General features: G+C 39.8%; 2 protein-coding genes across 3 annotated transcripts; one reads left to right on the top strand and one right to left on the bottom strand.

Annotated features, from left to right (window-relative positions):
- Positions 1-2,680: 2,680 nt before the first annotated feature.
- LOC139467071 (BTB/POZ domain-containing protein 2-like) lies at positions 2,681-7,538 on the bottom strand. 2 transcript variants are annotated; one of them, XM_071248788.1, is made up of 4 exons: positions 7,503-7,538; positions 6,314-6,486; positions 5,531-5,810; positions 2,681-4,486 (listed from the first exon to the last, which is right to left on the bottom strand). In XM_071248788.1, exons 2-4 carry the CDS (start codon positions 6,381-6,383, stop codon positions 3,181-3,183), a joined length of 1,656 nt encoding a protein of 551 aa, XP_071104889.1. In that variant the 5' UTR covers positions 6,384-6,486; positions 7,503-7,538; the 3' UTR covers positions 2,681-3,180. The 2 variants fall into 2 exon arrangements, with proteins under 2 accessions (XP_071104889.1, XP_071104890.1); XM_071248789.1 differs by lacking the exon at positions 7,503-7,538 and adding an exon at positions 6,696-6,723.
- Positions 7,539-24,058: 16,520 nt separating this feature from the next.
- On the top strand, positions 24,059-113,141 carry LOC139467069 (uncharacterized). Its single transcript, XM_071248787.1, has 5 exons — positions 24,059-24,438; positions 62,068-62,227; positions 72,815-72,936; positions 99,918-100,038; positions 110,460-113,141. The coding sequence occupies exons 1-5, from the start codon at positions 24,405-24,407 to the stop codon at positions 110,791-110,793; spliced, it is 771 nt and encodes a 256-aa protein (XP_071104888.1). The 5' UTR covers positions 24,059-24,404; the 3' UTR covers positions 110,794-113,141.
- The last annotated feature ends 10,677 nt before the right edge of the window (positions 113,142-123,818 follow it).

Genomic DNA, 123,818 nt, shown 5'->3' with positions numbered 1-123,818 from the left:
ATATAATCAACAGATGGTAATCGATTGTTCAAAATTGGCACATATCAATTCTCATTGACCCCGTGAGATATTTACTTTTTCACTACTTTTGCGTTTTTGGTTTTTTTTGGGGGGGATATCAAGGCGTGTCAGCTTGATGTGGGAGGAGCCCGAAGGGATGCAGGTCTCAGATGTTTATTAGATTGAAATATACATATGCATATATGTACTTCCTGAAGTTTATGTCACACAAGAACCAAATGTCCTAAAATGTCAAGGGTGTGACTATGTGTGCATGTATGTATGCATGTAGGCATCTTTCCTGACCGACTTTGCAACAAGTCTATTAATATATACATATCCATCAATTTTATTTCCAGTAGTGATACAAAGGACAAACATACACTAAAACTAATATTACCCACTGAGGTAGATATTATCGAGGCATGTAATTTTCCGTTGTTGCAACGTGTGCTTTGTAATATACAGAATTACTAGAAAGCACGGAAGTACGGAGTATGCGGCATTATATAATCGCATACCCTATTACGGAGGACGAAACAAAACTGTTGGTAATAAAGACAACACTATAATACCTTGTAAACATGTTTTCAAAGACTCATTTGGGACCAGGTGGTAAGGCTCAGGGACGATGGCGTGTCAATGTACGACAACGTGGATCGTTGCTCATAATACCAATCACGGTATTGTCTGGTGAAGACTCGATTTATAATTGATTCATCGTCACACCTTAACAAGAATTGTGATTTGTTGTAATGAACTGTGTATACTTGTTGGAACATGTTGTTCGACCCCTAAAGGGCTGGGTCCTTTCTTATGACGTAACACATGAACCCTTTATCGCAAAGGTAATTTGGATAACTCTTTTTGTTAGCTAAACGCCATGTTCATGTTGGTCCCAAACAACTTTGGCAATGAAGTCATCTAGTAAATGGCCTCTTGAAATTGTCTCAATATAGTCGATATATCAAACTTATGTTTAATATTTACTTGCAAAACTTGTTTCTCTCAAGAAGGTGAACTTGAAAATCAAAATTCTTTGGAGCTTTTGGCTTATAATACATGATACATAAAATAATAATACAATAAAATAAGAATGAGGATATTCGCTTGTTTCGTTTGCCGTGCTTATCTGACAAAATACAATAAAAGGGAGAATAGGAGAACAAGTTCCATTTTATGCAAGTGGTCCCATTACATGTAATACCGTTGACACAACAAATGCATCGACTCATATGGTATATCGGACACTAAAGAACAATGTCGTACAACACTAGTATCACATCGAGTATGTCTTTTAATGTCGTACATCAATGGTATCACAGCGAGTATGTCGTACAATGGTGTACATCAATGGTATCACAGCGAGTATGTCGTACAATGTTGTACATCAATGGTATAACAGCGAGTATTTCGTACAATGGTGTACATCAATGGTATCAGAGCGAGTATGTCGTACAATGTTGTACATCACTGGTATCACAGCGAGTATGTCGTACAATGTTGTACATCAATGGCATCACAGCGAGTATGTCGTACAATATTGTACATCACTGGTATCACAGCGAGTATGTCGTACAATGTTGTATATCACTGGTATCACAGCGAGTATGTCGTACAATGTTGTACATCAATGGTATCACAGCGAGTATGTCGTACAATGTTGTACATCACTGGTATCACAGCGAGTATGTCGTACAATGTGGTACATCAATGGTATCATAGCGAGTATGTCGTACAATGTTGTACATAAAAGGTATCACTGAGTCTCAGTAATTATTCATTTCCTGTAAAAGATATCCCCCGTCTAGATACAATCGACTCACGTGGCGGGGTCTGTATATAATCTAAACATCTACAGTCTTGATGCAACTATATACATGACATTCTAAACGTATACAATCTTGACACAATTGATACATGTGACAATCTGGACACAATCTAAACATTTACAGTCTTGACACAAATGATACACGTGACAGTCTGTCCACAATTTAAGCCATAACAGTTATAAATAATCTAAACATATACACAAGAAATATTGTTGCATGTATGTGGTATCTCATAGTATCCCAGAGTCCAGACGGTATCGTTCACAACGACTGAGTGAATTATATTGTATGCCGCTATGAACAACCTCTCACTTTATCATGGCATATCAGCTCTTTGACGTGTACTCGTGGTCGGAAGCAGGAGCACGGGATTTGTGGGGATATATCTAGGACCAAAATCGAGATACGGTTGGGTTTTCGTACTTACACAGTGCTATCGTCCAGATTAGTATACGTGAAATCCAACGTTCAAATGAAGGCTTGCTGGACTGTCGGTGTCCTGACTGACAGAGGTTCCACTCTGTTCTACCTAAGACTAATGCCTTGCATCTACACCCGGAGACGTCACTACACAGATCGAGGCACATCCTCAACGAGCACGGGTATGGTAGTGACAAACCTAGAAACATAATCAGGACGAATCTGGCATTTCGGGCACGTCTATGGGACGACTTGGCCACCTGTCTTTCCTCCGACTGTAGAAGGCTGACCACACATACCAATTCTAAAAACTACCGTATTCGACGTAATATGCGCCCAGGGCACTCGCAAAATGAGTGATAGGGGGCTCTTATTAGAATATTACTTTGGGGAAAAAAACAGAGTTGAAAGATAAATTTCGTGGTTTATGCTGACAGCCTGCAATGTTTATATACGACAGATATATTTTCCAGAATGTAATTGCCCACAATTAAGGGTGCATGTAGCACACGAGTGCGTATTATACGCGAGTAAATAAGGCTTATGTACATTGATCGATCGGAAGGGGTGCTAAATGGGATTGTTCACTAGCCAATATATAAGCAAATATCGCCGTGGGCGCTTATTAGAGCAGGGTGCTTATTACGTCGAATACGGTATTTCAGTAAAGTCAAACCTTAATGTTCACTATCCTACTGTTATTCAGAATGCCTCGCGTCAACCTTTTCGTGGTGCATGAGGAGAAAACACATTCAGATTTTCAAATTCCCAATCTATTAAACGTCTCTCTGATTGGTCGGATGAATAGCCGTTCTGACGCGAGGTCCTCAGATCTTTGTGGGCGGTAGCGAGTAATAAGATCGGGTTTTAATGTGATGAACAACATATAAAATATAAAATTCACATAAGTCAGTTTTTCAGACTCTCCTCACACTTTTGTAAACAAGAGGTATGGAACCTGGCATTGGTCATTTCTGTTTGCTCGTGATTCCACCTGCTGAAATTCGAACGTAACGCCATGGGAGATCATGCGCTCTTTGGCATCGGAACCGTACATGGATGGCGGGCCACGGATCAAGATATTGAGCGTATACCACTTTCGGGACGCGAGATGGATCGATGAGGGGAACATGACTTCAAATATCACATCTTCCTTTTTGGCCTTGTAGGAAGACGCAATATTGGAACCAGCGATCTCAACGTTGAACTCGTCTGTAAGGTGAGCCTCTACGTCATAGGTTGCGACATCATCATCACAAGGCCCAAACAAGAGAAAGCCACAAAACTCAATTTCCTCACGACATCGGAATTTCAAAGGTTCCCATTCTCGACCACGACAGTTTCTCCCGAATGATTGAACCCTGAATCTATTTTCCGTCCTGTTGCATACCTTCCTCTTGCCTTTCTTCCTTCGAGCTTCTCTGTGATGCTCCTTTTTACTTCTTCTATGCTCCTTTAAGCTTCCTTCATGCCTGTCTTCCGTCTCACTGTTATCATCAAAATCGTTCCTTTCTTCTTCGCGACTCTTCCCAGCAAACCCTCGATGTGTCCTGCTCCCAAGTGGATGATTTATCTTAGGAAGTGTTCGGTGTTCTCTTGAACTCATCTCCCTATAACTCATACTACCATTGGTCTTATTGCTCCTTTTTGAACTTCCACGTTGCCCTTTTCTTTCGTCTTTGTTAAACGGTTTTATATCCTTCTCCGGAAATAAATTATGAACAAATATTTTCAATCTCTCATCATCAGCAAGTAATCCACTTGCTCCAACAGTGTCGACAAAGTATTTTGATTCCATTAGTGGAAATCTAACACACATGAGAACATCACCAAGAATCTGTCTCTTATTTCTTGGTGTGATCTCAAACTCCTGACGTTTACATTCAGCTTCCGCCCACTTATCAACAGCTTCAAACACATCAGTCTCCTCAGCTACCAAATCATCAGAGCGTACAATCTGGTCAACACAGGTGTGACTAAGAACAAGGAAACTCGGCGTCTTCAGGCACTCCTCGCCGTTTCTATGGATCATCTTCAGTGCCTTGCTGTACAACTTCATTTGGTTGGATTGGAATGCTGCTTCAAGAATCATACAAGCATTCAGAGGAGTGAGATGTTCCTTGAGATAGTCCACGCACTCGTCCTCAAGGCCACCGACACCATACTTCCGGGCTGCATACAACAATGATGTTGCATTCTTGGGGTCGATCTCGGCCTCATTTGTATACAGGTATCTGAAATAAAAGAGAGAAACTGAAGTTACTGATAGAAAATATTATTACATGCATTATTTATGAAATAAGCCATAAAGGGATACGCATATTATCATTATCAGGAACACGGATATGTGAGTGATCCAATTCGCTGTGAAACTGAGTTGCATCCCTTTGTCATGTCATGATCCGCTGATCGTTGGTTTGAAAGCCATGTTAGCTCGGTTTTTGATCATTGGTCTATCACCAGCACACTTGTGATCGTTGGTTTCAACTTATAATTAATAGCCTACAACCTGTCCCCCTTCTGTTTTCCTCACATTTTCAGCTGACATGCCGTTACATATCATATGTACTGTTAAAAATGACGTCAAACCTAACTCATTCACTCATGCATAAATATTTCAGTCCTGACTAAAGAGCAGGACCACCACCCCGTCGTTATTAACGCAATCAAACATGGTCATTTTATAGATCATTGAATCATTCAAAACATACATGACCGCCTCCGTGGTCTAATGGTACAGCGTCCGCCCGGAGAGCGGAGGGTTCGGGGTTCGATCCCCGACCGCGTAATTCCAAAAGACGTTAAAAGATGGTACTTGTTACCCTGTCTGGCGCTCGACATTAAGGGGCTAAAACAAGGACTGGTCGGCTCGGAGTCAGTATACTGTGTATGAGTGGGGTATTCATGTTAAACTGCGGCATGGTATCTCAGTGAGCTAGCACTATACATCGGCATCAGTCCGGACTAGTACAAGCAGCCACACAAACACACACACGTACATGCACGTCGCTATATAAGTGCAATAATCTTGGACGCGACGTTAAGCCCCATTTCACCTCACCTCAAAACATAAATACTGTCAGGCACAGTTTTATCGCAGTTTGTTGAGGGGTTACATTTGAGGTTATTACATTGAATACCCAGTCACTGTTCCAAACATAATTACATATACTCTGCCATTTCGAACAGAATGTGACGAAAGTCCAAAGTGATGATTAGAACGATTTCCCTGGTCACATTAGGTTCGACATAACAATGTCTAAATGACAGCTCCTTACATGAGGAAGGTGTGGAAATCATCCGCTTCAATGTCAGGGATGGCCATGTCGGTGTCAACACGGTTGATCTCGGACAAAATGGCGGCGAACACACAGCTGCGACTGATGAGGACAAATCGATGGGCGCTGACACTCTGACCATCGTGGCCTACAAGGAAGGTGACGTCACATGATACTCCTGACGTAAGCATGTGCATGTTACACTCCACAACTGTCTTTCCACTCTGCCAGTTGTCTACAGAGCCGATGTGTCTGGTCCTTCGTGCTGTCGTGGCCATATCTGTAACAACATATATATATATAGTTGTATCAACTGTTTGAATGGCATTCTAGAAGTTGCTGGCTTAATCAGAAAGCATCCAACTTTATGGATAACAATCCTTTTTAGCAAATATCTGCATGAAGTAGGAGAAAGTGAGTCCTTTATAAACAAACTGTCCATATAATTTAGCTTATGAGAAGTCTGCAAGTATATATTTGAGTAGAACGATTGCACTGGGAGCGGTTGTTTTGAGTCTGGACACTTTTTCAGCCACAGTTACAAAACCAGATGTTTGTTTAATTAAAACTATGATCCTAAATTTTGTTTTCTTAAAAAAGCATCTTGCAGCAATGTCTTTCTTGCGGCTGACATTTTTTTTTCAACAGTCTGAACCATAAATTCTGTTTCAAGCTTTTTGGGACAATTCATTTTTTTTTAAAGAACCTAAAATCTGACTGTTCGCTTTTTCTATTCACCCTCTTTTGCTACATGTATGTATTAATACATATGTCATACAATACCCTTAGATGAGTTTCCAAGACCATGAACGGGCATGGCACCCTGCCCGTGTAGCGGCAGGAGGGAAATCATTTCATCCAAATGGCAAAGACAGTGGCTGATTGGGTACGATTCTCTGGAATCCCCCACCTGGGTTGCTTCTGGGCTGGAACTCTGTGATCTTCACTCCCCTCGCCTATAACAAACACTCCATGTACACAACCGTAAATAAAAGCGCTAAAACCCACACCATAATCGGAACGAAAACTCTGCTAAAAGCACATTCCGTTGTGCGATGAACAGACCAACACTCATGAAACAAACTATCCAATCACGACAATGATTTAATCAAATATTGTAAACGCTTCTTTGTACATGCATATTTTTTTAATTTATTAACCATACTTTTTCTTGCTCTCTCACTTTTTTGATTCTATATTCTGAATTGATACGTTCATGAGTGATCGTCATGTCACCGATCTTTTTACTATGCCTACAGCCACAATGTTGGGCCTGAGTGTTTATATTCCTTTCACAGCACAACCTTGGTGTGTACGGTGCTCTACAAGGGTACTCTGTTATGGGTTTGCTATGTTTACATGTTGTGAGGCGACCATTGTGTGAACACCCACCCGCCAAACACATAAATGTCAATTCCTTTAACTTCATATTGGTATAGCTACACTCTTGCTGGATCGTTTTAAACCTGACAACATAGTGTGTTTTCGTTTGAAACAGTGCATTGTTAAGTTATTATTCAAACTATGCACATATGTGTTTGTATGACTCTTCGTTTCTGAGAGGTTAATTAATGTATGTAATAATGGTGCGACCAGTATCATTGTTTACCAGTTATTGGTTAATATCAGTGTTTAGATCTTCCACAGGTAACTTTTGTTTATGTCTCAGGAGAACTAAATTTTATAAACGTTAATCAATATGCGCCGAATCCGGCTAATAGCGTGCTAATGCTTGGTTAAACACAGCACTACCTATCGACACGTTTTTCACATTAAAAATCACATTAAACATTAACACCGCATGAGTCAGACGTTGTCAGTGAACTACAGACCTTAACATATCCGCATTACGTGTACACTCGGGAATGTGGGTCAATTACAACCATGAACACATAAAACAATAAATCCCTCTCATTTATACGAAACAATCTATAGATAAAATCAAAAAATGTGTAACGCATTACATGCTTACCTGCACTGGTTGTCACTGCTATCTACCTGCGCGTCTCTCACCTGTAGTCAATGAAGCGTGACTTACCTGAGATACTGACTCATGCAGGTGTTCCGTTTAGCTGCATGAAGACACAAACAGGCGATTTGCTCGCGTGTGACACCAGGGCCATCTATCACTGACTCCGTAGAGCTGGTACGGTAGCTTCATAGTTGTGTGTATGTCGCGTCGTCCGACATCGCGTCCTTCCTTGTCAGGTGAAGTTTTCCTGGTTCCTAGTTTCACTTCTTTGTAACGTTATCTGTTCACGTTAGTCACTGCTCTCACAAAGTTGGATATGTGTGTGTAATTGAGACCTGTGAATGTGTGGTATTTTCGGTTGTCTGACAATTACGGAAAACGCGTAGTACACGTAATATATCACAATCCCTATAGTCATTTTGCGAATAATTTAGTTCTTTAATGTTATGTTGCATTGGATAATGTTCCTTGAAATTGAATAAGGCCATATTATGTAATTGATATGCATTAGTCATTTGTCATACATGTATGTATGTGCGTGTGCGTTCATTTATGTATGTGCCTACGTACATGAGTGTGTATGTGTGCGTGCGTTCATTTATGTATGTGCCTGCGTACATGATTGTGTATGTATGCGCGAACCTGTATGTATGTATGTATGTGTGCGTTCATCTATGTTTGTGCCTGCGTACATGAGTGTGTATGTGTGCGTGCACCTGTATGTATGTGTGTGTCCGTTCATTTATGTATGTGCCTGCGTACATGAGTGTGTATGTATGTATGTATGTATGTATGTATGTATGTATGTATGTATGTATGTATGTATGTATGTATGTATGTATGTATGTATGTATGTATGTATGTATGTATGCGTTCATTTATGAATGTGCATGCGTACATGAGTGTGTATGTGTGCGCGCACATGTATGTATGTATGTATGTATGTATGTATGTATGTATGTATGTATGTATGTATGTATGTATGTATGTATGTATGTATGTATGTATGTATGTATGTATGTATGTATGTATGCGTTCATATATGAATGTACATGAGTGTGTATGTATGCGCGCACCTGTATGTATGAGTGGGTGTGACCTATCGCTGCTTTTGGCAGTGTTCCAGGCTTGTATTAGCAGAGAACACCAAGAATGGTGCTTGCACGTGCTACCCGTGGAGGGAAACGAACCGGCTGTCGACATGTTTTATCTCCTAGGGATTTGGATAAGTAATTACGTGGTGTAAATAATGAATTGTTCTAGTTTCACGATAAACAAGGGTGGCCCCCGAAAAGGGCCACTTACTTTCCGGCACCGTTCACTACCAGCGATATGCACAATAATTTACGTGGTCCTAAGTCATTTACGAATGGAATAGGTCTGGTCATACTTTTTTTTTTTATTGTGAGAGTGAGTGAGTGAGTTGAGTTTTACGCCGCTTTTAACAGTATTCCAGTTATATCGCGGCGTGTCAGCTTAATGTGGGAGGAAAGCCCGAAGTGATGCAGGTCTCAGAAGTTTACCACTTCGGTGAAACCCACGAGCACGGGTATGGTGCTGACAAACCTAGAAACATTTGGGGCGAACCGTTTATTGTGAGATGCATACTTGCATTTCCAGAAAAACAATATTTGTAAGAATTATTTTAATACTCTTATTTACAGGTCTCAATCAGCCTTAATGTTCCCAATGTATACCTCTCGTATCAGCCTTACTGTGCCCCTTGACTGCCCTTGCTATCAGCCTATTTTCTCCACTGTCTCCCGTTGCTAACGGCCTTAATTTCCCCATCGTCTACCTTGGGTATCAGCCTTAATTTCCCCAATGTCTACAGTGGGTATCAGCCTTAATTTCCCCAATGTCTACACTGGGTATCAGCCTTAATTTCCCCAATGTATACACTGGGTATCAGCCTTAATTTCCCCAACGTCTACCCTGGGCACCAGCCTTAATTTCCCCAACGTCTACACTGGGTATCAACCTTAATTTCCCCAATGTCTACAGTGGGTATCAGCCTTAATTTCCCCAATATCTACACTGGGCACCAGCCTTAATTTCCCCAACGTCTACCCCGGTATCAGCCTTAATTTCCCCAAAGTCTACACTGGGCACCAGCCTTAATTTCCCCAACGTCTACCCTGGGTATCAACCTTAATTTCCCAAATGTCTACACTGGGTATCAGCCTTAATTTCCCCAACGTCTACACTGGATATCAACCTTTATTTCCCCAATGTCTACACTGGGTATCAGCCTTAATTTCCCCAACGTCTACACTGGGTATCAGCCTTAATTTCCCCAACGTCTACCCTGGGCACCAGCCTTTATTTCCCCAACGTCTACCCTGGGTATCAGCCTTAATTTCCCCAAAGTCTACAGTGGGCACCAGCCTTAATTTCCCCAACGTCTACACTGGGTATCAGCCTTAATTTCCCTAACGTCTACCTTGGGTATCAGCCTTAATTTCCCCAACGTCTACACTGGATATCAGCCTTAATTTCCCCAATGTCTACCCTGGGCACCAGCCTTAATTTCCCCAACGTCTACCCTGAGTATCAACCTTAATTTCCCCAACGTCTACACTGGGTATCAGCCTTAATTTCCCCAATGTCTACACTGGGTATCAGCCTTAATTTCCCCAACATCTACTGGGTATCAGATTTAATTTCCCTAACGTCTACCCTGGGTATCAGCCTTAATTTCCCCAACGTCTACACTGGGCACCAGCCTTAATTTCCCCAACATCTACCCTGGGCACCAGCCTTAATTTCCCCAACGTCTACCCTGGGTATCAACCTTAATTTCCCCAACGTCTACCCTGGGTATCAACCTTAATTTCCCAAATGTCTACCCTGGGCACCAGCCTTAATTTCCCCAACGTCTACCCTGGGTATCAACCTTAATTTCCCCAACGTCTACCCTGGGTATCAGCCTTAATTTCCCGAACGTCTACAGTGGGTATCAGGCTTAATTGCCCCAATAATGGTTACGCAAAGTCATAAAGAATGTTATTCCTGTATTGATATCCTTATAGAATGTCGTCCCAGTATGCGGAGAGTTATTGCACAACGTTGACGGGTCCGTCACAACAGTCGACATTCTAAACATACCTGCAGCATGTTGTCAGGTCAGGTGAGATGAGATCAGGGTACAATGTCCATTTTTTATCTAACTTCCAAGTTTAACCCGTACATAAACCAAGTACCTAAACAAATGTGGGGCGGTCGGGTAGCATAATATGGTTCGCTCGTCACACCGAAGACCAGGGTTCAATTCCCGACATGGGTAAAATGTGTGAAGCCCATTTCTGGTGTCCCCCGCCGTGATATTGCTGGTATATTGCTAAACGCGGCGTAAAATACTCACTCACTAAATAAATGTGGCTGCATTGTCCGACATATACATGTGTTGTATCCACACAAGTGTTGTATCTACACAGGTGTTTTTATCTACACAGGTGTTGTATCTACACAGGTGTTGTATCTACACAGGTGTTGCATCTGCACAGGTGTTGTATCCACACAGGTGTTGTATCCACACAGGTGTTGTATCAGCACAGGTGTTGTATCTACACAGGAGTTGTATCCACACAGGTGTTTTATCCACACAGGTGTTGTATCCACACAGGTGTTGTATCTACACAGGTTTTGTATCCACACAGGTGTTGTATCCACACAGGTGTTGTATCTACACAGGTGTTGTATCTACACAGGAGTTGTATCCACACAGGTGTTGTATCCACACAGGTGTTGGTTGTATCTACACAGGAGTTGTATCCACACAGGTGTTGTATCCACACAGGTGTTGTATCCACACAGGTGTTGTATCTACACAGGTGTTGTATCTACACAGGAGTTGTATCCACACAGGTGTTGTATCCACACAGGTGTTGGTTGTATCTACACAGGAGTTGTATCTACACAGGTGTTGTATCCACACAGGTGTTGTATCCACACAGGAGTTGTATCTACACAGGAGTTGTATTTACACCTGTTGTATCCACACAAGTGTTGTATCTACACAGGTGTTGGTTGTATCTACACAGGAGTTGTATCTACACAGGTGTTGTATCCACACAGGTGTTGTATCCACACAGGAGTTGTATCTACACAGGAGTTGTATTTACACAGGTGTTGTATCCACACAAGTGTTGTTTCTACACAGGAGTTGTATCCACACAGGAGTTGTATCTACACAGGAGTTGTATCCACACAGGTGTTGTATCCACACAGGAGTTGTATCTACACAGGAGTTGTATCCAAACAGGTGTTGTATCCACACAGGTGTTGTATCTACACAGGAGTTGTATCCACACAGGTGTTGTATCTACACAGGAGTTGTATCCACACAGGTGTTGTATCCACACAGGAGTTGTATCCACACAGGAGTTGTATCTACACAGGAGTTGTATCTACACAGGTGTTGTATCCACACAAGTGTTGTATCTACACAGGTGTTGTATCTACACAGAAGTTGTATCCACACAGGTTTTGTATCCACACAGGTGTTGTATCTACACAGGAGTTGTATCTACACAGGAGTTGTATCTACACAGGAGTTGTATCCACACAGGTGTTGTATCTACACAGGTGTTGTATCTACACAGGTTTTGTATCCACACAGGTGTTGTATCCACACAGGTGTTGTATCTACACAGGTGTTGTATCCACACAGGGGTTGTTTCCGAACAGGTGTTGTATCCACAAAGTGTTGTATCTACACAGGTGTTGTATCTACACAGGAGTTGTATCCACACAGGGTTTGTATCCACACAGGTGTTGTATCTACACAGGTGTTGTATCTACACAGGTTTTGTATCCACACAGGTGTTGTATCCACACAGGTGTTGTATCTACACAGGTGTTGCATCCACACAGGGGTTGTTTCCGAACAGGTGTTGTATCCACAAAGTGTTGTATCCGAACAGGTGTTGTATGTACACAGGTGTTATATCTACACAGATGTTGTATCTACACAGGCAAGGGGTGGTGAAGATTGGGAGAAATACTTTTATTGACGCTTCTATATACACGCTCAATTACTCACTACGTTCAACTGTTGAAAGTCATTGACTCTATTAATATCCACAGGGTTTGAAATAACCTAGATCATTAAAAACCATTTCAAGGGCACCAGTATTGTTATCCGGACGACAATGTTGACGTGGTTCAAATCTTGTGACGTAAGGGCGGCATGACGACACCTTAGAAACGACGTCATTCGACACTTGTGGTTTTCAAGACTGTGGTCATCAGTGCATTTTTCTAAAGGGGAGCTGAAAAGGATAAAGAAATAATTGGTAATAAAGAGATCATACTGATTTTACTAAATTACCTCGAACAAGAACACGCTAAATATATTGATTTGTGTCATACTGATTTTACGAAATGAGTGTCATCATTCTTGTATTTCCCGAGCGTGTTTTGGTAATTTCGGGTGTATGTGTGTATATATATATGCAAAATACTTGCTCAGATGTCATTGTAATCCTAAATCCTGAGAACCTGCTTGTGCTTGTTATGAATGTATCAATAATATGTGATTTATTCATACAATTCTGTTTTCCGTTTTGCTGTTTAAGCCCAATGACAGAAAATCGAGACGTTTTACACTTAATCACCACGAGTGTTACGACGCTTTGCATAAATTCCCAAAACACTGGAAGAAGAAAAGGGTTTACCCTCACTTTGCCAGCAGCTTGATGTTTACAGAAGGGGAAAGACTGGGGATCTACTCTGACATGGATAAGTGCGTATCAGAAATTGTGTTGAAGGAGCCATCTATGTTTATCTTTCATCCCGACAGTACGTTTTACTGATGTAAACATGCCATGGGTACAGAAGTCAAGAGCGAAACATGTGGTCAAATTATTGTATTGCCTGTATATTACATTAACAAAAGGAACTTGTACTATATAAGTGGCGGTCATATCAGGCGTGTGTGTGTGTGTGTGTGTGTGTGTGCGTGCGTGCGTGCGTGCGTGCGTGTGTGTGTGTGTGTGTTTGTGAATATATAATTTATTGGCAAGTATATTTGTACGAAAATACGTGTATTGAAGCGCTAAACAACCAATGTTACGTGTTCGTATGTTTCCACTGAAGGGGTACAGAATGTGATACTTTGTGTGGCTCTGGCATCATGCGGACGCTCTTTTATATAACTGAAATAATGTTCAAAACTGTTTTACCCAAAATCCTCAACCACAAAAGGAGACATGCAAACAAAGTGGTGGGTTGCTTGGTACATGTCATGTCTCACACGGCTGGCCCAGCTGTTTAATCATCTGTTGTGACAATAGGTCTTAAAGTATATGCCTTGTCTCACACGGCTGGCCCAGCTGTTTAATCATCTGTAGTGACAATAGGTCTTAAAGTATATGCCTTGTCTCACACGGCTGGCCCAGCTGTTTAATCATCTGTAGTGACAATAGGTCTTAAAGTATATGCCTTGTCTCACACGGCTGGCCCAGCTGTTTAATCATCTGTAGTGACAATAGGTCATAAAGTATATGCCTTGTCTCACACGGCTGGCCCAGCTGTTTAATCATCTGTAGTGACAATAGGTCTTAAAGTATATGCCTTGTCTCACACGGCAGATCCAGACGTTCATTATCAATAGTGACAATAAGTCTTTAAGCACTTGACAAGCACTGAATTGGACAATTGATCATATAATACTTTTGTGGACATTAGGCTCATATAAAAAACCCATTGTTCGTGACGCCATGACGATTGTATGTGACGTGGTTCCAACTGTAGAGCTGATGTTTCCATATATCCTTCTGGCAACTCGGAATTACGGAATATGTCACTCGTGAACTCTTCATATTTCAAACCCAGTTGTCTCGAAACCTCATTTTTATCGAATAAAATCATGGTGTCTACTGAAAAGTTATCATTCAAATTGACCTTGAAAAAGATATGAAAAACTCGTCAACAGAAACATTTAAATGCATGGTTAGCCGGACTGTGCAAAGATTCTATCCTCAGTCGTGCTAAGATCCGCTGATCCTGGGGTTTTAAGCTAAGATACGACCCTATTATGATTATTGGTTTGTCAGCTTCATACAAGTGCTCGTTGAACACTTTGGGATTATCTCCATCTTTCGTAGACACGCCACGATATAACTGAAATACTGTTCAAAGCGGTGTTTATTTATTCGCTGATACATGTAGTCTATCTTTTCCTGAAGGAAATATTGGAACACACTTTGATGAAAACGTAACGGCAGATTTGTAACCACATAAGTATATCAATTCCTTTTATTAATATTCATTCGTAGATGCTTGTAACTTCGTAGCAGTTGGCACACATCAAGAAGAAAACCCTGATATTGCGACGGTTATTTGTAAGTTATTTCATTTGTTTGTTTGTTTGTTGTTTAACGCCGCAATATTCCAGCTATATGACGGCGGTCTGTAAATAATCGAGTCTGCACCAGACAATCCAGTGATTGATAGCATGAACATCGATCCACGCAATTAGGATGCTGTGACATGCAACCTTGTCAGCGAGCCTGACCACCTGATCAGAATTGGTTGCTGAAGACCAATACTAGCCCAGATCTTCACGGGATATTGGTAAATCAACACTCATCAGGGACATGAGCACAGAGAATATTCATCCTGATTAGTTCACGACTGTTGATGGCTGGAAAGTGATAAGTATGATGATATGGGCTACATTGCTTCAATTTCTATCTGCACACACAAGAAACCATTTGGCAAGGAGGACCAGTGTAGACTGATGTTTCTAATGCGTACTGGGAAAAGAGAAAGACACACCTAAAATAGTTCCTAATCTTTCAACCTGCAATATCCTTAACCATAACATGTTCAAAGAACGCTGGGCGGTCGGGTAGCCTGATGGTTAAAGCGTTCGCTCGACACTCCGAAGACCCGGGTTCGATATTGCTGGAATGTTTCTAAAATGGGCGTAAAAACATACTTCAACGAACACAAAATTGCTAACAAAATTTGAGTTTACATTTAGTTTGTTCATCCTATATAAGCTATGTGACTCCATGTTCTGAGTATCACAATCAAATATGGATAAAGTTTCTTTTGCTTTTAAGTATATATTGAAATCTCGTTCACCAGTGCCCCCTTAAAGTTGTAGACCTCCTGTAGTGGCATCTGTATTGATGCGAGTCCTCATTTGCAGTTAGCACCTACGGAGGCACATCAACACCATCCTGTTCAACTATATACGATTTTAAAGCAGTGTGCAGGTTGCTTTGTATCGTGTAATCTCGGGTGCTGAAATAAATAATTATTCTTCAAATTGATTTTTTTCACAATGTGTGTATTTGTTTGTAACGCCGCACTCTGAAATGTTCCAGCTGGATGACTGCGGACTGCGAATATTCGAGCATCGGCCTGACTTTCCAGTGATTGATATTATGAGCAATAATCCACGCCGTCTGATGCGGATCGGTTGGTCACAGTGTGTTAACCCGACGGTATGGATCGTAGCTCATGGTATCAGTCAGTGATCTAGATTGTTGTATTTACAGACCCTATCATACACCTGAATTATTGTTACCAGTGGTGTAAAACAGCATTCACTCGCTGTCAGACACTATCACGGGCCAGAATATTTGTCTTGTCTGAAAAACACCACTCTTTGAATTGTCGTATGCAGAAAACGTTGCCATGTGCCACGCTCATAAACTGAAGCGGAAGAAAAATCGCAACACGATACACGGTATAGGTTCTTATTCAAGGGAGACCACTCGTGTCACCACAGCGCCTTGGTTACCAACTTGTCGATACCGGTTGACTATTACTGATGATACGACTTGCAATTGGTGATAAGTGTACTAAACTTCCTCAGGTGCATGTATATCTGATTACAACGAAATATTTTGTTAATCACTCCTCTGTATACTCAAGAAATATCTCTCGCAAAGAATGTATAAAAAATTATGCCAAAAATTATTTCTTAATCGCAAAGTGGAGAATTTCTTAATTTCCCAGAATATTGCCAAGGTTTTATTATTTTGTTTGCTTGAAGTGTAACTGTTGTTTAACTCGGTGATTGAAATATGAGCATCGATCCGCGCGATGTACAGATCATATGCCAGATGTCAACCAAGTTACCTAGCCTGACAACCCAATCCACGTCGCCGTCGCACACGCAGTACAGATGACATGAGTTTGTCAGTGAGTGAGTGAGTGAGTGAATGAGTGTGTGTGTGTGTGTGTGTGCGTGTGTGTGCGTACGTGTGTGTGCGTGTGTGTGTGTGTGTGTGTGTGTGTGTGTGTGTGTGTGTGTGTGTGTGTGTGCGTGCGTGTGCGTGTGCGTGCGTGTGTGTGCATCGGATAGTACTGCGGGTTTTTTAAGTCTTAGCAATTCGAAACATTTCAAGAGGGTGTTTGTAAATATTTTATGTCCGCTTCATTTACTTTGTCAGCCGCAACACATTAGTCTGCGATGGCCAAACCAGTGAGTACGAGAGTACCGCTGTTAGCAATATTCGAGCTGTTACAAATTCAGCACTTACATTGAGTCGATACAGAATCTGGGAAGTCCCTTTGGAACAGACCAACAAGCGTCAGCAAAGACCTCGTGATGACGCCGTCGCCCTGAACGTGACCCGACTGCTGTTCCCAATTGTCTTTGTCACAGAGTTCGAGAGTGTCTGTTTTTGTTAATGACCTATTAAACTTATTTGTTACGTACAGCAAGAATATGACATTTTAATTACGACGAGGGAGAGTTGCTTGAGGTGTCTTTGTAAATTCTAGACGTTATGGAGGAGCATGTCAAATAGGGGCTACACTTCATTATCTGCCAACAATCCGTTAATCGTAACTTCTGGGTCCCGCGGGGTAACGATATGTACATTAGCCGTGCACCAAGGTAAATTAGGGTCAAGGCATTTCTAGACGTCTGGAGTTTTCTGTTGCTGAATATATGATCATGAATATATCAGTGCAGCCAGTCTCTCGATAAAAATCAAACATTGTCTGACGCGAATGTATTTCTGACTCTTGTGATGTAGCAGTGAACTTCACTGTGTATGGATTTCGTCACATCATAAATAAATTAATCCCTGTTTAAACCATTGTACGATTCCGACTAGAGAATGCGCATGTGTGATGTACTATCAAATAGTGTGAGTGAGTGAGTTGGGTTTAACGCCACTTTTAACAGTATTCCAGTTATATCACGGCGTGTCAGCTTAATGTGGGAGGAAAGCCCAAAGTGATGCAGGTCACAGACGTTTACCACTTCGGTGAAACCCACGAGCAGGGGTATGGTGCTGACAAACCTAGAAACATAATCGAGGCGAACCGGGATTCGAACTCACAATCATATATTTCTGGCGTGCCCAAGGGACGCAACTCTGCACAGCGAATCGTGTCGCCTTTGACGACTGGGCCACCCGTGCTCCCCTATCAAATAGTGATAACACCAGGTGTTCGCGTAAGGGGAGCGTATCCTGCCTAGACGGTGCAAGTAATGTAATTATTCTCTCATACAAGAAACACGGCATCCTAGAGATGACCAGTAAGCCGTGTCACCAAGTGATTACTTGTGTGAGCGGGTTTGGGTTAATACCGCTTTGAAGAGTTCTTCAGCAGTATCAGGACGTGTCAGATTGATGTTGGAGGAAAGCCCGAAGTGGTGCAGGTCTCAGACGTTGACCACTTTGGTGAAACCCACGAGCACGGGTATGGTGCTGACAGACAAAATTAAGATTAATCTTTGCGGTACTCAACACAGTTTTAATTATATTTTAGTTGTCACAAATGTGTCAGTTTATTATGTGAAGAATGTACAACGTGACGTTCAGTTATTTGGTGAGTCACGTCCACTGTTATCATGGGATACAACAAAGGTCTTAATGGGGACGAATACGGGGTAGAATAGGTCTTCAGCAACCCATGCTTTCCGTAAAAGGCGACTGTGCTTGTCGTAAGAGGCGACTAACGGGATCGGGTGGTCAGGCTCGTTGACTTGGTTGAAGCATGTCATCGTATCCCAATGACGTGGATAGATGCTCATGATGTCAATCACTGGATTATCCGGTCCAGACTCGATTATCTAAAGATTCGACCACAAAATTTTAACTGGTAGGTGACGTAACTCTGCTATCGAGTAAATGAGCTATTTCGGGCGTTAGTTCCCAAATCATGACAAAAATGAGAATCTCACACGAGTGTTGATAGAAATTACAACATAGGAGGCTTACGGAGGATATTTTTCCTTTTATCAACGAGTCTTGATTTATGGGCTTGAAGACACGGGGGGTTCTTCCAACGTTTTCAGTTCGTGAACAGCTGTACAGCTGTAAAACGGTATGAACCAGAGTCTTGTTTGCGACTAAAATTTAGTACAGCTGAACAGCTTCAGTGGCAGAAAGATTAATGATGTTATTTGGTTGTGACGTCATGGTAACGATGACGTCACAAAGTCTGCAAATTATTGTGATGAATTGTAGCGATATCTTCTAGAAGATACTCCTTGATCTCACCGAAGCGATATCTCCTGTGTGAGTCACGTTTGGGTGATAAAACTCAAATACTGGGAGAAGCGGCGTTAAATTCCCTCTCTAGGGCACGTGTCCGGATGGATATACGAACGTTTCACTGGTCTCTGATTGGGTTCCTTTGTGTTTGTGTCCCAATAATTTGAGTTTCAGAAACAAATTGAACATACAAAATCATAACATGGGCTAGGTTTAACCACACAAAGATACAACTATTTGTCTTTATATATTTTGTGAATCGAAGCATTCAGTTCAAACAACAACTTGATAGATGAAGCTGTATACACAAGCGAACAGTGCTAAAAGGATAGAGCGTCTGCACGGAGAGGGATAGAACTATCAGTATACACACACGCACGCACGCACACACACACACACAAACACACACACACACACACAAACACATACACACACGCATACACACATGCGTGCACGTTGCTATACAAGTGCAATAACCTAAACGAGTGAGTGAGTGAGTTTTTACGCCGCTATTGGCAATATTCCCGAAATATCTCAATCAACCCTACCCATGTGACCAACAAACGAAGCGGGTTTGAACTTTGTTGAAGTAGCGATAAAGCTTGCCTTGCAAGAATAACTCTCTAAATTCTTCTGTAGCTTAATTAATTGATCATGGTTTAAGTAAATGAGTGGATTTTGATTTTTTAAATGTTATTGATCCTTCACCAACTAAATCCTTCTTAAGTCTAGTTTTCTGTAGCTTCTTCTTTAAGTTAGCTATTTTTGTTTAACATTTCTCTGTACTGTATTTCAGTTAAATCGTGTCAGCTTAATGTGGGAGGGCACGGATTGGGTGTTGTTTTACTCTGATAAAAACCCATGCACACGGACATGAATGCACCCAGAATGCGAATACACGATCACTTAACGTCATACTCGGACGAATCTTGGATTCGAACCCCGACCAGTGACGCAACTATACGCAGCGAGCTCCGGCGCCTTAGCGGGCCATCTGCCCTTTAAGATTAAAGACGTCAATTAAATTTTAGTAGTATTGCAATCGGTTAAAATAGTTTGGGCCTCGTGGCTAAAGTGATTGCTCGTCACGTCGAAGACCCGGGTTCGACTGCCCACATTGGTACAATGTGTGGAGCTCATTTCATCTTCATGTAATACAGTTCATGTTCACGAAATACAGTTCATGTTCATGTAATACAGTTCATGAAATTTAGTTAATGTCCATCTTATGCAGTTAATGTTCATGAAATGTTAGTTTATGTTCAAGAAATACAGTTAATGTTCATTTAATACAGTTCGTATTCATTTAATACAGTTCATGTTGTAAGTTCATGTTCATGAAATACAGTTCATGTTCATTTAATACAGTTCATATTCATGTAATTCAGTTCATGTTCAATAATACAGTTCATGTTCATGAAATACAGTTGATGTTCAAGAAATACAGTTGATGTTCATTTCATACAGTTCGTGTTCATTTAATACAATTCATGTTCATGTGATATAGTTCATGTTCATTTAATACAGTTCATGTTCATGAAATACAGTTCATGTTCATTTTATACAGTTCATGTTCAAGAAATACAGTTGATGTTCATTTCATACAGTTCGTGTTCATTTAATAGAGTTCATGTTCATGTGATATAGTTCATGTTCATGAAATACAGTTTATGTTCATTTAATACAGTTCATGTTCATCTAATACAGCTCCTGTTCATGTAATACAGGTAATGAAATACAGTTCCTGTCCATGTAATACAGTTTATATTCATATAATACAATTCATGTTCATGTAATACAGTTCACGTTCATTTAATACAGTTCATGTTCATTTTATACAGTTCATGTTCATGTACTAGTTCATGTTCATGTCATATAGTTCATGTTCATTTAATTCAGTTCATGTTCATCTAAAACAGTTCATGTTCATGTAATACAGTTTATATTCATATAATATAGTTCATGTTAATATATTACAGTTCATGTTCATGTAATACAGTTCATGTTCATGTACTAGTTCATGTTCATGTAATATAGTTCATTTTCATTTAATTCAGTTCATGTTCATCTAATACAGTTCATGTTCATGTAATGTTCATGTAATACAGGTAATGAAATACAGCTCCTGTCCACGTAATACAGTTTATATTCATATAATACAAGTCATGTTCATGTAATACAGTCCATGTTCATGTAATACAGTTCATGTTCATGTACTACTTCATTTTCATTTGACACAGTTCATGTTCATCTAATAGAGGTCATGTTCATGAAATACAGTTCATGTCCATGTAATACAGTTCATGTTCATGAAATACAGTTCATGTTCTTTTAATGCAGTTCATGTTCAAGTACTAGTTCACGTTTATGTACTAGTTCATGTTCATATAATACAGTTCATGTTCATGTAATACAGTTCATGTTCATTTAATACAGTTCATGTTCATGTACTAGTTCGTGTTCATTTAATACAGTTCATGTTCATGTACTAGTTCATGTTCATTTAATACTGTTCATGTTCATGTAATACAGTTCATGTTCATTTAATACAGTTCATGTTCATGTAATACAGTTCATGTTCATGTAATACAGTTCATGTTTATTTAATACAGTTCATGTTTATTTAATACAGTTCATGTTTATTTTATATAGTTCATGTTCATGTAATACAGTTCATGTTCATGTAATACAGTTCATGTTTATTTCATACTGTTCATGTTTATTTTATACAGTTCATGTTCATGTAATACAGTTCATGTTCATTTAATACAGTTCATGTTCATGTAATACAGTTCATGTTTATTTAATACAGTTCATGTTTTATTTATACAGTTCATGTTCATGTAATACAGTTCATGTTCATCTAATACAGTTCATGTTCATTTAATACAGTTCATGTTTATTTCATACAGTTCATGTTCATGTAATACAGTTCATGTTCATGTAATACAGTTCATGTTCATTTAGTTCATGTTCATGTTTATGTAAAACAGTTCATGTAATACAGTTAATGAAATACAGCTCATGTCCATGTAATACAGTTCATGTAATACAGTTCATGCTCATTTAATACAGTTCATGTTTATGAAATACAGTTCATGTTCATGAAATACAGTTCATGTTCATGAAATACAGTTTATTTCATGTAATACAGTTCATGTTCATGAAATACAGTTCATCTTATACAGTTCATGTTCACGAAATACAGTTCATGTCACTGAATCCCCAACCGATGGTTGCACTCTTAGTCATCCTACTTCACTTAGTTTTAATCAAAGTTTACATGATACTCATCGTGGAGTGTTCGGTGTTTCCTTCCAAGAAGCTGACCATTGGACAACTGATGTGGTCTCACTCTTCATACGGTTCCCAAAAGATCAATGGCCGAATTTGATCATGTTTCACCCCTTCAAGAAATGTCAATTCGTGTTAAGTATCCTTGTTCCACACTTATTAGTATTACCTAAATTGTAAAGAGGCATAGAGGCGTCACCACGACCTGACCCTACAGCTTTACAGACAATCCCCAACAGATATAGTAATACACTACCAAAATACAATTCTTATTGACTTTGATGTCCAAGAAGAAGGATTGCCATCTCAAACTGTCTGACATGCAAGACTTTGTACTGAAAGCAATTATCTTGATGTTAATGATTACAACGAACCATTTTGGTAAACCACTGTAAGTTTCAAGCATCATTAACAAACTGCTCCTATTTCTTCGCGAATGAGCGTTGTCAGTTACGTGTAGTCATTACGGCACCAGCACTGGACACATGTTAACATTGCCTTAACATGTAAAGCGCTGGGGTAGTAATTGCCTTTCAATACACTATAGGCGTTTGCTGTATAAACATTGTTTAAGAAATTACTATGAATAGAAGCACCACGTGGCACCATGTCCTGACGTCCTAAGAGGTATCTTAAGCTTTACCTCTCCTCTAAATCAAAATTATTTATTGAAATGCACCAAAGGACGGTAATGCTGTATTTACCTACAAGATTTGAGGCAAGTGAAAGTACAGCAAGATGTCAAATATGATGTATAGCTTCATCAGGGAGTAATTCAAACGTCGACCCTTTGCTACAAAACAGTCGCAAATCAATGTTTAGCTGACACAAATTGTCTATCTTACTGATAGTCGTTTTAGATTGTGTGAATGTGAAAGCAACTTTATTAAACAAAGTCCAGCATGAAGTGAAATGTCAAAGATTAGGACATCTTGCCCATCGTTGTTCTGAGAACATGTACAATTATGGTCATCTGTAGATTTGCTTCAGTCAGTTTGTCAGCATCAAGACTATACTTCATAATTCAAAGAAACAGGGGTAATAATAGCTCCAATTTTGGGCCCGAATTGCCCAGGCGGATATAGAATTACGCCAAAAATGTATGGGAACTTTGTCTGGATGGCTAGAATTAGCCAAATGATTTCTTCATATTACTTGGCCGATGTCGATAGACTTGGCGGTAGGAATCGCTCTGGCACTTTGTACCGCCAAAAGTCATTTGATTTCTACATGTTATTGATTGGTACGTGGCTCTTTATTCGAGGCAAAACATGGATGACGGTGAACCTTCATTAGCCGGTGATTGAAGCTTGAGTGGTGAATACCTTCCCCCACCCGCTCAACCGTTGTCTTTCATACGTCTGCCACCACATTAGATCTGATGCAGTTTTAAGTAGCTTAGACTTTTTGAAAATTCGCAATTAAGAACAAAAAGGGAGAGAAGACCTAAGGGGGGTAACTCGTGAATTCCCCTCAAGAAACAAAGAAGCGGAGATCGTTAACCGGTAATTCGATGATGCCCTTTTGCGATAAGAGTGTCTTATTGTCGTAGGTGAACAAGGATAGGACGTAGATGCTTTACATACCGACGGTTTCATATCTAGTCTCTGTACATGTATTTGCTATGCTTGGTTAGTTCAGCGATGATAGCGCACTCCTAATGAACAGTACGAGCAGACGACACACCAATCAATACTTTCGACAGCTGCGGCGCGGGTCCCGCTCTACCCACGGTTTAATAAAGATTCCTCGCCCGGTCCAGAGGTTATTTCAACAGGGAAACCTGGTCGCCCAAGGGTGCCTAGCTCTCTGATTTGCCAAAAGAGAAAAGCCTTTTCAAAAGTCTAATCTCAGTTCCTTTGGATGGGTTATTGAATTGTTCCGTTGTGGCTACACAGAAGACTGCGGAGGTGGTTGTATGCTCAGAGAAGGATTTTATTGCATTGGCGGACAGTTCAGTAAACTTGTAGAGATACTTCAAAAGTTTGGAGCACGCTTTCGCGGAGCGAGGCGACTATCACTCTCCCATTGGAAGTCTAAAAACAGTTGCACTGGCTCATGGATACTTGCGTTTTGAGCTGTCGCTACTTGAAGTGGAGTATGAACTAGGAGGAGACGTAAATGAGGCGAGAGAATGGATGTTTTGAACTTGGGACTTCTTATGACAGGTGGGTGGACGATGAAGAGCGTTGTGACTGTTAAAGAGCATTCCTCATTAACACGTCTCTCGAAAGATTAATTGAGCGTGGACATTCCTCGTAAATAGTTTTTAATAAATTGTGCCAGGTTTTTTTTCTATTGCTTCATGAAAATTATATTTTGATTGATTAATTACTGTAACTGGTTTATCATTACGTGTGTCAATGACATTCATTTGCATTTCTGTTCTGATAGTTTCCGTTTTCCGTTTCAATTATTCTTTATGATGCAATCAGATGCTGTCAGTTTTTTAATCATGAAGGTAAGATTAGACTGTATGTTCAGTTTGGACATAACGTGTATCATTTTGGTTTGAACGGAAACGATTAGGATTTGATTATCAAACCTTGATAATAAATGTATAGAAATTAACTTTTAATGATTTTGAATTATAATGATGAGGATACGTATATCAGTCACTTCTATGACGATTCGAATTAGTGTCATATTATTTAGATCATATCTAATAACGCCTTATATTTACTTACACATGGATTATTTATTATCTATAACTGAATAGATATATATGTCTGTTATAGTACGTTCGTACCTCAGTATGTTGACGAACATGTAGAAGAAAGGTTTCAAGTTCAACTTGCAACGGTATCGTCGTGAACACCTAGCTGTGATTCCGTGATTTCATTGAACATACTTATTATGAAAAGTACTGAACACAACGTGTATGATTACAAAATGCATTTCGTCAATATGTGTTGATCGTCAACCTTAAGCTAATTGGGCATTGTAAGCAGCGCTTATCTGACATCGATTTCGTCTACATTACCTCATTAAACATATACATGTCTAATTTGAAGACCAGAACTGATTACGGCAAGCCAAAAACTATCATGGGACTAGGACGGTTTCCGGCCCAGCTCTCGGGACTCATTAGCATCCATAGATCACCGTCAGTACCTGGCCAATTTACCAACGCCTGTCATCCTGATTTCTCTTTGAAGTAACGCCCTGTAATTCCCTTCTCCTTCTTCGATTCACTCCCACACCGATGTCGGTTCACTTAAAATCTACTTTCTTGTAACAATCATGTAAAGTTTTATAGTCATGCATTACATACTCCATATACTATTAATGGGCGATACAAGTCACGTACATTTTGGGTCATTGGAAATCCTGATGTCTTCATTTTGAGCAGTGGAAAACAATGACGAATGGGATAAACTGGTGTCCGAACCCAGAGATATATGACAGAACATCTCTATATGTTAAAACAAGTAGACGGAACGAGAATTTAAATGCCACAAGCGAACTGAATATTTTGGTGAAGAGACAAATTACTTTCGGAGTGATTATCGTGAAATGTGTGTATAGTATTGTATCAAGGGTTTGTCATTGATAGCTTCATGTGAAGGTGGAGTATAGAACGTTGGGACTATATGTAGAAGAACATAACTTCTATTCAACTAGTACATGTCACAATGTATGTATGTGTGTATGTATGTATGTATGTGTGTGTGTGTGTGTGTGTGTGTGTGTGTGTGTGTGTGTGTGTGTGTGTGTGTGTGTGTGTGTTTTTGTGTCTGTGTGTGTATGTGTATTTCAGCCATAACAACGTGCACGCACACGTAGTCCAGCCTTGCATTGTACGTGTAGTTCAGCCTTGACAATGTACGTGTACTTCAGTCTTGGCAATGTACGTGTAGTGTAGGCTTGGCCATGTACGTGTAGTTCAGGCTTGGCAATGTACGTGTAGTGTAGGCTTGGCAATGTACGTGTACTTCAGTCTTGGCAATGTACGTGTAGTGTAGGCTTGGCCATGTACGTGTAGTTTAGGCTTGGCAATGTACGTGTAGTTCAGGCTTGGCAATGTACGTGTAGTTCAGGCTTGGCCGTGTACGTATAGTTCAGTCTTGGCCATTTACGTGTGGTTCAGCCTTGGCCATGTACGTGTGGTTCAGGCTTGGCAATGTACGTGTAGTTCAGCCTTGACAATGTACGTGTACTTCAGTCTTGGCAATGTACGTGTAGTGTAGGCTTGGCCATGTACGTGTAGTTCAGGCTTGGCAATGTACGTGTAGTTCAGGCTTGGCAATGTACGTGTAGTTCAGGCTTGGCCGTGTACGTATAGTTCAGTCTTGGCCATTTACGTGTGGTTCAGCCTTGGCCATGTACATGTACGTGTGGTTCAGGCTTGGCAATGTACGTGTAGTTCAGGATTGGCCATTTACGTGTACTTCAGCCTTGGCAATGTACGTGTAGTGTAGGCTTGGCAATGTACGTGTACTTCAGCCTTGGCAATGTACGTGTAGTTCAGGCTTGGCCATTTACGTGTACTTCAGGTTTGGTCATGTACGTGTAGTTCAGGCTTGGCAATGTACGTGTAGTTCAGCCTTGGCAATGTACGTGTACTTCAGGTTTGGTCATGTACGTGTAGTTCAGGCTTGGCAATGTACGTGTAGTTCAGTCCGATTGACTTATCTTCAATGAGTTTTTTAACAAGTGACAATATACTTTCTTTATTCTTGATTCCCGCGTACAGCCTCAGCCACAGCGTTCAGATAATGCTTCTTAGTTTCTCAGATCCATAGTTGAAACGTCTAAGACCTGCAGCACTTATGGTTTTTCTCTTACTGTATGCTGACACGATGGCATATAAATCAAATACTGCTGATAGTGACAATAAACTCACTCACACAGTCTTACACTATTATTGTTATGTTCAATGAACTTTAATATCACAATGACCAAGTAGAAAAAAACGACACAAAATGTAACTGAAGATAATGCTGTACCATGCAATGGAAATATGTATTATTTTTATTATGACCTGCCTTAAGCATCCTTATCTTTGCACATATTTCGAGTATCACATGTACCTTGTATATACTTCGTGTATCACATGTACCTTTCACCTACTCCGTGTATCACATATACCTTTTACCTACTCCTTGTATCGCATGTACCTTTCACAAATTTCGTGTATCACATGTACCTTTCAAATTTTCTTGTATCACATATACCTTTCACATACCTCGTGTATCACAAATACATTTCACCTACTTCGTGTATCACATATACCTTAAACATACTTCGTGTATCACATATACCTTAAACATACTTCGTGTATCACATATACCTTAAACATACTTCGTGTATCACATGTACCTTTCACAAATTTCGTGTATCACATGTACCTTTCACATACCTCGTGTATCATATATACCTTTCACATACTTCGTGTATCACATATACCTTGGATATACTTCGTGTATCACATGTACCTTTCACATACCTCGTGTATCACATGTACCTTTCACCTACTTCGTGTATCACATATACCTTTTACTTACTCCTTGTATCGCATGTACCACAAATTTCGTGTATCACATATACCTTTCACATTTTCGTGTATCACATATACCTTTCACATACCTCGTGTATCACAAATACATTTCACCTACTTCGTGTATCACATATACCTTAAACATACTTCGTGTATCACATATACCTTAAACATACTTCGTGTATCACATATACCTTAAACATACTTCGTGTATCACATGTACCTTTCACAAATTTCGTGTATCACATGTACCTTTCACATACCTCGTGTATCATATATACCTTTCACATACTTCGTGTATCACATATACCTTGGATATACTTCGTGTATCACATGTACCTTTCACATACCTCGTGTATCACATGTACCTTTCACCTACTTCGTGTATCACATATACCTTTTACTTACTCCTTGTATCGCATGTACCACAAATTTCGTGTATCACATATACCTTTCACATTTTCGTGTATCACATGTACCTTTCACATTTTCGTGTATCACATGTACCTTTAACATACTTCGTGTATCACATGTATCTTTCACATACTTCGTGTATCATATGTACCTTTAACATACTTCGTGGATCACATATGCCTTTTACTTACTCCTTGTATCGCATATACCTTTAACATACATCGTGTATCACATGTACCTTTCACATACTTCGTGTATCACATATGCCTTTTACATACTCCTTGTATCACATATACCTTTCACATACTTCGTGTATCACATATACTTTTAACATACTTCGTGTATCACATATGCCTTTTACTTACTCCTTGTATCGCATATACCTTTAACATACTTCGTGTATCACATATACCTTAAACATGCTTCGTGTATCACATGTACCTTTCACATACTTCGTGTATCACATGTACCTTTCACATACCTCGTGTGTCACATATACCTTTCACCTACTTCGCGTATCACATATACCTTTCACATACTTCGTGTTTCACATGTATATTTCACATACTTCGTGTTTCACATATACCTTTCACATACTTCGTGTTTCACATGTATCTTTCACATACTTCGTGTATCACATGTACCTTTCACATACTTCGTGTATCACATAGACCTCGCACATATTTCGTGTATCACATGTACCTTGTATATACTTCGTGTATCACATGTGCTTTAGACATACTTCGTGTGTCACTTGTACCTTGCACATACGTCGTGTATTACATGTACCTTTTACATACTTCGTGTATTAGATGTATCTTTCACACACTTCGTGTATCACATGTACCTTACACATATTTCGTGTATCACATATACCTTGTATATACTTTGTGTATCACATGTACCTTGTATATACTTCGTGTATCACATATACCTTAGACATACTTCGTGTATCACATATACCTCGCACATACTTCGTGTATCACATATACCTTACACATACTTCGTGTATCACATATACCTTGTATATACTTCGTGTATCACATATACCTTTCACCTGTCCGTGTATCACATATACCTTAAACATTCTTTGTGTTTCACATGTACCTTTCACATATTTCGTGTATCACATGTATCTAACACATACTTCGTGTATCACATATATCTTGTACATACTTCGTGTATCATATATACCTTGCACATACTTCGTGTATCATATATACCTTGCACATACTTCGTGTATCATATATACCTTGCACATACTTCGTGTATCACATATACCTTGCACATACGCCCCGTGTAGATCACTGTTGGTCGTTAGAGGAGACTTGACAGATCGGATGTTCAGGGCCAGTGACATGGTTTTTTGCATGTCATCGTCCCCTTATGGCGTGAATGGTTGCTAATATATATATCACTGCATTATCTGGTCTAGCCTCTAATATTTACAGACCGTCGTCATATAGTCAGAATTTTTGATTTGTTGAATTGCAGCAAAAACAAAAACACACAAACCATTAAACAGATCCATAGTCTAACCCAAACCATGGTTATGAAATTGAGACAGTATCAAACAGCAAAATTGCATTAATCGTTTTTCTGCCTTGCCATATCAACCATATTATCACATAAACATATACACAGTTTCCATATAAATTCAATAACACGAATTAGAAAAAAAAAACATCTGCAGTCATCGCCCTTTATATTTCTGTATTCGCTCAGCCAAGCATTAGAACAATGCATTAAGCTCTTGAAAAATCATTATCTGTATTTTTTATGTTTCTTTATTGTTATCCCTCGTTGTTCTGGGACTTGAGCCCATGCTGAGAGGATATCGGTTCACTTCAAACACACTGCAGCCCACTTCCTTGCTTTGCTATTAATGCTGGTTTTATGTCTTCACGTGGATTGTAAACTGTGGCCAATTTGAAAATCGAAAATCTTTGAAACACCTTTAAGTACAATTCTGTGTTTTGTTTGGAGGAACGTAGCTCTATGTTTTCGGGAACATATCAGGTTTCTAATTTAAACCCGTAATAAGGGAAATACAGTATCGAAATATCGTTACTTGCTTAATCATTATGGGGATAGCGTCCAATGATCGTTTTGATCACAATTACCAGCCATTGTAGTTTAACTTATGCAGTGTTGGGGGATTTTCGCGTTATCTCTTTCCTTGCATCTAACAAAACATGTTCCTGTTGGATGTCCTTTCGGCGTGCATAATGTATAGTAATATATCCACCCAGTTAGACGCATCGTTACGATATATTACTGATTTGTTGTATCCTTGTATGCAAGACGGGTTAAATTCACTTTTGTCTCTAATGTCCTAATTATTATGCCTCTAGAACTTTATAATAGAAATATTTGATCAGTTAGAGCTCAATTCTCGATATAAACAATCTCTATGGTGATATTCCATGCTCATTATAACCAACATATTTATATTCAAAAGTCTGCAAAAATATATTGTCAACATGATTATGATGTATACTCATATACATCTCGTATTTTACATGTGTTGTACCAATTCCAACATCTCGCCAGATGACTTGTATACGTCATTCATCACAGCAATAGTTTATGAAATTGTATTAATTACTAATGTTACTATTTCATGGAAATATCGCACTTTGTATGCACTGTATTCATTGTAATAGTTACACGTGTCCGCTTTCTGTATAATATTATGTTTATGGAAAGGACTTTTGAAGTTGGACAACGTTTAATCCATTTGACATTGTAATGTCGATCAAATAAATTTAAAACAAACAAGGATTAACATCATACAATGAATACCATATTGAAGCATGTAGATAAATTGGCAAACTTCTACAAGTAAAAATAGATAACATTTATCATGACTATGTAAAATTGTACAAATTGGCATCCAAAGCAACATAAACTGTGTGCATGGGAATAATGATGACAGGTTACTAACCGACTGAATAGGTCAAATAAATACAAATTCCAAGAGGAAAAACCGGACATGTTGAAAAATCGAAGCAAGCATGTTCTTCAATGGGACTGTATCATTAAGCGAATCTTCAGTTGACAGTTTTTTCGGCTAACACACTCCGTCTAAAAACAAGAAGACGACCACAATAGCTGCGACTTGTCTCTAACAACCAATGTCTCATCTTGTCGGTTCCTCAAATGTCAGCACGGACTGGGGAGAAGTTAGGAATTATTTTAACACGCTGTGTGGCTTCTCTCGATATTGTACGCTGCTGGCATTGAAACACGTCGTAATTGAAAGGCGTGTGGTATTGTAGAAATTGAAGGAGAGGTTTCCTGTTGACTATTTTGGAATGTGGAGCTCTATATAGAGCACGAGTGCCTTATGGTTTAAGACGGTGCGAGTCGATATTTAGATTGTTTCCCTTAGTAATGCCAGAATCCGCTGGTTGTGGGTTCGAATCTCGATTTCAGACTAACGATACATGGATTAATATAGAGTTTCGGATAACAGATCAGCCAGGTTATAGAGAATTTAGGAAAGTTCAAGCAGATGAGTTCTTGTGTAGAGACATTCAGATAGACGATACGTAGAATCGTTGAGCTGAGGATAACGGATTGGCAACCTAATAGAGAATTTAGAATAGTTCATGCAGATGGGTTCGTTATAGAGAATTTCACATACGACAATTCGTGGAAAGTTTTGGATAACGGATTGCCAGACGGATAACGGATTATGGAGAATCACGCAGATGGGTATGTTTATAGAGACATTCAGTTTGACGATACGTAGATTCAAAGTGCCCGACTACATGTGGTCGGGTTAAGGGAGTTCTTCAGATCAAAGACGCTGGTTTATAGAGAGTACACACGGAATAAGATTGGATGAGCATAACGCCCATCATTATTGAGAATCCCGTCCACTAATCCCCATTAATGTTACTTCACGTTGTTCTATTAATCTGCGCCCCAAAGAGAATCTCCACGCACACACCAAAATGTTGTCCACGTAAATGTAGGACTAATATCCAGCGCATGTTGTGTACATTCAGATCTCATTATCTTTAATAAGTGTTAGTCCAACACCGACTCTTGATGGCATTCTTGGAGTAATTTGTAAATGGCAATTTACGCCGTGTATAGCCGAATTGCAGCAACACCGCGCATGCGAATTCATACATACATGTACGTACATACATATAAACGTATATACGTACGTAACATACACACATAAAGACATTTATATAAACATAAATACGTACGTAACATACACACATAAAGACATACAAATAAACATATATACGTACGTAACATACAAACATAAAGACATTCATATAAACATATTAAAGTTAGGTTGCCCTCCCATACCACGCAATGATGTTAAATTAAAATGGTGTTTAAAGCGGGGTTAAAGTTCCGGCTGTCCTCCCATTTTAGGCTGACAGACCGTGATAAAACTTAAATACTGTTCAAAACTCACTCACAAATTTGATTCATGGTCGGATTCGACTCCAGTTTTAATAGATCATGGATGAAGATAGCATTATATTGGTTAAGTTAATTTAGTTTCAAATAAACAAACACGATCTTCTTGCGCCATCCGAATGCCCCATCGTCTCCCCATGCCTCCAAGAGCTTCCGCATCCCCATCCCACCTCTCATTACTTTCATCTCCCCTCACAGCGTCCTACCATGCAACATCCACGTGTCTCTCCAGAATCCAGATTAACCTTGCACCTTTCCCCGACTCGTTCAATAGCCAGTCAACTTATATTTTCATTGAAAAGACCATCAGATAGCCCTAGCTCAACGCTGACACAAATGAACAAATTGATTTGGCCACGGTGGCTGGCTATCTGAGCTTTTATCGTGAGTTGTCCGAGAGATACTGTCTTAAACCAGCAGGGCTCGTAGTTGGACTATGCTGAGTCTGACAGACTCGACAGCTTTAGTGCAGAGGTTTATATAACACGTCACTTTCAACTAGGCATTTGATTGCTAGCCAAACAACTACTGATATTTATTCCTGGTCGCTGTCAATTGCTACAGGAAGGAAAAGATTTCTGATCAATGGAAGTTGAGCCAATATTGTTATTTCATATTGCTATACAGAAGAGTTGCTTGTCGTTGGTGGGGAAAAGTCAAGCCGCAGGAGAGTTCCTTGTCTTTGATGGTAAAAGTCATATCACTTGCTTAGGGATGTTAGTCCTGATACCTGAAATAGTGTGGCTATATCTGATTATTAGTTTATTGCCTCTCTCTCTCTCTCTCTCTCTCTCTCTCTCTCTCTCTCTCTCTCTCTCTCTCTCTCTCTCTCGTTATCACGCTCTCCCTCTCTGTCTATCTCACTCCCCATTTGTGTCTCCCTCGCGCTCTCTCTCTATTTCTCTATCATTCTCTTTCTCTCTATATATATTTCTCCCCCTCTCTCTATCTCTCTCTTGTTATCACGCTGTCTCTTTCACGCTCTCTCTCTCTCTATTTCTCTATCATTCTCTTTCTGTCTCACTCTCTATCTGTCACTCTCTCATTATCACGCTCTCCCTGTCTATCTCGCTCTCCCTGTGTCTCTCGCTCTCACGCTCTCTCTCTCTATTTCTCTATCATTCTCTTTCACTCTCTCTCTCTCTCTTTCTCTCTCGCCTTCTCTCAATCTCAAAATGCAAAATTCTTTAAAAAACATATGAAATATGGCCCTCTTTCTGGTACTTCCCTCAATTATCAAATCCTCGTAAATTGCACTACAAGCTCATCACAGACTGCCAAAACCATGACATGCGTTATCTACAACAGTCGATTTACCATCTGTATCTGTCAGCTTGTGTGCCAGCTACACCGACCCCTCCGTAACCTGACATGCTCTACAGACACAGTGTGCTCTTGATCATAGAGCTAAGCTGTGGCCACCTATTCCTCAGCCGCATACAGAACTGTTTCCAACCCACATGATGTTTCTTTGGGAACAACAGCTCCTTCAACAACCATGCCCATTGCTGGCCCAGTTGGGACTTTGACATATCTTATTCGTATTCTGACCCATTTCGATTTGTTTATCCACCGTAGTTATGTTGACGACATTCCAGTAACGTCTTAAATTGGTTTGCTTGTTTATTTGTTAGTGTGTTGTTTAATTCAAAACTCAGCACCATTCCAGCTATATGACAGCGGCCTGTAAATAGTCGAGTTTGGACGAGACGATCTAGTGGTTGATATTTTGAGCATCAACCAAGTCCCCTAGTTTGACCGACAGATCTTTTATGTTACCTCCTACGACCCGCATAGTTTGCCGGGGAACTATTCTAACCTGGATACCTGAGTCTAATAGGTAGTAGTGTTTTAGTGATTACACCTTCTGAAATTATGTTTAGTTTGATACTTTAAGCCGCAGTCGGCTATCAATTTGGGGTCACTCAATCCAGTGAAATAGGGCTTAACTTTACAATCAAGATTTTTACACTCAAATATCGACGTGCATGTGTGTGTGTGTGTGTGTTTGCGTGCGTGAGTGCGTGCGTGCGTGCGTGCGTGCGTGCGCGTGCGTGTGTGTGTGTGTGTGTGTGTGTGTGTGTGTGTTTGTGTGTGTGTGTGTGTGTGCGTGTGTGTGCGTGCGTGTGTGTGTGTGTTTCATATTGCTGGCCCACTAAAATACAATGCCGTAGTTTTAACCTATATCCCGCTCAGACACTATACTGACTCCGAGCCGACCAGTCCTTGTTTGAGCCCCTTAAAGCCGAACACAAGGCAGGGTAACACCAATGACCTCCTTTGAACGTCTTTAAGTATGACGTCTGTAATTATGAACCTTCCGCTCTATCCACCTAGACTGCGGGTGCGGTCCTTGCGACGAGAAATACATGTTGTTGAGCTATGCTTCCCCACGTAGTTCATCCTGCGTGTAGCAAAAAAACCGGGCCATTAATATCTGGTCAATAATCAATTCAGTGTCAGGACAGAGTGAGTGGGTCGCTTTACGCGTTTTACCTATACTCTTGCCATATTACGGCGAGGGACACCAAGAATAGGCTTCGCATATTATATCCATGTAGAGTATTGGAACCCGACGAGCCAACGCCTTAACATCTGGGCTAACCAACCTCACCTGTCAGTTCAGAGATTCGAACTCAGTGTTGTTGTATTCATTTATATCGATGACTGAAGTCGTAGCTAGTAAAAATGAACTTGGATCACGACAAGGACATCATCACATCTCATAATGGAGGTGGTCAGTTAGCCTAGTGGTTAAAGCTATCGCTCGTCACGCCGAAGACCCGGGTTCGATTCCCGACATGGGTGCAATGTGTGAAGCCCATTTCTGGTGTTCCCCGCCGTGATATTGCTTGAATATTGCTTAATACGGCTTAATACTCCACAGATCCATTCTTATAATGAGTGTCAGTTAAAATTAATTTATCGCTTGCCTTATTACGCCTAAGGCACTGATATTTTGATGACATTCTGAGTCAAATGATTGATTAATTGAAGTATAATGTCATATTGACCTGATATATAGGGATTGCTCCATCAAGCACGAGACGGAGGGGTAGCCCAGTGGTTAAAGAGTTAACTCATCACGCCGAAAATCCGGGTTCGATTCACCACATTGGTTCAATTTTTGGAGCTCATTTCTGTTTTCCGCGGTGATATTGCTGGAATATTGCAAACAAGCGTTAAAAGAATTATCTCTCAGTGTACAGAGCGGTTAAAACATTTTATTTCGCGTGTTCCGCGATGCATTTATATAGCGCCATGACAGTCGGTATCATGGTGTCCTTTCATCGCTACACGAGAAGAACTGAGACAATAAGATGTTTAATCAAATATCGTCCATAAAATCAATTACATACATTTGAGACGATTTCAAATGCAGAATAAACATTGAGTCATTATTAAAGGACAAGCTAATGGATTACATTTGCTAAGATCTTAATACCATGTTCCTTGCGCCAGTTCTATTTCGTTAATTTGATATCAGAGAAAACAGCACCACCTTTAGCAGGCATGGTTCAAAATGACATGACGTCCGCAGTAATTCTGTCAAACGCTCAATAACAATTAATCTTTCAGAACTCTGATTTCAATGTTCTTGAGAAATTTCACTCAGGTCGATTGTAAAACTAAACCTTCAAGACGAACTATTTAAGTCTCAACGTGTGTGGGGCCTTCGTCTAGTCTTCACCGATCACCCATCACTAAAAGCATAGCGTAAAGGTATTTCCGTAAGTTTTCTCGTTGCTATGACAACGTGCGTAACCTAGCATGTTCATGTAAATTAATCCACGCTTTTTAAGTGCCCAATCCTCTCAATGTTACATGTCCTACAACGACGTTTACATACGTTCAATTATATCCTTTTTTGTATTATTACTGCCATTATACGAGTGTGGACCACCACTCGAGTTTTGGGAACGATCTGACGTGGATCTTAATTCTGTGATCAGTGATGAGAGTAAATCTATAAAGCATGAAGTGTCAATTTGAATCTCTGATTTATATTCTTTCAAGCCTCTCGATAATCTGGAATAGATGTTGGCTTTATATCGTTATTGTTAGAGAAAGCTCAGCTAAGCGACAATATTTTCCAGATGAAAGAAAGATAAATGCTTTAAAGTCAAGGGTTGCATATTTTTGATCATTTTTTATTATTTTTATTATTTTATTTTGAGATTTTGTAATAAAGCAGCCAATGTGAATTGTTTAAAGGGACTACGTTCAAGCCACATTTCGCAATATTCCAGCTTTTCGACGGCGGTCCGTATTTAATCGAATCTGGACCTGACAATCCAGTGATTGACATCACCATAATGGATCTGCACAATTGGGATACGATGACATATAACGAATTATCTGTCCCTGTGAAATAATTGAAATAATTGAAGCTATTGAAGGGTTTCAATTTTTAAATTCGGTATTATATATGTGGACCTAAACCTAGTAAACTAATATATGTACGGAATAATCGTCTTCGATGTGTTTCAATGTGACGCGTTGATGTTATTGGCTATTAAACAATTGTTATTTATGCAAATGCAGATAATCCCTACTTCCATGTTTCAAGTAGGTTATTCTATATATTCCTCAATGACATTTTAAGAGACAAAAAATGAAATGAAATCTCAACTGTGCAGAGAAACTTCAGTAAATGTAAACAATATGTGACGTCATGAACAAGTGATGACGTCATATGGTATTTCCTCAACAATACGGCACTGTGACGTCATAACCAATCAGCATTATGAATCGCTAAAATGCACATGTGAAAATATCGGAAAGTTATATAACACCCGACCATTCTACCCTTTTTGGGGTAAAATAAGTTTAATCCTCACAATTATCCTCAAATATGCTACTTAGAGGCGATATACTCCTCATACAGATGTTCATGTAACGGACAATTAAATCATGATTTATGGGAAACAATATCGATTATTCGAAATGAGGAGGAATGAACCCATAGCGTGATCATACCCATTGTACGCGGATACAAACGGATCCGTGTTATCACGTTAATGTCAGTGAACACAGGTCACTGCACCGGTTCATTTATTTTCTACCAAACCCACCTCTATATATTAAAGCCTCTCTAGTTGTAAAAAGTACTTAATCGTGCTTAAATACATGTCGATCCTCGTGATCTTTCTTTCCAACAAAAGTAGAAAATTTGACAAACGGTGAATCATTTAATAACAGTGAGTAAGTTGGGTTTAACGCCGCTTTTAACAGTATTCCAGTTATATCGCGGCGTGTCAGCTTAATGTGGGAGGAAAGCCCAAACCACTTCGGTGAAACCCACGAGCACGGGTATGGTGCTGACAAACCTAGAAACATAATCGGAGCGAACCGGGATTCGAACCCACAATCATAGGTGTCTGGCGTGCCCAAGGGACGCAACTCTGCACAGCGAATCGCGGCGCCTTAGACGACTGGGCCACCCGTGCCCCCCATTTAATCACAGTCTTACATGATGTTACTTGTCTTTGTTTATTTGTTTCATTGATTGTTTGTTTAACGCCGCACTCAGTAATATTCCAGCTACAGGACCGCGGCCGGTATATAACACACAATCCGGTGATTGATGTTATGAGCCACGATGATCAACGCCGTCGGGGTACGATGACACGCCGTCAGCCAAGTCCCCGAGCCTGACCACCCGATGCAATAAGTCACTCATGCGACCAGCACATATTGCAATTCCAACCCCGAATCCTCAGTTATATACATTTAATGTTAATAACTTATGTGATGCAATTACCTTGTGTATATTGCATAATCGGATTCATGGTATAGCCATGGTGGTGGTATTAGGTGTACTCTTTGCTATCTGTATATGAGTGTCATAAGGCATTTCTCAAAAAGCTTTCTATTCAGGTTTGCAATGATTTCGTTCACATCATTTGATCTTTGTGACCTGGTCGTGTCATGATGTCGAACTCATTACCACATGTTAAGTTGGTTGGTTGGTTGGTTGTTTTACGCCGCACTCAGCAATATTCCAGCTATATGACGGCGGTCTGTAAATTATCGAGTCTAGACCAAACAATCAAGTGATTGACATCATGAACATCGATCCACGCAATTGGGATCGATGACATGCATCAACCAAGTTCGCGAACCTGACCACCCGATCTCGTTAGTCGCCTGGTACGACAAGCATAGTCGCCTTGGGTTACTGAAGATCTGTTCTACCCCGTATCTTCATGGGTCCCACATGTTAAGCTCTTTTGCCCCTACAAAATATTTAAACTCAATCTGACAACCATGCAACAAGTAGAAATATATGTATGTCGGTATGTGGAACTGAATATAGATTTAGATGTATGTTTGATTCAAGTGGGTCAAGGTCAAGTTCAAGGCCAACATACTGACCATGACCAACACCACGTGCTCCCATTAGGTATATAGTCAACCTTTTAGGGACGTTAAATTCTTTTGCTTCGGGATGATTTGCGAATTCAGCTGGTCTTTTCGGCGATTAAACTTACACGATGAAACCCAAAGCAATAAATATTTCCCAGTTTTCGGTCCGTCTCCTCTCCTCAATAATCATACCACAGGGAACAGTACGGGAGAATCACCAAACCCATTCTCACACAGTGTCTCAGATGTTTCAAGTGGCCAAGTGCTCTTTGTGAAGAGCTTCTTTCTGCATACGAGTGTTTTCATATTTCACCGAGGTGAAGTACCATCGGGCTTTCAGGTCTATATCATCCCTTAATTGATTTTTTTTTCTATGGCGAAATACTGCAAAACGGCGAAGTGTCATGAAAAGGCTGAAATAGATCTTTGGTATAAAATTAGAACAGTATAGATCAATGTGATACATTAGCATCTACCACCCACAGCGTAGTACGCTCCCATAGAACACGAGTAATGAGTGTGTTCTACGTAACAAGACTAATACAAGTTGAAATGTCAAAGCCCTTCTACCATCATAGTACTCTTTCATTCCGCTTCAAGAACTCTTTACTGATGGTAATCGTCTAAAATATCTAATGTCATTGTGAATGAATTGATTTATTATCAAAAGAACACTCCCTTGGTGTTTGCCTTGGGATGGTCTAACGGGATCTTTGTCTGTATCCAACAATGGTTCTAACAGACCAAGACGCATTTATTCCATGCACGCATAATGGTTGTACATTATAATCATCCCTATCTGATGGTCCATACCAGGTCACCCATATGTCGGTGTAGAGACGGCTCATAATGTACACTGTTCTTTGATATACAGTATGCCGTTACAATGTAACGGTATTCTTCTGCCTGGTATCTTCCACCATCGAGCCTCTCTGAGTAAGGGGATCTGAGTATAGTCGATGAACACCCCGGGGCATACCTACAGCCATTCCATGTACAAACACTCAGACTAGCCCGCTCTCCAGACACGAGGGAGGTGTAGAAGTGATGGATATTGAACAGTATTGATCACGCACCTGTTACAGTAACTTCAGGGTTGCACTTTGGGACTTAATTCCTGAAATAATTGTGGACTATCTAAATCATTTTCTCAAGTGATTTGTAATTTTGATTCCAATTCTGCTGCGATATCATGCCAGTTCTCCGTTTGTTGGTTCAGATCATGTAGATGCAGAACCAAAATGTAATTGACCATAAACCAAACAACCCCAAAAAGTTAGTTATTTCGCCATAGCTTCGATTACAGGTTATCAACACGCTCCATCTGTTATGGTGGACTTGCATGAATACTGCATTAATCAGCTGTGACAAAACGTGGAGATAAATGGCCATATTTGATCGCCATTTAACCACTTCCGCTATCAAACGGCGTTTAATCTTGGAAGCCCAGAGGAACGTTGTCAGCATCGAGTGTGAGTTGACGTGACAGAACTTGTTCCGTTACACCTCATTGCTTCCATAAACCACGCCGATTTAGAGCCCATTGCGTAATTGTTATCTGGCATATGATGCCACAGTCTGATAGCGTCTCATTTCATGATGCTTAATACAAGCATGTTGAAGAAGCCTTTAATTGATGTAACAAGTGTGGGAGACAAGCATAGGCGTTACCCGCATATTTGCTTGGAGTTGAGAGCAATGATTATACCTTATCACGTCATCTAGAACGCGTGTCATTTCGAATGCACTCAAAGGGCTATCGTTACATGAATGGTTAACGTGTTAATTCGCAAGTGAACGCTCGATTGTGTCATTCTTATTCTCTCAATGGTTCATTTTCATTATTTCTGGAACGCTGAATAAGCACTGAGGGTTGGAACACTCTGATAAAGATATCGTCAGTGTTATTATAACTGAACTTTTCAACATCACAAGTCTGTACATGTGCATAGTTCTTGTAGTATTTCCATTACTTATCGTTTCATGACACCAAGGCTATCACCAAAAGCGTTCTTATGATACTGGGGTCGGCTTGGCCCAAAGTATCCTTTGCTTGTTAGAGTCGGCTAAAATGGATTGGGTGGTGACGTGACTGGTTAACGTGCTCATGCCATCGGTGACTGTTTTTTTCTTGTCCACACCCGGGGAGGTGGGGTGGCCTAGTGGTTAAAGTGTTCGCTTGTTTCCGAAGGCCCGGTTTCGATTCCCCACAGGGGTACAGTGTGTGAAGTCCAATTCTGATGTCCTCTGTCGTGATGTTGCTGAAATATTGGTAAAAGCGACGTAAAGCCAAACTCACTCACTCACTTATCCATCCTCGTCTATTGGCAGGCCGCTGTGATACAGCTTGAATATTGTTGCGGCCTTAAACATCATTCACTCACGTATTTAGAAGGTCAGTACGCTTTGAAACCAAAGTGAATGATACAAGAGAAATATTTATATTATTCGCACTGAAGGAAGAAATACAATGTGAAACAATAAGCAAGATGGGAGTCTACTCAAAACACCAATCACCCATTTCGCGAACACCGGTGTCATCACTAGTTTTTAGCGATCATATAGTTTTCAATACCACGTAGCCTTTTACGCCCAATGGAATATGTTTCAGTGGATAATCGGACCCAGAAGATCCGGGGTAGAATAGGTCTTCAGCAAATCATGCTTGCCTTAAAAGGCGACTATGCTTGTCGTAAAAGGCGACTAACGGGATCGGGTGGTCAGGCTCGCTGACTTGTTTGATGCATGTCATCGGTCCCAATTGCGTGGATCGATGCTCATGATATCAATCACTGGATTGTCAAACCGCCGTCATATAGCTGGATTATTGCTGAGTGCGGCGTAAAACAACAAACAAAACAAAAAAAACAGTGGATAATCGAGAGTGGTTTTTGACTGTCATTTAAAACAACATACACTCACATACACTAGTGTTTATCAACTATTAGTTAAGGAAATGTTCATCCCCAAAGTATATACAGCTACTATAAAACAGTTTGTCTAATGACTCCTCTATTCATATACCGTCAAGGTTAGTCAAGCGAAATTCATTTGCTGTTTACAAATTGGAAGCGATTTCACGGTTGTGTCCAGAAGAGGCGAGCTTGGTGAATGTTCTCTTTAGCAGTGGTAACTGTGAAATAAGAGAGCCTAACGAGGAACGAGTGAGTGTTCTCCAATACTCCCGTCACTCCACTGTGTACTTAGCAGGGAGAGAGACTCGGTGTAGATAATATTGTCCGGTGGCAGGACTAACAAGTCGTGTCATTCCACACCGACATGCGGTAAACTTGTTACTGATCTATAACCACTTATAGCCACAAACCAGGAATTCAATTAACCGATTGACAGAAAAATGGGATAATTGTGCGAAATGTATATTCGATCATTGATCTTTGCTCATAACTTTGGGATTTGTTTCGCCGTTGGTCAGCGATGTAAATGGAGCTAAATCTTAGGATGATTGGTGGCCGTGGCTCTCATTGGCTTTTAGAGAGGATTTACAATCTAATGAACTCAGTGGTCAAGCTTTGATAGAAAATCTTTAACAATCGTTAGTTGATGAATCCCTTACCCGCCATATCAGCCTTGGCGAAAGAGGGTCCACTTCATAGCTGACCAGAGGTTGTCATGGCTGAAATATGTCTGTGAACCATCTCCTGTGACACAATATACTTGAACAGGCAAGTGGCGCCACAATTGGACTTCATGTCAGTTTTGTATCTTTGAAAAGAAATGTTAAACATTTTTTGTCGCATCATTCAATATGATATATTTCAATCAGTACACCGTTCACTGTACAAAATGTTGTCGCTAGTAATGTACGTTGCATCTGGATGTATAGAGAATCAAACCACAGTGTATTTTGATATAAGTGTATATATCAATTAAAACAAATCAAAATGTACGTGTATATCTCATGTAGGTTATATGTTTTTCTCGAAATCATACAGCTTTCCGTATTAAACTAAATTTTAACAATATACACGCTGAATCATGACATCAAAGCTGAACCGAGGAGCGAAAAATTAATGAAACTATATCTCTCAGTTGATTTTATCACGTTGGATTTTCAGTTGAAAATATCTTAAGTTTCTTAATAACTTAGGCGATATTATATTAAAAACATTAACTGTACTAGCGCTTAGTCAGCATAGTAATATTCTTTTAAATATAATTTGATTTAAAACTTTTAAAAATAACCAAAGAATCGCATAATACACTGCTGATGGGTATCTCAGGCATCTTATCTTTGAAAATTATAAAAATATTATATTTACTTTTTTGGCACAAAATTTACATTTCAAACATGGCAGCTGTCCTGCGGCTGCAAATTTACTTCTTACCCCAGGCTGAGTCCATTATATTTTCAAATATATAAAAAAAAAAAACTCGATATATACATGTACAAACTGAACAATAAACGCTATCTGAAATACATACATAGTTCCTTTCGAAACTAAATAATAAACACTATGTAAAAGACATACCACTTTCCTTGCAAAACAAAACATTTTTTTTAAGACATACCACAAGAGAAAGTACTTGTTACCCCTGTCATCTCGAAACACTGGCTATCAAACATTTTATTTCAAATAAAGTTTATTGCACTGTGAATTTGAATAATGTATAAACAAAAGTATTCATGTATCTAATACAATATTGTTACAGTTTTTATTTTGTTTGCATATTGCATACTAATCTTTATGTTTGAAAAACACAGGATTTACTAAAATGATCATTGCCCTTTATTAAGAGACTAAATGTACACCAGCTAATAAAATGCATAGAATTTAGTTGATATGATATCGAATCCGACTAGACAGTTTATTTGTCAATCCACATGATTGAGTGACTGGAGAGTTGCGTCGTCTTCAACATATACCGAAACAGTAAATGGTAAAATACAGAAGAGATGAGGCACATTCCATTTTATCCCGTCGTTCGATATTCTGTTAGTAATCATTCGGAAAGGCTCCAAAATGGTTTAGTGTGTCTTCTTTGTACTGAATACATCACAGTTCCTTCTACCAATACTTTTTAGTAATTACATTTAAAGATCTCATTCTAAATGTATAAACTGCTTGAGTATATAGAAAGAAATGATATTTTATTCATTGAGTATGTTCCAATACCAAGGGATGAAGTTCCGAGACGGTGCACAGTTCATCATGGCACTTTTTCAATCGTGTTACCGCTTACTATATATCAGTGGTTTTATACATTTTAACATACATGGCTTGGAATGATTGACCAATTTGTCTGAGGCGGAAGCCACGGAAGAGGATACCTTAAAACCTACATCGTGCGTTATTTGCCCATACATGCACTATGTACATCTTTCCAAATAATAATGTTGTCCCTAGGTTTTGTGGGCCTGCGGTGACTCGCATAAGCGAGGGCCATACTTTGATGTTTCAACGAGAAATGTAGCGTGTCTAGAGGTTGTGAACACGTTGTAGCATAAAAAGAATTCCCATGGTTACCGTTCTTTGATGCATGCATGTATGAAGGGAACAAGCCAAATCGGTCTCAGTAGTCAGAATACATCACAAGGCTATGTCTCCCTGGCAGCATCAGCCGAATCGTCGAGTGAACCCATCATCCAATATGGAAGAAATCACAAGTGTATCATTACACCATAGTCTTACAACGGCCTAGCCTCACATACCGCCACACAGCCAGCATGGAACAGCTGTCATCTTTCAGCTGATGATACAAGGACGGACATGGGCATGATGTTTAGTCTTCAAGTTACCCACTGGAAATCCAAGTTAGCTGCCAATTTTCTTGTTCAAGTACGTTCGTTGACTGAAAATTGTCATGCAAATTGTGACTGCATTTATTTCGAACGTTCATACTTGCTGCCACGCAGAGTTAATTCTACTATGTAATGCTCTCATATATTAGACAATAAGGCGCTTACGTGTTCATTAAACAGTACGTGTGATTTGTATAGAATATGGCGTGTAGTACGGATTAAAAGGAATGCCCGGTAGAGATTACATTTCCGTTACCATTTCTTCTTAAGTCTGCTTGATGCGCAGAAATGGTTTTAATACCTTATTCGTAATATGATAACCCAGTGCGTTGAACGCATTGGCTTTGACTATTCAAGGCCTATGTACTAGTTGCGTTACACGATCCAGCGGATCCTGGTAATTTAGAGACTCAACTCTTCAAGGCTAGATGTAGCATATCAGATCACAAGGACACTCTAGCCTCCAAGATACCCAGATGAGCGGATCCTGGTGGGTTGGTTGGTTGTTTAAGGCCGCACTCAGCAATATTCCAGCTATATGACGGCGGTCTGTAAATAATCGAGTCTGGACCAGACAATCCAGTGTTTGATACCTTGAGCATCGATCCACGCAATTAGGATCGATGGCATGCATCAACGAAGTCAGCGAGTAGCGGATCCTGGCATCCAAGATATTCCGGGAAGAATACATTTAGGTCCCCACTACACTCATAATTTTAAAAGTCAAATGACGGGGATTGAGATTTTTTTAGTGGCCTGAGGGATTACATATATAACATGAACAATGTGTTTGCCCTCCGAGTGGATTGTATAGAGGCCGCTGTGATATATCAGAGATATATTTTGTGGCGAAAATAATAGTTACTCAATAAATTAGAAGGACTGGAAGTAGAGCAGCTGGTCAACAAAAATGAGTTGTCATGATCTATGAATACAGATTCAGAACAACAAGAGTGTATGACAAGAGGGAAGACTTTAACTGTCCAAGTCAGCTTTCCCTTTCAAAGCAGAGATAATTTATGGATAAGAACTTCCTTTTCAAGAGTAAAGGCGGCGTTTCGGTATAGATCCTTATACCGTTGTCTGTATACCGACCCTCTATACCTTGCTTGACAACGGTATAAGGATCTATACCGAAATGTCGCCCTTTACAGTAAATAAAGAAGTTGTTGTACATAGATTATCTCTACTTTGACATCAGTCAAATTCTAAGTAATGCCTATCAAACAATTCAACTTTCCCTTTATGTCGAGCAATATTCTATCAGTTCTAGTCAGTGGTGTCTACATTCCACAACATTCGAGGTACAATCGAGCATTGTACCCGTGAAGATCCGGGGTAGAATAGCTCTTCAGCAACCCATGCTTGACGTAAAAAGCGATTATGCTTGTCGTGAGACTCGACTAACGGCATCGGGTGGTCGGGTTCGCTGACTTGGTTCACGCATGTCATCATATCCCAATTGCGGAAATCTATGCTCCTGATATCAATCACAAGATTGTGTGGTCTAGACTCGATTATTTATAGGCAGTCGTCATATAGCTGTAATATTGCTGAGTGCGGAGGCGGCAAACAGCAAATAAACAAAGAGCATACAACTCTTCCTCAAAAGCTATTTGATCTGGCATACAGCATTAGTAAAACTTTCACAAATGTTTTATGGCAGGCATGTGGAGGAATTCCAAATCTAACCCATCAGTGACCAAAATGTTTGTTTTTTTGTTGTTTAACGACTAACTCAGCAATATGACCAAAAATTATGTCCACTCCAGGACACGCTCACCTTTCATAACACATATGCCTATGATAAAGTCGAAATCCTGCTCTTGAATGCTTTTCTCAAAGACTTCTTATGATTATGGAAAAGACTCTCTTATTTAGATATTGTGGATTGGCCTGGGGTCATGGGAAGAGATAACGGTGACTGAATTGAAGGACGAATCTGTTTATGAATCTACGTTTGTCGTCGAGGTTATCTACACACATCCACACAAAGTGAGATACAGATATATATGACCTAAAAGGATTGTTTAACCTGCATCGCGGAACCGCTAGTAAAAAGTTTTCCAAGTGAACAAGGCAAAAGTTTACAACGTATGCTTAGCTGTGTTGCGTAATGAAGGTTGGGTCTAGGGAAGTGTTGGTATAGTCTTCTTCCATCCTGGAACAGGTGCCCGTTGATTCAACACGACACGGAATTGGAAGTAATACCATTACCGCTCTCCTTAAACACCCAGCTGAGGAAAAAAACATTCCCGACAATCGAGAGGAACCTCTTCAGTAGGTCCTGTGGAAGGCGGACAGACATGTTTTTCGATCGCTTTTCCCTAAGAGCTCTTTTCAAACCACTTGGAAATCGCCAAGATCGTTTTGGTCTCCTTCAGATTTAAATTGATGGAGTCACGTACCGACTCGTTGAAAAAGACATAATGATTGTCTCTTTTCTAGAAGTGTCTGTTTGTAAAAAGCAGATTGGGCTCACGGGGCTGTCAGTGAAAGAAGCAACCCTTCCTTCCCAGAAACACCCGTCAATGTGTTTAATCATCCACCATGAAATAAGTAGAAGCTGATTGAATTCGGAAACCACAAATAAATCCGAAGTTTATTGACGTACCATTTTAAAATGATAACCATGCATGGGTGGGATATTGGATGATGGTCGTCGTGATCCTCTGGCCATATTGAGAAGTTGAATGTACATGTAGTTTAATCATGGCAGATGTTGTAAATTTCCAAACCACTTTACATGCGTTACTGAATGAAATATTTGAGGAACAACGTTCAGCCTAAATTGGTCATAGAGGCTGTAGGGTAGCCTAGTGGCTATAGCGTTAGCTCGTCACGCCGCGTTCGATTCCCCACATGGGTTCGCAAAGTGGGAAACCCATCAGTCGAGACGCCGCGATATTTCTGGACTGTGGCTTAAAGTGACATAAAAGACTAGTCCCCCACTCACTTATTTGGATATAATGAATTCGATTTTATGAAACTCTATTATAGCCATTTTCAATGTTTCTTTATTTACTCATGAAGTAGAGAGTTAACTGTTACATTGTATGTTGAAATGTGCTCACGTTGACAGCTCATATGGAAAACATTTTCTGGCGTAAACAAAACATTCTTGTTATTGTGCCAGACAAATACCACACGTACTCGTCTGAACTCTGCCACCTTGCGATACATAATGTCAACAGAACGCCAGGGGAAAATAACTTCTGATTGATTTCTTGCGTATCTGGATGTGTTTTGTTTCAGTGCATGTAATTTATTTACACAAGCAGCAAAAGTTTTGCTGAAAAATATAAAGCTGTGCATGTATTTCAAGCAAATACGTTTCATACATTTCATAACACGATTCCAAAGCCATTTAACGATTGGTTTGGATTGTTTGTTGTTTAACGACGCACTCAGCAATATTCCAGCTTTGTGAAGGCGGTCTGTAAATAAAAGAGTCTGGACCAGTCAAACGAGTGATTGACATCATGAGCATCGACCCACGCAATTGGGAATAATGACATACATCAACCAAGTCAGCGAGCCTGACCACCCGATCCTGTTAGTCGCCTCTTACGACAAGCATAATCGACGTCGGCAAGCATGGGGACCTATTCTACCCCGGATCTTCATGGGTCCATTTAACAATTGACTCGCAAAATATACAAGCCTAGTGAAATAGTTAAAATACAACATACGTCATAGAAACACAAGTAGTAAAAATAGCATGACCAATGCAAATAAAAATAGCAGTATAAAACACAACCGATGGCTTATATTTTATACAAAACATGTTGATGAATGGCGGTATGAATCTACTCCACATTTGTGAGTACGTGTTTAGATCTGTGTATTATTCAAGCTGTGGATGTTGGTTGATCAGTCTTAAACTATGGTCACTGACAAATATCCACACAACTTGCTTATTCCTATAAAGGCTATTCATTTGTGAATAAGACGGTTACTTTACTAATGCAAATACTAATACGGGTCTTCAGTACTCTTATAATATTTTGCTAACAAGCTTTTTACAAGTAGATTATTTGTCAGTGACCTTGATGTTTAATGGGAGTGTTGACAAAGGTATTAATAATTCATCATTCACAATTGCAAAGTGCCTTGTAATCAAATGCACCGAGGGAGGTGAAAGACGTTGGGATATTGGTATCGAATGAAAACGAACAGGTATTAATGACGGCATTAATAATCAATGGTTAAGGATTCTCAATTACCAGGTATTCATTTCAAATCAAGTCCTGAATATTGCTCTCAAGTGCCTGCCATGTCTTAGAAAGTGACCTCTAATCATGTTCGTAAATCGCTCAAGGTCTGATGAAATGGTGATTTCACCATAGGTACCTTATATTCTAAAGTGAAGTGGGCAGTGGGGTGGTCTAGTGGTTAAAGCGTAGACTCGTCACGCCGAAGACCCGGGTTCGATTCCCCACATGGGTACAATGTCTGAAGCCCATTTGTTGTGTCCCCCGCCGTGGATGTTGTAACATGATCAAACAACTTTTGAGCAAACGTCCTATGACGCTCTTGGAAATCTTCGTTGACAGATTATGCTAGATTCTACCTTGTGAAATGAAGACACAAAAGGTTGGAACTGATGGACACTATTACTCGACATTAAGCAGTTGGAAAGTTGAAGTCATCCCTTTTGTAATAGAGCCCCGTGTATAGTTTTCGTATCACTCTAAATTCTTTATGCCTGAATGTAGATTTGAAATAGGTAATAAAGCGGTTACACCGGTCTCTACTACTTCTCGTTCAGAGGGGAAGATGAGTGGAATTGGCTTCTTGACCATTATTTTAACGATTTCAGATCATCGGTATCCCTGAAGCTCACGTTAAGCTTCCTCGCCAAATTCCCTTCTTTCGAGTTTGCAAATCTGAGCAGAACTTAATGTGCAGTTTGTGTCCATAGGAATGCCTACTTCTTACCTAAATGTCTCATGACTACGTTTTACACAAATGTTATCTATGACGAAGTCCAGGATTTCACATATTGTTTTCTCAGTAAGTTTCCCAGGAAGCTTTATCAAGCTTTAAGGACACATTATCTTGAAACTTTGAAGATAGAGATGAAACTATATCTGTGATCACCACGTCTAGATATACTTGCATCTCAATCGTCAATGCAAAACGACATCAGCTCCAGACTTTGGTGTCAACATTTCACAACTTTCGAGGTAAAATTGATCACACTCAATCTACGAAGATTTCAAAGAGCGTCATACGACTCTTGCTCAAAGCTGCTTCATCAGGGTTACATCATTCAAAGTCTCAGTAAAAAGTGGTTTTATAAAAGAGATGTGGAGGTCATTTCCAAATTTGACGGATCAGACCAAAACGATATCTGATGCAATTTCTATTTTAACTTGTACTCGTGTTTTTTGAACAGTTTACTTACCTTGAGACGGGACAGGATATCCTCGCCTTTTCGAAATAACCTGGTATCATCATCATTTAGCAAATATGTGTTATTGATATTATTATTATTATTGTTATTATTATTATTATTATTATTATTATTATTATTAACAATATATGCCGTTAAGAACTCCATTACTTTAGATAATAACTGCACCAACATATTGCTTACTAAAAACACGTGTTTTGTCATTTTCCTAATAATTCATCGTTCTGCAGAAGAATTTTTTTATTTAGTTGATGTCGTGATATCTTTTCTTTTATGTAGACCCTTCTCTGTAATAGCCAGACTGGACTATTTATATATTTAAGTATGTGTGAAATATATATTTAGGTTGGAAGAAAGGGACTTGAGCTGTGTATGTGTGTTTGTGTGTGTGTGTGTGTGTGTGTGTGTGTGTGTGTGTGTGTGTGTGTGTGTGTGTGTGTGTGTGTGCTTGTTCTGGTACGGACTAATGCCGTTTTATAGTGCTAGCCCACTCAGATACCATGTCGCAGTTTAACATGGGTATCGCACTAAGACACAGTATACTGATTTTGAGCCGACGAGTCCTTGTTTTATCCCTTTAATACCGAGTACCATACAACAAGTACCATCTTTTAAAACGTTTTGGTTTGACGCAGCCGGGAATCGAACCACCGACCTTCCGCTCTCCTGGCAGACGCTTAACCCATCAGACCACGGAGGAGGTCGGTTATATGCGAAAACATGGTGACGCAAACGCTAATGTCAGCCATAGATAACATATTTGATCAGTATCAAGGCAATTACATCCTACTATCTCCAAAGATCCCTCAGGAGATTTTTTTCCACGTCTTCTATTTATATGCCGTGCCCTGTGACACGTGGTACCTTTCTTCATCCTATATTTCCATCCCACGTCGATCGATAATGCTATTATTAGAATAGTTTTCTATTAAGTAAACGGCTTATAATGCACCACATGGTTCGACTAATATTCGATCTAATAATAACGCGGAATGATAAAAGTATCATGCAATTTCATAGAGTAGTAAACTATGTACTTAACCTGTCAAAACTTACAGATGGCTTCTGAATAAATCCGTCAACAAATTCACTTTAACCTTATCGTATAGCTAGATATAATGTTACGCTTCTGGGTATATTGACTAAAGTTGCACTAGGGCACAGACAGGGCATTTGGAAAGAAGTATGCTCGTCACACAGAAGAATGAAAAACCAGGCTCCGTTTTTAGCCGAGCAATTACTACCCTCACACCTCTGTCAATACATTTTCCACAATGTATAAATGTTTAATGAGAGCAATACCTCTCGTCAAAGATAAAGAAAGGATGCGGGTCTATATCTTATATCGACCCACGTGGACAAGGGCGAAAGGTGAAACTGACTATAATTATTATTCTATGAGTACTTTAAAGAATACCCTCATGATGTATAAACCCTTTTTTCACTTCTCTTTTGTGTTATACATATTACATAGATGTGGCTTAGGGCAATATTAATAATACTGTCACTGAAACCTATTTGGCTCCGGAAAGTGCTTAACACAAAGAATACCTTCATGATGTATAAATCCCCTTTCTTCACTTCTCTTTTGCGTTATATACATATTACATAGATGTGGCTTAGAGCAATAATACTGTCACTAAAACCTATTTGGCTCCCGAAAATGCTTAACACAAAGAATACCTTCATGATGTATAAATCCCCTGCTTCACTTTTCTTTTGCGTTATATACATATTACATAGATGTGTCTTAGAGCAATAATACTGTCACTAAAACCTATTTGGCTCCGGAAAGTGCTTAACACAAAGAATACCTTCATGATGTATAGATCCCCTTGCTTCACTTTTCTTTTGTGTTATGTATATTGCATAGATGTGGCTTAGAGCAATAATACTGTCACTAAAACCTATTTGGCTCCGGAAAGTGCTTAACCATCACAATACCATCAGGTCACCGTTAGTTGATTCCTTTCCCTTGTTGCAACAGATCCACAAATATTCATATTAATACGCCATTGTGGCCAGCTGATCCTCCTGATGCCACATTGTAAAGTAAATGGGAGTGTGTGCTGAAATGTGATGCTTGAAACACGTTGTTAAATGAGATTGGATCCCGAGCTTTTCACTGCTAAGGAATACTTTTCTTGTAGGTATCTTGTTTTGGCAATCCCCACATTGATACTCGACTTGTCGAAATGGACACCACACTAAAACAATATTATTTCGATCAATATTTACCAGAACATTCGTTCGAATTCGTTCTGCTGAACAGGTGGAGTCAGTTACCACAAAAGCATGTGGCGTCATCTATTCTATCATGACGTTAAGATATTCCAGCGTGACGTCATATTTGTCTTATCTGTTAATATATGAAGAGAGTGGCATAGAAAATAACTAATACATTTTTCATTTTACAATGTCAATAAACATTTGTTACAGACTTGAGTCTTCTCGAGTATTCGATACCTGCAAGTTTCATTTGTAGCAAAATCAATCTATATGTATATTTCCGACAGCCTTAACCAGAGTTTTTAAGTCTTAATACTTCAGGGAATCGATGAGTCAAAACCACCCAGAAACGTCCTAATAAGACCGTGTGACACGTCTTCTGATAACTACATATTAATTTTAATCAAGAGCTTCGAACACGGCTAACCAGTCCATCTAATGCTGCTAAGTCACACATGGTAAAGTGATGAAATTGTGTCTTAGGTCATACATTAGGTCAACAGGAAGACAGATAGCGTCACATTCTCCCACGCAATAGCAACCAAACACGTGTCTACTTCCTCATATATTGCAGAACATATCAAACATTCAACTTAACGTCATAAAACGTTCTTCGTTATGGAATTGTTACACAATGGGCGACAAAGTGTCTCTGTGACATTTAATAACCTGAAAATACCAGTGCACGGAGTGTATATACATTTGTTGTGTAGGTGTACAAAGACTGATTATAATGGTATGAGGGGAGTGTAGGTGTCATTATCTTGATGTGACAAGCTCCATGGACATGACACAGTGACCTGTATTCACACAATTGATGGATCGATTCATATTATCAATGTATTCATATACTGGCGTTCTATATGAGGCTTGTTTAATCATGTACCGATAATTACCTCATAAATGTCAACCAGTTTCGACTACAACAATGACCTAGACATATAACAAAATCCAAATCACAGACATAGGGGCTTAAGGTTATTTGCATGCACAGTTTTTAGGTACGTTAAGCAGAGATTTGTTACAATGATGATAATAGAAAAGATTTTGTCTCCTTTTTTCAAAGTGTGCGAACCCTATCCAAACACACATACTTAAAAATATATTGACTGAATCAATTTGTATTAAGATGAAGACATCCAAAGCAGCTTTAACTAAGATGTTCGGAGATTACTTGACACTGGATATTAACTTTAAAAGGACTTTCTCCAACAGACATTTTTTTAAAAATTCTAATATTGAATCTTTAAATGTAAAACAAACATGGTCAATGCGCATCCAACAAATGATTTCATAATGTAAGATAATTTCTTAAAAAGTATAAACCGATTTGGTAATGGTTTACATAAATATGGAAAGAGATACGAAGACTTGTAATATGTGACATTTGCATATATAAATAACCTGTTTTTCATGGGGAAAAAACTTGCATTATAGCGAAATAATTTGATTCTCTATATTTAAAGATATACACACGGTGTGACAAGATAATCGTTTAAAGTCATTTGCAACTCGAAACATAATAAAAGAATAATTTCTCGGCATTTCTGTTGTGTACATGACTATATATCAACATGTATTTATCATTTCTTAAGCTCTTGACGTAATCCATCCCCGAAAATAACCAGCATGTAAAACATGAAAAGCGAAGGATACAGTAACATTATTCTGATACAAACGTTAATCATTTTGTTGATGTGTCCATGTGATGTGTTTTCTGAAGTGCGGCCTAGCGTCTGTGGTTCTGTCAAGGTCATCGCCATGTTTACATAACAGATCATTTACTAAAGCTACGTCAACACAGCGCGACATAGTTTCGTATCTTGTTTACTACGGCACTTACAAGTGAAATAATGTAATGTTCTCCACGGACTAAGATCTAATAGCATTTATACCATATATAACAAGCAGTGATAATTATATTTGTAAACAGGTATTATAGGAAATTGTATCGTGTAATTGAAAGATTGAAAATGCCAAGGACATGGATTGCCCTGCATTAAGTATTTGTGCATATACTAGAAATGTTAATCTGTAAATGAAGGCCCTGTGTACTATTATGCCAACGCTGTAGTTTGCCTGTAGATAATAAGACATGACGCAGATTGAGAGTTGTTGATGTTCTGACCGGAGTGCTTTAAACCAAAACCTGAATTAATAAAAGTCCATGACAATTTTGGTTGAGGATATTATGACCACTGTTTAATTACACTTTCTTGTCTTTCTTTTTTTAATTCATGTCTCCAGAAATATATGCGTGACAGCTTATGTAGTTCAACTTTCAGAAAATGAGGAAACCTTTCCGCGTTCTATGACACTTACACCAGCTGTTCGGTGCGGTAAAATGTGGTTTAACCTCGCGTCCAAGGTTACTGCACATATATAGCGACGTGTGTGTGTGTGTGTGTGTGTGTGTGTGTGTGTGTGTGTGTGTGTGTGTGTGTGTGTGTGTGTGTGTGTGTGTGTGTGCTTGGACTAGTCCGGACTAATGCCGAATTACAGTGTCAACCCACGAAGATACCATGCCGCAGTTTAACATACCCCACTCGGACACAGTATACTGACTCCGAGCCGACCAGTCCTTGTTTTAGACCCTTAATGCCGAACCCCAGACAGGGTAACAATAAGTACCATCTTTTAACGTCTTTTAGTATGACGCGGCAGAGGATTGAACCAAAATCCTTCCGGGCAGACGCACTAGACTACGGAGGCGGTTACCAACTGTTGGTCAAATCATCACAGATGACTTCTCTATTGTTGATGATAACCAGCTTCGTCAGTTATTTAATATGGACCAAAATATCGAACTACAAATTGGGATCAAAACAGGCCAATAGAGAAGATGAACCTTTTGAATGTCTTTCAGAGTTGATTAAGTCAGTGACGATGTCATTGGTAGAATGCACAAACTGTGAAGGGGAAACCGAATTGGAATATACACATTCTGTGCAGAACAGCTGTCATCCCAAGTCTGGCTGCCCAACATGAAGACTTTGTAGTGTTTCATGTGACAAGACCCTTAACACAACCATTATATGTAAGCAACACTACAATTATTGTTTGAACAAAGAATATTGTGTAAGTGTCATATCAACTGTCACATGTAAAGCTAGTATTTTAACTGAGGAAGACAAGATTGTTCATTCCTCTTTTCTACTGGATTCCAAAGCTCCATAAAATCCGTACAAAAATATAAGCGACGAAAACTTTCAATACTCAAAACTCTGCCAAAGGTTTTATGGTAGACATCGACTTTGAGATTCCGACGATAACATGGGCATGAATTACTATCAATTAGTGATGAAATCGGGCGTTCGCGAAAAGGTGAGCGTATCCTGCCCCACCGATGGCACACATCACAAACACAGGCAAACGCAAGTCAATTGTTCACATGAAATAACACATAAACATGTTGTGCACGTCAAAATAGGGAATTGCATCGGACATCAGTTTTTGTCACTGATGCGTCAAATTTGGAGATGTCCTGCACATGTCTACCATAAAACTTTTGGAAAGCTTTACTGAGGCATTGAGTGTTACAGGGTTACAACCCTGATCAAACAACTTTTGAGCAAGAGGCATATTGTTTTAGAATGTTGGCTACAAAATGTCCCAGTGTTATGTCATTGATGTATTATATACTTTTTGAGATGTGCAAATCTAACAAACACTATCCGTTACATCTGTACAAGGACATCTGACTGTACAGAGAAAGTCAGACCTCAGTTCTTGTAATTATAGGACGATTTCAAGAGTGTCCTAATCTAATGAAAAGAGTTAATTTCCGTTCTTCTTGTCGGCACCTTTCACGTTCTTGTACAAAGCATAGAAAATAATTATTGGCGATGTAAAAGAATGCTTGTCATTTGCATTACATTAAAGGACATCTGTCATTTTTTTTCATGATCAAAGAAAATGAATAGGAAACATATACAATTGTGAAATGACTTCGCCTGTCTGCTTTTGTGTGTCATTTCCATGTGACTCATTTATTGTATGTCGTCACTAACACAAACAGAATCCAGAACAAATTAACATAGTCATGCATTAATTATTTGAATATTCTATCATTTAGTCTTAACATATTTATAACACAAACCTCATGCGAATAACATGAATAAACGTGTCATATTTTTACCAGATATTGATTGTAAATACATATTGCTGAACATATTTTGGTACATATAATTAATCAGTAACTAATTATGATTTGTAACAATTCATTTGGAAGTCGAGAAAGAATGTTATTCATCATCATATATGTACAGTAATATGTCTGCGGTATCAGGTCGAATCTTACATATACAGTGGTATGTGGCAGGTCGAACTTATTTGTACATATGCAGTGGTATGCATTCGATGTCAGGCCGAGTGTCTGGATATAGCGATATGCCCGCAGTTAAATGTAAATTGATGTCTTAGTGATATATCATTACGTGAACAATCTAGATAGCAAATTTACGAGCGTGGATTTTGCAAACTTTCTGATTCTCTGAAACTGTTTTGTCCATGTACTTCCGTATTTCCATATGCACGCGCACATAGTAGGTTTTCATTTGTCACACGACAAAGCGATTTTTCCCATAAAGATATTCACAGAGTCCACTGTGTGTGGTGGGGACAGTATATACCCAGAAACAGCGATGTAATTCGCTGTTGTGCAATGACACTATGGACCCGATACTGACGCCACTTTTCATGCGCAATCAACGTAGACGTCGAATGACGCATATGCCCGGATGACGGGGTTACCCAATCACACTGTGTTAGGCTGGTGGGTACTGGTGATTAAATACGCACCCATGAAACCAGGATCTCCACCCTCCCCATTTTACCGTGTACATTAGCCGAATAGGCAGACAAAGTTAATTCACTGGCAGCCCAATTACCTCGCAATATGATATATATATATAGTACCATGATGGTTTAGTATGTGTCAAAGCTGACCATGACTTCATGAATCACCAGTCAGAATAAATTAAGCGTTTACAAAAGACAAGGTCACGAAGAAGTTATAAAGTTGCATAGTTCATAACTTTCTTACCTTTTTAAGCGCGGTGTTTCTGTATTATTCCACCTTTAATGTAGTTACCATTTGTCAATTTACAATGTTAGCTTAATTGTAATATTTAGTAACAATTGATGATAAATCCACGGCTATGCCGACCCTCTCACAAAGCTCGGGTCCAAAGATCAACTTCGGATCTCTTGTTGCAAATGAATAATGTGTAAGAAATTATAACTACAAACAATGTTTCGGGTAATGTTTAATTACATACGTTCAGCAACACGGACCAGAATGCTCAAGCCATCTCAGTTAAATCTCTGACACCGACATAAACATCCCAGTCCGATATTGCCGCCATGGAAAACGGACTTATCGACTATAGCACCTTGAAGCGAGGGTATCGGCTTTCGGACAAGCGGCCCCGAAATTCGAGTCCTATAATAGGCTAAATTTTAATTACGTTTAGTTGTCCGGGAGCTCATTAGATGGTTTCCATCGACCTCCTCCAGCTGGCCTCGTAGCAGCCATTGAAAGTCAATGACACGTTTTCATAACGTTAGGTCGTCTACCGTACCAGATAGTTCTCGCCTTTGATGAAGGTGCTCGAGGAACTTGTGACATTAGAATATCCTTCGTCTGCTTGAGAATAATTGTCGTCTGCTTTGATCGTTATTCGAAGGATGAGTCTAATTACATTTCACTGGCTTGTTTACGTGCCCATGTCATTAACCGGATTCGTTGAAATTAGACATGTGATTAGTTCCTTGTCGCTGGACACACATAATGAACTCTTCATTTGACAGATAGGACCTGTTGGGTGGGTGAGCCCCCCACCAAACTTCGCGGACATGCTTCTGGTCCGCGGGTTCCCGGATGATAGACACACGGGACAAGGTTCAGACCAACCTATCGATACCTGTCACAGCCACTTCTTCAACCAGTGACAAGGATACTTGAAGTTGATGTTGCTGTAGGAGAAATAATCTACGTCTTTAATGAGCCTTAATAATCGACGGGTATATATCTCATGCTAGCCAAGAAACTGTGTGTAACTGCATTCTTAACTAACCTCATTAAATTTATGTCGTTGCGATGAAAAGCTTTTGCGGTATTTGTTGGATGAGGTAGCACGCAGATTTGCCGTTTTGTCGCCCTATGTGTATGTACATTATGTAAGTGCATTCAAGGAATAATATCTTATATCAGGCGATGGGACTGAATTATTGATAAAAGAGATGTGTAAAACCCTCCTTAGTCGCTGAATAATCTACTTAAATAATGAGCCAGTGGGGATTTCAGATTAGAATTAGTCCCTGGCAAACGTGACACAAGTAAAAAGGGGCGGGGGGGTGTCAGCATTTGTGACTTGGTTGGCATGGCATCGTATCCGATGGCTAGGATCGTTGCTCACAATATCAATCACCGGACGGCCTTGTCCAGACTAGATTATTTACAGACCGCTGTCATATATCTGGACTATTGCTGAGTGTGGAGTTAAACAACAATTAAACTTAACCTATTTCTCTATTACCACTAACTGAAATAGGTACATTATTTCAAACTGCATTGAACCCCCGACAATCCGGATGTCACGACTCACAGTGCTTTCGTTCGGATATGCAAAACACATAATTAATATAAAGTAGTGCCTCCTCACTGTCTTAAATAATCGTTCGTGTTTCTTGATTAACGGGGGAGGCTAGGCTTGGCCAAATTGGCATTATTGCATGTGTTTATTGCAAGTCATTTGTTTGTCTCCTAACATTGATGATGTTTATCAGTCTAACAGTTAATGATCACCCTACGATTACCCTATTGTTACCCTAAGATTGCTCCTAGAGTCAATGTCTCGTCCAATGCGCGTATAACAACGTCTAGACCTAGACTGGAAATCGTCAACACACCGCAGAGGATAAGTCTTCTTGAACGGGGTTTATGTCGAGCAATATCCCTGCAATATCTCTGCAGCATTTGGTGTTTACATTTCACAACTTTTGAGGGGCAGTCGAGCATGCTCTTTCTACGAAGATTTCAAAGAGCGTCATGCGAAATTGTTTGACCAACGTTATAACATTCAAGGCCTCAGTAAAGCTTTCAGAAATGTTTATGGCAAGTATATGTGAGACATTTCCAGATATGACGCATCAGTGACAAACAATTATGGCCAGTGCAATAATTGAATAATTGACTCGCCTTTGCATGTGTTTGTGAAGGGTGCATTCAGGATAGGGTGAATTCACCTTTTCGTCCGGGTATCATCGCCATTTGATAGTGATTCATAAACACATGACCATGATATGGTCGGAATCGTAAGTCGACTTTTCTTTTGGCACATATTTCTTATGAATATGGAAAGGCTTTTGCCGCTTTTATTCTCTACAGTCCCTTCTTACAATGCCTCTAGTACTCAGAGTATGGTAATTCGTGGGCAGAGTGTTAAGGGTAATGCAGGAACCGCCGTGTGTGTGCTACTAGTACAGATCCTCCAGGCCAGATATCACATAAAGAATATATATGTTCCCTTACAATTTTACACAATACCCACGAGGAGGCATTCAAGCAGATTAACCTACACGTTACCTCGTCAGAGGAAAGCTATATTTGTACTTGGATATAATTAAAATGCTAACACAGTGTGGGGGAATTATGGTTAATAAATCATCACGACCTGTCAGACTTGGTATTTTAAATAATTTACAGAAACCACCACAAACACAACTGCGAACACAGTCAAGATCATTCAGTACAAATATGCAGAAAATGCGAAAATACTTTTCTGACAATGGATCTTTAAGTGCATAGTAATGTTTATTGTTTTCTAATATATTTAAGAGACAGAGTGGATACAGATAGCAAGTTGCTTTCTGCTAAGCATCTTTTAAAGCGAGAAACGTGGGAGAAGGATCATGTTGTCTGCAACAATATGGTGATAAGAATCAGCTCATCACATAACAACATGATTCGCCTCTCCACACACTGGCCAGTGCAGAGCTGTAAAGTCTGATAACAAGCAGCAGACATATATTAAGTTAGCTTTCCAATTAAACCTGGAGATTATATATATTATACGTTTACCGTTGTTCCAAAGAAAATAGATATTCTGGATAATGTCAATGTGTATTAAACATACAGAACAGTCCTATTCAGCAATGGAATGTTGCCTTTCACGTGATATATTGTACAAGAAATATTATACTGCATTACATTATATTGTATACATTACATCATTTTTCATTTATTAATCGTTACCGGTAAAAACCTGGTATCAGTCGATTTGAGGAGAAATCTAATGTTTGCAATTTTTGGTAATTTATAATTCCACTTCCAGCTATGAAAATTTTTTTTTTAAAAGAATGTACTTATCTTTTAACTTTTCTCATCTTTGTCGAGAAATGTCATTGGCAGACATATCAGTAGCACTTTAATGTCGCGTTCGATCGACTGTTCATTTCGGAATATTTCCGAACCTATTATTCAATTTGGACCATGCCCAGGAAACACAGTGCCGATAAAAATATATTCACTGCATGATATTGTTTACCTCACTGTCCGACTAGACCGGTGACGATCCGGGGTAGAATAGGTCTTCAGCAACCCATGCTTGCCGTAACAGGCGGTTATGCTTGTCGTAAGAGGCGACTAACGAGATCGGGTGGTCAGGCACGCTGACATGGTTGATGCATGCACTCAATAATGTTTGAATGTTTATATATATAAATATAAATGGTGAATGTTTGAACATGTTCGCAATACCAGTATATAATATATACTGGTATAGCGAACATGTTCAAACATTCACCAGTTTACATTATCTATATATCAAGTAAAATGTTCTTCAAGTGGTTGGGCGAACACTCAGTGAGTGATTGAGTGAGTTAATATTTTTGGATATTTAAATATGTTTATCCAAATACATCATATCAAATGGATGAGCGAACATTTGAGTATAACTAATAACAGACATGTCAGTTCCCCTACTGTTTCATGTCGCCAAATACAATAAGACAGTTAAATTGTAAACTTCGTTTTAACTGAAATGCATTTTAAATAATCTAGAATGCCTCTGCTCTTTGAAATTATGACACACACAAATTTGTTGGAAACTTGGAACTGCATATTATTATCTGACAAAGACGCAGATATTGTATAAAAAAATAGTTATTGTTATGAATGACATAAAGGCCGGCACAGTTAAGAATCTCTTCCGGGAATGTCGGGGATAGGAGTTCTGAGGTACGGGTTGTAAGTCTTTTACAAAAAAACAATTTGGGCAACTATATTGGGAAAAGAAGTGTCTGCATTGAGTAACCTTCCCTGATAATATAATAAGCACCACAGGTCTTTCAGATAAAATGGGAACCCATTCCGACAAGCATGTAATCCAATTGTTCTGGCCTTGCGAAAACTATTGATTCTGTAAAATAGGAACCTAAGATGAAGAAAAGTTTATGTAAGGTGAAGAAATGTTTATGTAAGGTGAAGAAATGTTTATGTAAGGTGAAGAACAGTTTATGTATGATAAAACATCACTATCTGGGAAAAAAATATATGGCACTTTTTCTTTGCATGTATTTTTCCTCTTTGTTAACGTTATTTCCACGTTCGTGTTAAGTGTTATTCTGCCTATAAGTGTCTGCTTTCATTCCAGCTATGCACATTATTGATGATGTAGCCAGCGCTACTACAGACGAGGTGACAGAGCCGTGTCTGTCGCTGAGGAACAAGCTGGGCGTGTATACTGCCCCTGTCGAACACCTGGAGGTACGACTGCCTTCAGAGGACCGATTCAACCTTAAGCCTGTCTGCAGGTGAGACATACCACTATATATTGTATATAAAGTGAGGGGAAGTTGGGGGAAAGATAGAAATGGAAGTATCTGTTTACAAATTGTGTGGGTGGCGGGTGTCACATTAGGACTGGACATGATTACCGTTTTCGCGAACACCTGGTGTCATCACTGATAATCAGTGATCCTCAATACACTTTTTTATGGATAGCATCTTCTTTTATTCTTTGTACGACGTTATAGAGCTACTTCTTGGTCCTTCATCCACCATATGAAGTAGCAAGAAGAAGCGCTGAAACGTCGTGCAAAGAATAAAAGAAGTTGCTATCCATAAAAAAGTGTCATGTATTCATGTTCTCCCAACTTCTGAATGATTAAATACTTTATCAGTGATCCATTCATGTAATTTTCACCGCTACATTTCCTTTTACACCCAATGGAATCTGCCTGATGAAAATGTTGTTTTTTTTGGCAATGGAGTGACACACCATGGCATTTCTTGATACCATGTATATGTACTACAGGGCTAACGTAAGTCTACATCCATGTTTGATGGTGGTTAAACAAAAAATAGTTATTCGATGGTTGCACCATATCAAGGAGTATCTCACAACAGGTGACGTGCACATGAGGTCTCAAGGAGCATGGGGTCATAATTTCAATCCAATTGTCCAATGAATACTTTCTCTTCCCGGCAGTTTATGTTAAATCTGCTCTAACGCAGTGTGTTTCATATTACAGTCGGTTTTTAATTATCGAATTCATTCTGTTATAGACCAAACGAAGGACTATCATTTTTTTTAGTTATATCACAGAGTGAAATTTGATAGAGTCGATTGTAAGATTGTAAACAACTGGAATGATTTGGCTGATATTATATTTTCAAAGATTAAAAACCTCTTTGTTCAAAGAACCAATTTAAAATGAAACAAGAAATAAATATCATGTTTGATTCCAATAGTGTTCATTTGTATATGCAATCAATTTTATCTTTGAGCATTACGATGAGCACTTGCTTCTCCAACAATTCAAAATGTCAAAGAATCAGAGCATTTGTCCCCTGTCTTCTCTCGTTGATGCAACCTGCATGTAACTAATTCGGATGCAGCTCTTGGGAATACGATCATAGTTAAAAAAATTGTAAAATTATGGAATTGTAAAAACCATGTTGCTTTTTTAATAAGCGTCCTTTCTCTATACAAGCGTTATTGGTGGAGTTTCGAATCTGATGTGAATTGTAAAGAAACACATTAAATGCAATAAACTCAATCATGTAAAAAGGTCTTCGAGCCTTGAGACCCGATATAAGTATTTGTATCAACCCCGAACATAAAGAATTCCAAACACCCTCAAACTCAGTTTTTTACATCTGAAAAATGCTACTAACATGACCTTGTATCAAACGGTAACGCTTGTTACCTACGGCGAGCTCGGGGATGACGAAAACCTCGCGTAAACCATAAGGGCAAAATATTGTAAAATAAAACCATACAAATGGTATATTCCCAGTATTGCCACGCCTATAACGAACTGTACGCTATACCCGACATCCGTATATACGAAGGTTCCCATCAACCCGGTACGTTAACAATGGACCCGTAAAGATCCGGTGTAGAATAGATCTTCAGTAACCTATGCTTGCTGTAAAAGGCGACTTTGCTGTCAACTAACGGGATCAGGTGGTCAGGCTTGCTGACTTGGTTGATGCATGTCATCGATCCTAGTTTCGTGGATCGATGCTCATGATGTCAGTCACTGGATTGTCTCGTCCAGACTCGATTATTTACAGACCGTCAAATAACTGTAATATTGCTGAGAGCGGCGTTGAACAACAAACAAACAAATAAAATGAAACTAAATTTCCCCAACTTGTCACGTATGTATCTGCTACCAACATCAAATGGCCAATAACAGGGTTTTTATGAACTGAAAGTTTTGCTCTCAGATTGACAGATTTCTGTTAAAGGGCCTCCCACACATTTTCGTTGAGCACAGTTTGAATCTACAGACATAAAGGATGTTTTTTTTTATCATTTTACTCTACTTAGAGATTGTTGCCAACCGTGCACCTGTGTACATCGACAATGAGTTTACCACGCGAAAGAGTTTTGCTTGGAACAGCCTTAATGTGTAGTGTAGTGTAAGAAGTGCAATGCCTGGAGCTAGGCTGATATAGGCTAGATTTCAAGCTTTCAAAGGTTTTATGGTAGACACGTGGATGACATTTCCAAATTTGATGCCTCGGTGACAAAAATGGCATCTGATGCAATTCCATATTTTGACTTGTACAATTTTTTTCAGTGTTTTCAGGTGAACAGTAGCAGAAATTGTATAATGACGCTGCTTTTAGCAGGGATTTTCTTTGATTTTGAAAATGGTTGAACATGAATTTCGTATTTGCTCGAGTCTGGTGCCCCGTTATGTTAGTTTCTGTTTTGTTAATAGCGTTTACTTAATAAGCTGGCAGTGACCTAAGTATTAACAAGAGGTAGACAAAACGTCCTCTGCTGATTTCGTTATTCGTAAGGTCGACATGTATATAGAAACATGAGGAAGGAAATAAGTGTCTGTTTCTTGTAAACTGGCGTGCTTCTTCTTTGTAGATAATATGTAGTGAGTGAGTGACGTTTGCCACTTTGTTGAAACCCACAAGCAGGGTATGGTGCTGACAAATCTACCAACATTATCAGGGATGAACAAAGGTTCCTGACACGCATAAGGGACGCAACTCTGCACAGCCACCCGTGCCCCAAGTTCCTTATGTAACATACCTTTACCGTCGTTTACGTCTTACGTTCGACCTTGTAAAGGCAACCTCTTCACTTTATGTATGTACTTTATAAAGCTGGAGTGAAGCTTGACATATGAACATTGGTTTTGCGGCAGATAAATGTTGGCATAGTGTACACAGTTTATAATCAGGAACTATTTTGACAATATATGTTTTCACATCAAGTATATTCATACTGATAGATTTGTGGAGCAACATTTAGTGGTATGTCAAAATATTATCATTCATCGATTAGACACATGCCCGTCATATAAAATGTAATTTAGTTAAAATCAATACACAAAGCTCACAAACCGCCGTTTGTCAAAACATTCCAGCACGTGTCTAAATAAAGAGAGAATGTCCTCCACGAACACACTGATATGAAGCCATGGATATAACCAACTGAAGTTTAGATTATTTGTTCAAACTCGGGACGAGATAAAGCCACACGTGTTGTTACACTTGAATCGACAATCCTAATCTTGTTCCAGTGGTTTCACGACACAGATGTGACGTTCATACATGAAGGTTAGCAAGACTTGTCTGGTGGCGAACACTGCCTGGCGTGTGAGGGGAAGACTGGTGCCATCTCGAAGTTTGTTAAAATTTCGGATAACCTGAGAGTGGAGAGTGAGTGGGCCAGTTTGTGAGGATGTTTGTGAGTGCTTGCGTGCGTAATGTGTGTGAGTGGGTGAGTGCGTGCATGCGTGCGTGCGTGCGTGAGTGAGTGAGTGAGTGAGTGCATGCGTGCGTGCGTGCGGGCGTGCAGAAACTACAGTGCAGTGACCTACAGAAACAAAACTCCGCTGGTAGAAGACATTTACCACTAACTAATGCCCCTGGTAACAAACTAAGATTCATAATCAGGACGAATGTTGGATTCGAACCCACCCTCAACGGATTCTCTTAGCTGAGGGTCCCAGTCCTTGTAAACACACAGCTGGTTCTCTAATAATGAATACTAGGTCACATGTGGCTTCGCAAAGAAGGGGGCGGTGGGGTTAAAGTGTTCGCTCCTCGTGCCGAATACCCAGGTTCGGTTCCCGACATGGGTACAATGTTTGAAACCCATTTCTGGTGTCCCCCGCCGTGATATTGCTGGAATATCGCTAAAAACGGCATAAATCCAAACTCAGATGAAGGGAGTGATATCAATATGGAGATATATAACATTGAATAACCTTGAGGTCATATTTCGAGATAACTGATTTCATGATGAAGTCAAACCTCCCAGTAAATGGTTTTGTTTTCTCTCTCAGAAGCATATGATTATTTACATACTAAACTTTTAAAATAGTATCGGATTGATTTTCTGTCATTGATATTATTAATTCTTGGAAAGGAGATACGTGTTATCATTGTTTGTAGTATGAAGGGCGTCTTTTGGTCCAATAGACCGAGTGTCTTTTCGTAACGAGAAATATCCAGGTTCTTTCACCAAATGGCTACGATTTGTGAAGACAATACTTAACGTTCAACCCCTTGGCACAGATGCAATTTAAACCCGCCGTAAAACCCTACTCATTCACTTGATAACATGTGTTTACCATCAGCGTCAGCGTCACTTGTGCGGAGTTTGAATCTTTTAAAGGGTAATTTACACTCAAATGGATTTGGTTTGGTCGTTGACGTTGAAGTGCCAATTTAAAACAACAACACGGGCAATCTGGTGTCGTTTTCTTGTCAGTTAACTGTTCTCGGACATCTATATTGTGCTTTTACTCTCTTGACGATACCGCGAGCTTGTGTTCTTTGACTTTGTCTCAATGATTTTGGGAGGAGGTGATTTTAGTATGGTGCTTCGTATTAAGACGAAGGATTCAGTGCGTCATTGTCTATTTGCTTGTAGTTCTTCGTTCCATCTGTACCTCTGAAATACTCCCAGGCACCAAGGTAACGGTAAATCGATTCCTCACACACGTTTTCGATTCGACGATGACTCAAGAACGAATGCGCCATGACACCCATTACACGGTACCTCATCACTAAACTGTTAACGAGAACTGCACATGTTGCACAAAACCACACAAAAGAAAGTATATCATTATGCTTCGCTGCATCAATTTATGCATGGAAATATTATTATTTTTATCATAAAAACTCAAAAGCAAAAATAACCACAAAATTAAAAAAAGTGTCTTACTGTTGCCAGACTTTGAAACCCGTATGCACCTTGTGCCATTATCACGTTTTAGAATATGCAGATAAGTCATGATGGCCCTGGTTCTATCAGACAATCAATGACAGTAATGCCATTTAGTGGATCATCGTGTAAGATATCGCTGTGTCGGAACACTTTCTTAAGCACATACATTAAGGCCAGCGCTGTTGTCGTGCTGAAGCGCAGGTGTTTTTATTATATCCCCATTACCGCTTATTGTAGAACTGATATTGATGTCAATGGGTGAGAAGAAAACAGCTGATCTCACATACCTAACACGCCACCTGGTGACGGATTCCAGAATATATTTGTTCATCCTGAATGGTGTACTGAATGTACACATCCCAGATTGATCTTGTAAATATTGGGTATTGTGTTTCAACAGAAAGCTATCGATACGTACTTGTCTTATGATGCAATTTGACATGTAATCTCGGGTTGCTGGATGAAATGACGTGTTAATGACGATATTGCTTCTACCACTGCCACTGGGTGAAACACTATATTTGCATACTTGGAGAAAACGTGGAATTAACGTGTTTCAAACACGGGATGAGTGACCGCAAATTTCATAATTTCCTATACCCAATGACTTCTTTTCCATTGAGTATATTGACGTTATATAACTGACATTATGCTGATGGGGCGTTAAATATTTTAAAAAATAAAAAAGGGATAAAACCATTTCCCTAAGAAATCTCCACTATAAGCAGAGTCCATTGTACGATTCCGACTATTTCATAACCATGTGTTTATGAAGCACTATAAAATAGGGATGGCGGTAGGTGTTCGCGAAAAGGTGTAGCAAACGTGACAAACACATGCAGAGGCAACTCAATATTTTATCTGAAAAAACACGGTACACGGTACATATGGTACAAGTAAAAATCGGGAATTGCATCGGATAGATTTTTTGTCACTGATGCGTCAAATTTGTAAATATCCTGCACATGTCTGCCATAAAACAATTTGAAAGATTTACTGAGCTTCACATAACGAATGAGAAAAATTGATCAAACTTCCCATTCAAATTAATAGTTGTAAAGCAAATTCATTTGTGTCAGCATTGATATGAGAAATAATCATGCACCAAAGATTTACCTAAAATGTTTTGAAAGCCGTTTTGCCATGTGAATGTTGTATTTGATGACTCACCTCGTTTTGGGTTCTCGTTATTGCCGTTAAAAGAAGACAACAGACTTAGGAAAGATAGCTAATTTACACATGTGTATAAAGAAAATGTTTTTTGCCAAGCTTGCAGTGTGCATATGAAGTAGATAATGGTAAATCCGGACTCATCTCAGTGACAGAATCCAGGTAAACGAATACAGAGTTATGTCCCCGACATAGTTCTGCGCTGATGTAGTCGAAAGCGTACAATGGACGCTGTTTTAGAGAGATGTCTTATGGCTTGCAGTGAGTGAGTGACTCATAACTTTCAGAAAGCTAAACTTACGCGGGTTGGGTTGGTTTATCACTATTTAAAAATCACTATTTAACAAAGCAACGTACACGACAGATAGATAGATCTATCCATGCAATTTGCATCGATGACATGCATCAACCAAGTCAGCGAGCCTGACCACCCGATCCCGTTAGTCGCCTCTTACGACAAGCATTAGATAGATAGATAGATAGATATATAGATATATAGATAGATAGATAGATAGATAGATAGAAGTTGACATCCATAAATACTCTTCCTTATGTGTATCACTTCTACATGCCTTGGTTGATGCATGTCATCGATCCCAATTTCGTGGATCGATGCTAATAATATTAATCACTGGATTGTCTGGTCCAGATTCGATTATTTACAGACCGACGTCATATAGCTGGAATATTGCTGAGTGCGGCGTTAAACAACAAACCAACCAACTAAAGTCTTTCGAAGACTTAATATATAGATATTTATCATCCAAAAGTGGCTCCCACAGGTCATATCGCTTGATTTCACCCTACATTGTAGATGTCGCTTGCAGACCATTGTGACATCACTGGTTACCATTACATCACAATCAAAGCAATCAAATGACATCACTAATGGCTCTGCTACTGACGCTGTTAGCAGCACTTTTTACACCTAAAGACCTGCTTATTACTGTCTACAAACGGAAAGAGTTCGAAGAATGATGTTGAATGATAAATAGAATCTCACCCTTGTGTCTTTTGATATCAGAATTATCAACATGTAGAACAATGCGTGTCGTGTGATTATTTTGTGAATATCTTTACATATATATATCGCCCAGAAGACTAATGAGGTGTCAGTATAACTTATATCGAAGAAAATGATATTACTCGTTCCTCAACATAGAAAGTACCTCGCGATCGAAACAGGATGGGTCTGCCGTACAGATTGTGTTAGATGTGAGTTCGACTGGGAATCAGGCACTTACGTCCGAGTCATTCTGTCAATATTAGAGGGACCAAAGTGTTTAACGTCTGCGACTTGAATTACTTCGGGCTTTTCAAACAAAACTTACTCACTCACTTAACTAGTAGATAATTCAAAACGTCAACGCCAGAATATATTTTAATCAGTCCCGTATATGTGGCGAACATGTTTCCAAAGTGCTTAAAAGGAAAATATATAAAAGAATCCCTGAACATCAGTGCAGGATGTTGTTATTGTATCAATAGGTCTCCTGTACCTTTTCCTTCTTGCTTATCCGCTACCATAAATTAACGAATACGATATACATTTCATTATGCAGCGTTTCATTTTATACTCTTATCGCGCACAAAAGGGCAATTAGCAGCCAACTTCTAATCGCCTCCGTGGCTCTATTGACTTCATAATGAATCCTCGTTAAGTAGAATATCTGGGAACCATCTACACCATATCGCGATATCCGGTGTTCTGGACAGCCGGAGTGGCGATTTTAGACGATAAGGATTCTGACTTGGAAATGATACCGGCAGATGTGAATTTTGTCGTCTTAAAGGCAAATCTAGTTTATGACTTCGATTTAACGTTGATTCAATGCATAGGGGTAAAGAAGGGATTTTAAACTTACTAAACAGTACAACTTCAATTCCTAGGGCAATGTCTTGTTATGTAAAGCGGGGTAGGTTTAACGCCGTTTTGTTATTTCGCTTAAATTACTTTGCGTCATATAAAATTCGTATAAAATTATGAAGGCTGAAGGCGTTAGTCAAAGATCTTTATTGGGATGAATATGTAGATATATGCGATAAAAGCATTTCCATAATCATCAGAAATGTCTTCTTAAAGCAGAGTCCATTGTACGCTTCCGATATATCATAAACATGTGTTTATGAATCACTATCAAATAGTGATGACACCAGGTGTTCTCGAAATGGTGAGCGTATCCTGCCCCACCGGTGACACCCGTCACAAAAAAACTTGCAAAGGCAAGTCAATTATTCATCTGAACATGTGGTACAGGTCAAAATAAGGAATTGCATCTGACATAATTTTGGTCAGTGGTGTGTGAAATTTGGAAATATCGTCCCCATGTCCACATGAAACTTGAATGTTGTTACTTTGATGAAACAACTTTCGAGCAATAGTCTCATGACGCTCTTTGTCATCTTCGTAGATTGTACCTCAAAAGTTGTGAAATGTAGACATCAAAGGCTGGAACTGCGGGAACATAAACCAAGAAACATTGGCAAATTAGGAATCCGTCCCAACAATTAGCATGTAGATGTTCCTTCTATTTCAACAGAAGAAATCATCCAACAATTATGTCTATTTCCAGACGGAATGCGTCTTACGTCCCTGTCCCGATGTTGTGTCCGTCAACAAGCGCCTGTGTGTGTGTAAATGATTAACGCCCGGCATGCAATATAGCTAGCTGTCACAGTGTTTTTGTCACATTAGTCGGACGAGCATCATTCATGTTTAGCGCCCTCCTTGCGTTACCTCAATCAACCAAAAACTAATCTTTGAGGAGCGTCAAGTTACTTTGTTCAGAGCTGGAGGTTAATGGCATATCACCAAATGACTTTATTAAATTCTATTGATCAAACAACCTTTTTAGCCAAGTGAATGTATTTGCATGAAAATTGACAGGTTTGTGGGCTGTCTGCAGTAATTTCGGCGGTGAAATGATTCAGTTTGGGTTATTCCTGAATCCGGCTCTTCTTGCAGCACTGGTTTCAAACCGACGTCATACTAAACTGAATGAATAACATGGTATATGTGCTTTTTTATATCCTGTTTATATCCTATGCATAAAATGCATGATATGGTAAGGTAAATAATTTTATTCAAACATCCATCACATAGTTGTTTAATGGTTAAGAAATAATTGGATATATGTACATGTACATCCATAAGAAGATATTATCTTCACAATACGACAAAAACTGCCAGGCAAAAGAAAGTATACACATAAAAATTGGATTTTGACCAAAACATTACAAATGTTATCAAAACGTTACTCGGCTGGAAACACGCGCCGAAACATCGCAAACAAAAGGTCCATACCACAGCCATGATACCCGTATCAAATACATCACCATCTTGTTTGTTTCAATTATAGACACCAAACATAGCTGTATATTTTATAGTTTATATTTCCTTGTTCGTTTTTAATGTTTCGACTGTGCAGTCCACTTATTTTAGTAAAACTCTGGCACTCAACTCGTGGAACTTGTATATTATCACTTCTGTGAATTACACGAGCATTGGAATGGTGCCGACAAACTAGGGATCCTAATCCTTGCGAAAAACTCATTCGAATCTGCGTAACACCAGCGTATCCTGGTAGATAAGGGGAGATAACTCTCAGCCTTACCACAGGTACAATTCACACCGTATGATAGGAATAGAACCGGGGAACCTACGTTTAAGCGAGCGAACGCCCACTCACTTCAATATTTGACACCAATAAACATATCATTTGCAACAAATTCATTATAAGGGTCAACTGTCTGTGCCTCTGCACAAGTGACCCAGCCCAAACTGTGTGTAATGACCGCAGTTCATTGTCCTGGCTTCGAAACACTGCATCCACCGATTGCAATCCTTGGTTTGTCAGCACTACCTGTGCTCTTGAGTTTCACGAAGTGCTACACGTCTCCGGCAACCGTCACCTTAGGACTCCCCGAACACCTTCCTCGCCGAAACATTCCTGAAATACTCCTAGTCCACACTCGCCCACGCCATTGTCTTACGTTCTTTAAGAGTTAAGAAAAGTATATATATTTTACGACATATTACCATTAAAACAATATTCGTGATTGTTTAACACTTCAAGTGAATTTAAGAGAATGTTTTCAAATGAACACCTTTGCGCCATGATTCTATTACATAAATCCCATGATTGCTGCAAATAGAAGGTTTTTTAATGTGTCCATTGAATGTTATGTGTCTGACGTTTTTTTATGGGAGTCTCGAAAACCAGTCGACTGTTGGTGCAATCTTATGACGCCAGAAATATGAGGCAATGGATATCAAACACGCCACTTCGTAAGACAGAGAAGGAAGAAAGATCGCAGCCATTGGCAAAGATCCCCCGATGTTTTAATTGCGCCATGATGCATGTGACATTGGTCACGCTTTTAGCACGTGCCAAACGAGCGTACGTGACCCTATCAAGGAGATGGGCGGCCATGTTAGGTAGTAACGACCAATGGCGGAGTTGTTAGCCGCGAGTTAATCATCAGTTTATAATATGTCTTTTGTTTGTGTGTTTTGCAGACTGTATGGGGATTACACAAGTTGCATGGAACCACATCAAGAAAACATCACCCAAGATATCCAACAAAGGCAGCAAAACCTTGACGCCGTATTTCATCCTCTGTGTAAGGAGCATTTCAAACGTGAGTGCTTGTAGATCAATACTTCTTTCACAACTATTACGACATCTTATATCTAACGCCATTTTCGCAAAAATAAAAATAATTGGAGCATGATTTAATTAAGACACCAGCAATGGAAGAATTAATGAATTCCTCGGCTAATATTTGACAAGATGACAAGAACTCCTTAAGATATCCAGTAAATGCTGCCCTCCCCCTCTCCCCTGTTAAATCAACAAAACATGACTGTTGGGCATTAACTCCAGGACAGGTTTGGCGGTTTAAATGAACTCTTGTTGGCGGTCTGTCGGCTACTCTGCTCTGTCAATCACCCGATAAGCTGCCATGAATGACTAGTTCAAACATTGGCGACAGTGAGTCGTCAAACATGGCTCACTGTTCCTCTTCAGCGTGGACCCTACACGCAGCAGTCGAGTCAACATTAGGCTTTAAACACCAATAATAGGACACACTTAACATAGCTGTAATTGCGTAACCGACAGGAGAGTCGATATAGAGAGGTTCCGACGTCCAGAAAGACCGAAAAGAGAGGTTCATTTTCTATATTTACATGAGAAAATGTCCCTTAAGTGTAGGCACATTATGAATATAAAATGTATGTGACCAATATTTCTATGCATTTCTTTCGTTTCAAGTGGCATTGAGGGTAATAAGTGTGTCTAGAAAGCTGCGATACTCACTTACAAATCAGAATCTTTCAATATAGAGTATGTGATATATATAAGTATTAGAACCTAATGAGATAAAATAACTTCATCAATAATCTTAAAATATGACAATAAGGAGATCCCGACTTGACTCGTTAACTATGTTACAAATTAAACTTTCATAAGTCTCCTAAAGGGATGCAATTACAGGCCAACATTTTTATACTAGGGTAAAATTAGTTGGTTTCCTGGTACAAAAATCAATGCTGACTGACATGAAAGGCATTTACGAGCTCATTTGTTCCTTCTTCCGCATGGGTAGTCAGCGACCAGAAGGTGAAAAAACTCAGACTTAGAAAATAAGACGTGTGAGGCGTCATTTTTGCGAACACCTGGAGTCAATACTAATTCTCAGCGATCCATTCATAGAATTTTCACCACTATTTTGTCTTTTACGCCTAATGGAATATGTTTCGACAGAAAATCGAGACTGACTATTCTTTGGCGTTGACTTTTTATATTTATTATAATCGTCGTGTGATATTATGGTGCCGTGGCATCATGTTTTTAAATCAAACTACTGTTCAAAGCGATGTCAATCCATCTCACTTGGTCCTGTTTGCAATGACGTCATCTCGAAGTCATCACGACGTACCTTCAGTTGGTATTCTACTTGACATTTGCCTGCAAAATTAGAGGTGCTTGCTTTCCACGTACGTCTTCCAAAACTGTATTCACACCAAGCATAATTCTTTTCCTGACAATGTTGCCGTTATCGCAGTAAGCAAAATATATATCACTTCGGCCCGCATCTCGTGAAGATCCGGGTTAGAATTAAGGCGACTAACGGGATCGGTTGGTAAGGGTCTCTGACTTGGTTTATACATGTCAACGTTGCGTAAATCGATGCTCATGATGTCAATCACTGGATTGTCTGATCCAGACTAGATTCTTACAGGTCGCCGCCATCACTGGAATTTTGCTGAGTGCGGCGTAAAACAAGCAAACAAAATTACAAAATAACTAGACTTCATTACAATTACAATTTGATGTAAATTCCTTTCTGTTAAACTCCCATTATACCTTAAACCCCGGGCACTTTAAACCCCAGTTATCTCCACCTGGAGATGACGAACAGTTCATCAAAGTTGGCCTCAGCAACCACCACTAAGAAACCAGAGCACTGTAGGTGGGAAATCATTAACATACCCACACTTCTAATATCAATAAACTCACCTTTCTTTATAATATTTGTCAGGCGAATTCTGGCGAAGGAGACCACTATTTTTGGTTTGAATATGAGTTGCATTGTATAACCTTCAAAGTCCTGCAGAGCGCAATGACATTATGGTGACAGGTCCCAATATCAAAGATGGCGAGAGATTTGCTGGGTTCGGAAGTAGGCTCGTGTTTGCCACGTGACTGACTCCGGACTGCCGACGTAATTCCTCGCCTCATAAAAACATCAGCGCAGTTACCTAAATCATACAGACCGATAGTAAGGCTTAATATCCGAAATAAAAAAATATCGATTTTTTTTCCCTGAGAATTCCTGTCAACTTGGATCTTTGCTCCGTAAGGTTTATATGGCGAAGGGATATAGAGAATGTTGGACAAGACTTGTATTAGGTGACTAAATCGTGTGTGATAATGATAAATATTGTCTTAAGCCTCTGTTGTTATTGCTGCCGTATCAAATAACAAGCACTGTTATGTTTGATTAGATTGGATATTAGCAGTAAATTAGGCGTTATCGCCTGCATGATGTTATAGGTGGCTTTGATGATGGTGTTGGGCAAACATCAATGGATGACGGTCCTAAATCTGACGGGATTTGATTGTATGACTAAATATCAAATTCGGATAAAGTCATCAAATTGACACGCCAAGCCACATTTACTAGGATGCCGTGTTTGATTGTGCCACATGGCTTCTATAAACCCCAGCGACATCTTTAGTGACAAAGAATCTTATTATGTCTAAGGTTTATGCATGATGCAATGTGCCCTACACCAGCATCTCCATCTGATATTCTATCAGTACAAACTGTTACGTGTGTGGGAGTGGTTTTGGTTTTGGCTTTGAACAGTATTTCAGTTTTGTCTCATTGCGATGAAAGCCCATCGTTCTCATGTAAGAGACTTATCACTTTGGCGACACCCCAAGCATGAACATTGTTTGGCTTTATCTGGGATTCGAACCATGACACAAATAAAGGGAGTTAACTCCGCATAGCGTATACGGCTTCTTATTTTTAAACCAATGGAACACCATGACTTCGAGTGAATGAGTATGGTTTTACGCCACTTTTAGCAATATTCCAGCAATATCACGGCGGGGGACACCAGAAACGGGCTTCACACATTGTAACCATGTGGGGAATCGAACCCGGGTATTCGGCGTGACGAGCGAATGCTTTAACCACTAGGCTACCCCACCAGCCCTACTGCCATGTTTACAATAATTCAGTATTTATATATAACTGTATTTCTTTCTATATATTCGTCTTTCAGTTTTGTTGTACCATTCCTTCAGTGAGAAAAACAGAAAATAAAGAATGTAAACCCATGTTTGATGGTGGCTAAAAATGACAAACACAAGAAATAGTGATGAATGTGATACGGGTATCACAACTGTGTTTTGGACCTGAGGTTTTCAGTGTTTCGTCGACTGTTCTCATCCTAGTAACGATTAGATAACATTTGTAATGTTTTGGTCAAATCCAAGTTTCAAGTGTATGCGTTCTTTTGTCTGGCATTTTATGACAAATGACATCTTGCAGGAAGAAAAATCTCATCATTACATTGTTCCAAGTCATTACTGGCAGGTCGTTCGTAATCGTTGTAAATATGTGGCACATGGTTATTTGTAATATAAATGCTGACACAAATGAATTTGCCTTGCAACTTTTAATTTGAATGGGAAGTTTAGACAATGTTATATTTTATTCGTTATGTAAAACTCGACGCATCAGTGACAAAAATTATGTCCGATGCCATGCACTATTTTGACTTGTACCATATGTTCCAGTGTATTTTTATGTGAAGAATTAGTTGACTTGTCTTTGCATGTGTTTGTGACGGTTGCCGCCTGTGGGGCAGGATACGCTCATCTTTTCGCGAACACCTGGTATCATCACTATTTGATAGTGATAGTGATTCATAAGCACATATAGTCGGAATCGTACAATCGACGCTGCTTTTGACACAGATTTCTTATGAATATGGAAAGGGTTTGGTCGCCTCCGGCTGACTTCAGATTCCGATGACGAACCCATTATCAAACACTCAATAATACATTTGACACACAGCACATTACATGACAATAGCTTTGAGTCGTACTAAGTTGTATCGCGGCGTGTCAGCTAAATGTAAGAGGGATGGACACAATGAGTCAAGTCGTGACGGGCTGTTATTTGCTCAAACTCAGGGTGAATCTAGGATTGGGACCCTTATCGGATCCTGGCACTCCTAAGGAACACAACTCAGTGAATTGCGGTGCCTCAGACCTTATAGCTGGTTATCACAAAATAGAACAGTGACAAAACCCTTTTCAAGATCTTCTGTAAAATGACCTGTAATGTGTCATGACATAATGTTTTCTTATAGGACACAGTACCTTGCATCTTAAGTCCTTCACTCAGCTTCAGGTTTCACAATATCGACTCCACTTTCACCACCACAAAGGTGTTCCAGTTAGTTACATCATATGTTCACCGTTGTTGTTTTTTTAGCCCAAACAACATTTTTAAATCAATGATCTGACATTCATGCCTTTAAGCCACGGTGATAAAATGACCCTCTTCCACTGGATGCTATCGTAAAGCCTTTGATGACCTCAGAATGCAGTGGTCCGCTAACTGAATAAAGACATGTAAAGAATCTACAGTCACAAAGACAGAAGCCGGTCTTCCGCGATATCAATACTTAACGTGTATTTTTATATGATTACGGGATATGACTGCGAAGTGGTGAAAATTTCTATTCAAACCTCTGTTCATCATATCCAACTCTATACCTCTTTGAAGTGGACTGATGTCCCGTCAGCTGTACATATAATAATAGACAACATACCTTTGATACTATTCTTTGCCATCAACATTGAGCTCGCGCTCGCTGGCTAGCTAAACAGGTGTGATTATCTTTAATGTTAGACCAAATACCTTTCACGTTTGTGATTCTTATTAATAATCTGAAATTAATACTTGGGCACAAGATGTTTCTTCATTTCGTGGCAGCCAAGAGGTATAAAATCAAGCAGTGGATCCTTTTTGCAAATGTTTCAAGCTCATCGTATGTGACGGACATGTGTTAGTGTGTAGATACACTGTAATCCGTTGTCTATATACAGGCAATGCGGTGTCCACTTATATTACCATTCCGTGTGTGTGTGTGCGTGTGTGTGTGCGTGTGTGTGAGTGTGTGTGTGTGTGTGTGTGTGTGTGTGTGTGTGTGTGTGTCTGTGTGTCTGTGTGTGTGTGTGTGTGTTTGTGTGTGCATGCACATTTGCGTGCGCGTGAGTGTATATGTTTGTGCGAGTGTATGTGTGTGAATGTGTTTGTGAGTGAGTGTGTGTTTCTGTGTGTTTCCATGTGTGTGAGTGTATGTGAGTGTATTTGTGTGTCTGTCTGTATGTGTGTGCATTTATGTTTGCGTGTGCATGCATGCGTGTGCGAGAGTGTATATGTGTGTGAGTGTAAGTTAGTATGTATGTGTGGGTGTATGTGTGTCTGAGTGTATGTGAGTGTCTGCTTGTACTTGTCCGGACTTAAGCCGAGTTTAGCCCACTGAGATACCATGCCGCAGTGTTACATGAATACGCACAGCATACTGACTCCGAGTCGACCAGTACTTGTTTTAGTAACGTAATGCTGAGCGCCTTTTGGTATGACGCGGTCGAGAATCGAACCCGGACCTTCCGCTTTCCGGCCGGTTTTTGACTTTTATGAAGTTTCCAGGATAGAATCATGTACAGTTTTTCACATTTGTTTTTCCCATGCACAATGTTTAACCTTTCGAAGTGTATATTCTGTTTTGTTCCCCTACACGTGTGTAATATCTACAAGCTTTTGTCTATATGAGTGTTGTATATCCATGATCGACCTTTTTATTGTATTTGTCTCTGTATGAATTGTGGTAGATATGCTATGTATGCGACAGAAGTCTTCCAATTTGTTTTGCAAAACTTAGGGTCGGGTTTTATGCCGCTTTAGCTATTTCACGAAGGGGTTCACCAGAAATGGTCTTCACATATGGTACCCATGTGGGGAATCGAACCCGAGCTTTCGGCGTGAGGAGCCAACGCTTTATCCACTAGACTACCCCTGCTCTTTGGCGTTGCCACGTCTGCTTCTCTGTATTTGTGGTCGGTATACAACTCCGTCTTGTTAATGGGAGTGCTCTAACGACTTATATTAAGGCATTGCCGGTATGAGTCAGTACAGCCGGGAAGTGTATATTTTAAGTCAAATCGCGAGCATGCTGCGTTACGCGTCAAGTAGCAATTGAATTAATTCCCAGTTTAGGGCAGATCTCTCACTGCTTTCCGCAAATGTGAATGAGACTTGCGTAACAACAGTGTGCACACTAACCTCGTTGAAAGCTGTCAGAGCAATAATCTGACGTCATGATGGAACGTCGTCGCAGTTTAGGAATGGCGAGAAATGCGTCACAAGGCAAGCTCATCCTATTAGCTAAAGAAATAGTTAATTATCAAATGAGAAAAGAAAGCGCTTTCAATGTGAACGTTTTGTCCCTGCCATTGACGTAATATCTGGTTTTGTGAGACATTTGCCCTTAACATTTGCCCTTAACATTTGCCCTTAACATTTGCCCTATAGCATTCGGACCTAGTCGGTGTATACCCATACAAAAAATGAAGGTCTGACCAAATTAATCAGCATCAAATATGACTAAGTATTCACATATTTATGCCATTTTTACGAGGGGTCACTGAAAGGTTTTGAGCCTAACTATGATGGATTGCGTTGGTGAACTTGGTTAGTAATTATTTTTCAACATAATACCCCCGAGGTCCACCCACTGCTGCCAACGATGCAGACATGACGTCATTATCATATGCTTGCCAGACAGTTGTTTCTTCATGTTTGGGGAAAGGTGGAAATCTGATGGCGCTAAACCTGGTGAATACGGATGGTATTCTCGTACACAGGCGCACTGTCCTGGTGGAACAAGGAAGGCGCATCCTCCCCTTAAGATGACACTTTGCCCTTCTGGTTGGAGATGGGGTGGTCGGGTAGCCTAGTGGTTAAAGCGTTCGCTCGTCACGCCGAAGACCCGGGTTCGATTCCCGACAAGGGTACAATGTGTGAAGCCGATTTCTGGTGTCCCCCGTCGTGATATTGCTGGAATATTGCTAAAAGCGGCGTAAAACCATACTCACACACTCAACTCACTCACTCAAAGTGAATAACTCATTACCATCTCTTTCGTATTTTAGATGTTCATTTTTCCGATTTTAATGCGCTGTTGTTTATTTCTTTTTCACACCACACCAAGTAATATTCCAGCTATATGACGCCGGTCTTTAAATAATCGAGTCTGGACCAGGCAATCCAGTGATTGACCTCATGGCCATCGATCCATGCAATTGGGATACGATAATATGTATTCAAGTTCGGCAGCTGTTGGGTACATGTTTCCTGTACACCTATATATACTAGTATCCAGGAGTTCCTTGATCTCAACACTGTTATGTCTATCTAATTTACAGAATGGTATTGGTTTACAAACCCCACGTTTAAGATGTTGTTTACCCTCATCCTTACATATTGCTTATATCCATCCCCCTAGACACGTCCGACACCCTCTCTGTAAGGTTAATGTAATCTCCAATATTTCCGTGCTCAGACAGTGTAACCTAAATGTATTAGTAACACACTACCCCTAAACCCTTCTGCTTATGTAGATATATAGATAAAAGACGATGTTTGAGCATCTGTATTCACCGCACGTAACGGGAGCGATGAGGGCAAATTATCAAGGCAGTTTGGATCTGGTGGCGGAGAAAGATTTGAGCAATTATCGACCATTGCTCGGAAGAAAAAGCAGCAAGGATATCGTTTGAGACGTCAGTATTCTGCTTTGTCGATGAAACTTCGAATATTTGATTTTCCAGCATTACTGGTGGTTAAGCCGACGGGTGTTTATTTTAGTCTGCTATTAGTCTTCAACAACGGTCATTGCAATTCTGTGCTGCTGTCATTTATGTACGTCCTTAGGGGACATCTCCCATCACTCTTTATAACATGTGAAGGATGTTTATATGCCTTACTCTATTTTGCTTTCTGTTCTTTTTTGTTTTTGTGTTTTTGTGTTTTTGCATTTCCGACAATGATTGATTTCCGTTGAAGTGCATGATATTTTAGGTTTAAATGTCAAGTGGCACAGCAATGGACCAACGCTTTACTACCAGGCCATCGGTAGACCTCGGAAGATGTGTTCTGAAACATGAAACCATTCTCTCACGTCCTATAATACGCTTTCGTTCATTTGTTTCTATATTTCTTACTCTGTTATGAAATATTTTATTTATTTTTTAAGAAAACAACAAAAACAAGGAGCATATTTTGTTTTATCGTCCAAAACTGGCTCCCACAGGAGATATCGCTTGGATGAGATCAAGCGATATCAACAGTGCATCACAATGCTTTGTAGACCATTGTGACGTCATTGTTACCATGACGTCACACTAAAATTACATCACTAATGGCTCTGCTACTTAACGCATTGCGTATTACTGTCTACAAACTGAAAAAGTTGACAGTATGATGTTGGATGATAAATAAAATCTCACCCTCGTGTCTTTTGATGTCAACACTCGTTAATATATTTTATATCAAAAGACACTCGGGTAAAATTATCTAATATTTCAAACATGACGACCTGTATAACAGCAAACAAGTCAACTCCTCACCAAGGTAACTTTGTGCTGTCCAACAGACAAATACTGGTCGAACTATCATGAAACATCTTTCTGGCAGCCTTTCAGGTGTTCTCAGAATCATTAGTGTCTTGTGGCGAGACGACACTGAATTGCTGCTAGTTCTTGTAATTAAATACGACAGCCGTAGTTAAATTTCACAGCCTTGAAAGATCCTCTGATTCACAGACATAATATTGCTGACGACTCTGTACCAATCTTACAGGTCACTGTCGGAGTCATGATGAACCAAGTCAAGCCATACCTATCACCTGGTTACTGACTCATGCGTCTCGGGCTTATCAGAGACCTTCATAAACTGGCATTTGCCTACCCATGTGGTTTGGGCGATCATTATTGCCGATCAGGAGACCGGGTTTGATTCCATATTTAATATGTTTAATACCATTGTTCCAAGTTCTAAGTTACATTTTACTTTAAAAAACGACGGTAAAGTATGCGTCGATTTATATGTAGCCTAGCCCAAGGCGCCAGAACTCGCTTGGCATAGATGCGTACAGGCGTGCCAAAATCCTATGATCGGGGGTTCGAATCAAGGTTGTAGCATCACACCGTGGGTTTACCAAAGTGGTAAACGTCTTAGAGTAAACTTACTTCGTACTTTCTTCTCCCATTACGCCATGATATAACAGAAATACTGTTCAAGACGACGTTAAGCCATACTCACACACAAACACAAGAGCAGACCATGAAATATGTTTGCCTCGTCGGTACAAACATTGGGTCCGTGATACTGGGCCAGGGGCGTAGTCATTGTCGTAACGAAACGTTTGTAGTGCTTCAGTAATTAACTGCTTGCCATCTTCTTCTTCGAGGTGTACAAAAATTATCTGTTGGGACCTGTGAACAGGGTTATGATGAGAACATACCACGGATTATAAACGGATTAAATCTAGGATTCGAACCCTGAATCTTGCAGCTATATGCTGAGATTCTGCAGCCTCACAGACTTGTATCACCTGAGAACTGTCAGAATTGACCATATCAACAAAACCGTATCCTTCAGCTCTAAACAGTCTCCTATCAGCTAAGTGTAAGGTACGCATCATTCTGCGTGACGGAGTTTAAGAGAAATGTAGATGAGTGTACCAATAGCTTTAGTTCCAAATCTAGAATATGGCGAAGTCTTGGCGCCATATTTTGCACCACCGGCATGTTTCCAGGAACTTACCAACATGGACAGGGCGATGTTCGTCCTTAGATAACCAGATCTTTAGAACTACATCATCAAGCGACACGGCCTTATAATTGTGTCCTTGGCAGTACACACTTCTCCTTGAAAAAGCAGATGCCTGTTGCAGCACCACTACATCATTGTCACTGTCTAGCCGCTTGTTTTTCCTGGATTCTGTCTTTACATACTTCTGGGCAGAGATTTCACAGCGGATGCCGAGCCGTTAATTGGTATGGGAACATCTTTACTACAAGAGTGAGGTGGATGAGTGGGTTGCTGGGTGGCTTGGTGTATAAGTGCGTGTATGTGGGAATAAGTAACTGGGTTAGTGCCTGAGGCAATGTGGGGTTGGTTGGCTGAGGTGAGGGGTGCTTGAATGCAATAATGTATGTTTGAGTCGGTTCGTTTGATGGTGAGTTAGTGTCTGGGCCGGGCTGTCTGTTGGGTGGCTTGGTGTATAAGTGCGTGTATGTGGGAATAAGTAACTGGGTTAATGTATGTGTCATTGTGTGGTTGTGTGACTGAGTTGATGGGTGCTTGAACGGAATAAAGTCTGTGAGTTGATAGATTTGATGGTGAGTTAGTGTCTGGGCGGGGGTGCCTGTTGGGTGGCTTGGGGTGTAAGTGCGTGTATGTGGGAATAAGTAACTGGGTGAGTCCCTGTGTTAATGTGTAGTTTGGGTGGCCGAGTGGGGGTGCTTAAATGGAATAATGTATTTTTGCGTTGGTTCGTTTGATGGTGAGTTCGATTTCGTTATCAGGTGGGTAAATTCAAAGACCCCTGTATCAGTGCAATATCTAGTAAGTGAGAATTCTTTTATACCAAAACATCAAGGCAGGAACACTACGTACTTTTTCTGATCAGGAGTCGAACCCTTGTTTTTCGCGATTGGCTTGACGATGTGACGTTTAAACCACCTGGCCACCTAACAGTCCATGTAGTACTAGGGACAGACATCATCTTAATCAACATCGGGTCATCTGTCATTTACATAGGGTGCCTGAAGAACAAACGAAGGAGCAACCACCCATTGTCCCTTTCTGCACTTGTATAGAGTTATTTCAAGGGAGGCATAACAGACACGTCTAGACTTTATAGTGCACGACACAAAGGCATCTGGGAATATCGTCAAAGAATATATGCCACCAGGGCCATTATTACAAAGATATGTAGACATAATCTGATACACACGAAAGTTCAACGCAAAAATACATACATTTTACTGATGCGAGAAATTGATTGATTATAAATCTTTGCTACATATTTCTGTATGACACATTAGTGGCAGAAATGGGTTTTTTAACCGTTGCAGTTCTTAAACAATTCGATCAATAAGAACCTGCAATATTAGATAAAACTTCATAAAACTTCACCATTCGTTATTAACACAAATTTAAAATATGGTGTAAGGGATTATACAATTAACGGGGGCATGGATGGCACAGTCGTCTAAGGCGCCGCGATTCGCTGTGCAGAGTGCGTCTCTTGGGTACGCCAGAAACCTATGAATGGGGTTCGAATCCCGGTTCGCGCCGATTATGTTTCTAGGTTTGTCAGCACCATTCCCGTGCTCGTGGGTTTCACCGAAGTGGTAAAGGTCTGAGACCTGCATCGGGCTTTCCTCCCACATTAAGCTGACACGCCGCGATATAACTGGAATGCTGTTAAAAACGGCGTTAAACCCAACTCACTCACTTAATTATACAATTTACTATATGCACACGGTACACGTTATGTGATCTACGCATGCGTGGCCTTGGAAGAGGATCGCGATAAAGTTAATACCATTTATTTATTTCGAAAACACTTATCTGAAAATAACGTGCACTAGATGACAAAAGATAATGAACAGTAAGGTTTGGAGCATCACATCCTTGTAATTAGAGACTCATTAACGGAGAGCACACTGTCATCTTCCGCATCTCGATGGATACCCTGAATTGATCGGGGAGTGCTAAATCTCGGGAACCATTGATCAGCAGAGAATGTAAGAGTAAATGGAATAAATTGAGATTAACAAGGGGAGGGTTGGAGGTTTATTGTGAAGTTGTACTGCTGCTATGTGCTCGTCGTTGCTGATGGACATAGAACTTATTCTTTCATGATCAGTTAAAAAGTATGGATATATGTCGTCGAAAATAATCGTTGACCATGTAAATATGTCAGGCAATTTCATCTACGTCCGACGTATTGAAACTCCATGGAAAATACACCATATGGCAACTTTAAACGTGTCCCGAGAAATATTTCATATCTCTTATACACACACTTGACATTTAGAAAATAGTGAGTGAGTGTGTGAGTGAGTGAGTGAGTGAGTGGCTGCGTGCGTGCGTGCGTGGGTGCGTGCGTGCGTGCGTGCGTGAGTGAGTGAGTGAGTGAGTGAGTGAGTGAGTGAGTGAGTGAGTGAGTGAGTGAGTGAGTGAGTTTGGGTTTACGCAGCTTTTAGCAATATTCCAGCAATATCACGGCGGGGGACACCAGAAATTGGCTTCACACATTGTACCCATGTCGGGAATCGAACCCGTGTCTTCGGCGTGACGTGCGAACGCTTTAACCACAAGGCTACCCCCAGCTCCCCCAACCCCAACCCCGCCCCCGCCCACGCCCACGCCCACGCCCACGCCCACGCCCACGCCCATGCCCCCGATAGGCCACAAATGGTATCCATATAGGTAATCGAACCCTAATCATTGGCTAAACGGGTTAACAGCTTGACTGCCCAGTCGCTGATATACAGTCAAGTATTATACTAAGTTCTCTTACTTTTCTAGAGAGAGAGAGTCCTCAGAAAGTCACACGGTTGACGTCATGGCTGCAGCTGTTCTTTTGTGCAGATGTTTCTTGGTATTTCTGACACATATTAAGTTTGCATAGCTGAGAAAAGATATACTTTGTATATTACTGCTTGGTGTAGGGTGTGTTTTGTGCGACAAAGTAATCTATTCACTTGTCAATGACGTCATGCTCAACAGTTGTATTCATCTTGAAATGGATATTCAGTCAGCTACTCTTGGAGTGGCTACCACTATGACTGTATAAGTGGGCACAGTTCGTCGCGGCATGGGAACAAAAAGACTTTGAAGCGAAATAACAATCACGCATCTGTGTTGATTTTTAATCATGTATTGACTTAACAATTGTACAGTTTAACAACAACTTCCCGCATGTTTACATTCAAACATGTTTGGGATTAGTTTGTATAAGCTGACTCTCAATCACTTAATGTTAAAGACTTTTATTATTACTTTGCAGTATGACACCTTTGGAATGACTTTATAATGTCACGCCTTTGATGCAGTTTTACAGTCACATATTTTTATGCGACTTTAGAAGCACTCGCATTTGAAGCACTTTGCAATCACACACTTTTGAAGCGATTTTGCAATCATACACTTTTGAAGATACTTAGCAATAACAGTTTTTTGAAGCGACTTTACAATCACGTACTTTTGAAGCGACATAACAATCACACACCCTTGAAGAGAGATTGCAATCACAAACTTTTCAAGCGACTTTACAATCACACGTTTGAAGCGCATTTCAACCAAATTAATGACCACTCTTGTGTTTGACGCTGTGTTACAATCACACATCCTTCCAGTGACTGTACACTTTGCCATCCTTGTAGGGAGTTTACATTCCCGCTAGTCACTAAAGCGAATGTATATCTTTGAAGTAACATCAAAACCAGACATCTTGCATAATGTAATGACATTACAAATAGATATCTTTTCTGATTTTTATTTACATCACATCAATTGATATTTGCAAGGACTCGTCACAAGTCTATGTGTAGCGACTTTTGGCAATTAAATATTCGTGTTGACTTTACCATGGCCAGGAGAACAGGGCATGTTCAAAACTTTCGCGAACGCTTGGAATCAACGCTGTCGTTCAGTCACGCAGAAACTAAAGATTATCAATCTGTCCTCCTGTATTCGACAAAGATACATTGATCAATATCCCTCTGACATTAACAGTCGGTACCCACTTTACAGAAGAAGTGTTTTGCCAATAATCAATAACTTAAATGTTAAAAAATATCTAATGTATATCATTGTCAAGTTGACTTTATATTTTTTGGTTTTAACGCAGTATTATTTACGATCTGAGGCTCACTTAAATACAATTTGCAAACTCTTCTTATAATCATAATGTATTCCATGTTCAATTCGAACACATAGCAACGGCGTTTAATTCACGTTCATATTTAAATGCAGGTATCATCAACTATGCATTGTTATTCAAGTGAATGTTCTTAGAATGAAGATATTAATTTATTCATACATTAACATTCTATCATCCGAGTATGCGTTTCAAAGTAACTGTTTATGACTGTAGTATTATCCCTTAACAGTCTAATATCCAACACATATATCTAAGGAATAAGCCGAGATTACATTACAATCACATCTCTATTGTGTTCTCAAAAGCCGTAAAGTTCTCAGTCGTGCCACAATGCCACATTATCGTCTCTTTCGATCTTCACATGAATATTGACCAGCTGAAATAATTATTCCTTTTTCGATTATGTACATCGAATGGATATTGTCATCCCAAGAAATATGTAACAGCAAATCTGAATATTTCCTCGAATCGGTATTTGATATTGCGCCTTCGGGGGGCCATTTCGATTTCCTCCTTGTGGAGGAATTAGGTATCGATCGTTCTTCTAGATTCTTTGTCTCCAGCCGGAGACGGGGAATAACATATCTCGGTATTGTATCTACAAAATGCTAGCTTTCCTTATCGATAGAAGTTGGCGTAGTCAGTTCGCAACGTACCATGGTCTTTCGTTCACAGCAAAAAACCTTGAAGCCCGATCATATTTTCTTTTAACCTTTTTTTCAGAATACATTAATGAACATGTTTCTTTCATTTCATGTGTTATTCAATCTACTTTCAAAGTTAACAATTGTGGAAGATTAGTTTGGTAAAAAATGAACATGAATTCAGAAGATCATGTTAACGTCTCTTAGCAACGTTATATATAAGACGATAGAAAAGTTATTAGTAATACCATTTTTTGGCGAATGAATATAAAACAAAAAGAGTATTTTACAAATAAAAATATTTTTCAAAGTCATTGCCTCCTTTTTAATTTGTACGTTTATATTTTTCCCTTTTTTTGTTTTCTTGTTAGATCTTTGTTAGTTTTTGGATCTCCTGATTGATTTTATTTTCGCTCTTCTATTTTTTATTATTATTTTTATGGGGGGGGGGAGGGGTTGGGAGGAGTTTGGGGAGTTGTGTTTATGTTATGTTTCTATTTCTCTTTTTATGTATGTGTTTTGTGTGGTGGGGAAGTGTGTAGGAAGGACAAAGGATTGCCAAGGGAGGAGGGATATCTTACTCTCATTGCTGCAGGGTCATCTACACCAAAATCAGGCAACCCAGGCTTCAACTTGTCAAGCAGTGCCATAGAGATGCATTAACGTTCCATCCAATATGCCTTAACTAACAAAGTGCCACATCCCCGTCTGCTCCCAGATAGCCTCAGCCATGAGTGTCCAGTTCCAGAGTTCATCTTGTAATGCCCCAACGTGATGTCCAGGCTAGATTGACCACTACCTTAATGTAAGATTGTCCGACAGTACCCCTAGACCCGTGTCAAGGGGCTCGTCCCGAGGGATTAAAGATCTAGACTCATGCCCCCGAACTATTATAGGAAAAAGATTGGATTTTCTATGATAGTAATAACCAATTGATTGATTACACTTAAAAGCGCTTTTCATGTGCCATACAGATCCTGTGCCGAATTTTGGCCTCTCTTTTCCAGAGGTCTTGGCGATGTGGCATGTCTTGTAATAGCTTCTCTGGTTCAATCTCTTAGGCCCTCATAAATACAGGGGACCTGCTGGCCTCCATGTCCTTGCCGTGAGACGTGTGAGGCAACAAGCTATCTTATTTCAATATATAGCTGTCAATCAACATCTTAAGGGACTCGGTTTTATCTTAGAGGCTGATTATAAAGGATGAAGCATCAAACACGGACATGTTTGTGAAAAATTGACTCACATGATAGGTACATGTTTGCGTACACGGGATAATGGATCATTCACTCGCATGGTCTAATTACGATATTGACTACAGTACTCAATCTTAATTTATTATTTGTGCATTTGGTCCACTTGATGATCTGTTAATGTATCATCATAAAGTTACGATGCCCCTGTCTCTTTGTATGATTAGTCCTTTGACGAACAGAACGCAAACCGTTATGATGAAAATTCATTAACAACGCCAGCAATCCCACTTATTGACATTTTTGCTCCCGAGTGTTGAAGACCGCCTCCATGGTTTAGAGGATAGAACGTCTGCCCGGCGAGCTGAAGGTCGGTGATTCGACCCCCTGGCCACGTCATACCAGAAGACGTTAAACGATGGTACTTATTGTTGCCCTGCCTTGCGTTCGGAATTAAAGGGGCAAAATAAGGACTGGTTGGCTCGGAGTCAGTATATTGTGTCTATGTGGGATATCCATGTTAAACTACGGTATTGTATCTGAGAGGGCTAACACTATATTTAATAGTCCTGAGAAGTACAAGCACAAACCCAAAATCAAACAAAGTGCAATAATCGTGCAATAGTGCTCGGTAGTTCAGATATCTGGTCAACAGGGACATAGTGAAAAAAAGTCATCCTTAAACAAATCCTCAATGTCAAAGTCATCAAACTGTGGCAGGATGGTAACAGTCTCTTGTATTAATTGAATACTGTAGCTAAGTACATGTTTCGTGGGACCGTCTTATGTCACATTGAACATGTTGAGCGTTCCTGTCCGTTGAATAATGGAGATCACTCGCCCCCGAATTGACCGTCAACTCTGACGCAATATTCAACTTTCAGCACTTCTATTCTAGAACAGAAGTTCAGGATATTGTCTGCAATTAAAGCCCCAATAACCCCCACCCCCCCCACCCCACCCCAATCCCCCCCACCCCCCACCCCCCCCCACCCCCACCCCCCCAACCAATTTTGTAAATATTTAACAGAAGAAGGATATATTCCAATTATATTTTCCAGGATGTATTCAATCGTATCTACCATTTTCATCAAATTGAGCATTGATTTACTTTTATTCACGTTTTACCGGGTACAGTCTTGACAGTGGCCATCTTTGACGGTCATGTACGTAAGCACTTAAGCAGTACGTAAGCACGCGCCTTGCTATTAAACTGTGTTTTATACCAGATTATTGTTATTAAACAGTGGTATCTTCAAGGGTCGAGTAATGAATATAGAATACTAAACGAGCTCCCGTGTAAAGCGAGTCAGACATCAGAACTATTCACGAGTTAAGTACTGGTATCTTATTTTTTTAAATTCTTTCTTGCCGTTTGTTTTAAAGATTTTAAAGGTTTTTTAATAGGTAGACATCTACGCTATCCACAGCATAATCCAATTGAGTTTAACAGAATAGTACTTTGAACATGTCAAAAGTTGACACGTATTAATTTAATACCATACAACGGCCCTCCTTTAGAAATCAGGAGTTCCTTCCACAAAGCTGTCTCAGCGATGAGGTGATTGTAACTTTCATACTTTAACATAGACTTATGACTGTCGTTGCGCTACGATCGCCATATGGAACGGGGCCTTGCACAACAAGTTTACAATCAGCGTCACAATATCCTATGGCGTAATTTGTGAAACAATGCCATGTGACGTCAGCCTAGCAACAGGGTTTCTAGGGCCATCGAGTGTGCATAAGCTCCTCTCAGTGAGCTGTCATCTCAACACGCAATGTCGTTGAATTAGCCAAGAGATGCTGAGTGTTCAATATTTGTTAGGGGAACTTGTTCCCGCAGTACATGGTATTAAACACTGTATGATACCAGTTTATTGTTTTTAAACGGGTGATCTTTACACGGGCGAGTAATAATCCAGATTACGTAACATTATTTTATGTTTACATGTTTGTTTGTTGTTGAACACAGCACTCAGCAGTATTCTAGCTATACCAAGGTTATGAATTGATAATCTTTATACAATTATCGTGAAGTCATCTCCCTAAACAACAGTCACGAAGCAAGACACATTAACACCCTTGAATAACTCCCTGGACTGAGAATATCAGTAACATTCACGCACTGAGGATTGGAAACACAAGGCATACATTGAGTCTCTTAAACAACGGTCACGATGGGATAATCTTAAACAACAGTCATTACCTAAGAATCTTACACCAACAGTCATTAACTAAGGATCTTAAACAACGAGAATTTACTAAGAATCTTAAACCAAGGGAGTTAACTAAGAATCTTAAACAACGAGAATTAACTATGAATCTGTAACAACGAGAATTAACTATGAATCTTAAACATAGGGAATTAACTAAGAATCTGTAATAACGAGAATTTACTAAGAATCTTAAACAACGGGCATTAACTTAGAATTTCAAACAACAGTCATTAACTAAGAATCTTATCAAACAGCCATTAACTAAGATTCTTAAACAACGGCCATGAACTGATTGTTCTGAACAACCATTAACTGAAAATCTTATAATAAAGAACAGTCATTAACTGAGCTTCTTAAAGACAGGCAGACAGATTTACTTCGCCATGAGGCCAATATTACAATCATGACATTTTGTTGTAGGAAAATTTGTCGTGGAGCATCATTTGTATACTGATCAGATTATAGCTGAATAGATGTACACAGTTTTACTAATAGTCAATGTAACATCCTTCTTTCAAATATCGTATAAACAAAAGCTGCAAGTCTGGGAAGAATGTGGCTATTGTTGTTGTTCATTAACTGTACAAACTTTCTTTGTGATGGATACGTATAATAATAGTTAGGCAGGTATTTGATTCTTATATCTTCATACACTGGAATTATTAATAAAACATGGTATTCATCTTCTTGGTAATATTTGCAGAAAGGACACCTCGCTGTTAAAACATCATTATCATTATGAGCTTTTTAAACACCACTCTTGAATTGATTTTTGTAAACTATTAACTGAGAATCTTAAACAACAGCCATTGAATAGGAATCTTAAACAACGTTCGTGAACTGAACATCTTAACAACAACCATTAACTGAGAATCCGAAACAAATAATTAACTCAGAATCTTAAACAACAGCAATGAACTTAGACTTTTAACGACAGTCATGAACAGAGAATCTTAACAACAGCCATTACGTGAGAATCGTAAACAACAGCCATTGAACGAGTCCCTAAGACAAAGGTCAAGAATTGAAAATTGAAGTTAACAACAGTCATGGAATCTCAAACAACAGGCACAAAATCTCCAACAACAGTCATGGAATCTAACACAACACGCATGTCATCAGAAACCGCAACAATCCCTGAATATGTACATATGTAACAGTACATACACACCCGTTTGGGTTCACGTTCCGAGACAATAATGACTACATTCAGTACTCCTAACAGTAATGCGCCTAAACACAAACGATTTACAACATTCAGATACATGTAAATGGTGAACAATGCATAATGCACGGAGAAACACGATACGTTACTCAAGCAATATGTTCTTCGCATGTACATCACATGTATTTGTGTCTCTGCCCACACAACACAGAAAACTCGGCACACAAAAAACGAAAGTTGTAACAAACGGTGAAATATGTGTTGATCCGACAATCTCATTTCTTACAAACTACCCGTGACCTTTCTACCACACTGGCGCGACCTCTCATTAAACATTCATGAGTTAATTAGGCTACGAGAAGCTGCACACCCTACCCCATAAATGTCAATCCATTCACAACAACTGAAATAGATGCCAAATGAATTAGCTTTCTCTACTTTTTGTCATTTCCAGACATGCAGAGAATTAGATACAAACTCCACGAGCTGCCGTGTAATTGATACTAGCTTACAGAAAATCAATAACCGTTATTATCAGTCGGGTCGAAACACTTGAAAACATTAAGGCCGTCATCATTTGGTAATGAAACAAAAACTATTGGAAATGTTAAACGGCGTTGCCACGTGTAATTGACTACTGAAACATTTTAACATCTGTCAAGGTCCCCGTGTCACGCAAGTGTGGTTGAAACAGAGATTATTTCAACTGACAAATGTTTAATTGGTGTTCTTTTATCATTTGTATTATAAGGAACCTTTGTTGTCTGTATTCTTCCCGTATGAGCTTCAGACAAAAGCATTAAGATTTATGAGTGAGATAGGGCGGTTGGTAGCCTGGTGCTTAAAGTGTTCTCACATCACGCCGAAGACCCGGGTTCGATTCTTCACATGGGTACAATGTGTGAAGCCCATTTCTGGTGTCCCCCGCCGTGATATTGCTTGAATATTGCTAAAAGCTGCGTAAGCCCACACTCACTCACTCACTCACTCACTCACTCACTAACCCACCCACCCACCCACCCACCCACTCACTCACTCACTCACTCACTCACTCACTCACTCACCCACTCACACACACACACACTCACTTACACACTCACCCATTCACCTACCCACTCACCCACTCACACACACACCCACTCACCCACTCACTCACTCACCCACTCACACACTCACGCACTCACTCACTCACTCACCCTCCCACCCACCCACTCACTCACTCACTTACCTACCCACCCACTCACCCTCTCACACACTCACTCACTCACTCAACCACTCAACCACTCACTCACTCACCCACTCACCCACCAACTCACCCACTCACACACTCACTCACCCACTCACTCACTCACCCACCCACCCACCCACTCACCCACTCACTCACTCACTCACTCACTCACTCACAGTGAGTTAAAGCTCTCATGAGCGGAAGGATTTCGCACAACATATTCGTATGGGGAATCGATTTCGTGTCGTCGGTGTGACGAACCAACACACGAACCACAAGACTACCCTCAAGATTGTAAGATTCATAAAATGGGTAATTACAAGGCGGTCAGTGAATATTAACTGTATATATAAAAACATTCAGTGACAACAAAGCCAGAACATAATAATACGTCAGCATAACATACATAAATACATACAATGTACATAATGTATTAATGGTCTGTTGAAACATACAAGAACAACAGTGTGTTCAAGAAGAAAACTTATTTAACACAGTTCTCCCATCTTCAATGCCGTTTCAGAAGCGTACAGATTAACAAGTTAATAAATTCCAGTTAATGTTTTCAATCGGGAGTCAAGATGGCCCCAGCGATATCCTCGACGCTTGTCCAGCCGCCTTCTACACCGCTTTGTACGACGATGAGGACGATGATAACTCGCCATCGCTACAACGCTAGATTACTTCAGTTTGCACAAGGGTCTCATTGTGGCCAAATTGTAGCCTCTGCGTCCTGTGTATTTGTTCAGAGTAGAATCGGGCAGTCTCATAATAGAGCGATGGATAAGCTGGAGTCCCGTCTGCGGCTTCACGGCGATAATGTGCTCAATACAACGCTGGCAGATCTTAAGCAAATCACTGCTAGGGGAACAGGAGATTTCTTCAACCGGACTTGCATTTCCACTGACTGTCTGCCAACATCTGTTTCACTTAACATAGCCTCCCTCGACACTGATGTTCCATCTAACATACGTTTAATTGCTGAAGTTGTATGTTCTACATATAAATAAACTTTGACGACTATACTGTTGGTTGTGTGCTACTTGAGATATGACCTTGGCCGAAGAGCTTGCTGAGCGCAGTCTCATAATAAAACCATATTCCTTCGGTGATTCATCCATATGTTTCAAATGATTGGAATTGCGTTTGTAATGTTTTGTAATATTTTCAAATTTCTCCCCCCCCCCAAAAAAAAAATCGTTGGAGCAAAAGAAAATATTTCCGATAATAACAAAATATAAATAATACTTTACCGTTATAATTCAAAATGTCTTGGAGGTATGCATCGTCGTATCACCATCACATGAAGAGAAAGGGTCGAATCAAATTGGAGCGACAAATCCGACAAAGAGACAAAACATTGTATGATATCATATATTCACACTGATGACATAGGTTTTCGCCAAACCGGTGTTTTATCCTACAGATGCGGCGGCATGGATGTATATCTCACTCATAGACACAACATAAACCTTTGTTATTGATCCTTACTTTACTCTGTTTAAGCCGAAGTCGATGTATCTAGATCTAAGAGTCGACATGTCAACAACAAAAATATATTATTATTATTATTATTATTATCATTATTATTATTATTATTATTATTATAACATGGCAAATATGCAGAACTCGCTTTCGAAATGTCACACTTGCATCCCAAGTGCCAAGTTGTCCGACTCGATGACTTAGGTTTGGTACCTCCCAATCTGTTGACTGACATTGGGAGAGTACCCGGGTTTGCTTCCAGGAATACAGCCCTTCTGACAATTTGGCTAATGCAGAAGGCTGCAGAGTTGGGGAGTCTTCACATTCTCCGAAAAGTTCTGGGTGGGTTTGACTTGGCAGCGCTTCCTGGGAGAAGTCCCATTCGCTGTCTGGTCTGCGTGTAGAGGGGACAAGGGCCATGAGCTGATGATGAGCCTAACCAGCCTGACTGTGCCAGGATCACCCAAACCCATTTGCTGCATTTTTTATTTTAATCTGTAAATAATAATAATAATAATAATAATAATAATAATACGATATGCAATAGTTTTACCTAGGTCTCTAAAAAAAATCCGGAGTGTCCTTTTTCGGAAGTAGCATGGCACCTCCAACTGATTAAAAGTCACAACTGTAATAAGATGCGTTATTTTGAAATGAAACTCGGCAAGACCAACTTAATGAACACCACTGTGATGAAGGTTTTATCTTGGGGAAGCCAATATCATCCTTCAAGTAGCATCTTTTACATGTTATTTACAAACATTATATGTTATTTTAAATCAAATTCAATCTAATTTAAATGTATGAATATCGTGCTGACGTAATTAAATTCCAGTCATTATCGCGGGATTTAAAAAATAAACCTGTAACATTACACTAAATAAAAAACAAAGTTTCATTTTACATGTTACTTTCGTTATTTTTCATAGGCAAAGAATCGCGACTTTCCGAACATAAACGGAACAGGGGCCTCACGTTTACGTAAAAATATAATAGCTGGATCCCACGACAATTCAGCAAGGCATAACACCACGTCACATTTGTTCAGGCCGAGTTGTAGCTTCCGGGGTTGAGACAAAAAGCATCCCTCGTACCTGTCCAGAGGAACCATTAAATCCAGAAAGAAGTGCAACTTTCACCCGTACAACTTCTCCTGCAGTGACGGCAATCTCTTTGATCTCTTTTAGTCATTGATTGGTTCTATATTTAGATCCATAATCATGCGATCGACCATTCTCTTACAATATACTTGCTATTCATTGGGCACCGTTTGGTTTCTACAGAGCGGCAGTCCAGTTAACATATTACTCCTAACGTCAAGCTTTTCATGTTGTCTGATCGTTAAGATGACTTAAGCCAGGATTTGTTCCATAAAGCAAAAGAGAAAAACGCATTTGTACCGCAAGCGTAACGCTGGAGACTTTAGCTTTTCTTATCAATACCACACAATGGCTGTGATTTCATTAGCAGCGGCATTGATTACGTTAGGGAGACGTTTAAGTGATAAACTGTTATATACAATGCGTTGTTAGGAATGGTTGCTTTTCTTATGTCCGTACCGACCTACAGGCTCATTGAACAAGAGTTAAAGGGTTCGTTTGGATCCTTAAAGGTGGATCATTATGTGTTTTGTTGACATGGTTCACTTACAGATAAGCTGAGTACCAAAGGAAAGTATACCTCGATCTCAGTTGATCTACCATGTTTGATTTTCAGTTGGAAATATCTTAAGGTAGCGATATTTTATGCAAGAAATGAAATGCATTTGAGTCAGCACTCAAAGAATACTTCTACCTGGATTAATTTTGAAAATATAACTTGATTTAAAACTTTTACATTTTAAAAAAAAATCTCATCAGACAGTTTATCTTTGAAAATAAAAAACTGTCTTTTCGCCATAAATTTACATTTCATTCATGATAGGAGTAATGTGGTTGCAAATTCATATTTTACCCCAGTCTTCGTTGAACCAATATATTTTGACACAAAATCACCCAGACACACGTTACTTTTAACGAACTGTTGCAGGAATGAGTGATGGTAAAATACACATAACCACCTTTAACAACAGTTCTTTCAATTTTATTACATAAAAAAGTGTAAAACAGTTCTTTCAATTGTATTACATAAAAAATATACTCGGTAGACTTTCGGGTTTTTCTTCCCTAGCTTTTATTGTTTATTGAAGAGAAATTATCAGTATCGAGAATGCGAACATAACATTTCCCTCCTAGACACAAGTGAGTATTGAAGTGTTGGTGTTTGTGTACATATTTTGAAGGTTCTATTATATTCCGTTCAGTTATATTCTATGATAAACTGTCTTGCATGCATTCGTGTGACTGGATTTCTGGTGCGTTACCTTACTGTCTGGTTTGTTGACATGCCGCCGTCGCACGGCAGGAGCATTGTTGTTCGGCGTCAGGCAACACAAACATACTTTTTATGCAGATTGTGTGAATGGCGGGTGCTACCGGTAGGGCAGGACATGCTTACCCTTTTCGCGTACACATTGTGCCATCACCGATTTTGAGTGATCCATTCATGTAATTTTCAACGCTATTTTGCATTTTACACTCAATGGAATCTATCTCGTCGGATAATCGAGACTGGTTATTCTCTGGCGTTGACGTTTTTTTCGGTATTTTGTACGAGTGAGCTAATTTAGCGAAGTTCCAAAATATCACGACTAGACGACCAAGCATTTGTTCACACGTTGTAATCTTGTAAGGAATCGAACCCGGGTTTTCGTTGGGGCAGGTAAAAGCTTTAACCACGAAGCTATTCAACCTCTCCATAACATTGGCATATTGAAATGAAATTGGTCCCAGAAACACTATATGTTACGCTGCACGCTTTTTCAATTTGAGTGTTATTACTCTGCACATACCATCGCTGGTCAAAACCAACCTATGAAGGTACTTTCTTATAAGCTCCATATTGAATCATTTCTAATTATACGGATCACAAATCCACGATATAAATACTTGAAGCGTGTAATTTGGCCGATACCTTATATGATTTACTAATCATATTTCCCAACATTCATCATTTATTTTCATTCGACTATCTATTTTCCTTTAAATATCAGTTTTTCAATTTCCTGAAATCGACAAATAAGATTTTGTACGGTACCTTTCATATTTGTGGTTGACTTCCCATGTACAACAACAAAATGTATATTTCCAGCAATCTCAGATATGTGAAACCAGAAAATATTGATTTAGGCCGTAGGTTAACAACAGATAGAATCGTATAATTATCCACATATTCACTTTGCCCATCTCTATGTAGCCAGACAGGAAACAGGACTTTGAAACATACAAAACGTTACCAACTTGGTAATTCTTCTCATAATTCAAAGCAAACAGTTTTAAAGTGCAACACTGATTTGAAATAACACGCTGCTCAACAGAGTCCTGGCTAATTGCATCATACACACGCTACCTTATACCACAGTATGACGTTAACGCCTTCGGGTAATAGATTACGTCTTGGCGAATGTTTGTTGTAAACATGTCTGCCTGCCAAGTGGGCAATCTATTCAAATCTATATCCACGTGCACGCACACACGAATACTCCATGCCTTAGCGTAATGATTAATGGGCGATGTCTTCATGTCACAAGTACTGTGCCACAAGCATGGTACTTTCTTCATTGAAAATTATATATATTTTGGTTTTATTGATTGAGATTATCTCCCTAATTTAATTTGAAATTATTTTTTCAAATAATTTAATAATAGCAATGACAATGATGGTAGCAACAACGAGAAATATATATCAAGACAAGCTCAGTAAGTCCATATGCACACATATTCCCATACGCGAAATAGTGGACAACCTTTAAGACACGCTTGTTAACACACACATGGAACACGAACATAAATAGGCACACACACGAACAATAACTTGAAGACGAACACGTCCATGGGTACTAAGAAGTACATACACGAACATTTACTTGACGACGGACACATACATAAGTATTATAAAGTGCATACACGAACATTTACTTGACGACGAACACATACATAAGTATTATAAAATACATACACGAACATTTACTTGACGACGAACACATACATAAGTATTATAAAATACATACACGAACACTTACTTGACGACGAACACATACATAAGTATTATAAAGTGCACACACGAACACTTACTTGACGACGAACACATACATAAGTATTATAAAATACATACACGAACACTTACTTGACGACGAACACATACATAAGTATTATAAAGTGCACACACGAACACTTACAAGGGCAGGAACGCGGACAGGAACACAAAAGTGAACATACACATGAACACTTGCATGAACACACACAAGTCAAATACGATCAGGTACACGAACAAACAAAAATGGATACACACGGACACTTACGTGAACACCAATAAGTAAACACTATCAGTATGATCATAATAAATACACGTACACCCTCACGTATACTTGAAAGCACATGGAAACGCACAGAAACGCGGACAGGAACACAAAAGTGAACATACACATGAACACTTGCATGAACACACACAAGTCAAATACGATCAGGTACACGAACAAACAAAAATGGATACACACGGACACTTACGTGAACACCAATAAGTAAACACTATCAGTATGATCATAATAAATACACGTACACCCTCACGTATACTTGAAAGCACATGGAAACGCACAGAAACACAGAGAAGAAGATACGAATGTGCAACTGCAACGTGACCACTCTAACGGATGAAAACACAAATCTAGACACGAACTTGGACCCGGACATTGGCTCGACACGAGTACCATGTGCAAACACCAGCGAGTATAAAGACAGAGAGCGACAGTTGTCGATACCTCATCGAGAGGCACCTTGTTAGAAGATAGTTCACATCCGGTCTCTGATGACCCTTGGCACTTGATCAACACGTTATCATTAGCTTTATGTGTCCTTTTCGCATGTGGATTCTTGGTCTTTGTAATCAGAGACTTTACTTTATGCACATGTCAAATTGAGCTTAATCTCCACACTTGAGGAGTAAAGCATTGAACTGATAATCAAAGTCACCAGAATTGGTCGACTGTGTACAACATTGGCCGGGAATCCGATTCATTGACATGTTTATTGTTGCAGGCTATATGGGGCATTACGACTGCTATAGAAGGATGAGAAAATACTATGGCAACTGCCGCCGGAAACGTCAAAGTAAACTACCGTTAGGAGCCAGGACTCCGCGAGGCCACTTCTGGTGCAGGTGGGTATTCGAACATTAATATTTTACAGCCTGTTTAAGGACCAACCATCTTCGTTGATGGGTAACCTTTTCATAGTATATCGGTTGAGAGGCAGGGGAGCTTATGGTTTATTCGTTGTCATATCGTTTCTCGAGTCCCTATAGTACGGAAGCGTAGTTGGGCCACGGTGAATTTGTTTTTGTCTAAGTATCTCCTACGTAGGACTTAGTATTTTTTACGTAGGACTTAGTATGACCTAGAATCACTATCTCCTACAAAGGACTTAGTAGGTGGTAGGTGAAATGGGGTTTAACGACGCGTCCAAGATTATTGAACTTATATAGCAACGTGCATGTACGTGTGTGTGTTTGTGTGGCTGCTTGTACTAGTCCGGACTGATGCCGATTTACAGTGCTAGCTCACTGAGATACCATCCCGCAGTTTAACATGAATACCCCACTCAGTATACTGTATACTGACTCCGAGACGACCAGTCCTCGTTTTAGCCCCTTAATGCCGAGCGCCAGACAGGGTAACAACCAGTACCATCTTTTAACGTCTTTTGGTATGACGCGGTCGGGGATCGAACCCCGGACCTTCCGCTCTCCGGGCGGACGCTCTACCACTATACCACGGAGGTGGTCAGGACTTAGAATCTCCTATGTAGGACTTAATATATCCTGCGTAGGACTTAGTATCTAAGGAGATAATAAGTCCTACGTAGGAGATAGTAAGTCCTACGTAGAAGATACTAAGTCCTTCGTAGGAGATAGTAAGTCCTACGTAGGAGATACTAAGTCCTACGTAGAAGATACCAAGTCCTACGTAGAAGATACTAAGTCCAACGTATGGGATAAAAAGTCCTACGTAGGAGATACTCAGACAAAAAAATTCACCGTGGCCCTACAACGCTTCCGTACTATAACTTGAAATCGATGGAACGAGAACAAAGATATGTACAAAACTCAGAAATATTGAAAACATCTTGACAGTAATACCAATTATTTGGTAAACTTATACATCTAAGCATATTTCTGTGGTATATCGTTCTTTATACATGTAACATTGATAATAATCGCAGAAGTTCTTCAGATTTATCACGGCGACCTGCGAGAGAGTTAAGATTTAACGTCACATCGGCATTATTTCAGCCATATCGTGACGACACGGCGACCTGTTATTGAGTTAAGATTTAACGTCACATCGGCATTATTTCAGCCACATCGTGACGACACGGTGACCTGTGAATAGTCAGACACATCTTTCGATGCCAGCATCAACAACAATCCACGGTGTTATAGTGCGATTGCACACTTTCAACCAGACCACGCTCATTATCGTAGTCGGTTCTTGTGGCACGCTCAAGGTGCATGCAACTCCGTAATCATCAAGAAGCTTCTCTGTTGTTGCTGCTGTTGTTGTTTAACGCCGCACTCAGCAATATTCCTGCTATATGACGTACATAATCGAGTCTGGGCAAGACAATCCAGTGATTGATGTTATGAGCAACGATCCACATCGTCGGGGTAAGATGACACGCCATCAGCCAAGTCATCGAGTCTGACCACCTGATCAATTTTGTCGCCTATTGCGACCAGCATAAATTGCTGGGTACATAAATTGCTGGGTACATAAATTGCTGGGGACTTATTCTAATCCGGATTCCCCACGGGGTCAAGCTTGGTCTTAATCACCCAGTGCTTTTATAAACTAACATTACAACTGATTAGGTAAAGCGACTTAACCCTTTCCATATCCAATAGAAATCTCAGAGTCAATGCAGAGTCTATTGTACAAGTCCGACTATATCATGAGCATGTGTTTATGAATCACTATCAAATAGTGATGACACCAGGTGTTCGCGAAAGGTGAGCGTATCCTGCCCCACCGGTGTCACCCGTCACAAACACATGTAAAGGCAAGTCAATTGTTCACCTGAAAAAAAACGTGGGAACATATGGTGCAGGTCAAAATTGGGAATTGCACTGGACATCATTTTTGTCAGTTATACGTCAAATTTGGAAATGTCCTCCACATGGCTACCACGCAATCATGATTCTGTTACATCCTGTACCGACAGCGTGTATCGTAATACTAACAAATAAGGTTCAACTGCGCCTGGTTTATTTTTGCTATAGAAACATGTTATCCAATCAGTTTACAAGAATTTAATCGTAGTTTTGGAGACCTCTTTCTCCAAACACCATTAAAGTGTGCATGTATGTTATCGTAAAAATCAGTTTCATTTGTGCTCAACACCACCTTAAGCTAACAAACGTTATCTTGCAAAATGAAACGCACCTCTCCAAACCAAAACGATCCGATTTTATGCAAGAAGCATTGTCTTAAATCGAAGATCCTTACAACGCTGTCTGCATAGACCCTATAAACCAGTGAGGAATTTTAATAGAGCTGCTTGATAATGAACGATACATCGGAAGATAAAAATCCTTCACCTAAATAAGGAAGGGTTTTCAACCATTTCACTTTCACATTCGTTTGGCTAAGATAGCCAATATAAACTTGTTCTTTGAGGTACAAGAATCTTATGTAAAGTTTGCAAGTCTGAAAGTGATTTAGACGGCGTGAAGGCCCCCTGTGAGGTATTGTGAGACTAAAGTATTGGGTTAAGTGAGAGCGGCGTGGCATATAAATTATCATGTTTAAAGCATAAATCTGCAATGTCGAAATCCGATCGATTCTTCGGAACACTTGACCTATAGGCCTCTTGCAGGGCGTTTTAACCCGAATCCTCAATTTAACTTCAGTATGAGAAATGTTACACTTCTATTAGAAAATATATACTGCAAAGCTTCTTTTAATTAATCTTCATACGTGTTCCTAACCCAGTCCTAAAACATACCAATCTATAGTTAGGACATGTCATGAAGTTTTTCTCAGAACGTTTTGTTCCGGGAGACATTAATCTTTCGTCACTGTTTGCCTTTTGGGATGAAACAATGTATAAATACCAAAATCCCTCCCATGTGGTTTGATAACCCAGCCTCTTGCCAGTGAACTGACGACTATATGTAACAGGGCTGGTGAAATAGGATAAAATACTGGTGTTAGTTTTCTGGTTTGAATAGATGCAAAACGTATATTTCCGACAGGATATTAACACACCCTTATTTGTTCTGGCAATGTGTTGAAGTATTTACGGTAGCGTAATTAACAAACGAGACTTCAATGTCTCTATATTAATATATATTAGAAAACCGCAATGACAGTTCTCCCCGGGGTGCCTTTCAGAAATACCAACACTCTTAAGAAGACGAATACTGCCTGACGTGTATAAATACACCGCACGGATGGGTCCAGCTCGTTTGTGTCTGTCAGGTGAATAAGCTTGGTGACAAAGAACCCAATCCCTAATGATCAACTTAGTGTTTTTACGTAGTGGGATGGAGGTTTTGATGTAACCTCAGAAAGAAACAATATCAACTAATAGGACAACGGCTATCACGCAGGACATAGGAACTACATGTAGCAGTCAAGCTTATGAGAACAATTGAACAATTATTTAACATTACTTATGTTTTTTTATAAAATGATACATGTCTAAAGCGTTACTAAAACCTTAATGGATCATTATAGCTCGGTAATTTGATCTTTGGCGATAAGTGGAACCAGAGCATTCGTTTCTTATAAAATAACCAATTACTTTTAAGTATATGAAACTTTATACTTAATGTGTTCTTGAACTCAGACCAACCCTTGGTTTGTAATGCATTGTTGTGTGAACCTGTAAACACATTTACAACATAGCTTGCAGGGGAACAATGTTCCTAATTGGGTATACATTACCAAATGGTGTTAGTGTAGCGTTACTTACTCGCCACAAATGACCATGAGGGTCACATCCTTGTCCTGGAATCCATGAAACACATGTACTATGGTAGACTTGTATAATAACTGATGTTTGTATATGACTCTACCACTGATTACACTTATATATCAGCTCGACGTAGTGATGAGCTATTGTTATTTTCTGTCTTATATTTTACTTCCATATTTGATTCATGAATCATAATGGCATTGTCCAATGTATATCATATTTGTGTATGAAGAATAGATTTTATGCAGTTGTTGTGTCATGTTGCTCTTATTTCTCCCTCTCCTCGTTACATATACTACATTATCAGATTATTACGTATATTACCTGGGTTAATGTTTTTGATTTAATGATAGTCGTCCACAGTTCATTTGGATTAAAGGACAGTTTTCAACCGTTCCCTTGAATTTATTGACAGTTTCTCATCGATCACTAAGATTTAATGACAGTTTCCTGTCGATCAGTAGGACTTTATGACAACTTCCCGCTGTTCACTCGGAATTAATGACAATGTTCAATCATTCGCTAGGAATTATAGACAATATAATTATCCACTGTTAGCTATGATTTAATGGCAATTTTCATGCATTCCCTAGGAATTATTGACAGTTTTCAACCGTTCGCAATGATTTGATGACCATTTCAACTGTTTCACTCTTTTAATGACAGTTCCCAACCGTTTCCTGGGATTTAATATCTGCAACCATTCGCTTCTATTTAATGACAATTTCAAGCGTTCGCAGGGATTCCATTGTAGTTGCTCGCCCCACGTTGTTGTCAAATGTTCATTATGCTTTCATAAATGTCCACTGTTTACTTGGACTCACACGTTGAGTGACAGGGATATATCGCGTACTAGTGACTCGTAACAGTCGTTCAACAAGTACTTTGGTAAAGTGACAATGGTCCACTTTGTACTGACGTTGAGTGACAGGAATTTATCGCGTACCAGTGATTAGCAACAGTCGTTCAAAAAGTACCAGGGTTTAGTGACAATGGTCCACTTTGTACTGGCGTTGAGTGACAGGGATATATCGCGTACTAGCGATTAGTGATAGTCGTTCATCAAGTACTTGGGTTTAATGACAATGGTTCACGGTGTACTGGCGTTAACGACGTTTTGTACTAGGATTTAATGGAGGAGTCAGGTGTTCACTAGGACAGCTGTTCACTCTTTAGTAGGTTTTCACCCCAGTTTTCCCTTGTTCTCTAGGCTTTGATGGCAATTGTCCACGTTCAAAAAGGTTCACTGACAGTGGTCCAGGGTTTTAGTGACAGAGACGTCCTATACTAGTAATTGGTGACAGTTTTCTTCCATAAACTGGGGATTAATGACGAAGGACAACTGTGTATGAGATTTAAATGGGCAATCGTGTGTTCGAGTTAACCAGGGATCAACCAGGTAGTTAGTGACTGGTCCTCCGTGATCTAGAGTTTCGATACAGTGGTGCGTTGTGTTTTAGAGGTTAACGTAAGGGGTCCGCCATGTAATAGTATTCATGTATCGAACGTGTGTGTGAGATAAGCGGAAGGGATCCAACGAGGACTCTGGGTTAGTGACAGTAGTTTGCCGTGTATGTAGGATTTAATGACATTTGTCCATCTTGGGTTCAATTAACAATGGTCTACCATTTAGGATTTAGTGGCAATGGCCCAACACGTTGCTACAGTTTTATAACAGTGGTCCACCACATGCAAGGGTTTAATGGCAATGGTCCACCTTGTATCGAGGATTTAGTTTCAATGGTCCACCATGCTGCTACAGTTTAGTGACTGTGGTGCACTATATACTATTTTGAGACAGTGGTCCACCGTGTACAAGGGTTTAATGGCAATGGTCCACCTTGTATCTAGGATTTAGTTTCAATGGTCCACCATGCTGCTACAGTTTAGTGACTGTTGTGCACTATATAAAATTTTGAGACAGTGGTCCACCGTGTACAAGGGTTTCATGGCAATGGTCCCCCTTGTATCGAGGATTTAGTTTCAATGGTCCACCATGCTGCTACAGTTTAGTGGCTGTGGTGCACTATATAATATTTTGAGACAGTGGTCCACCGTGTACAAGGGTTTAATGGCAATGGTCCCCCTTGTATCGAGGATTTAATTTCAATGGTCCACCATGCTGCTACAGTTTAGTGACTGTGGTGCACTATATAATATTTTGAGACAGTGGTCCACCGTGTACAAGGGTTTAATGGCAATGGTCCACCTTGTATCTAGGATTTAGTGATAGTGGTCAACCGTGTCAAATTGTTCACAGTGTCTAATGCTTGTGGTAAGATTGGATGATATGGATAAACTATGTGACGATGCTAATCGTTGACTGTGATGTCACCTAATGGTTTGACGTAATATTCACCCTAATTTGTGGGCGGTCGGGTAGCCTAGTGGTTAAAGCGTTCGCTCGTTATGCCGAAGACCCGGGTTTGATTCCCGACATGGGTACAATGTGTGAAGCCCATTTCTGGTGTCCCCCGCCTTGATATTGCTGGAATATTGCTAAAAGCGACGTAAAGTCTTACTCATGCACTCACTCACTCTAATTCACTCATTTCCCATCTAAAACTGCCTTGCTTATCTTGCCCTCTTGGAATCTCCTTTCACTTTTTCTCGAAAATCTTAAACTAGTTTTTGAATGTTTCACGTGAAGACAGTTTCCTTTGAACTTGAAAATGCTAAAACATTGTTGTTGACACATTGCGAACGATCGACTGAGTCGACTGTAAAGTAGAACACAACATGGGCATACAATAACACTATCTGATCCATTTGATGTTCAATAAGGCCCCCTAATTAGTCAATTATGAGGAAAGTGTCCCTTTTATACATCCATACAATTGAATCCTGATCTTGTAAGAATTAGTAGTAATTCCCCTCAGTGATTCGTAATTGTGACCCGGCCCCCGTCGGGTCTCACATTTCTCTGAATCACAGAGCTCGATACTCTTGTCCCTAGGAAACTCAATCGAAATTAGGGAACACTCCGGAAGTTAAATATCATGTTTTCTGAACCCCAGCTGTGAACGGGGCACCAAAGGATGGTCATTGATCAAAGTCCCGCCATTTAATCCCGCTTTTAGCCTTAAATAGTCTTTTCTACCACATGCTTTTCCTTACCCTGACGTGACCGTTTCAGCTTGATCGGCCGAGACTATTGCAGAACCAATTTAAGAGGGCAATGGGTCCACATATCATATTCCTCCTTCCCAAAACTGACATGTAGTCAATGGTATGTAAATGGTGATCCGAACGGAGTACTTCTTCACAATAGGATTTTTGATTAGAATAGTTGAAATATTTCAATATTGGTAATTCGCCACATCTGATAGAGTGCCCCCCTCCCCCCTCTTCCCCTTCCCCCCTCTTCTCTCCTCCCCCCCCCCCCCCCCCCCCCCCCCCTCCCCCCCCCCGAAATGACTGTAGTAATGATGTTTCATTGTAGTCAAGTTTTTGCTTTTCTGTTTGTCATTGCTTAGCAAAAAGAAAGGTTATCATCCTGGACCTCTCCAACACCCCTTACTCACTTCCTTATATGGATGACCTTGAAGTTATTGCCAATGCGGGATCCATACTCAAAAAACAGATTCTCTTTGTCGAGTCCTTTTCTATTGATATCGGCATGTCTTTTTGACTCGACGAATGCAACATTCTTCATCTGAAACGTGGCAAGGTAGAAGAGGGCGGATCAGTCAGTTTACTTAGAGGAGGAGTTATTGACCATCTCGTGGAAGGCCAGGCCTATACGTACTTAGGGATGCAGATAAGGGACAAACTCCAGAATGCCCATATCAAGGAACAACTTCGGGCAGAGTACAAATGTAGACTTCAGAAAATCTTGAGTTCAGAGCTGAATGCTCGCAACAAAGTCAAAGCCACAAATACTTATGCTGTGCCCGTCCTTTCATATTCTTTTGGTGTTGTTGATTGGACGAAACAAGAAATTCAGGGTATTGACACCCTCACACCAAGAATCATTTCACACAATAGATCCCACCACCCTTGTTCTTCCCTCAATCGCTTATATTTACCAATAAGGTGGTTTGATTAACGTTGGGGCTCTTCATGATAGAATTCTTTTGTGCACTTTTGCACACATGTATTTGTCTGATGATCCTCTTGTGAAGCATGTCAAGACTCATGATGAAAACAAGTCATTCCACTGTTTTATAAAACGAGCCAAGGATGTGGGACATAATCACAATGTCGGTGATTTTGTTGATGGTTCTGTTCTGCTGGACGGTACAAAAATGAGTGTCAACCAAGCGAAGTGCCATGTCAAGTCGGCCCAGACTAAGTTTGTAAAGGAGAGGCTATCTGAACCACTGCATCGAGTTTATGTGCAGTGTGTTGAGAAGATCAGCAATCCTGCAGAGTCCTTTGCTTGGATGAAGGCGTCTGGCCTGAAAAGTGAAACAGAAGGCTTTCTGTTGCTCAGGACCAGTTACTTCCACTCGCAACCGTCAATGTGTGATTTTGCATCAAATGTAAATATGAAATGTAGATTATGTAATGAATCTAATGAGACTGACCAATACATTGTTAGTGGATGCCCAACTTTTGCACAAACACAGTATCTTAAACGACATGATGGTGTAGCTCGATCATTTTATTACCGTCTTCGCCATGTGTGTGGTTTTGACACAGAGGTCCACCCATGGTACGACCCGGAATATGTAAAGAGGGTCATGTAAAATGATAAATACAAAATTCTTTGGAATAGGCCCATTTACAGCCTCAGATGTATCCAGACTAACAAACCTGATCTTGTCCTTATTGATAAATCCAATGAAGTCATTTATATCATTGAATTTTCTGTCCCATTTGACACTAATGTGATTGACAAGTTTGAGGAAAAACATGGCAAATATGCGGACCTCGCTTTCGAAATGTCACGCTTGCATCCCAAGTACCAAGTTGTCCGACTCCCCATTGTTCTCGGTGCCTTAGGTTTAGTACCCCCCAATCTGTTGACTGACATTGGGAGAGTACCCGGGTTTGGTACCAGGAATACAGCCCTTCTGACAATCTGGGTAATGCAGAAGGCTGCAGTATTGAGGAGTCTTCACATTCTCCGAAAAGTTCTGGTTGGGTTTGACAAGGCAGCGCTTCCTGGGACAAGTCCCATTCGCTGTCTGGGCTGCGTGTAGAGGGGGCAAGGGCCATGAGCTGATGATGAGCCTGAAGTCTGAACCAGATAATACAGTGACTGATATTATGAACAACGTCGGCTTACACTGACACGCAATCAAACAAGTCCTGACCACCGATCCATTTAGTCGCCTCTTACGGCTGAGGATCAATTCAAACCTGGACTTCCCACTGGAGTATCAGTCCCTGCTGTCTTCACATGATATATTAATGAGCCCATTAAGAAAGAGTGACTCCTTTAGCCGGAATTCTGCTAATCAACGGATGATTCAATTAGTAACGGGACCGTCCGGATTAACAGGTCTTTCCTGTATGGGATACAACCCACCTAGCCACTACTGCTTTCAATCGGCATTCATCCCACTAATAAGGTTTACTGTCATTCCAATTGCAGTGCTGATATATCTAATACCTTTAGTAGTGAAGTGGATTTTACACAGCTTTAACTATTATTCCAGCAATGTCACAACGGGGGACACCAGTATGTGCTTCACACAATGTAAGCATACTTTTAGTGCCTGCAATGTAGTGAGTGTTTGCGTTGTTATTCGTGTGGGCAGATTATGGCTTAAAGATGCTGAGTATTGATTACATGTTGAAGAAGGACAACCTGGACAATTTACTTCTTCTTTTTTACCTTAATATTGCTTCAGTTAATTAACCCCCGTCGATGGTCAGAGGTGTTTTCGATTGTGGCGATGGAGAAGCTTATGGAGTAATTCGCTGTACATAGTGTCACCCCTTAGCCGTGACAGGATCCGCTAATGAACCCGATTGTTTTATTTTTTGTTTGTCAGCACCATTCCTGCGCTAGTGGGTTTCACCAAAGTGATAAACATCTTCGTCACTATGGGCTCCTCTAAGAATACGCTGACAAGCCATGACGCTACTGAAATCCATTAAACCCATTTGGATAAGTTCATTGCCATGTACTATTACATCACTCCCACTCTTCATATTTCATGTATTACGTCATATGACGCAATAGTTTACCCAACGGTAGCTGTATGTATCCATCATTACTTTTATGATAAAATGAGTGAGTGAGTGAGTTTGATTTTACGCCGATTTTAGCAAAATTCCAGCAATATCACTGCTGAGGACACCAGAAATGGGCTTCACACATTGTACCCATGTCGGGAATCGAACTCGGGTCTTGGGCGTGACAAGCGAACGCTTTAACCACAAGGCTACCCGACCTCCCCTATGATAAAATGCCTGCATCCGAATAAACACATGTACGTACGACATTCAGAAATCACAGGCGGTAGTCTAGTGGTTAAAGCGTTCGCTCGCTATGCCGAAAACCTGGGTTCTATTCCCCATATGCGTACAATGTGTGAAGCCCATTTCTGGCGTCCCCCGCCGTGATATTGCTGGAATATTGTTAAAAGCGGCTTAAAATCATACAAGCTAAGAAATTATATGTATATTGTTCGTTTTTCTATTCCGCAGGATAACGAACGACTATGTAACCTGTATGTACAGCGTCACGGCTTTAGGATGTTCCATCGACGCTGCTCACACGTATCTTGTTCTCGTCAACGGCACATTGACGTCACTTCCTCACACAGGACCCGTATGTACACTGAAAAATCCATTGGACATATTGAAAACCACAACTACACAGAATCCAGTGACGTCACCACACTATCTACTTCGGTTGTCTTCGCCATATTCCGGAAGATACCCAGCTGCAAGGTCATGGGCGACACACAGTTGTGAATATCAGCTGTCTTTAAGTATATTCTGCTGCTTGGTAGTATATATCCTCAGGAACTGTCGTTAGACAATCTACCTGTGCATGGTTTATATATATATGTATAAATGAGAATGACATACTGTGTTGAACATGGACTTCCAAATTGGTTGTAATCATACTAAGAAAAACAATCGGACTCGACATTCGGATTCCCTCGGTCTTTTCTGATAATGCCCATGTTCGTACGTCACAATGAGCGTACGATACATGCGTTTATCTAATACGAATCTGTTTCATGAATACGGTGTTGGTTTAGGCACTTGCGGCCTAGCCCTAACGTAGCTGACTCATGATATAATGCTGGGTTTTATTTAGACACAGCAACAAGAACCACGATACATATGCATTGTTAATTGTTGAGTTAGTGGGATTAACGTCGACTTATATTACTGACAGTCAGTTCTAAATGACGTCGTAAAACCTCACAACGCATTTAAGGCACTAAAGAACCCAGGATCATAAACAGTGACAATCTGGCTTTCTGCGGATCCTGGCATAACAAAGAGGACACAACTCGATGTACAGATCTTCTACCACCTGCAGCTGACATTTCGTGCCCTCGTTATTAAGGTGATGAGGAGCTTGAGGTTCCATCTTTCGGAGGAGATTCGTAGATGGGCATCTCCCGGATCATGTACCAAAATAAAACGGAGGTTAAGACTTAATTGAACACGAACAGATGACACAGTTGTTCTTTCATAAATATAGACTTGTAGTACAGCTATTGAAGAGACAAAACACAAATAACAATAGATACAAATAATAACCGTCCTTTCTCGTCACGTAACGAAATCCTGTAACCATAATATGTGGTACCGCTACTCATGGAGGGAGGGAAAACATTATTTTATTATTATGATTGTAAATATGATTGTTATTATCAGAATCTGGTAACACTTGCTGTTACTCAGGTTGATATTTGTTTGACTCTAGTCGTTCTTTCTACGTTGATACAGGAACCGCTGATATGGTTGCATTGTTGTGTTCTGTATCTGATAAATCGACTCCCGTTATCTCGCATGTATTCACGTCTCGAAGTTGCCTGTGATATGTACTACACTGGGACATAACTTCGGAACAAGCCGCTCGTCAAAAACAACGTCATTCACCAAGGACTTTACTTTACTATGTCTGTCGGGTTGGTAGAACTGTTAATAGCGGAATAACCATGCCGAAGACCTCCCTAGGGACCTACCGTTTGATATTCTGGAAGGTAACGATGGAGGTCGGCTGTAACAATAATCTGTTCCCCAAATCCTGGAAAATATAATTTGTCATCCTTATTTGGATCCGTGATAGGTTTGCTGGATGTTCTGATGATTAATGTGCTGTGGTCATCCTGTCAGAGAAACAAACTGATATTTTGAAGCGAGATCCCTGCAACTACAGTTAGTTCTCTTACCACTGACGCCTAAAATGGCCTCTATATTAATATAATATGTGTGTTTATCGTAAATGTAATCCTCAGGAATATTCTCATTCGCATAAAAACAAAGCCTTAAAAACCAAGACCCCCAGAAGCCTCAAAATCATCCAAACATACAATGACAACGCCTGGTGTCCAGGAGATATGTTACAAGTAAAAACGAGGACATTTTCAAAGTGTGCCACGTCTAACCAGGTAACTAGGTAACGAGGCACTTGCATCTTCGGGTCGACTATCATAAAGAATATTTCTTAAACCAGCTAGTGGTCGAAAATGCCATTGGCACATTCTAATGCCAAGTGTTAATGACCACCAGTTCCCATACAAGGTGACATCACTCCACGTGACCAACTCACGATGGGCACTTCCGGTGGAAGTGACCCTTGGATGAAGCAGGTCCTGGCAACAAGTTCGCCTGTTTCGAGATAACGGAAGTTCGACATGTATCAGAAGCCTTTGCCTACCGATGTTGTTGTGTTGTTGTTATATTCTCGTTTATACAACTGTGTGTTCCCAACCATGTGATACACCTTTACAGAATCTATTCATTCAAATGTTAATGTTAGAGTTTTAATAATTACTGTTAGCGTGGTTAGTGATTTACAGCTTGTACGTAGAGGAGGCTCATATGTTTCATCAGTAATAATCGCAACTCATATTATAGAGGAAATGATAGAGTTTGCAAAACCCCATCTGTAACCCCAGCGACGACATTCCTTCAATACATTCAAAATCGTTTCAACCATAAAGATAAATGGTGTATGCATCATTGAGCTTGATAATATGCAGAGTCTATGGTACATTGCCCTTTCCCTCATCCATGCGTTGTAGAAGGAAGCGTGTTGCAAGCATTGTGTATAGAAGGATGAAGAGACCTGTGGCAATGTTTGTCACACTGTATGTATTGTTATTATGTGTACTAACTGTAGCAAGTGTTCGTGTATATTTTAGTAAAGAGTGTCAGTTATGTTTGTGTCATTTTTCCTATTTTTATGAAATGAAGGACGTATTTCTTGTGCCTTGTCACCTCAAGGTATGACCACGAAAGGAGTTGAAGACCAATGCCTATGAAATGAGCCATGATTCAAAAACAGAAAGGCGTTGTTTTTATTATTGAGAGAAACATACCTAAAAGGTATATATAATGTCTTTTCAGATTTGTGTTTGTTATTAAGTATTCGATACCCGGATATTTGATTTGGGACCAACGGTGTTGGCCGGATCTTTTAAAAATTAAAATGTTAACATCTAAAAACACATATGTACATAGAAATTACTTTTTAACTTTGTCACAGCGCCAGTGAGCAACTGTCGATGGATATTAGGCGCTTTACAAATCAATTATTATTATCATTATTATTATTATTACATAACGTTTATCCACATTGTAAAATACTAGGTTTGCCGCAGCACTCGTGGCGTCACTCTGGGATGCTTTGACGTCCTGATATGATGACCTGATGTGTATTGTGGATGACGTCATACAATTCCAACGAAAATAACTAAATCTAAGTATCGATCAAACTTAATACTTAATTAACATGATATCCATTTCGCTAAGCTGAATGGTACGGGGTTTTCTTTAAATTTGGAATTGAGTGAGTTTGTTTTTACGCCGCTTAGCCATATCCCAGCAATATAACGGCGGGAATACCGGAAATGGGCTTCACACATTGTACCCGTGAGTGGAATCGAACCTGGGTCTTCGGCGTGACAAACAAACGCTTTAACCACTATGGTGCCCAACTGCCCCTTAGGATTGAGAAAAAAAATACTCTTTAAGAAATGTATTCAGTGCACAATTCGAAAGATTTTCGTGATTCAATCGATGTTACAAATTGCAGTACACTGTGCCATTCAATACTACGTATTAAGTAAGCAAACCAAAAATGCCACTAACAGGTCCATCGACCGACACTACTGAAGCACGGGCCAAGGCTAGCACTGGCAAAAACAACTCTGAATCTCCGTCAGCAACACAATGCTGCTTTAACGGACTCTACTAAGTACAAAAGCAACGTTCCGTGAGGAATTTTAACGCCATGACTGCTGTAGCTCAAAAACTACTACCTCGACTTATGCTTGTCGCAGAGTTAAGATCAGTTCAGGTCCTAACCACCTGGCAAACATCCATCAACAAGTGGGGACCCAGTCGTTTAAACTGAACTACACTTACGTCCAGAATGTCCAGAACGACAGTTTAATATTGAGGAGCTAGGGAGAGAGGATCAATAGGATTTTCAAGATATCCAATTCCATCTTTGAAAGGAGCCAAACATGTGTTTTGTACCAATAACTCAATTCCTCAAGAATTCCAGGGATCAATTTGACGCAAAATTATTTTTCCTGATTTTATATTTAGAACAAATAATATTGCTCATCCCTTTGGGACCTGTCAGGGAACCTTTCTGTTCACATTTTTAAATATTCCCAGTGTCCATGTAAAGGAACCAAACGGTTCAGGAAACGGAAATCACAATGCAAAGTACCTTCAAACAAATATGCGCGCGATAATAAGATCAAAAATATGTTTCTGGAACAGTCACCAACGTTAACAGTTAACCCCAAATGCAATAATGCTTGAACACAAACCAAGCATGGAGATATATCGTCAATACTCCCGACCATACTGTTTCCATTTATGATTAGAAATGTGATGTCATAAATCCTAAGCAGAATGAATTGAAAGACTCTAATTCAACCATGAAAGTTATAGCAAGGCAAAGGTTAGGAAATACTGAAGCACCACCAACATGCCGACCACCAAGGCACACCCTGAGGAAGGTACATCGATGAATTACGGCCCTGTACATGTTACCATTACCGCTATGGTTGAAGCATGTTACCCAGATATCACAACACAGTATACTTATTTGTCATAATTTCAAAAAATGAGTACCACCTAAACACATGTACAGCTTTTCAAAGTTCAAACAGGGCTATAAAATGTAAAATATTACACTGCACTTGAAAATTGGAATTGACCAAAAAAGCATACGTTATTAAACGTTTCTAGAATGAAAACAGTCGCCGAAAAACTTATGGTCCAAAACACAAATATGATACTATCAAATACATCACAATCGAATAACCATTTCTTGTTTGTTTCATTTTTAGCCACTATCAAACATGGGTGTATACTTTCTTTTGCCCGGCAGTTGAGGTCAAGGTGTTTGATTTTGAACTTCTTCTACATGTGAATCATATATATAATGTCATTCTTGTAATCAATAGTGGATTATCGAAAAGAATCGTCCCCATTGATGTTTAGCGGAAGGTGCCGGAATCTAATTCTCCGCCTCATTTCGTGGTGCTAATAAAAGAAGAAGAAACTGCTGCGAGAATACCACAGAAGATATTGTGCATCCTTTTACCTGCTAAACACAGGCAAGGGAAATATTCACATGCGTCACAGATAGTTAGTTCCTGGAAGAGGAATGCAGTTGCAGAAACGATGTTTACAAGACATCCATCAAACCCATTACCTCTCGACAGAAGGAACCTAAAACTGCTCAAGCTGAACAATGGAACAAGGAAAGCAGTGTATCAACTACACACAACGGAAATCCCTGAAGTACTTATCAGTCTTAGTTCTACAAGCCCACCATTCATAATTATCAGAATGTTAAAAACACTTCCAATCAACGCTGACTAATTCAGCCGTAGGCTTTTAACCTCACTTTCCAATGCCAAATAGCAGAAATTACATACCATTTAGGCATAACAAACCTTTGTTAATGACTGCAACAGGAATAACATCCTCTGAAGTAATTAGAAACCCTGACATAGCATTGACGTATTTGAAATAATATCTTTCTCATAAACTCGCCTCTAACAAATCATTCCTATAGGGCTAGAAAAAGAAATTCCTAATAAACGTGCAACGGCTTTTGAGGTCGTTCAGAAAAGGCAGTCACATTTGCAGCCGTTTCAAATTACAACTGGCACCTTTGAATTGGTTTACTTTTGTGTTAATTTTAGACACGAAATGAACTTAATACAACTGAGATGTCAGAAGGTCATGCGGTTTGTTTGAAAGACAGTTCCTGTAACTGTCTGTGATTTTCCATGTGCCTATTGACCTATATGCAAGGCTTCAACAACTTAGTCGATAAAATAATTTTGCGTGAAATCATATTTTCTCCAAACGAGAATCGGCATATGCGTGCCTTCCCACGCCGGGCGTAGTATAGCGTTGTAATTATTGTAGCTGATTCAATAGATTCTTAACTACTTGCCACCATAATTGTGAACTGTACAGCAACACAACTCATCGAGGGTGCTACAATTAACTAATCGATAAAAAGATGCGGGGGAAAATAATTAGCACCGAAAAAGCATATTATCTTTTTAAACTTTTTTTTAACAATAGACATGCTCTCTGATCTCAGCGAAAAGATATTTGTCAAAGGTTGATCTGAACTAATTGCCATTGAATAAAGATGTTGGTATTGACAGAACTTTTTATCGGTATTCTTCACCTAGGCAATCAGAAATGTTATTCGTGTTCAGGGCCTTCCTTTTTTACGAGCATAAATACGGTTTGGAAAAATCAATGCCTCACGTCACAGTTTAATTTCAAGCTCGTCTTTTATTTTGTCCACAACCACAAAACAAAAAGGTTAATGAAATTTTGAAAAACATATTTAAATACCTGAATTTGATTTGAGGAAATAGACACTCCTATTGTTTCAATGTTTAAAAGCTTGGAATGAATTAGTGCCTTGTCTTTTTTTAAATTTTGATAATCAGTATCTTTATGTTGTCAATGTATAACTGTTTATAGATGGTGAGTGAGTGTTACTTCACAGTTATTGTTATTACAGTGAAGGGGAAGATACGTGTTTGTATCGACCAGTGAAGAGAAGATACATGTATGTACGGACTAATGAAGGGGAAGATACGTGTATGTACCCACCAGTGAAAGGGAAGATACATGTATGTACCCACCAGTGAAGGGGAAGATACGTGTTTGTATCGACCAGTGAAGAGAAGAAACATGTATGTACGGACTAATCAAGGGAAGATACGTGTATGTACCCACCAGTGAAGGGAAGATACAGGTATGTACAGACCAGTGAAGGGGAAGATCTTCTTCTTCTTAGCAATTTCCACAACAACTTTTCAAAATAAGTTACATTTTACTTTTATACTTTACTCGTAACCCTCAAAATATATATGTGCAACAAATCTCTTTCCATAATCATACGAGTCCGTTGTATGATTCCGACTATATCATAAGCATATGTTTATAAATCAATACCTACAGTGATGAAAAGGTGAGCGTTACCTGCCCTACCGGTGGCACCCATCACAAACACTACATCTCTCTACAGTATACACATCTATAAATTCCTAAGACATGTAAGACAGACAGCGGGCTTTTCCTCCCACATTAAGCTGACACGCCGCGATATAACTGGAATACTGTTAAAAGCGGCGTTAAACCCAACTCACTCACTCACCAAGACAGACCGACAACGCTTTCAGAGCACGTGATGTTTAACACAATTACATGCCCCTACAGACACAACTGAACGACATCATTCAAACCAACGTCTATTTCTTGAACGAGGGGATTCAATGGTGTTTCCGTTACATCACGACATGTCTGCTTGAGTTGGAGCAAAGCCCAGAGTGACACAGCTTGTGCACGTAAACCACTGAGGAGAAACCAGTGTGGGTGGCTATGGTGCTGACAAGCCAAGGGTAATAATCGGCTTGAACCTGGATTTTACAACACCAAATATTTGAAAATAATTGCAGACCCTTTGTCAACTGTTCGAACTTGTATGTTCCTCAGACATGTTTCCAAACAGTCTATTCCCATATTTCTACAACGAGTTTATTGAACGGTCTTATTTGTGAGATTACCCTATTACCTTTTTTATATAGTGGCCAACACTGGATTTGATACCGCTTAGCAATACGGCGTGTCATCTTAATGGTAAGAGGCAGAGTTTTTACGCTCTTGGTGATAAACACTAGCAATGGTATATTGCGGGCAAACCAAAAATTGTTCTTTATAGTAAGGTAGATGTACTCTGTATTCCATTCTTAGTGTTGCTGAATATTGAATATTGGTCCACTTAATCATCTTAAATAAGCGCCCAAAAGTAGTAATCATACCTAAAAAAGACGGAGCCAATTTAGTTTTATTTGCCAAATAGGGGCTGAGGGTAGTCTAGTGGTTAAAGCGCTCGTTCGTCACGCCGAAGGCCGCGAGTTTGATTCCCCGGTACAATGTGTGAGGCCCAATTCTTGTTCCCAGTCGTGACATAGCTGGAATATTGCTAAAACGGCGTTCACTCACTCACTTACGTTGCAAAATATTTCTGTCTGTTCAACAGATTGATATTTAAGGGGACCTGGGGGATGTCGTGGCTGAAAAGCTTTCCAATATACTCCTGGGGCCCCGACTAAATTGAGTATCCGGTGGTTAAAATAGGTGACCTAACTTTCTGCATCCTAACTCGCTGCCATGGTGCTGTTCACCACTTCATATAGCTTGAATATTGCCCACTGTACCAAAAAACAATGTTCACCCACTCACTCACTCAAGCAATCACGCAATCACTCATTCCAGAGAAACACTGGTGCGAATGACTCACAGTCTAACAATGTTCTTTTCATCAGCCTATACCAAATAAAAAAAATTAACAATTCTAATAAAAAGTTTTTATCCTGAACAACTATTATCACTTAATTACATTTTTTAATAATCATTTACATTATATTGGTTTAATTTCAATTATAAGACTGATGTCTGATTTTTATATTTTTTTAAACTATTTACATCATCTTACAAATTGATGAATGATCCCTGCATTGAAACATGCTCAAAGAATATTAGTTTAAGGCTAAACATGTGCAATGTATTACTCGACAAACAAACGAATTCCAAATAAGATTAGATTAGATTAGATTCATCTTGATTGATACCTTCTGGAAATGCCACTGTGCTTTGCCTTCCAACCGCCATAATCAGCAAATTATAGAACCAATGCTTTTGATCATGTCGCCAAAATGCACCCTGTTATTCCTTAGGCAAGAACGGCAAACGACCATGCCTCTACTTCGACCATTAACGGATCGATACTAATTACTATGTCATAGTTTATTATCAATGTAGTTCCATTCACGATACAGACCGGCTCATGTCAAAGACGTCTCCCACGACCCAGGGCAGCGTCAGAGTTCGGTCAGTAAATCACTCTCATAGTGGTCAGTCACGTGATTGTGACGTCAGTGTTAAGGTCGTGTACCTATCAGATACAACCGTTCAATCCGTTCAAAGTGTAAAGCTGAACATGTAGACACGAACGTCGTCTTGGTATTGCTTCTGAACTATAGTTCCTGCACTGTGTACTGGTGATTTGAGCTTACTCTGTTGCCCCTTAGGTATTGTCATTGTGGCAACTGACCGCCTCCGGGGTCTAGTGGGAGAGCGTCCGTCCGGAAAGCGGCAGGTCCGGGGTTCGATACCAAAAGACGTTAAAAGATGGAACTTGTTGTAACCCTGTCTGGCGCTCGGCATTAAGGGGCTAAAACAAGGACTGGTCGGTTCGGAGTCAGTATACTGTGTCTGAGTGGGGTATTCATGTTAAACTGCGGCAAGGTATCTCAGTGGGCTAGCACTATAAATCGGCATCAGTCCGGACTAGCACAAGTAGCCACACACACACACATACACACACACACACAAACACACACACACACACACACACACACACACACACACACACACACACACACACACACACACACACACACACACACACACACAGAGAAATACATGCAAGTCTCTATATAAGTGTAATAATTTTGAACGCAATGTTAAATCCTATTTCAACCCTCCTTTAATCTTTAGAAAATGATTTTACTTGATCAAATATAATAAAAGTATTCAACGTTATTTATGGTTTAATGTTTCAACGTAAATGTCATTATATAAGTGCAATAATCTTGTACGCGACGTTAAACCCCAATTCACCTCACCTTCTTGTGGCAACTATGCGGTATATATTCTTTGCAGTATTGTGGCAATGCGATATTCCTTGTATATATTCTTTGCGATAATCCTTACTGATCTGTTTCTTGTTGCAATTGCATACGAATTGGAATTTCTGCTCGGAGTGGCAAAATCAAGGCAAGAAGTTTAACTAAAGCTTCAGGTATATCGATAATGTGATAACTTTAAATAATGGTCCAATATCTAATTCCCTTCCACTGATTTACCAACGTGAACTGGAACTAAAAGCGACCAATAAGATCACTTCATCTGTTTGATATTTGTAATTAGGAATATACTTAAAGAGTCAGAGTTATCTGGGCCCAGTGACGGTATTCGACACATTGCACATATGATTCCCGTTATCTGGGCCCAGTGACGGTATTCCTTACATTTCACATATGATCCCCGTTATCTGGACCCAGTGACGGTATTCGACACATTGCACATATGATTCCCGTTATCTGGGCCAAGTGGCCCCTGTAAGTTAATCATCACATGACTGTTTTGCTAACACATATACGCTTGAATGGTGAAATATTGTAACAGAACAAAGCGATATCTCAACATAAAGACGACAAAGCACGCGCCGTTTTTAGGTGATCAGGAAGCAACTAACCATTACCGTACTGCACAAAATAATATACCGATCTATACAATGCGCACACAAGTATCGTTTTTTTTTGTGTGTGCAATATTCAAGCATAAGACACAAAGACTGGGTTTCATACTGTATCGGTATGGGGATGAAAACCGGATTTTCGACGTGACGAACGCACGCTGTCCAACAAGGCTGCCGTGTACTCGTCACGTACACAAGCAAAAATAACAAGATGGACACGGGAGCATAACGCCAAGGCGGAATATTGTGATGAGTTCAAAAGGGTTCATAGAGAATTACAAAGGGTAAAAAATATTGAGCATTATTCTATGCAAATTGAAGTCCACGAAAATCCCAATAAAAGAAGTATGAATTGTCTAAATGAACGGTATCAAGAAATTTGAAAAAATAAATCCATAAAATATCCGAGAATTTAATACATATCCTTCTTCATCCGCCTATGCATAACTCTTGCTTCCCAAACATAGTAAAATGGGGTTAGGGTTAGAGTCCCAAGTTAGAAATTCATGAAAACGAAAGGTTTCATGAGAGAAAAACATCTTCTTCGGCGAATTGCAGACAGCCAGCGTTTGAAATTACTGACGATTGTGGTCGATTAAGTGACAAATCAGACCATTTGACTTTTACAGGATTGACAATGATAGGATACGTTTTCGTCCTAAAATGCCCTTTTCCCCTTAGCATTTTTTGTCGAAAAATTCAGATGGGATCAGCGAACTATAAATCTGATGGTGTAGTGGCCGTTGGGGACGGCGGATCAATGGAGTAGTGGTTCGAAGCGAACGCTGGTTCCCCTCCGGTGTTGCAGGTGACATTTCAGGCAAGGCCGGTGCTTCCATTTCTAGAATCACTTCCATACGCACACTCAGCCGGAAAAGACGATTGTGGAAATTAGCTACATGAACTTTGTGGATGGGAACATGTACATTCCAGATCTGTCTTCCAATCAGTCGTTACCGTTAAGAGATTCCGCCAAATATGTTTAATCAAAGTTATGGGGCTGAAGGATCTAAAGATGAATTATGATGTTGTCGCTTTCATAGATTGTATTCGAAATAATTAATCGTTTCATCAAGAATGATATTCTTTTAGGTTATGTTTAGTTATATCTAAATATCATAATCCTGATAAGATTAGTGTATCGTATTTGTCAAACGATGCTACACTTGTCTGTCACATTTCGCATCATTTCTCACTATAGAGAATTACGATTATTCAATTCGTATAGATCCCAGTGATGTTCGGATTAACAAATGCATGGATTATCGAATAAGGTTACGGAGTAATGTCCTTGTACACGTATACGTTCATTGCAGTAAAGAAAGGGAGGTTCGGTTTAACGAGATTTTGCTGTACTGTGAAATACTGGTATTGAATGTCTGTATTGCTCGGTGCTTATAACCTGTTATAGCCCACAGGGTGCTATACACTTGGATAGTGGTCGAATGAAAAACTGATATGACGAAAATCAATTCGGGGACTATGTATTGGTAATAACCAGTGGCCTTCGCGTATCAACATACAGGATATTCTCCCTGGTAATTCTACAGCGGCTATTGACGTGATTGACGGTATCTTTTCGGATTGTTTTCACCCTTATATTAAGGCGATCGATCACACTGATTCAGGACTAATAAGTCACATGTTCGCGAGATGACTAATTTATATTGATGAGCGATGCGGAATTAACAGTCAACAATGTAATGCTCATAACGTTCAATGAAGTCATTACCTCGCCAGCTTCATTGACAGCCTCCCCTCCATTGCATCCTCCCTCCTTGACCTATGGCCACTTTCTTGACCATCAACTGGACACATCTCCTTCCTCCGCCCTCCTTCCACTCCTACCATCCACTCCCTTCTCGGCCGATGAGTTTGTGTAACAACATCCAATTCACATTGGGTCACATGTCGCCCAGTGACCAAAGGGGATGGAATCTGCTGCGGGAAGGATCTGATAGGTGTGGGTTCGAACCCCAGATTCGCCCTAATTATCATATTAGGCCTGTCAGTACGTACCTGTGCTCGAGTGTTTTACCGAAGCTGCAACCTGCGTAACTTTCTGACCCGTCTCGCACGTTGCTGTGATATGTGTTAATTGAACCCACATGGCGTTGAGAACGTCTTCGTAATTAATAAAAGCGACAGAACCCTTTTCATACTCATAACAAATACCAGGTGTTCGCGAAAAATGAGCGTATTCTGCCCCACCGGTGACACCCGTCAGAAACAAATGCAAAAGCAAATCAATTGTTCACCTGGAAACCCACGTACCGTTGAGAACGTCTTCGTATACGTTATTAATAAAAGCGACAAAACCCTTTCGATACTCATAGCAAATACCAGGTATTCATGAAAGGTAAGCGTATCCTGTCCCGACACCCGTTAGAAACACATGCAAAAGCAAGTCAAGTACCTAAAGTATCACGGGAACTTATGATGCAGATGAAAATAGGGAATTGTATGGGACATCAATACTTATTCACCCAATATTTGACACTCACCTACTATCCCCTATCCGCAGCAGCCGTACTGCTGAAGCTTACAGACTGTGTATAAGAGAGACACACTGATTACTCAACTGCTACTCACTGTTAGCCCCCACCCACACAAACTCTTAATACATTAAAGTATTTACACCCTATCTACAACATCAACACATTGCATTATCTATCTATTATATTCACTATCTACAGTATGTGCACTACAAACACTATATTCACTATATACATTATCTGCACTGCAAACACTATATCCACTATCTACAATTTCCTCACTTCAAACACAATATTCACTATCGACAGTATCTGCACTACAAACACTTTATTCACTATATACATTATCTGCACTGCAAACACTATATTCACTATCTACAGTATGTGCACTACAAACACTATATTCACTATATACATTATCTGCACTGCAAACACTATATCCACTATCTACAATTTCCTCACTTCCAACACTATATTCACTATCGACAGTATCTGCAC

Source organism: Haliotis cracherodii, unplaced genomic scaffold, assembly GCF_022045235.1.
Source record: "Haliotis cracherodii isolate W230 unplaced genomic scaffold, xgHalCrac1.p SCAF_19, whole genome shotgun sequence".
Classification (NCBI taxonomy): domain Eukaryota; kingdom Metazoa; phylum Mollusca; class Gastropoda; order Lepetellida; family Haliotidae; genus Haliotis; species Haliotis cracherodii.
Note: the sequence above shows the minus strand (reverse complement) of the source record. Positions and strands in the feature narration are given on the sequence as shown.

Coding starts and splice junctions, on each gene's coding strand:
- LOC139467069 (XM_071248787.1), top strand. CDS start 24,405: ATGGATGTTTTGAACTTGGGACTTCTTATGACAG. Junction 62,228..72,814: donor AACCTTAAGCCTGTCTGCAG/GTGAGACATACC, acceptor TGTGTTTTGCAG/ACTGTATGGGGATTACACAA. Junction 72,937..99,917: donor GTGTAAGGAGCATTTCAAAC/GTGAGTGCTTGT, acceptor TTATTGTTGCAG/GCTATATGGGGCATTACGAC.
- LOC139467071 (XM_071248788.1), bottom strand. CDS start 6,383: ATGATTTCCCTCCTGCCGCTACACGGGCAGGGTGCCATGCCCGTTCAT. Junction 5,811..6,313: donor TCTTGGAAACTCATCTAAGG/GTATTGTATGAC, acceptor ATGTTGTTACAG/ATATGGCCACGACAGCACGA. Junction 4,487..5,530: donor GATTTCCACACCTTCCTCAT/GTAAGGAGCTGT, acceptor CTTTTATTTCAG/ATACCTGTATACAAATGAGG.